The sequence below is a fragment of the Oncorhynchus keta genome, chromosome 37, assembly GCF_023373465.1.
Source record: "Oncorhynchus keta strain PuntledgeMale-10-30-2019 chromosome 37, Oket_V2, whole genome shotgun sequence".
Lineage (NCBI taxonomy): Eukaryota > Metazoa > Chordata > Actinopteri > Salmoniformes > Salmonidae > Oncorhynchus > Oncorhynchus keta.
In genome coordinates, this window is record NC_068457.1 from 10391781 (window position 1) to 10535959 (window position 144179).

General features: G+C 43.3%; 3 protein-coding genes and 1 long non-coding RNA gene across 12 annotated transcripts in view; 3 read left to right on the top strand and 1 right to left on the bottom strand.

Annotated features, from left to right (window-relative positions):
* The first annotated feature begins 25054 nt into the window (after positions 1–25054).
* On the top strand, positions 25055–53671 carry LOC118370168 (contactin-associated protein-like 5). Its single transcript, XM_035755022.2, has 23 exons — positions 25055–25445; positions 25901–26011; positions 26723–26916; positions 27981–28131; positions 32322–32525; positions 32704–32888; positions 33062–33205; positions 37300–37573; positions 37740–37883; positions 38066–38231; positions 39351–39457; positions 41137–41256; positions 41718–41918; positions 42489–42645; positions 42812–42939; positions 43133–43303; positions 43576–43794; positions 43943–44182; positions 44876–45166; positions 45270–45403; positions 45529–45832; positions 51800–51862; positions 52067–53671. The coding sequence occupies exons 1-23, from the start codon at positions 25322–25324 to the stop codon at positions 52315–52317; spliced, it is 4083 nt and encodes a 1360-aa protein (XP_035610915.2). The 5' UTR covers positions 25055–25321; the 3' UTR covers positions 52318–53671.
* A 7915-nt stretch (positions 53672–61586) lies between these two features.
* LOC118370169 (cell adhesion molecule 1-like) lies at positions 61587–99464 on the top strand. 9 transcript variants are annotated; one of them, XM_052499093.1, is made up of 7 exons: positions 61587–61755; positions 62142–62222; positions 84751–84807; positions 90386–90442; positions 90589–90645; positions 97503–97550; positions 98385–99464. In XM_052499093.1, the coding sequence occupies exons 3-7, from the start codon at positions 84777–84779 to the stop codon at positions 98561–98563; spliced, it is 372 nt and encodes a 123-aa protein (XP_052355053.1). In that variant the 5' UTR covers positions 61587–61755; positions 62142–62222; positions 84751–84776; the 3' UTR covers positions 98564–99464. The 9 variants fall into 9 exon arrangements, with proteins under 9 accessions (XP_052355053.1, XP_052355054.1, XP_052355059.1 ...); XM_052499094.1 differs by having other exon boundaries at positions 62142–62178; XM_052499099.1 differs by lacking the exon at positions 90386–90442.
* Positions 99465–113510: 14046 nt separating this feature from the next.
* LOC127916614 (uncharacterized) lies at positions 113511–114529 on the bottom strand. Its single transcript, XR_008095388.1, has 3 exons — positions 114122–114529; positions 113877–114023; positions 113511–113827 (listed from the first exon to the last, which is right to left on the bottom strand). It is a non-coding gene; the product is annotated as an uncharacterized LOC127916614 (long non-coding RNA).
* Positions 114530–128197: 13668 nt separating this feature from the next.
* The window catches only part of LOC118369981 (aryl hydrocarbon receptor-like), an 81995-nt gene continuing 66013 nt past the window's right edge, over positions 128198–144179 (top strand). The window contains exons 1-2 of the mRNA XM_052499103.1: positions 128198–128666; positions 136305–136492. Of these exons, the coding sequence (XP_052355063.1) occupies positions 128608–128666; positions 136305–136492 (247 nt within the window). The 5' untranslated portion in view covers positions 128198–128607. The remainder of the gene's footprint in view (positions 128667–136304; positions 136493–144179) is intronic.

The following is a 144179-nucleotide window of genomic DNA, read 5'->3' on the forward strand; positions in this document are numbered from 1 at the left end:
GACCAGGAGAGTAAAGGAAAAGCAGCCAACAAGTGCTCAGCATATGTGGGAACTCCTTAAAGGCTGTCATCAAGGGAAAGGGTGAATACTTTGAAGAATCTCAAATATAAAATATATTTGGATTTGTTTATCACTTTTTTGGTTACTACATAATTCCATGTGTTCTTTCATAGTTTTGATGTTTGCACTATTATTCTACAATGTAGAAAATAGTTTAAAAAATAAAGAAAAACCCTTGAATGAGTAGGTGTTCTAAAACTTTTGACTGGTAGTGTATGTTAAACATTTTTATTAACCTCTAATGCGAGAAATGGTAACAGCGACCCTAAGGAATCAAGGACATTAAAATATCTCCATTGGCCGATGGTATTGTCAGCCACGAATGGTTTTTGGCTGACTAGAGCACCTGTGTGTCACAGATTGGCATTTATTGTCATGAATCTTGACTTGGAGGCAGTTCTGCAGATAAAGAAAATAAAGAACAAAAAGCACATTTCTGTTTTCATACATTTTTACGACATAGCCAATTTTGGTCATGCAGCTTGCTCATCTAGTGCAGGTCTACCTCCAGGAAAGATTCATGACAATAAACGTCAACCTGCCTGTGGGTCCTGCCCTTGAGGATTAGGAAACTGTCAGTGACAACTTGTAACTTTTTTTTACTCTGGACAAGTTCCACACTTTAGCACTACAAAGGTAAAGATTTTTGTTCGGTGAGTGTTGCAGGTAAACCGACTGATTAATTGAATTCATGAGTGACTGAGAGATTGAGAAAACATCGCCCCTGGGCAAGCATAACAGTATGTTCCAGTCTGTCCCACCCCTGAGACAACATCAATATAATCAAGTTTCAATTATCTTTAAGATCTGTCCTACAGGGAAAAGAATACAAATCTAAATCTATTAAATCAAGGGAACATGAACTCGTTTGGAATGACATCAGTTCAACCAGGCTGGTATTAGTTTTTAATCCACAAAAAAAGTGAAGCTTTTGTGAAAAGATAAGAATCACGGCAAATGACACCTAATCAATTGCATTCAATGTACAGAGCAATTGCGTCAACATCGATACGCGTTTGAAACGCATCAACAACTTTCTGATTTTAATGACACTGTATAGTTTTTCACACAGGTTGTGTAATGGTCTTCTGGGGAAAGAGAGGCAGACCAAAATGCAGCGTGGTTAGTTTTGTACATCTTTAATAAAGATGAGTACAACAATCTACAAAACAAGAAACGTGAAAAAAACCAAAACAGTCCTATCTGGTGCCACAAACACAAAGACAGGAAACAATCACCCACAAGAGACCTAAAGAATATGGCTGCCTACATGTGGTTCCCAATCAGAGACAACGATAAACACCTGCCTCTGATTGAGAACCACTCTAGGCAACCATGGACTTACCTAGAGTACTACTCTAACCACAATCCCATAACTACAAACAACCCCAGACAAAACAAACCACATAAATCCCCATTTCACACCCTGGCCTCACCAAAATACTAACGAAAACACAGAATACTAAGGCCAGGGCGTGACAGGTTGGGAGGAAATATTTCCCTTTCAGCCACAATTGGTATCTGTTTTCTAGCAGAAGAGAAAATTCAGTTCCATTCCAAAACGCTATATATCCATTTTCAGAAATGTTGATAAATGAGCTTTTATTGTTTAATGAAATTCTGAAAGTGCATTTTTTCACTATCTAATCATAGCATGGGGATGTTCAATGGCAGACTTGGTTTCATTTCAGTCTGCTAGTTTTTACACAGTCAAAAGTCACAAATAAATACATGTTTGATATGCTGGGTTGATACCTATGGCCAGTTCGTACTGTTACGCGTGGTGGAGCAGGTGAACCCAAGTGCAGACTCAGATGAGGAGACAGGGATAATGTAACTAAGGTATTTATTGAAAATCAAGGGGAGATGGGGCGCAGGCCAGGGGAAGTTTGGGCAGGTAGCAGGAAACCAGAAACTGAGGCTGAGGCAAGGAAAATAAGGGCAGGGTAATCAGGTCCAGAGCCAAATCCAAGGAAGCAGTAGAGGGCAGGGAAACAGGACTGACAAGACAAGGGACCGGAGACAGGGTCCTCAGTCTGAGCGGACGGAACTGTAGCTGAGTGAAGAACAGGCACAAAAGGATAACACGCTCCATGTCGGCACAAACAGCTTGAACCGCAGACTGACTGAGCAGAGGCAATCTGGCAGAGGCAAGGCTGAGTATTTGTAGAGGTCTTGATTATGGAACAGGTTGCAGCTGATAGGGATCTGCTCTGTCTCTAGCACACCTGTCTCCACTCACACAATCACATACACCCACAGAGAGAGAGAGAGAGAGAGAGAGGGAGAGAGAGAGCACTGGGGGAGTGGTGGCAGGTTAGGGAGACACAGGATGACAAGTAGGGGGCGTGGCAGGAGCAGATGTAACACTTACAGTCAGTGCATTCATTTTACGACAGCTAGATGAGAGAGAGAACATTCCATTCCAGCGATAATAAAAGATACAATTGAAGTCAGAAGTTTACATACACCTTAGCTAAGTACATTTAAACTCAGTTTTTCACAATTGCTTACATTTAATCCGAGTAAAAATGTCCTGTTTTAGGTCATTTAGGATCACCACTTTATTTTAAGAATGTGAAATGTCAGAATAATAACAGAGAGAATTATTTATTTCAGCTTTTATTTCAATCATTACATTCCCAGTGGGTCAGAAGTTTACAAACACCCAATTAGTATTTGGTAGCATTGCCTTTAATTGTTTAACTTGGGTCAAACGTTTTGGGTAGCCTTCCACAAGCTTTGCACAATAAGTTGGGTGAATTTTGGCCCATTTCTCCCGACAGAGCTGGTGTAACTGAGTCAGGTTTGTACTCCTCCTTGCTCGCACACGCTTTTTCAGTTCTGCCCACAAATTGTCTATAGGATTGAGGTCCTTAAGCCATTTTGCCACAACTGGAAATATGCTTGGGGTCATTGTCCACTTGGAAGGCCCATTTGCAACCAAGCTTTAACTTCCTGACTGATGTCTTGAGATGTTGCTTCAATATATCCACATAATTTTCCTGCCTCATGATGTCATCTATTTTGTGAAGTGCACCAGTCCCTCCTGCAGCAAAGAACCCCTACAACATGATGCTGCCACCCCCGTGCTTCACGGTTGGGATGGCTTGCAAGCCTCCCTGTTTTTCCTCCAAACATAACGATGGTAAAATTATATTTTTGTTTCATCAGACCAGAGGACATTTTTCCAAAAAGTATGACCTTTGTCCCCATGTGCAGTTGCAAACAAACCGTAGTCTGGCTTTTTCATGGCTGTTTTCGAGCATTGGCTTCTTTCTTGCTGAGTGGCCTTTCAGGCTATGTCGATATAGGACTTGTTTTACTGTGGCTATAGATTCTTTTGTACCCGTTTCCTCCAGCATCTTCACAAGGTCCTTTGCTGTTGTTCTGGGATGAAGATGAACATGGTACCTTCAGGCATTTGAAAATTGCTCCCAAGGATGAACCGGACTTGTGGAGGTCTACAATTTTTTTTTCTGAGGTCTTGGCTAATTTCTTTTGATTTTCCCTTGATGTCAAGCAAAGAGGCAATGAGTTTGAAGGTAGTCCTTGAAATACCTCCACAGGTACACCTCCAATTGACTCAAATGATGTCAGTTAGCCTATCAGAAACTTCTAAAGCCATGACATCATTGTCTGGAATTTTCCAAGCTGTTTAAAGGCAGTCAACTTAGTGTATGTAAACATCTGACCCACTGGAATTGAGATACAGTGAATTATTAGTGAAATGATCTGTCTTTAAACAATTGTTGGAAAAATTACTTGTGTCATGCACAAAGTAGATGTCTTTACCAACTTGCCAGAACTATAGTTAGTTAACAAGAAATTTGTGGAGTGGTTGAAAAATGAGTTTTAATGACTCCAACCATAAGTAAGCGTCCGACTTCAACTGTACATAGCATTTTACAAAAAAAATCTGAAATGTATGAATACGACATCTGAGAAAAGTAAAATTTTACAAACACTTGAAGGTACCTTTAAGCAGTCATTTCTGATTTTTTAAAAACCCACAAATGTGAAAAATGTGTGGATATTGTGTTTAGGAAATAATAAACTATACTGTAAGTCCTACAGTGATAAATTGCCTGTATCATCTATCAGCCATGCAGATAGATCTCCAGTGATCTGTAGTGGCCTTGTAAACAGGGCAGCAGATGCAGATGCAGGCCAGAGGACAGTGACAGCCCCAGGTATGTAAGCCACATGGACATGTAAATCCCAAATCCTCTAAATCCCTCTATAGGGAGTGACTTCCACAGCAGGGTGGGACTCAAGCATCATCTGTCTTATTCTGTTTCCAAGGATAATAAAAAAAGACTTAGCCTGGCCGAGGTACAAGGATAGGCGCGCTATAAACACACATAAGGCCAATCTACAAAAGATAAGACGACTACTGGGGTGAAAATGTTTTTTTTTTTCAGATTAAGCATTTTTTCTTTATATGCTTAATCTGGGACTGGTAAACTCCGAAACAACATTGTTTTCCTGGTGTTTCTGGTACCATTTGAGCTGTTTTGAGAATGATGACAGCCCCTGACAGGAGAGCTACATTTATTAATACCATAAAATCGTGCATGTGGGTCAGGGTTGTCATCTGGGGACTATGAAGTCTAATCATCAAGTTATCGCTACATTTACTGTAAAGCACTTTTTTTTATGGCGATAAACCTTTTTGCTTAAAGGAGTCTTCATGGTTTCATGGTCATTATGTTGGCATGGCCAGATGACTCTTGGCTTCTGAAATAATCTACCTTTAACAACATTTTTGTAATGACCTTTTGACGACAGCTGCAGCAACACGGGTCATTGTTCTAGCTGGGGATCATTAAGATAATATCACTATCATGATGCCATTACAGGCATACACATCTACAGATCATTGACTGTTTTTTTTGTACAGGCGAGAGGACCTATATTCTACTTGTTCAACTCAAGATTGTATGTTATCCTTTAACAAATACCGATATATCATCGGAGATCTTGAACTTGAAGTGTGCGCTGGAAAGCTTCCGAAGTCTGTGTTTTCGCCCCACAAACACTTGGCTTTAAAGTTCAAACTCTGTAGACACCAGAGAGCACAGTTGTGCCCTTGGTATTCTAACATGAACTAACATGAACTACGTAGACAAACTAGGTAGACGTTTTACCCGTACACTATGCAATCTGCTCAACATGTTCCTGTGAAGGTGCAGAGCTGGTGAGGTGGAATGTTGAGAGTTATGGGGATAGCTTGGCTTCTCTGTGACATTCGCTAATGTGCCTGGCGTCCCCTGGGTTTTCACATCCAATCTGCAGGTACCAGCCTGAGGCATATAAAGTCCATTTACTTGACTAAAAGTAGGCTAAAGTTATTTGGGACTGAAATTTCAAATTAATAAAACATTAATGACAGTATGATTTATCCAAGGTTGGGTGTTCAGACTTTAATCAGATAGCGGGTCTTACGAAGGGTCGTATTACGTATTATTAATAGATTGTCTATTGAATGGCATGTGTAATGATAATATCGGGGATACGACCTGTCATTATAGGATATCCATACATGGAATCAGGCTATTTGACCTCTATTATAAAGGTTTCTCTATATTTAGAACGAATTGAACGCTTGGGCAGTGAATGTCTTTGCCACAAGTCCATCAACAGGTTCCCTGCACATCTCCAGTATTTGGAGAAACTGTTAGAGGGCCTAGTTATTGGTTGTACCGTCTCATGTATAACCAACCCATTGGCACATCAAGTCTGGCTGTGTATAAACGAAGGCAACCAAACTGATTGATCAACCGTCCAAATGGGATAATACTGTCTGCTGCTGCTGGGCAGGGTAGTAGGCAGCTGGGCACTGGAGCTGTCTCATGTCCAGAGCAGATGATCACTCATGGCCAGCTCCAGATCATTTCCCCCCCTCGCCTCAACAGACAGATTTTTAGGAACCCAGCCATCTTTCACATTACAGCAATGAAAGAGTGAAATAGAAATTATAATCTGACATAGACATGTAGACATGTACGGGAAGCACACAAACACACACCTAAAGCTAATACCCACACACACACACAAATTTGTTTGAGGACACACTCTTGGTGTCTCTGGAAAGCTGTATCCTGCCCTCCCCTGGGCACCCCCGTCCATCATGCTCTCTCAGTCCTTGGATAAACAGACATCCCGCCAGGACCGCCTGAAATTGATGGTGCGTTTGCTGAGATTAAAGTGCTGCCTGGGAACAAGATGTGGGGGGGCTGTTGAAAAATGGTAATGAAATTAAGAGAAGCATGAACATGCACTGTAACAGAACATTGTAGTTTAAGGTATTATCAACGGTAAAAAAATAACTCTTAAATGTTTTACTACGGCATACTGCCAATTTTGTTGCATTGTAGGGAAATTGCTGTATTTCAAATGGTATTGTAATTCCACCCCACAGAATACAGTACGGTAGCTGTAGAGGGCCAAAAACCTTTTGACCACTAGTGGGTGCATGGTATTGGGGAAACGAAGCTGTCTTCTGGTCAGACTCCGGAGGCGGGCACATCATGCACCACTCCCTAGCATTCTTCTCGCCAATGTCCAGTCTCTTGACAACAAGGTTGATGAAATCCGAGCAAAGATAGCATTCCAGAGGGACATCAGAGACTGTAACGTTCTTTGCTTCACGGAAACATGGCTCACTGGAGAGACGCTATCGGAGTCGGTGCAGCCAGCTGGTTTCTCCATGCATCGCGCCGACAGAAACAAACATCTTTCTGGTAAGAAGAGGGGTAGGGACGTATGCTTCATGGTTAACGTGACGTGGTGTGGCCACAACAACATACAGGAACTCAAGTCCTTCTGTTCACCTGATTTAGAATTCCTCACAATCAAATGTCGACCGCATTATCTACCAAGGGAATTCTCTTCGGTTATAATCACAGCCGTATATATTCCCCCCCAAGCAGACACATCGATGGCTCTGAACGAACTTTATTTGACTATCCGGAGGCTGCATTCATTGTAGCTGGGGATTTTAACAAGGCTAATCTGAAAACAAGACTCCCTAAATTGTATCAGCATATCGATTGCGCAACCAGGGCTGGAAAAACCTTGGATCATTGCTATTCTAACTTCCGCGACGCATATAAGGCCCTGCCCCGCTCTCCTTTCGGAAAAGCTGACCACGACTCCATTTTGTTGATCCCTGCCTACAGACAGAAACTAAAACAAAAAGCTCCCGCGCTGAGGTCTGTTCAACGCTGGTCTGACCAATCTGATTCCACACTCCAAGACTGCTTCCATCACGTGGACTGAGATATGTTTCGTATTGCGTCAGACAACAACATTGACGAATACGCTGATTCGGTGAGCGAGTTCATTAGAACGTGCGTTGAAGATGTCATTCCCATAGCAACGATTAAAACATTCCCAAACCAGAAATCGTGGATTGATGGCAGCATTCGCGTGAAACTGAAAGCGCGAACCACTGCTTTTAATCAGGGCAAGGTGACCGGAAACATGACCGAATACAAACAGTGTAACTATTCCCTCCGCAAGGCAATCAAACAAGCTAAGCGTCAGTATAGAGACAAAGTAGAATCTCAATTCAACGGCTCAGACACAAGAGGTATGTGGCAGGGTCTACAGTCAATCACGGATTACAAAAAGAAAACCAGCCCCGTCACGGACCAGGATGTCTTGCTCCCAGGCAGACTAAATCACTTTTTTGCCCGCTTTGAGGACAATGCAGTTTCCACTGACACGGCCCGCAACTAAAACATGCGGACTCTCCTTCACTGCAGCCGATGTGAGGAAAACATTTAAACGTGTCAACCATCGCAAGGCTGCAGGCCCGGACGGCATCCCCAGCCGCGCCCTCAGAGTATGCGCAGACCAGCTGGCTGGTGTGTTTACGGACATATTCAATCAATCCCTATCCCAGTCTGTTGTTCCCACATGCTTCAAGAGGGCCACCATTGTTCCTGTTCCCAAGAAAGCTAAGGTAACTGAGCTAACTGAGCAGTTTGGAAGCATTTTTTAAGGCCTCTAGAATTGCAAGTGACATAAAACACCAAATATGCATTAAAATGCACTATACCTAGTAGCCATCCTGCTTGCACCAATCCCTTGAAATTACAGTAAAATACTGTGAAATATTACGGTAGCATTTACTTTTTTTTACGGTATAATAAAGTCAATTTGCTTCTACACCTGCATTGCTTGCTGTTTGGGGTTTTAGGCTGGGTTTCTGTACAGCACTTTGAGATATCAGCTGATGTACGAAGGGCTATATAAATAAATTTGATTTGATTTGATTTGAATTTTACCGTTATGCAGAGTGTGTACTCTGTACTGTGTGTACACAGTACTTTCTTTGGTACCGTATTTATATTACAGAAGATGTACTGTAATATGAAATACAGAATTTTACTTGCCACCAAGCTGCCTGTAAATTACATGTCAATCCCTTTACAGTGTGCGTTCAGCTTTTGTCACTCGAAAACATTAGAAATTAATTATTTGGACGAAAGCAATTCTTAGTCAGAGAAACACATGCTGTGGCTCTACTGAGACTATGACGTCAAGTGTCGAATCTAATTCACTCAGCAAAGTCATGTTATATCAGTAACCAAATAGACGTGAAGATGTGGAACTATGTGTTGATAAGCTATTTCTGACAGACTCCCATTAAATACATTTTATGGAAAGACAAATAAATTAGGCCAATAGTCAATGGTTTCATGTATTGATATGTTGAACCATACATGGACCTCTGTAGACGGTTATTGCTATAAGAATAACAAATCATTATTTTCGGGGGAGTCGTTCTTTAGTCACCTGTAATGTTGGACCTGGGCTTTGCACTGAATGCTTCACGTAGGTTTGTTTTGCTCTCCTTGAGATCTGTGTAGGGAGAGAAGGAATGAGACGTGGCGGAAGGATTCATTTCTCCGATCATCACTTATACCGTATGAAGCGTGGGCAGGATCCAGGGCCCTGAAGGAAAGGGCAGAACACGGCTGACGTGAGGAAGAAGGTGAGGAACTCAAGCTGACATTAGAGGCCTTGGGAGAATGGAGGAGTGGAGGATGGGAGGCTCTCCTCTTGTTCAGCGGGCTGAGCCGATTTACTGAGTGACTACTGACTTCCACAGGGCCAATGATATTTTGAAATATAAAGCAAAGTACTTTAAGCATTGGTTTTCATTTCAGTCTCCTCCATCTCCTCTAACCGAAACTAATTGCATGGTTTTTTTTCTTCTATTAATAATGTACATGCCATACAGATGAACAGCCATACAGACTAATTAGACTAATTACAGAGGAGGAACTTCTTGATACAGTTAAAGCCTTTAAGTTCGGGAAAACTCCAGGGCTGGATGACATACCAGTTGAGGTGTATCAAACCTTTCTTGATATACTCAGAGGACCGTAATAAGCATGATTTAACCACTCCTATGTAAATGGTAGGTTATCAGACACGCAGCAAGGTCGGATTCCATTATTACTGAAACAGGATACAAGTGGGAAATATAAAGATCCAGTCCATTTAAAACAAATTGGAGGCCCCTTACACTTCAGAGTTGTGATGCAACACTGATAGCAAAAATATATAGGAATTAAAAAGGTGTTGTTGGACATAATTCATTCTAATTAGACAGGTTTTTTTTACATGGACGATATGTTGGAGATAATATAAAGCAAGTACTGGAAACAATAGAACACTATGAAAAATCTGGGAAACCAGGCCTGGTATTCATATTCATAGCAGACTTTAGAAAAGGCTTTTGATAAAGTATGACCTGATTTTATATATAAATGCCTGGAACATTTCAATTTTGGAGAATCTCTTATAAAATAGAAAGATCTTGCTACCATGGAAAGGTAAATACCTTTCTATTTGATGAACACTTTTGTCATATCCCACCTATTTGTTTATGGTCTTGCCTACACCTAGTGAACAGTTTTTTAAATTACATGAGAAAAAAAATCATCAATTTTATTTGGAAAGGCAAGCCAGACAAAAATAAATGGGACTATTTATACAATGAATGTGAATTTGGTGGGCAGAAATGATTCAATATTAAAGCATTAGACCTCTCACTAAAGGCTTCTGTCACATATGCTCCTGCCACACACCCTAGTGGCCATCCGGTGTCTGCTTGACCTGCAGCCATTCCTCCAGTACACACTCTCTCTCTCTCTCTCTCTCTCTCTCTCTCTCTCTCTCTCTCTCTCTCTCTCTCTCTCTCTCTCTCTCTCTCTCTCTCTCTCTCTCTCTCTCTCTCTCTCTCTCTCTCTCTCTCTCTCTCTCTCTCCCTTTCTGTTTGTGTGTGGTTGGAGACAGGTGTGCTGGAGTCAGAGCAGATCCCTACCAGCTGCAACTCGTTCCATTATCAAGACCTCTACATATACTCAGTTCTGCCACTTCCACTCTGCCAGATCGTAATCTCTGCTCATTTTGCCGCCCTGACTCTGACTCCTGTTCCACATCTCACCACCCTGCTACCCTGTTCTGGACTCACCACACCACCACTCCCTTGGATTCCCCTCTGGACCTGTTTACCCTGTCCTAACCCAGTACACTCCAGCCTCAGCCTCAACATCTGGTTTCCTACAACTCATCCAAGCTTCCCCGGATCTGCACTCCGTATCTCCCTGTGTTACAATAAATACCGTGGCTTCAGTCATACAGAAGTTATACTTAAATCCAAACTGGTTCTCTAACAAATTTGTAAGAATGTCTCACCCCATGTTCAAGAAAGGCCTTTTCCCCTTTATTCAGATTACATCCTCTCACTTTCAATTATTTGAAAAGGAAATAATCTCCAAAATATTGCTATTTTTAAAACATGCCATAGAACGTTGATTGCAATTTCAATGTAATCCACCAGAAAAGACAACAAATAATACAACAAATAGTGTGGTTAAACTCAAATATACTAATTGATCAAATTGTATTTTTTATTTATTTAAATGTTTATAAAAGGTATAGTCTTCATAAATACGACTAGTGGAGTTTTGTCATACATGCAGCTAATTAAAAAACTTAAGGAAATGTCTGTTCTACCCAAAATTACAACCAACTAATTGCAGCCTTACTGCAAAAATGGAAGAGGAAAGTGGAAGGGGGAAAAAGTAAGGAACTTGTCTGTCGGCCCTGCATTAATGACCATCATTGGTTAAAGAAAATTGTGATGAATAAAAAAGTATACCAGTTTCATTAAAAAGACCAAAAACTTGACAGCCATTCAATATAGATTGCAAAAAAAGTTGGGAAGATATTTTTGACGAATCGATTCCATGGCACATGGTTTATGAACTGGTACGCAAAACTTACAATTTTACTATTTAAATTATTATACAGAATTCTTGCAACCAACAGAATGTTATATACAGTTAAAGTCGGAAGTTTACGTACACCTTAGCCAACTACATTTAAACTCAGTTTTTCAAAATTCCCTATCTTAGGTCAGTTAGGATCACCAGTTTATTTTAAGAATGTAAAATGCCAGGATAATAGTGTAGAGAATTATTTATTTCAGCTTTTATTTATTTCATCACATTCCCAGTGGGTCAGAAGTGCTACCAAATACTAATTGAGTGTATTGCCTTTAAATTGTTTAACTTGGGTCAAACGTTTCGGGTAACCTTCCACAAGTTTCCCACAATAAGTTGGGGGAATTTTGGCCCATTCCTCCTGACAGAGTCAGGTTTGTAGGCCTTCTTGCTCGCACACGCTTTTTCAGTTCTGCCCACAGATTTTCTATAGGATTGTGGTCTTGGCTTTGTGTAGGTCACTCCAATACCTTGACTTTGTTGTCCTTAAGCCATTTTGCCACAACTTTGGAAATATGCTTGGGGTCATTGTCCATTTGGAAGACCCATTTGGGACCAAGCTTTAACTTCCTGACTGATGTCTTGAGATGTTGCTTCAACATATGCACATAATTTTCCTACCTCGTGATGCCATCTGTTTTGTGAAATGCACCAATCCCTCTTGCAGCAAAGCACCCCCACAACATGATGCTGCCACCCCCGTGCTTCACAGTTGGGATGGTGTTCTTCGGCTTGCAAGCCTCCCCCTTTTTCCTCCAAACATAATGATGGTCATTATGGCCAAACAGTTCTATTTTTGCTTCATCAAACCTGAGGAAAATAGTACAATCTTTGTCCCCATATGCAGTTGCAAAACACAATCTGGCTTTTCTTATGGCGGTTATGGAGCATTGGCTTCTTCCTTGCGGCCTTTCAGGTTATGTCGATATAGGACTTGTTTTACCGTGGATATAGAGGTCCTTTGTTATTGTTCTGGGATTGATTTGCACTTTTTGCACCAAAGTACGTTCATCACTAGGAGACAGAAAGCGTCTCCTGCCTGAGGGGTATGATGGCTGCACGGTCCCATGTTTGTACAGTGGAACGTGCTACCTTCAGGCATTTGGACATTTCTCCCAAGGATGAACCAGACTTGTGGAGGTCTACAATTTTTTTCTGAGGTCCTGGCTGATTTCTTATATATATATATATTTGCAAACAAGTTATGGGGAATTGGAAGTGATGCAGACAGTTACATTGATGGAAGCTACAATCTATCTGTCACGACTTCCGCCGAGGTTAGTTCCCCTGCCTGTTCGGGTGGTGCTCGGTGGTCGTCGTCACCGTCCTACTAGCCACTACCGATCCCTTTTTCGTTTGTCTGTTGGTTTTGTCTTATTAGTTTCACCTGTGTGTATTTTAGTTTAATTAGCGTCCTTATATATAGTAGGTTGTCCCGCCCTTGTTTTGTGCGGGATTGTTTTTGTTACTCTGTTGTATGGTGGTTTTCGTGTGGTTATTCTCCGGACTATTTTGGTCCTGTGTTTGGGCTGGTCAATTGTATGCGCCCTGTGTGTTGGCGTGACCGTTTTTGTGCGCCGGAGAATAAATTGACAATCTACTGAACCCTGCTCTCTGCGACTGATTCCACCCACCACTCCTAGTAAATCGGGACACTATCTGCAATATTAAAGTTGATCTACACCCTAAATTTCTTTATTTAAAGTGACAACAAAAATTATAATATAAAAATGTATTTTTTTTAATGCCTCGTCATGCTCCAAGTAGTCTTTGGATCCCTGAATCAAACAGTCAGTCACGAGAGACTTGGCTCCAACAAACATGCATCTGTAACCTAACTGTAAAGCCCTGCCGCTACACTGATAAACCTTTCAAATATCCTGTATATTTCAAAGTTAAAGTCTACAGTACTGCAGGTTTAGAAGTCCGGAGAGTGTTACTTCAGAGTGACTAGATGCACATTACTGCTGAAGTAATTATACGTTCTAGTGAGGGGGGGTCACCACCCGAGATAGTTTCTGAACCTTGACTGAAAGGGAATGACACAATAGATTAATTCATTAATCTTTCCTGCCCCCTCTACCCTCCTTCCACTCTTCTGTCTTGCCTTCAGCTTTCCTGATACCCAGATGTCAACAGTGTTGGGGGCTCGAAGGGAGGGGACAGGTGCCTGTCGCAGTTGGGGCTGAGAGATGAGATGACATTGAGGGTGAGATCACAAAGATGGCAATTCATCACTCTTCCAAACCGATAGATACCTATCATGTTTCATGTGAGACCCAGAAGCAGACAGTGTCGAAGTAACAAAAGTTTGTTACTAGTACAGGTCGAGGCAAAACGACAGGTCAGGGGCAGAGGGTCAGAGCAGGCAGGGGGTCAATAATGAGTGTGGTGTGGCAAGTTACAGAACGGCAGGCATGCTCAGGGTCAAAGCAGGCAGAATGTTCAAAACCGGGAAAAACAAAAAGAATAGGAACTAGCAAGGGGAAAACCACTGGCAGGTTTCACAAAACAAAACAAACTGGCAACAGACAAACAGAGAACACAGGTAGAAATACCCTGTGGATAATGGGGAAGATTGGCAACACCTTGAGGGGGGTGGAGACAAGCACAAAGACAGGTGAAACAGATCAGGGTGGAACAGATACCCCCCGGATACTGTCTGTCTGAGTGGAGGGAGACGGAGGCAGATATCTGTGCAGGGTCTAAGTACTCTTTGCCTTTCTTAATTAAGTAATTCCAGACCTTTGTCAAGGTTGAAAAAGTTGGTTGTATAGACCCCTTTCTATGTTTGCAAACATTGCTGCATGAGGGCGATGTGCGCAAGTTGGTGGCAGAACATGGGAGAGTTCTTCTAGAACGACAGCAAAAAAGCCTCTATTTACATGTTGCTTATGAGTGCATTTCATACTATTTTAGGTTATAATTGGATATTAAGGCTCGTGTGAATGTCCTGCTTAATATAATGTTTATGTCATCATCGAAAATCAACTGCATTACACTTAATGACTCTGTGGCTAGCTTTTGCTACAGTAAATGTTGTTACAGCAAATGTTGTCAGCCCATGTCAATGAATGTTAGCATTCTAGCTAACAACTGCTGAATCCAAAATAGTTACTTTGCAAACACCACAACAAAATATATTTTCTTATTGTAAGCATATGAGAACCCCCAAAAGATATTTTGTAATCAAAACATACGGGAGCAGATGGCGATGGCTTTCTTACTGCAACCAAAAGTCACTCTCTTCTGAGCATGACTTCAACGTGCCGTGTCCTGAAAAGGGACCTACAGGTCATTGTACTCCTTTTATGGGTTTAATTTTCAAAATAGCCTGGAGATTGTGGAGACACTCAGAGTGTAGGACAATGTGCTAATCAGGAAGTGAGGTGCTTGGTTGATCTTTTATCCCAAACCATTGTTTAAATGACAGTCAGCGACACATTGACACATTGATAAATGAGCACATCCAAATGGCAAATGCGATGCAGGACACATATCTAAATGAACGTCATTTGTTGAGGCAGCAAAAGACGTAAGCAATAATTGCTTCTGTGCACCAATGTTTAACATGAATATTAAGCGGGGACCTTACCTAACTTCGTGCACAGTCATCCCTAGTTATATACAAGATTAAACTCTAAACTCTATGCAAATGGGGAATGTACCGTTTTGATTAAAATAAACAATTTGATTGATAGACATTAACCTTAACACAATTACATTCCAGTACTTTTTGCATTCGACTGCAACTCTAGGTCCCAAAAATATTTTTTACAAGAATAATGCATTTGGTTTTAATATTTCGCAGAGTATGGCAATTTCCAAAAACAGTGAATTGCTGTTGGTGCTATTTGGTAGAGGCACTTACAAGCATTCTTACTGTATATACTGTACAAATTGCTTTTTCATTTAAGAAGCCTGATCTGCAGAGGAGGAACATGATCGTGTAATGGCTGGAGCACACTGAGACACAATGTCTATCCTCGGAAAGGGATTTAGTGGCCAGGGTCACAGTCCGACTGTCGCCATGTCCGCACCACTGGTCTCTCACGACATTTGAAACTTATTTGTATCATCCTCAGAGATTTGGATCTACATGCACTATGGGCCCTCTGGGACAAAATGCATTCTTCAAAACAGAACTAATGAAGATGCATTACGGAACAGACCACCTTACTGGAAAATGGATTCATTCTTGGAGAGTCAAGTGTCAATGCTATCCTCCCATTTCCTGCAAGTGATTATTAAACACTGTTTCAGTAAATTCTTAAATAGGGCATCATGTTTCATGATCAAACATTATTAAATGATGAATCCAACTCAAACTAAGCTCAGGGAATGTGATACAAGCTCTTCATCTTCACGTGCATAACAGTTCAACAATAGTCAATAATGAATGTCGGGGCCGCAGAGGTTTACTTTCAGACATCCGATATCTTTTCAGATCGCAGCTGGACAACTCCCTCTGCCTCTTAGGCAGGTACATTTTGACGTGTTAGAAGACACAGGTGAGAGGTTTGAAATGAGAAATGCCGTGGCCCTCAGACACGGGTGAACATAGCAGAGAGAATGTGTCGGGTCAGTGGAGCTGGGAATGTTTTAAACAAGTGGGTTTAGTACTATTTTTATACAAGCTCGGCTAACAGTGTCAGTAATGACTTAGTAATCACCTCAATAGTGTGACTGTGTTGATTTGACTACATTGCAAGGAATTCGAAGACAGTCCGGAGACAGAAACATCGGTTTATTCCCCTAATTCTAATATTTTTCAGGATCGGGTCCTTTAAGCCGGAATTATTGTTCAACATTTATCCAGCGCCGCCAACAAAGTACCGTCTGACTGTGGCCTCTTTGTAAGGTTGTCTAATTGTTCAGATCTGATGGCGTCTCGGCCTCATCGCAGTATTGATGTATTGAATGCGACTCTATGTTTGGCTGCTGTGAAACCACAGACAGTATTTGCTCCCCATAGTTAGCCTGACCGCCTTCGTGTCCATTAAAGCAGCAGCACCTCACTCTAATTGTGCCGTGGCCTTACCAGAAGAACATCAGAGAGAATAATGAGATCTAAAAACGAAGCATTGACAGGATGCCTAAGCTCAGCACAAATTCTGTTCAAGGCATTCTTGTGTTTCATGTTCCATTTACTGGCTTACTGAATTTTAACATTGAAACCTAAAATGGAGTTTAAAAATGTAATGTTTGTCATTTTGAGAGTTATTGGTGTTTTGTACAGGGGGTTTAAAAATAAAAAAAATTGGGGGGTATGAACGTGTTCATGGCATGTCTTATAATGCATAATAACTGCCTCACAATGCATTACATGCAGGAAATAAGTAGCGTTACTACATGTTCATCATACATGATTTATGATAACCTACCCCTTAATCCTTTAGCTGAACTGTTCAGCTGCATCAAAGATAACAGCCATAAGACCAGCCATAAGCTGACGAAACATGACCATATAGATAAGATGTAATGTGGAATGGCTTTCCGCTTCAGCCCAGTTCACATTTCTCCAAGCTATTACTGAGCAATCTTGTCTCTCAATTGCCTCAATCTTGAGCAATCAGGCGCCACAAGGGTACAAGTCTGGCTGATGATGGCTAGCTACATTTTTAATGACAAAGAAAATGAACAGAGAGCGACAGAGGATAAGTGCAAAATGGCACCCTATGCCCTATATAGTGCACTACAGTACTTTTGATCATAGCCCTATTAGCCCTGGTCAAAAGCTTTTTTCTGAACCATAAACACTTTTGACTTGTGAAAGTATTCACCTCCCTTGGCATTTTTTTCTATTTTGTTGCCTTACAACCTGGATTTAAAATATATTTTGGGGGGGTTTGTATCATTTGACTTACACAACCTGCCTACCACTTTGAAGATGCTAAATATTTTTTATTGTGAAACAAACAAGAAATAAGACAAAAAATATTCACTATTCACCACCAAAAGTAAATATTTTGTAGAGCCACCTTTTGCAGCAATTACAGCTGCAAGTCTCTTGGGGTATGTCTCTATAATTTATCTTAGGGCAAGGTTGCTTTTTTTTCTCAATTTCCGCCTGAATGACGTGACCAAAGTAAATTGACTGTTGCTCGGGCCCTGAAGCCAGGATATGCATATAATTGGTACCATTGGAAAGAAAATACGTTGTAGTTTGTAGAAATGTTTGTAGAAATGTTAGGAGAATATAACACAATAGATATAGCAGGAGGAAATCCAAAGAAAAATCAACCAGAATTGTTTTTGAGAGCGAGACCATCCTCTTACAATGGCAAGTATAAGGGCATACTGAAAATTAGCTCCCATGATGCAATTCCTATGGCTTCCACAGGCTGTCAGCAGTATATGTTCAAGGTTTTAGGCTTGTTACTTCCAAAACGAATAAGAAATATCAGTTTTAGTACAGGGACATAGTCTTGGAAATTCGTGTTTGCGCGCGCCATGAAGACAGGACGCACCTGCTAAAATTGGTTTCCTATTGAACATACTACATTCCGTAACAAATATTAGAATTTGATGACATTTTAGGGTATCTGAGTAGTAAATAGAAACTTACTTTGACTTGGTGAAACAAAGTTTAGGGGTATATTTTCGGATTCTTTCTCTGCATGTTGAACGAGTGGATTACTCAAACCGATGGCGCCATTGGGATATACTTTTTGGGATATAAAGAAGGATTTTATCTAACAAAACAACATTACATGTTATAGCTTGTACCCTTTGGATGACACATCAGATAAATATTTTCAAAAGGTAAGTGAATATTTAATCGCTATTTGTGAATTTATGAAACCTGTGCCGGTGGAAAAATATTTTGATGTGGGGCACCGTCCTCAAACAATCGCATGGCATGTTTTCACTGTAATAGCTACTGTAAATCGGATAGTGCAGTTAGGTTAACACAAATTTAAGCTTTCTACCGGTATAAGACACTTATATACACTTAAGACACTTATACCTAAATGGTTAATATCCATAATTTTTATGATTATTTATTTGAATTGTGCGCCCTCCAGTTTCACCGGAAGTTGTCCCGCCAGCGGGACGCCTAGGCTTAAAAAGTCTCTATAAGCTTGGCACATCTAGTCACTTTTTGCCCATTCTTCAAGGCATAACTGCTCCAGCTCCTTCAAGTTGGATGGGTTCCGCTGGTGTACAGCAATCTTTATGTCATACCATCGATTCTCAATTGGATTGAGGTCTGGGCTTTGACTAGGCCGTTCCAAGACATTTTAAATGTTTCCCCTTAAACCTCTCAAGTGTTGCTTTAGCAGTATGATTAGGGTCATTGTCCTGCTGGAAGGTGAACCTCCGTCCCAGTTTCAAATCTCTGGAAGACTGAAACAGGTTTCCCTCAAGAATTTCCCTGTATTTAGTGCCATCCATCATTCCTTCAATTCTGACCAGTTTCCCAGTCCCTGTGAAAAACATCTCCACAGAAAAACATCCCCACCACCATGATTCACTGTGGGGGTGGTGTTCTTGGGGTGATGAGAGGTGTTGGGTTTGCGCCAGACATAGTGTTTTCCTTGATGGCTTAATTTTAGTCTCATCTGACCAGAGTACCTTCTTCAATATGTTGGGTAGTCTCCCACATTCCTTTTGGCGAACCCCAAACATGTTTGCTTATTTTTTTCTGGCCACTGTTCTATTAAGCCCAGCTCTGTGAAGTGTATGGCTTAAAGTGGTCCTATGGACAGATACTCCAATCTCCGCTGTGGAGCTTTGCAGCTCCTTCAGGGTTATCTTTGGTCTCTTTGTTGCCTCTCTGATTAATGCCTTGCCTGGTCTGTGAGCGGCCCTCTCTTGGCAGTTTTGTTGTGGTGCCATATTCTTTACATTTTTAAATAATGTATTTAATGGTGCTCCCTGGGGTGTTCAAAGTTTTGGAAACTTTTTTATAACCCAACCCTGACCTATACTTCTCCACAACTTTGTCCCTGACCTGTTTGGAGAGTTCCTTGGTCTTCATAGTGTCGCTTGCTTGGTGGTGCCACTTGCTTAGTGGTGTTGCAGACTCTGGTGCCTTTCAGAGCAGGTGTATATATACACTGAGATCATGTGACAGATCATGTGACACTTAGATTGCACACAGGTGAACTTTATTTAACTAATTATATGACTTCCGAAGGTAATCGGTTGCACCAGCACCTTTTTTTGTAAGAGTGTACTGGTCTGTAAATCTTTCCAGAATGTAAACCAGAGCTTATTCACACTATCTAGTACACATCTGTAGAGCATCCTGGCACAAGGAATAGGATGTTTGCCACCTAAATCATGGAGGCAATATCTTATGGCGTAAAAATATGTGCTGGTGCACAAGCAGGCAACCTGGTCTCAAGGAAATTCGTAGAACTTGGTACGGGAAAATAATTCCACCGTTTAGTACGATATATTACCTTACATCAGGTTACAATAAGATCGGAATAGCGGTCATAGAATATCATACATATTAGAGGACGTATACTATCAAACATCTTATACGGCGGTACAATATCATACGACTTGGATAACGTTACCTATCATTCATCTATGTGGACATATACTATATGACTTTCTCTGAGACCAGGCTGCTTTTTGAGAGGTAATGACAAAGGTTATGACAATCTAAGTAAATTCAAATCAAATTATTTGTCACATGCGCCAAATATAACATTTCACCTTACAGTGAAATGCTTACTGAACCAGCCCTTAACCAACAATGCAGTTTTAATTAAAAATACCTAAAGAAAAATAAGAAATAAAGTAACAAATAATTAAGGAGCAGCAGTAAAATAACAATAGCGAGGCTATATACAGGGGGTACTGGTACAGAGTCAATGTGGAGGCTATATACAGGGGTTACCGGTACAGAGTCAATGTGGAGGCTATATACAGCGGGTACTGGTACAGAGTCAATGTGCGGGGGCACTGGTTTGTCGAGGTAATTGAGGTAATATATACATATGGATAGACTTATTAAAGTGACTCTCCCTAACTTATGCATAGATAATAACAGAGAGTATCAGCAGCATAACAGGTGGGGGGGGGGATGCAAGTAGTCTGGGTAGCCATTTGATTAGATATTCAGGAGTCTTATGGCTTGGGGTTAAATGCTATTTAGAAGTCTCTTGGACTTAGACTTGGCGCTCCGGTATCACTTGCCATGCGGTAGCAGAGAGAACAGTCTATGACTAGGGTGGTTGGCTGGAGTCTTTAACATTTTTTAGGGCCTTCCTCTGACACCGCCTGGTATTTAGGTCCTGGATGGCAGGAGGCTTGGCCCTAGTGATGTACTGGGCCGTATGCACTACCCTCTGTAGTGCCTTGTGGTTGGAGGCCGAGTAGCCATACCAGGCAGTGATGCAACCAGTTAGGATGTTCTCAGTGGTGCAGCTGTAGAACCTTTTTAGGATCTGAGGACACATGCCAAATCTTTTCAGTCTCCTGAGGGGAATAGGTTTTGTCGTGCCCTCTTCACGACTGTGTCTTGGTGTGCTTGGACCGTGTTAGTTTGTTGGTGATGTGGACACCAAGGGACTTGAAGCTCTCAACCTGCTCCACTACAGCCCCGTCAATGAGAATGGGGGTTAAGGTTAGGAAGGGTTAGAAAGGGTTAGCATAAATTCTACAGTTGTCCACGACACAACTTGAACACGCAACCGTTGGATTGCTAGATGGTTCCGGCATACGCACACCCATCCTCGCCAACCAACCTCCCTACTTTGGTTTCTGTCCAAAGGTACCGGACCATTAGTACATATCATACATGTTGGAGGTGCACACAAATACGTATAATATCCTTCGTAAGGATCTGAGGCCAGCCTGAAGCAGGAGCAAGCAGGAATAGACAGTATGTAAGGACAGCAAAAGTCACGAATAGGCAGGAGAGGACATGTTCAGTTTTTCCTCCTTTGTGAGCTTCTTGTGACCTGGCCAACCTTTGGAGAGAATCACACAGCTGTGAGACTGTCCTTGCCCAATTGTAGGCCATCAGGTGAAAGTGAACCTCACAAAAACACAATCTCTACAAGACTTTAAAAAATAATAATAATTGGTTGCTGTGGACAGACTGCCTCAAAGCAACTAAAAGCAATGCCATTGTGACCTTTATATAAAATGCTACTTATTTTCTCCTTATATTCACACCTGATCTGATTCAACAAGTGAGATATTGTCACGGCTGATGAAAGGAGCGGACCAAGGTGCAGCGTGGTGAGCGTACATGTTCTTTAATTAAGAAAAGACGCAGAACAAAACAATACACACTACAAAACAAAACCGTGAAGCGTAAGGCTAAGTGTCATAAAGAAAGTCAACTTCCCACAAACACAGGTGGGGAAAAAGCTACCTAAGTATGGTTCCCAATCAGAGATAACGATAGACAGTTGCCCCTGATTGAGAACCATACCCGGCCAAAACATAGAGATAGAAAATCATAGAAACACAAAACATAGAAATGCCCACCCCAACTCACGCCCTGACCAAACCAAAATAGAGACGTAAAAAGGATCTCCAAGGTCAGGGCGTGACAGATATGTCAAGGGCAGAGCAGGATAAAGTATAAATGTAACATACTGAATGCATTTATTGAATGCTCATTCACCAGCCTCAGAAGGATCATAATTGTATCACCTTGTTGCAGGAATTCAAACTTGTGGTGGATTTGATATTTTAAAATGTTTCTGAAGTTTGTAATTTCCACTTTGAAATTTCAGACTTGATTTTCCCGAACAAAAAAATTAACATCCCCTACAAAAATATAACTATAATCCACATAATATTTCACATTTCTTTGTTGCAGGTTGCTTTTCCGAATAGTTTGTTTTAATATCTACTGTATGTTTTGGCATGCACATTGATTGATTAATTGATCTCATACTACACAAAGATAAATAAAAACATTCTTAACTAATCCAATCTGTAATTGGTTGGACTTATTCCGCTCGTTATTGAGATGGTTGTCAGTTTAGACGGTTTAGGTAATCCCATTTATAAATCTTCCCTACCTTGGCAGTCATTCTAACTGTCATTAAAAGTTCAAATTGTTTGGATTTCCTAATTCTAATGATGGGAAACCGAGGCTTTCTGAAGGCTTCGGTGCTTTCACCAAATTGTGGCGAAAAATGGTTTGTTTCTCAGAGCTTCATTATCTGTTCACAATGCACATTAGTGACATCTGCAGGTCAGCAATAAATAGCAGAGTGTGATTATCAGATGGTTTTTTTCTCCACTGTTTTCATTAAAACTTTGTGGTGCACCGGTAAATCGTTGGCAGTGGTAGCCTATAAATTGGAATTCCAATTTTCCTAAGCTACTAGTCAGGTGAAACTTTTTGTCGGTGATTGAAAGCAGAATTGAAAAAAGCACCGGAACCTCGGCAAAATCAGTGGGATCTCGCATTTTCCGAAAAGAACGTGCTCAAATGAAGCTTCGGACTTCAGTGATGACGTACTTCTGATAAAGTGATACACGCATCAGCACACTGCTTCGAAACTAGCTGCTTAGCGATTTCGACACATGCCTAACTCTGGCTGGATTCCAATAGGAATTATATAACACTTTGCAAGCCAGCATAATATGATTTGCCGATGTGGCCTGCAAACCAGGAGTTTCAGGCCACTGTGTTATGGTAGAACAAGGCTGTCGAAGTATGGTATTTTCAGAAAAATTAATTTTTTGTCATATAATAAATAATGTAATTTTTATAATAAAATATTAACTTGGTGAAGGCTATGGAACTGGAAGCTATCAAATGCAACAGCCATGTCTCTGTCACTAGAAAAAACAGTCATGGGTGGTACTGGTACCTAAAAGAAAGTCGCTCAAAAAGCACCCTGGGAAATATATATGCAAATAAGGCTCTACATCGTACAGTGTTAATCCAACATCCCTAAACGTGTTACTTTAACACAATAGATGTTAACACTGAGAAAGTGTAATAGCATCAGCTCTAATAAAGTATTCATTTGTCTGAATTTGCAAAACCCAAGGTGTTAGTGACGCAACAATCTAGGGGTGTTTGTTTTTTAACCCTATTTTGGTGGGTTCATATCTAGTTACTAAGAAAGTGTTAAATGTGCTGTGTAGGAGTGCTTATTCAGACTGAATAGTATATTCAGACTGATAGTATAAACCCATGTATACTACTCATTCTACGCTGCATGCAGAATAAAATTAGACCTGGATTTCTCTGATATCATGACGCCAGGGGATTAAATCTGCCTTTGAATATCTTAAAACTTGTCTCATTTGAAAGAAGACCATCTTCTGTTTGTGTATGCATTGTATATTTTCTGTACATTTACTCATCTACTCTACAGTCTTTTGGGATAGTGAGTTTCTAGATGTTTCTAGAGGTTTTATAGATGCTACCATTTTTCAGATCTGTGCACTTTTAATTGGAATTTGGGTAACAATAAGACCACGTATCTACTGTTGTGTAACAGACCAGGTAATGTCATTAAAAAGTTATTATGCACACTCTAGTAAGTCTAATAAGAATGGCACAGGATATGTACAGATCTCCAATACAGCAAAACAACATTCCATTGTCAGATGTATGTTTAGTTATCAAATTCCGAACAACTTCATTGGCATGGCAATAAATGTTGTATTTCACATAGAATCTATCTTTACCATGATTTAATTGGATCCAGTTATCTTTGTATTAAACCTGAAACTAGTCCTTCAAAAGTGCCTTTCAATTACATGAAAACACACAAACAACAAACCGTTGATTTTGGATGGCGTATTTCTCGTGTCCAACCTGTGTTGGTGAAAACTCAGAGCTTATTTACGTAAAGCTGTTCTAAACCTTCCATCTGGCCTAATAGGGTTGTGGCTGCATGTGTACCCACAGAAAACAGATGTTGACTGGCCTTGCCAGTGCCTTGCCAGCCAACCCAACTGAGCACTGCATTATGTTATCTATGGAACAATGCTCTTATATCATCCAGGATGCACTTAAGCGTGTGTGTGTGTGTGCGTGCGTGCGTGCGTGCGTGTGTGTGTGTGTGTGTGTTTAAAAATAAAATAAAAATGTAACGGTGCCAACATTATTGGACGCATTTTTAAAAATTTAATTAGACATTTAATGAGAGAAGAAACCAAAAGTATGAAAGTACAGAGAGAGCAGCAAGATCTGAAATATTATCGCAAATAAGTGATGAATAAATAAAATGACATGATTTATTAATTGGTTTCGAGTATCTGACCGTCCAATTTCAAATGGATACTGTTATAACATGAATAACACCACTTTCAGTCCGAATGACCTTGCTGGATTAATGGTGCAGAGATGATATGAGATAGATTAGGATTAGGTTTAGTATATGATGACTAACACGTTACAATGCAATAATCTGTGCTAGGCAATCACAATCAAATGCCAAGCAGCGTCTAATTAAATATAGGGCTTATGAGTTCATTATGGCATCTGAACTGAACAATCTATATGCGTCCAAATTGTTGGTCTCATGTGTTGATGCTATAGTGTGAAAGCACAGCGGGATATGCAAGTCCTGGCAAACGCTTGGGCGTCCGGGGAGCTGTCTGTGGTGCTGAATCTCTCTCTCGCTCTCTTTCTCTTCTATTTGACACTTACTTTCTCTCACACACACACACACGCGCGCGCGCGCGCTTTCAAATGAAGCAGGTGAGATGCTCACTGCGTGCTCAAAATTCTGATTGATTTCAAATTGGAGTCGCGACGAGGCTTGTGCGTCGGAACGCACCAGAAGTAACCACCAATCCTTGAAGAACGTAAAGCTATTGTCCTTATAAATAGCGACTTGTGTTGCCTTGGAAACAAGGTCTTTAAGATTATATTTGTGAGAGGGTCTCTACGATTTAATCACATGGCTTTTACAAAAATATTTCGAGGGTAGAGCTGGAAAGCGACAGGAACATTCTGAGTCCTGGGGCACACACAGGATCTATATTCTTGAGACCACAGGCAGATGCTGTACCGCAACTTGGATATTATGCCTGCTGTGTTGGCGAACATGAGCTCGAGAAGCGCCTCGTGGTTCTATATAGTCAGTTACTTTGTTTTAAGTATTTTTGGATCCATACATGCAGCAAGTAAGTCAATTGCAAGTCTGTTTACAGCAGGCTAACCTTGTCCATATCGTTGTTTAAGGTTGGCAAATATGTCTGCCACACTCTGACACGCATCCAACTCAAGTTTCGTTGTGATATTTGAGAGGTGTGTATATATAACATTTTCCCATACTAACTCTGGTAGGCTATTGTTTTAACACATTAGGACACTTATGTTAGGCTAAGAAAATGCATTTGGTGGGCTTTGGACGAATATTCAATTGTCTTATATACAATTGCATGGAGTCTATGTCGACTTCAAGTTGACAAGTGTTAAATGCTCACTAGGCTACTCAATGTAACTGTTTTGGAGGAGTCAGGGGAAGTAGGCTACTGTCTCAGGTGGTTTGCTGGGACATTCCCTCTTTCCCTCCTGGTGGTAGTGTTTCACACTGTTGTTCACTGTAAGGTATAAAATAACCAAGATCCTCTTTCAGATAATTGCAATGGACCATTGCTATCCGTTTTGCCTGAGTCCTCCTTCGAAAGCTCTTCAACATCCTCCAGCAGTCAGCTGCCTCACTCTGCTAAGCTGAACAGAAGAGAGGGTAAGTGTTGCCCTGTTCACTGGAAGCAAAATATTGTCAGTTCTAGTGAGGGATTTGGCTGTATTGGCCGGCATCATTAGAATATGAAGATTCAGAGTGTTTAATAGTCACATGTACAGGGTTGCAGGTGTGACTGCGGGGTAAAGTGGAAATCGTAGGCTCCGGGCTCCGACATACAGGACCAAGGGAAATAAAATCATGAAAATTGTGATAAAAAAAACAGCAGAAGAAATAGCACTATATACATCATAACTCTAGCAGTGATTCAAAAATATGTGTCCATTGGGGTGGAGGCTGTTGAGAGGGAGGGGGGGGGGGACTGTTGGGGGGAGGGGGGGGGACCATAGGGGGAGCAGCATGACCATAGGGGGAGCAGCATGACCATTGAGTGAGCAGCATGACCATTGAGTGAGCAGCATGACCATTGAGTGAGCAGCATGACCATTGAGTGAGCAGCATGACCATTGAGTGAGCAGCATGACCATTGAGTGAGCAGCATGACCATTGAGTGGGTGTGAGGACCAAGTGAAATAAAAACAATAACAATTATGCTCAAACAAAAGACATAAATAATATACATATTAACAGCTGCAACAGTGATGAATGCCGTTGTTAATTGTCACAGAGACACAGACGCGCACGCGCACACACACACACACGCACACACAAACACGGAGAGACACACACCCATTGTACCCTTTCCTGCACCAGGAGAGGGTGGCTGGGCCCCGGAGCGGTCAGACAGACAGCCGTGGCTCCAGCTGGACCTCAGGGAGAAGATGGAGGTCACGGCCATCGCTACACAGGGCCGCTCAGGGAGCTCTGACTGGGTGACCAGCTTTATGCTGCTGTTCAGTGACTCTGGCCTGGCTTGGAAGCAGTACGGACAGAGCGAAGACACTGGGGTGAGGCTCTGCCTGTCTGGCAGGTTGATGTTTATTGTCATGAGTCATGCCCTGGAGGCAAGGAAGCGGCTTTTCCCGCTAGATGGGCCAGCTGCAAAGTCAAAATTGGCTGTCGTATAAATTCATGAAAACTCAAATGTTACCATGTCATTGGATTTAGGTTAAAAGTTGGGTGAAAATAATATGAAATTCTGTTCCTCCGAATAGAGGGCATTTGAAGTTGACATGTCCCTTCAAAAAGCATAATGAGAAAAACAAGATTTGTGTAAGAAGTAGGGATTCATTTCAGGTCTTAACGGGAATCCTTCAGTGGCAGATATAAGACATTTTAAAGCTTTAAATTAGAGATTTTGGTTAAGTACATCACAGAAAAGTAGAATGCTGAAATGAAATGTTTTTCTGTAATTGAAGGAAGAAAATAGGAAGAAAATCAGAAAGAATGAAAATCACACTTCTGAAAATACTAAATGTAAACTTTTGTTCACCTCATCTACCCCCAGCTATTTTCTGCTCTCTGTACTCTCCCCCCAGAAGCTTCGGGTGGCCGCTTGAGAGTTACACAGAGCATAAAACACAGTCAACACAGTCTTCTGCCCTCTAGGGTCCAAGCTCTGCTGCCTTCCTTTTTGCTTGACTTGAATAACTTTATTTTGGGGGGTTTGTTTTATTTGAACAACTTCTGAATTGATTTGTGTGGCCACTGGGCCCACCAGAGACAGAGGTCGCTATTGCTTCTTCTCGTGCTGAAAAGCGAAACAAATGGGCTCAGATGGGCTTAGGCCTCCACAGAAGAACCAATACAAGTCATAAAAGAGCTTCATCCTCCCCTTAAATCTCATGTTCCTCCTCATTCTTCTCTAACGTTTTGGGGAAGAAATAGAAAAACTGCATCTTGACGCAAAAGCAAAGCCCTCAGTTGCCCCCGTCTGGTTACTATTCGTGGCTTTATTCCACACGATCTTTAAATGAATTATGACTTTTCATGATCTGTTACCAATTGTTAATTGATTTGAATGTGTTTTGACCAATCTAGAAAATATCTACTCTCCCGCTCCTCTTCCCAGCATACGTACACAGGGAACGCTAACTCAGAGGGTGTGGTCCAACACAAGCTGGTCCATTCCATCGCAGCGAGGTTCCTACGCTTCGTCCCACTGGACTGGAGCACTACAGGATGGATCGGCCTCAGAGTGGAGGTCTATGGCTGTGTATACAGTGAGTGGGTCATCCCATCAGGCTGTCTCTAGTCAGGATATTGTTTGTGTCAGTTGTTTGATCACCCGCAACCGCCCGACTGACTACATGTGAAAATCGGAGGCCCGCAAATATAGAAAATGTGCTGTACTCTGACTGTATGGCACATTTTCTATATCAGAGATGGCAAAAACATTTTTGACAGGCCTTTTTATGTTTCTGCTTATAATTTCAGATTTTTTTGTATGTTATTCATTACTCAACCTGTCTATAATTAGGTACATGCAGCTTCTCTTCTGTCATCATTTGTTGCTCTCGAAGACCAAATAAACCCTTGCTCACCAGAATAATGTCATAAATTGACAGAATTAATGCTTCAATCTAGTTGACATCACTAAAGTTTGTTTTCGCTTTTTCCTCTTTAATCTCTGCTTCTCTCGCGCAGCAAAGACGTTTAGGGACCGAGGAGAAAATGCAATAATGAAAAAAAAACTTGCCAGGGTCTGGGAGCACTAACAGAAAAGATTAAGAACACTATTTTGGTGTGTTGAGTCCAGTTAGGTGCAGAATTAGATACCTTCTCTTTCGGTGCCATTTCCTCCTTCTAAAGCAGGGCTGCCCAACCCTCTTCCTGTAGATCTACTGTCCCGTAGGTTTTCAGTCTAACCCTAATTTAGCATATCTGATTCAGCTAGTTCAGGTCTTGTTGAGCAGCTAATTCGTAGAATCAGGTGTGTTAATTAGGGTTGGACTGAAAACCCACAGGACGGGAGCTCTCCAGGAAGAGGGTTGGGCAGCCCTGCTCTAAAGCTTCTTAACACCTTTATAATGCTTTAAATCCTGTCTCGTGCAGAATTAAATCCATATTTCCGAAGTCTCTTAATGTTTCACGTTGTGTTATATATTTGCCATTTTATACCATTTTGGCAGACATTGTCAGGCGTAGTGTTCAAATCACCAGCAGCAGTAGCTGTAGATTGTCCTGAAAGAATTGAGGATTCTGCACCTGCCTCTTTTGTTGACAACCACGTTCTTCGTATTATTCTTTGGTATTATGGCGGTCAACAAACAAATGTTAAATGTGCCTGGCGCCACCTACAGTATTGGCTGTGTATCAGTCTACTATTTTGGTAGTATAAATTCATTACACTTTGTGAAAAAAATGCCCTACCAACTAACCCTACAGGTAGGTAGCCTAGTGGTTAGAGAGGTTGGGCCAGTAACTGAAAGGTTACTAGATCAAATCCCTGAGCTGACAAGGTAAAAATCTCTCATTTTGCTCCTGAACAAGTCAGTTGACCCACTGTTCCTAGGCTGTCATTGTAAATAAGAATTTGTTCATAACTGACTTGCCTCAATGAAATTAGTTTAATCACTACATTTTCTCTCTGGTTATCCTCATGAAAGATACTGTACTTACATTTTGAGCAACATGTTCATTTGGATTTATTCTAACATTATTTTTGGTCAAATGAAATGAGCAAATCATTGAAATGACTTTGACAATGTATTGAGAGGGGACACAGATGTGGGAGAAACAGATTGAAGGGAGCGTGGAATTTAACCCCGGTCTTCTGGTGGGGTGAGGAGTGATGTGTCTAAGTCAGCTGCGTTAAGCCTACCGCTATACCACGTGCTCTGCACGACTTGCATTCATTTTTATTAAGTATATAGTGCATTCGGGAAGTATTCAGACCCCTTTCCACATTATGTTACGTTACAGCCTCATTCTAAAAAAAGTTGTTTTTCTCCTCATCAATCTACACACAATACCCCATAATGGGGCGGCAGGGTAGCCTGGTGGTTAGAGCGTTGGACTTGTAACCGGAAAGTTGCAAGTTCAAATCACCCAGCTGACAATGTATAATACTTCCTGAATCCCCAAGCTGACAAGGTACAAATCTGTCGTGCTGCCCCTGAACAGGCAGTTGACTCACTGTTTCTAGGCCCTCATTGGAAATAAGAATTTGTTTTTAACTTGCCTAGTTAAATAAAAAAATGACAAAACAAAATAGATTTTTTTGAAATTTTAGCAAATGTATAAAAATGAAAAAATCAAATATCACATTTACAGAAGTATTCAGACCCTTTACGCAGTACTTTATTGAAGCACCTTTGGAAGCAATTACAGCCTTGCGTCTTCTTGGGTAGGACACTACAAGCTTGGCACACCTGTATTAGGGGAGTTTCTCCCATTCCTCTCTACAGATCCTCTCAAGCTCTCTCAGGTTGGATGGGGAGTGTAACTGCACAGCTATTTTCAGGTCTCTCCAGAGATGTTCGATCGGGTTCAAGTCCAGGCTCTGGCTGGGCCACTCAAAGACATTCTGAGACTTGTCCCGAAGCCACTCCTGTGTTGTCTTGGCTGTGTGCTTAGGGTCGTTGTCCTGTTGGAAGGTAACTCTTCACCCCAGTCTGAGGTCCTGAGCGCTCTGGAGCAGGTTTTCATCAAGGATCTATCTGTACTTTGCTCCGTTCATCTCTCCCTAGATCCTGACTAGTCTCTCAGTCCCTGCCACTGAAAAACATCCCCACAGCATGTGGCTGCCACCACCATGCTTCACCTTAGGGATGGAGCCAGGTTTCCCCCAGACGTGACGGAGCATGGTATTTAGGCCAAAGAGTTCAATCTTGGTTTCATCAGATCAGAGAATTTAGTTTCTTATGGTCTGCGAGTCTTTAGGTGGCTTTTGGCAAACTCCAAGTGGGCTGTCATGTGCCTTTTACTGAGGAATGGCTTCCGTCTGGCCACTCTACCAAAAAGGCCTGATTGGTGGAGTGCTGCAGAAATGGTTGTCCTTCTGGAAGGTTCTCCCATCTCCACAGAGGAACTCTGGAGCTCTTTCAGAGTGACCATCGGGTTGTTGGTCACCTCCCTGACCAAAGTCCTCCTCCCCCGATTGTTTTGCCGGGCGGACAGCTCTAGGAAGAGTCTTGGTGGTTCCAAACTTCTTCCATTTAATACTGATGAAGGCCAATGTGATCTTGGGGACCTACAACTCTGGATACATTTTTTGGTACCTTTCCCCAGATCTCTCCCTCGACACAATCCTATCTTGGAGCGCTACTGACAATTCCTTCAACCTCATGGCTTGGCTTTTGCTCTGACATGCACTGTCAACTGTGGGACCTTATATAAACTTTCCAAATCATGTTCATTCAATTATATTTACAACAGGTGGACTCCAATCAAGTTGTAGAGAAGTCTCAAGGATGATCAATGGAAACAGGATGCACCTGAGCTCAATTTTGAGTCTCATAGGAAAGGGTCTGAATACTTATGTAAATAGGGTATTTCTGTTTTTCATTTGTAATCCACTTGCAAACATTTCTAAAAAGCAGTTTTCACTTTGTCATTATGGGTTATCGTGTTTAGATTGATAATAATATATTTTTTAAATAAATTTTAGAATAAGGCTGTAACGTAACAAAATGTGGAAAAATGGAAGAGATCTGAATACTTTCGGAATGCACTGTATGTTGGTTGTTTTGCGGAGTCAATTTCTATTGACCCCAGAATAATTTCTTACAGTGTTGCTGTGTGGTAGAGCGGGTGATATTCCAACAAAATATACTATGTTATTGCCCCTCCCCTAGTTTCTAATCTGTCCCAATAAAGCATTGAAAAAATGAAGGTGGAATTCAACAACAAAAAATGATCCATAGGCCCTTATCGTCAATCAATAAACCATTAATTGTATGAGAAACATGCACTGAAACCCCCACAAAATTTTCACAACACTCTTAAAAATACCATTATTCAAGTTGAAGAACCACTTTGGGGGGTGTTTCAGACTATTTTGTTTCTGTTTTACAACACATTCTGTGTATTAAAACACTCGCATTGGGTTTACATTCAAACACCCCCTAAACACCAGATCTCAGATTAGGTATACTACTTTTCATGGTCATTTTTTACAGTGCACCTGCCCTTCCTCCACACAATATATATATGTGTGTGTGTGTGTGTGTGTGTGTGTGTGTGTGTGTGTGTGTGTGTGTGTGTGTGTGTGTGTGTGTGTGTGTGTGTGTGTGTGTGTGTGTGTGTGTGTGTGTGTGTGTGTGTGTGTGTGTGTGTGTGTGTGTGTGTGTGTGTGTGTGTGATTATACACTAATGCACTATAAAGCATTAGCACTCATTTTAACGTTATGCTGATATTCAGTAGATGGGTAATCTGACTGTGCTTTCTTCATCCACTATTGGTTCACAGAGTCAGATGTGGCAAACTTCAACGGCAGGAGTGCTCTGTTGTACCGGTTTAACCAGAAGTCCCAGAGAACGGTGAAGGATGTGATCTCCCTCAGGTTTAAGAGCTACGGGGCAGACGGGGTGCTGGTGCACGGGGAGGGACACAGAGGAGACTACCTGACATTGGAGCTGCACCACGGGACCCTGGCTCTGCACCTCAACCTGGGTAAGCACAGTCCAATTGTCCCAAAGCACTATTCCCTTATATTCTATCATTAGGACAAAATCAAATGTACAGTATGACATGCTGATTCTGAAGACTCCTCATTGAACCTCTGTGTGTTGTACTCTTCTTCTTCCCTCCTGCTCCTCCTCCTCTTCCTCCTCCTCCTCCCTCTCTCTAGACGACGCTAAGCTCTACCCCAGCAGTGCGAATGTGTCAGTGTTCCTGGGCTGTCTCCTGGATGACCAGCTCTGGCACTACGTCCTAGTTAAACGCTCCAACAAGCAGGTCAACCTCACCATGGACGGGCACACACGTCACCTCAGCACCACAGGTGTGGAAGACTCACTGGAGGTGGACTATGAGGTGCGTCATCACTCCTTAAATGTACTGTATTTCATTAGAGCCATTGCAAACTATGCGCCGTAAATCATTCATTCATCTGTACATTACTGAATGAAATATATTTGGATGTTTTTTAGGGGTGTGATCAAATCAGTAATATTTTGTTTTGAACCCACTCTCTTTGTGTCTCAAAGCTCAGCTTTGGAGGGATTCCTATACCCGGTAAACCAGGAAGCTTCCTGAGGAAGAACTTCCATGGCTGCATAGAGAACCTCTACTATAATGGAGTCAACATTATCAACCTGGCCAAGCGACGCAAGCTCCAGATCCACAGTGTGGTAGGTATACTTTAGATAAAGCATACTGTATGCACACGCTGCACTCCAACAAGAATGACCATTCATTAAAATAATTAAATCAATTACGCCTAAATGAACCAGTATGGATGAATGTGGGGTGTTTTGCATTAAAAAACCAGGCGGTTCGAGCCCTGAATGCTGATACTCTGAAAGCCGTGGTATATCAGACCATATAGCATTGGTATGATAGAAACATATATTTTTTGCTGGTTTAATTACGTTGGTAACAAGTTTATAATAGCAATGAGGCATCTCGGGGGTTTGTGGTATATAGCCAATATATCATGACTAAGGGCTGTATCAAGACACCGCGCTTTGTGTCGTGCATAAAAGCAGCCCTTAGCCGTGGAATATTGGTTATATACCACATCTCCTCGGGCCGTATTGCTTAATTATAAATTAGTTTTGTGTCATGAAGGTTCACACCTCTCAAAATACATTTAGAAAACTACAATGCTGGAAGACAATGCATATATACAATTGAATGGTGGTTAGGAGGAGGCAAAGTAGATGACGTTTTCTCAGTCCATTACAGAACGCCTCTGCTCGGTCTATTTTAATATAATAATGTACAGCTATCTCTAGAACCCTTTGGTGACCAATTACAGGCGGGCGCTGAGCCATGGACACCCACTCCCTCCCAGCCGACGGTGAGCACTGTCTGTGGAGGTAATGTGTATGTCCCAAATGGCACCCTATTACCCATATAGTGGTCGACAAAAGTAGTGCACTGTAAAGGGAATAGGGTGTCATTTGAGGCGCATCCCAACGTGAATATGTGGTCGATAGACATGTTGAGGAGGCGGCAGTAATGAGAAATTAAAGGAAGCCACTGTTGTCATTCTTTTTAGCCCACCTGGGCAACTGTGCAGAAGGCGTACCTGGCACATTGCACAGAAGCCACTTTTGATTTTGGACAATACTTGCCCATTATTGGCCCTCTTTATCATTCAGCTTATCATTCTTATCATTTATCATTTATTTATTCATATCATTTATCATTCTTGCTGCTGGTGATTCTCTGATCCACCTCTACGCAGACAACACCATTCTGTATACTTCTGGCCCTTCTTTGGACACTGTGTTACCTCCAGACGATCTTCAATTCCATACAACTCTCCTTCAATGGCCTCCAACTGCTCTTATATGCAAGTTAAACTAAATGCATGCTATTCAATCGATTACTGCCCGCACCTGCTCGCCCGTCTAGCATCACTACTCTGGACGGCTCTGACTTAGAATATGTGGACAACTACAAATACCTAGGTGTCTCGTTAGACTGTATACTCTCCTTCCAGACTCACATTAAGCTTCTCCAATCCAAAATTGTATCCTTCACTCATGCTGCTAAACATACCCTAGTAAAACTGATCCTCGATTTCGCCGATGTCATTTACAAAATTGCCTCCAACACTCTGCTCAAAAAATTGGATGTAGTCTATCACAGTGCCATCCGTTTTGTCACCAAAGCTCTGTCGTGTCTTTGGCTATGCCAGATTAAGTGATATGACATCCTATTCTATAAAATAATTTCTCCGTAATGAATATTACCTGATTGAGCTAATTATGTAAATGTAATTAACTAGAGAGTCGGGGCACCACAAAATAATATTTATAGAGCTGTTATCTTCCGAATAAAGACCTAGTAATATTTTACATCAATAGCAGTCAATATTAATCGTCACCTTAATTCAGTCTCATCTGAAAGTTGTAAATTCTTGGTTATCTGCACGAACCCTGGCTAACAAGTTTAATCAGCAATACAAAATTGGGTTTAATTATTTATTTACTAAATACCTAACTAATCACACAGAATTACATATACACATAATTAATCATAACTTGATTACAAATTACGTCATAAAGGAAAACGTCCCAGCTGGTTACACAAAAGAAAAGGAACTGGGTTTGAGTGAAAGAGCGGGAAGACTGAGGGACACAGGGAGAAGTTGTGCTATTGTAAATACAGTATTTTATGCATTCTAAATTACCACCCATTTGGAAAAGGAAAATGCAATAAATATTTACTCTGAGCTGCGCTTCGGTAGGTTGGTGGTAGATGGAAGGCCGTGTTGCCCACCCGAGTCCTTTGAAGAATGTATCTGCTGGTAAATTGAATACGTTGTGTGGTAGACGGGATACTCTGTCTGTTCCTTCCTAACCTGTGTTTGCAGCTGCTGTTGCTAACTTAACGGCTAGGAGGTATCACTTCTGTAGTGAATAAGAGTTCAAAGTTCATACCATTCACAACCAAAGCTCACGCTGATGTTGGCTTCGTTCTGTAGTTATTATCTGAACCATTCTGACATCGGACCGTCGTCCTCACATCCTCGGAACAGGAGGTTATATGGTCGTCAAGGCTTTAAATAGGAAGGGAGAAAAGGGGTGTGTTTCATAGTTTACAACCTACATGTATGTCTCCTCACGTGGGCGGGCCACTTAGTCAGGCCTAATTCACTCATGAAAACCCAATTCTCACATTTTAGAAGCTAAAATCACATTTCATCCCATCACGAATAATTTCATATTCAAACATCTATATTGAACAACAATTCCATGTGAATCCGATAACTCTGATGTGTAGACTTTACACTGTAGAGTTTGTCATCTTATCATTGATGAGAATGTCTCAGATAACAACCGACATCATATTCATTAAGTACCACTGCATATGTTCAATTGGTCGGATTACCAGAATATAAGTGAATGTAAGTGCTGTGCTTGTTGAATGTCCTTCCCTAAAAGCGTACTGCAAGTCCATTGTCAATATGTTTAGTGTAAAATAGCATTGTATCTGGTTAAACACATATTTAAGGGTTGGTAACAGGCTGATTGGTTGGCTATTTGAGCCAGTAAAGGGGGCTTTACTATTCTTAGGTAGCGGAATGACTTTTGCTTCCCTCCAGGCCTGAGGGCACACAATATCTAGTGTGGATATAGTGAAGATATGGCAAATAGGAGTGGCAATATCGTCCGCTATTATCCTCAGTCATTTGTCATCCAAGTTGTCAGACCCCGGTGGCTTGTCATTGCTGATAGACAACAATACTTTTTTCACCTGTTCCACACTCACTTTAGGAAATTCAAAAGTACAATTTTTGTCTTTCATAATTTGGTCAGATATACTTGGATGTGTAGTGTCAGCGTTTGTTGCTGGCATGTCATCCCTAAGTTTGCTAATCTTGCCAGTGAAAAAAACATGAAAGTAGTTGGCAATATCAGTCAGTTTTGTGATGAATGAGCCATCTGATTCAATGAACGATGGAGATAAGTTTGCATTTTTTCCCAAAATGTTATTGATGGTGCTCCAAAGCTTTTTTACTGACATTCTTTATGTAATTTATCTTTGTTTCATAGTGTAGTTTCTTATTCTTTTTATTCAGTTTAGCCACACGATTTCTCAATTTTCAGTACGTTTGCCAATCGGTTGTGCAGCCAGACTTATTTGCCATTCCTTTTGCCTCATCCCTCTCAACTATACACATTTTGCATTCCTCATCAATCCACAGGGATTTAACCATTTTTACAGTCGTTTTCTTAATGGGTGCATGCTTATTAGTAACTGGGATAAGAAATGTTATTAAAAAAATGTGTCAAGTGCAGATAGACAGCCAGCGCCTGAGTTCTGTTCTCCTCTGTGGCAGGCAGCAGGATCGAGGATGTCTTCACAGCTAAGCTGAGCATTTGTATCAGACAAATACTGAACTCTGCATTCACTCTCACTGATCCTTCATTCTCCCTGGGACATAAAAGCTGAATTAGTGATAACATTTGACATTTCCATGGCCTTTCCACTCAGATGACCATGAATAACATTGTGTCTGCTCGTGTGTGTGTGTGTGTGTGAGACGTACAGTATTGTCAGTGACGCATGCACATTCCTTCTGTATATGTCACAGGAAAGGACAGCAGAACAGGCACACAAAAGGAATGACTTTCCATACTGTATACAATGTCCATCTCTTTGAACAGTTGCTATTTAGCAACTAAACTAACTAAATAAAAGACATTAGTAGGCTACCACTGAATGGGTATAGTATTGATCCCTACTTGTCCTTTCCCCTATTCCCCAGGGCAACGTGACCTTCTCGTGCTCTGAGCCCCAGCCCCAGATGGTGTCCACCACCTTCCTGTCCTCCAGTGGTAGCTACCTGTCTCTACCCCTGGGGCCTCTTGGGGTGTGGGGGCTGGACGTACACTTCCACTTCAGGACCTGGAACCAGGAAGGACTTCTGTTCTCCACCGGCCTGGCACAGGGATCACAGCACCTGGTTTTGCAAATCAGCAGAGGCCAACTGCACCTAATGGTCCATGGAGCTGCTGAGCAGAAAACAAACATTTCCATAGGTTAGCAGCTAGCTGGCTAGAAAAAGGCACCTAATGGCATGTCAGAGTGACTTTACAGTGGCTAATGTTTGCTACGTTTGCTAATAACAATGAACTGGCAGCATTATGGGACTGCAGTAAATGTAGCCTAACCCATGCTTTGTTTTTCTGTGTTCTGTTTTACTAGAAGTCGGTGTAACTGATGGCCTGTGGCATTCTGTTAGTCTGAGCTACAGAGATTTGATGGTTTCCCTGGTCTTGGACAATGAGCCAACATCTACCATGGACGTACAAAGTCATGCAGACTCAGGCAATAGTGTATTTTTTGGAGGTAAGATGGCAGTCTTTAAACTATTGCTTATTATTGGTGGAAAATTGGTAACGACTGTGTCTTAAATTATGCTTGAATTTCTTAGGTGTGTGTTTTAATTAAATAAGGGCTTCGTCAACATGTGTTTGATGACTATTTCTGGAATGATTTAGCAATACAAATATTGTCATGATTTCCAACAGGTTGTCCCCAATACAGTGGTGACTGTAAGAACCCTACTGTGGCCTTCCAGGGGTGCATGCGTCAGATCCTCCTAAATAACCAACTTGTGGATCTACCCCGTGTGCAGCAAGGGCTTTTGGGTAATTACAGCAAGCTTCAGTTCGACATCTGTGGGATCCGCAACAGGTATGCTCACAAAATCTCAACAATTCATGTTTTTATATCTTGTATATATCTTTAGTTACTGTAGGTGACACTTTTCTATTCCACATAAGGGAAAGTATCTCTGTTTCTGTCTCTTCAATCTATCAGTATCACATGTGAATGACCTGAGATCAGATGGAAGGACTCCCATTACAACAGACAGTATGACATGTGTATGACCTGAGATCAGATGGAAGGATTCCCATTACAACAGACAGTATGACATGTGTATGACCTGAGATCAGATGGCAGGACTCTCATTACAACAGACACTATAACATGTGTATGACCTGAGATCAGATGGAAGGACTCCCATTACAACAGACAGTATGACATGTGTATGACCTGAGATCAGATGGAAGGATTCCCATTACAACAAAGAGCTTTTTCCTGGGCTGGATCCTAAATGGCACCATAGTGCTCTACTTTTGACCAAAAGTTGTGTACTATATAGGGAATAGGGAGCCATTTGGAACGCATACCCCTGGACTGTATGCCTGTACTGTCACACTGCCAAAGCCAGAAACATCCTCTGAATAATTAATTTGTGTGTGCGTGTGTCTGTGTGTGTGTGTGTGTGTGTGTGTGTGTGTGTGTGTGTGTGTGTGTGTGTGTGTGTGTGTGTGTGTGTGTGTGTGTGTGTGTGTGTGTGTGTGTGTGTGTGTGTGTGTGTGTGTGTGTGTGTGTGTCTCCCATCCCATCCCATCCCATCCCTCCCTGGGCATCTTTCCCTGCCAGTATTGATTTGCCCGTGTGCCAGCTCTGACCATTAGGCTGAGTGAGAAATATGTTGTGGCTGTGCCAGAGCAGGCAGCAGTGATTAGGTTGACGCGCTCCAGGAGTCACACTCTGTTTCCTCCCTAAGCCTGCTCTATGGAGGAATGGAGAGACGGAGGGGTGGAGGGAACGGGCAGAGGAGACAGCACAGACAGTGGCTATATCGAGGGTTATAGACAGTGGATATGCAAAGACACAACACTATGATAGAGGAACTGCCTTATATATCTATTTTATCTTCTATTAATGTCTTTTCATGCTACTGTATGCCGCTCTGCAGTCATGAGTTATGTTCGGAGTGTGAACATGTCTCTCTCTCCGTAGATGTCTGCCTAATTTTTGTGAGCATGACGGACGATGCACCCAATCTTGGGATACTTTCTACTGTGACTGCTCAGGGACAGGCTACACTGGAGAAACCTGTCACAACTGTAAGTCAACCTGTCACAACTGCGGCCCAATTGTAATGCCCGTGATACATTTGGGCTGACTTTGGATATCCCTATGGGGTTAGTTAGAGACCATTGGTAAATTACCCAAGGTACATGGGACAATGTGTTCTAAAAAGCTCCAAATTTCAAATGCTTAACCTCAAACCAACTATACATTTTAGAAATTCCTATACAAATATTGAAAGCATTTAATGAGAAAACTAAAAGGTGTGTAATATGAAAATATTGTCTCATTTACATTGTGTAATTTATTGATGGTCCCTAACTAGCCACAGGGATAGGCTATCCAAAGTCAAACCAATTTTGCCATGGTCGCACACCAGCTGGCTGAAGCTAATTGGCTAAATTATTTGGTTAACTCTTCCCACCGGCGAAGACACACAAGAGACCCACATCAAACTACACCCCAAAACCAACTCAGTCGCCCTTTAAACTGGCTCCTTCGTGATAATGAAAATTTTCACCTGTGAAAAGATACAGTACAAATACACTCAGTGGACAGTTTATTAGTTACACAACCCTGCTCGAGAAAATGGTTCGCTCCTACAGACTGTCAGTCGCGTTGCCATGGCTTGCGACATAAACGCAAGCAGACAGGCATCGGGGCATTCAGTTACTGTTGGATTGAACTTTAGAATGGGCAAAAATGAGTGGGCATGGTGTGAGCCAGGCGCACCGGTTCCAGTATCTCAGAAATTGCCGGCCTCCTGGGCTTGTCACGCACAACAATGTCTAGGGTTTACCGAGAATGGTGTGATGAATAAAAAACGTCCAGTCAGCGGCAGTCCTGTGGGCAAAAACAGCTCATTGATGAGAGGTCGAAGGAGAATGGCAAGAATCATGCAAGCTAACAGGTGGGCCACAAACAGGCGAATAACGGCACAGTACAACAGTGGTGTGCAGAACGGCATCTCGGAACGCACAACTCGTCGGTCCTTGTCACGGATGGGCTATTGCAGCAAACGACCACACCAGGTTCCACTCCAATCAGCTAAAAACAGAAAGAAGAGCCTCCAGTGGTCACGCGATCACCAACACTGGACAATTGAGGAGTGGAAAAACTTTGCCTGGTCCGACGAGTCCCAGTTCCTATTGCGTCATGCTGATGGCAGAGTCAGGATTTGGTGTAAACAGCATGAGTCCATGGCTCATCCTACCTGGTGTCCACCCGGTACAGGCTGGTGGGGTATTGGTGTGGGAAATGTTTTCCTGGCACACATTAGGTACCTTGATACCAAGTGAGCAACATTTCCATGCCCAAAGAATTCAGGCTGTTCTGGGGGCAAAGGGGGTCTGACCCGGTACTAGACGGGTGTACCTACTAAAATGGCCACCGAGTGTATATTATGTTTAATATACTGTATAGAGTGACTAAAGTTACATTAGTGTTTCCACTATTTCCCATCACTGAACTCTCATTGATATTCCCATCAGGGTGTCATAAATTGTGAAGTGGAGGGCACTTTACTGACTGCTGTATTATAATGTACCTCAACCCCCGGTTAAAAGCTGCCGTGGATTTCTTCTTCAAACCATTACCGTTCGCACATTTTGCGTGTGACAAGAAAATGTAATTGAGTGCTCTTGGCATACGTTCATACATTTACAGAAACACGTGTATGGGCTATTGATATAAGTACTCATCTTGCTTCCCACAGCTATTTATGAAGCGTCGTGTGAGGCACACCGACAAATGGGGAGTACGTCTGGCTACTTCTACATTGATCCAGATGGCAGTGGTCCTCTAAAGGCAACACTGGTCTACTGCAACATGACTGGTGAGCTCATGGCTTGGCATAGCCTGGTTAAACCAGACTGAATTCTAGTGAATCAATGGTGAGCACAGCGTTTGGTAACCAGGCTAGGCCAGGGAAGCTACTGGTGCAGTTTTTGGATATTCTCAATTAGATAATATGGGGCTAATGCGATTAAGGTCTCTCTTGGAAAAGAGATGTAATCTCAATGAGAAAAACCTGTATAAATAAAGGTAAAATAAAAAGAATGTAAAAGTGTGTCCACCACTTTACACATCTTTGTTTATCTCTGGTGTACTTTCCATACAGTTGACTAACCCGAATTAAATTAACAATCAGAAATGTGAAGGACACCTATCTTGGAAAACAGAATTACATTCTAGAAGTCTTTCTCATGCTAATATGATAATCTGGATTATCCACTGGTGCTGTTAACCCGAATATCCTGTATATAAAGTAAAATGGCTGCTTTGTCTTCCCTATAGAGGACAAGGTATGGACAGTGGTGGGCCACAACAACAGGGGGTTTGTGAATGTGACTGGAGCCACAACAAAGAAGCCGCATGTGATGCGGTTCAACTACACAGCCTCCCTGGAGCAGCTCCGCACTCTGATTGGACGGTCTGAGCACTGTCAACAGGAAGTGGTCTACAGCTGCAGGAAGTCCCGTCTCTTCAATACTTGGGGTGAGTCTTATTGGAAGCCTGATAAGTGCAAACAGTATACAGAGAGCTCAAGTTTAATTCAAATTACACAATGGATTTCTGCAAAAAAAAAGTTGTGCGAAAATATTCAGAGTGAGTTTTAAGTATTGCCGAACCCTCTGCTCCCTTTGATTCCAACTCCCACTGTGAAAAAAGCCTCACTGAGTTCTTCTGGTGTCTCGCCTGGGGAGTTTTTGTTTCTCATATGAAATATTGATGCAGGCGGTCTTGTTTTAGATACAGGCAAGACAATATGTCAAGACGAGGTATTTCACCAACTTGCGGTGGAATTGCCTACAAAATCAATTAGTCTCCCTAGGCAGACGTTTGCCTCCCACGGCGTGCGTCGTAGGGCCGGGTGTACAGGACTAAAAATCAATCATGTGTTTTCTATGATGGCAGAAGATGAACCTTTGTGTGTAGCAGGTGAACATGTTCTATGTGCCAAGCAGATCACATTGGCCAGTCGAAAAGAGGAGAGTTGAACATGTAATACATCGTTTTCTTTTCATAGAGTTTTGCATGATGGAAATAAATGTGCCTTGGTTGTAGACGGGAGGCCCCTGTCGTGGTGGCTGGACCGGAGTGGAGAGAAACAGACCTACTGGGGAGGCTCTGTACCTGGGGTCCAACAGTGCTCCTGCAGCCTGGAGGAGAACTGCATCGACATGAACTACTTCTGCAACTGTGATGCAGACACACACTTATGGTACAGTGGATGCCAATTTGTTTTATGACCTGCATTAACAACATTCACGTGTTTTTACCAATCAGTCTTTCCTTCTATAAATGGATCATTTCTCAGAGCTTTGAGTACATCTTTAAATTGAGTAAACTGAGGTTGTGTCTAAATGTATCTCGCCTTTTTCCAACAGGGTAAACGACACAGGATTGCTGTCCTACAAAGATCACCTACCACTGACTGAGATTGTAATAGGAGACACCAACAGGACAGGCTCAGCAGCTGTATACAGAGTCGGCTCCCTTCACTGCAACGGTGACAGTAAGTTTAGTTCAGTTCATATAATTATCCCAAAAGCGAGTGTGCCAATAACAATTATATTTTTTGTTCATACAGACTATGCCAACCAAAAAGTTCTGTGTTTTTGTAACAGTAGGGGGAGGTCAGGTAAATTGTCAGAGTTCTGACATTTTCAGTTACTTTATTTTTTAACTGTACTTTCCTGTATTTGCAGGGTTCCTGTGGAATTCAGCCTCTTTCTATCCTGGGTCGTCGTCCCTCCACTTCCCTAAGTTCCAGGCTGAGCTCAGTGCGGACATCTCCCTGTATTTCAAGACCACAGCTTCCTCTGGTGTTCTCCTGGAGAACCTGGGGACCGCTGACTTCATCACCCTGAAGTTGACCAGTGAGTCTGTCTCTCCCTAAATCTCAAATCAACCAAACCCTAACTCCTCTCTAGTCACTTGTGTAAATGATCACCTCAAGTTGAAACCTTTTCTGTTCTAGATGAAAGATGACTTGGACTTGATTAGATAGTTCTGATAACATTATGGACAACTGTGGTTTAGTCGGGAGAATACATTGGCCCAGGAGCCAAAGACTCCAAGCCAAAGACAAATCCATCTTAAACAAAAGTGGGCCACATTTTGAACTTTAATTTCTGTCTGTCCTCCTCAGCTCCCTCAGCTATCACATTCATCTTTGACGTGGGGAATGGCCCGGTGGACTTGACGGTGACGTCCCCTGTCCCCTTGAATGATAAGCAGTGGCACTACGTTAGGGCTGAACGCAACCTGAAGGAGGCTTCCCTGCAAGTGGACCAGCTGCCCCTACACACTCTGGAGGCCCCCTCTGAAGGGCACTACCGTCTGCAGCTCAAAAGCCTACTGTTCATAGGTAGGCACTAGACTCGACCCTAACAACACTTTCTTTGCATATTAGATACGGTTTCGTTCCACATTGGAAGTAGTATTATTCTATTTCAAGAGCAGTTTAAACGTACCGTTTATACTTCCTGTGTTTCCTGCCGCCTACTTCCTGCCAGGAGGATCCACCTTCAAAGAGAGCAGTTTCCTGGGCTGCATCCGTGCATTGACCCTGAACGGCGTGACCCTTGACCTGGAGGAGCAGGCCAAGTTGACCCCAGGAGTGACCCCAGGCTGCCCTGGTCACTGCAGCGGCTCTGCTAGTGTCTGTCATAACAGAGGGCGGTGTATGGAGAAAAACAGTGGATATGTCTGTGACTGTACACACTCTGCCTACAATGGACCACACTGCAAGAAAGGTGAGTAACCCCAACAAACAGCAATAAGCTAAACAAAAAAAAAGATTGTGATAAGCTGAGTTAATGACTCTCTTTGTGGTTAGGAAAATGTATGAAATTAGATTTAGAAAAGTATTATTTCAAAAGATTTTGGAAGTGTATTTGATCAAAGGGGTGATCAAAGCATGTATTAAAAAGATCAGAGATGCTTTCTTTTCAATCCCTTGGGCTCTTTCATTTCCATTAATCCGAAAACTAATAGGACGGGCCAGGACATATTTTCTGTTGGACTGAATTCCATTCAAAAGCTGTGTTCATGCTGGCCTGACACACAACAGGACTCCTGCTGAGACCACGCCACCCATTATGGATGAATCCTGTATTCATCCACTGGCATCAAAGCAGGTTTTATCACTTCAGATATCACCTATTCACAGCGTTTTGAATGGACAGGGTCATGCTTTAGGGGTAGGTGCACTTGGTACCTCAGAGAATGTGTGACTTCTGTTTGATCCATTGATGATCTAGCCGTGTTTCTTTGAGTTTTACTCTTTCAAAGCATCCCTTTTGTTCTGACCCATTCAACATTCAGATAAGCCGGTTCTTGCAAATGCTGTCTGAATCTGTGTCTGAGATCAACAGCACAACACGGCACTACTGAATGAGGAGCCTTCTACACTAACAACAACATCCGTGTTTGTATCCCTGTGACAGAAGTGTCAATGTCCTTCGAGAGTGGCTCCTCGGTGACCCTTACCTTCCAGATGCCTTTCCCAGTCATGCACAACAGAGACCGAGGTAGCCAGTCGTCTAGCCGTCAGCCAATCCATAGCCAGTCGTCTAGCCGTCAGCCAATCCATAGCCAGTCCTCAGGCATCTATGCCCACGACGGCGAGTCCAGAGAAAACGTTGCCCTCAGCTTTCTGACGACTCGCACCCCTGCCATGTTACTCTGTGTCAGCACCTACCATCAACAGTACCTGGCTATCATCCTCGCTAACAACGGTAGCTATCTTTTTGCTATCTCCGTCCATTGTTCTCTCTGTGTTTATCTCATAACAGCACCGTAAGAGGAGACGCTTTTTATGATTTTCTTAAACTTTTGTAGGGAGTCTGCAGATCTGGTTCCGTCTGAACAGAGAGGAGAGAGCCGAGATCTTTACTCCCAAAGCCTCCAGCCTAGCCGATGGGCAGCTCCACCGTGTCCAAGTACACCGGGAAGGCAAAGACCTTTATGTCCAGGTCAGTGATCTCTATCTGAATCTATTTCAACATAGCAAAGTATTATGTTTATAGCATAGACAGTCAGCCCACCTTGATGGCATGTTCAAGTGTATTTGGAAATGTTTGCTTTTTTCTTCAACCAGATTGACAAAGCCATCGACCAGAAATACAACCTTTCTTCTGACCTGAAGATGAACACACTACGATCTCTGACTTTGGGTAAAGTCACAGCTACATCAGGAGGACATGCTGGTTTGGCTGAGGAGGTGCTTAGGGCAGGATCCAAGGGTTTCATTGGCTGCCTGTCGTCTGTCCAGTTCAATCATTTGACACCGCTGAAGACAGCCATTCTGAATCATGGAAGCTCATTAGTCCATGTTCTTGGCAATCTAGTTGAATCGAACTGTGGAGCCTTAGCTGATAGTACAACTTCACAATCAACATCTGGTGAGTTTAATAGCATTGATGTCAATCATGTTTGGCTTCACAATATGGATTTTATTTATGTAATTCTATTAGCATACAGTGCATTCGGAAAGTATTGAGTTTTCCAACATTTTGTTACATTACAGCCTTGATTCAACCATTTATTCCCCCTCATAAGTCGACACACAATACCCCATAATGACAAAGTAAAAACCGTTGTTTGTTTTTTTACTCAGTACTTTGTTGAAACACCTTTTGGCAGCGATTACAGCCTCAAGTCTTTTTGGGTATGACGCTATAAGCTTGGCACACCTGTATTTGGTAGTTTCTCCCATTCTTCTCTGCAGATCCTCTCAAGCTCTGTTAGGTAGGATGATGAGCTTCACCGCACAGCTATTTTCAGGTCTCTCAAGAGATGTTTGATCGGGTTCAAGTCTGGGCTCTGGCTGGGCCACTCAAGGACATTTAGAGACTTGTACCGAAGCCACTCCTGCGTTGTCTTTGCTGTGTGCTTAGGGTCGTTGTCTTGATGGAAGGTGAACCTTCACCCCAGTCTGAGGTCCTGAGCACTCTGGAGCAGATTTTCATCAAGGATCTCTCTGTACATTTACATTTAAGTCATTTAGCAGACGCTCTTATCCAGAGCGACTTACAAATTGGTGCATACACCTTATGACATCCAGTGGAACAGCCACTTGCATCTAAATCTTTTTTTTTGGGGGAGAAGGGGGGTGAGAAGGATTACTTACCCTATCCTAGACTTACCCTATCCTAGGTATTCCTTGAAGAGGTGGGGTTTCAGGTGTCTCCGGAAGGTGGTGATTGACTCCGCTGTCCTGGCGTCGTGAGGGAGTTTGTTCCACCATTGGGGGCCAGAGCAGCGAACAGTTTTGACTGGGCTGAGCGGGAACTGTACTTCCTCAGTGGTAGGGAGGCGAGCAGGCCAGAGGTGGATGAACGCAGTGCCCTTGTTTGGGTGTAGGGCCTGATCAGAGCCTGGAGGTACTGAGGTACCGTTCCCCTCACAACTCCGTAGGCAAGCACCATGGTCTTGTAGCGGATGCGAGCTTCAACTGGAAGCCAGTGGAGAGAGCGGAGGAGCAGGGTGACGTGAGAGAACTTGGGAAGGTTGAACACCAGACGGGCTGTGGCGTTCTGGATGAGTTGTAGGGGTTTAATGGCACAGGCAGGGAGCCCAGCCAACAGCGAGTTGCAGTAATCCAGACGGGAGATGACAAGTGCCTGGATTAGGACCTGCGCCGCTTCCTGTGTGAGGCAGGGTCGTACTCTGCAGATGTTGTAGAGCATGAACCTACAGGAACGGGCCACCGCCTTGATGTTAGTTGAGAACGACAGGGTGTTGTCCAGGATCACGCCAAGGTTCTTAGCGCTCTGGGAGGAGGACACAATGGAGTTGTCAACCGTGATGGCGAGATCATGGAACGGGCAGTCCTTCCCCGGGAGGAAGAGGAGCTCCGTCTTGCTGAGGTTCAGCTTGAGGTGTTGATCCGTCATCCACACTGATATGTCTGCCAGACATGCAGAGATGCGATTCGCCACCTGGTCATCAGAAGGGGGAAAGGAGAAGATTAATTGTGTGTCGTCTGCATAGCAATGATAGGAGAGACCATGTGAGGTTATGACAGAGCCAAGTGACTTGGTGTATAGCGAGAATAAGAGAGGGCCTAGAACAGAGCCCTGGGGGACACCAGTGGTGAGAGCGCGTGGTGAGGAGACAGATTCTCGCCACGCCACCTGGTAGGAGCGACCTGTCAGGTAGGACGCAATCCAAGCGTGGGCCGCGCCGGAGATGCCCAACTCGGAGAGGGTGGAGAGGAGGATCTGATGGTTCACAGTATCGAAGGCAGCCGATAGGTCTAGAAGGATGAGAGCAGAGGAGAGAGAGTTAGCTTTAGCAGTGCGGAGCGCCTCCGTGATACAGAGAAGAGCAGTCTCAGTTGAATGACTAGTCTTGAAACCTGACTGATTTGGATCAAGAAGGTCATTCTGAGAGAGATAGCGGTAGAGCTGGCCAAGGACGGCACGCTCAAGAGTTTTGGAGAGAAAAGAGAGAAGGGATACTGGTCTGTAGTTGTTGACATCGTAGGGATCGAGTGTAGGTTTTTCAGAAGGGGTGCAACTCTCGCTCTCTTGAAGACGGGAGGGACGTAGCCAGCGGTCAGGGATGAGTTGATGAGCGAGGTGAGGTAAGGGAGAAGGTCTCCGGAAATGGTCTGGAGAAGAGAGGAGGGGATAGGGTCAAGCGGGCAGGTTGTTGGGCGGCCGGCCGTCACAAGACGCGAGATTTCATCTGGAGAGAGAGGGGAGAAAGAGGTCAGAGCATAGGGTAGGGCAGTGTGAGCAGAACCAGCGGTGTCGTTTGACTTAGCAAACGAGGATCGGATGTCGTCGACCTTCTTTTCAAAATGGTTGACGAAGTCGTCTGCAGAGAGGGAGGAGGGGGGAGGATTCAGGAGGGAGGAGAAGGTGGCAAAGAGCTTCCTAGGGTTAGAGGCAGATGCTTGGAATTAGAATGGTAGAAAGTGGCTTTAGCAGCAGAGACAGAGGAGGAAAATGTAGAGAGGAGGGAGTGAAAGGATGCCAGGTCCGCAGGGAGGCGAGTTTTCCTCCATTTCCGCTCGGCTGCCCGGAGCCCTGTTCTGTGAGCTCGCAATGAGTCGTCGAGCCACGGAGCGGGAGGGGAGGACCGAGCCGGCCTGGAGGATAGGGGACATAGAGAGTCAAAGGATGCAGTAAGGGAGGAGAGGAGGGTTGAGGAGGCAGAATCAGGAGATAGGTTGGAGAAAGTTTGAGCAGAGGGAAGAGATGATAGGATGGAAGAGGAGAGAGTAGCGGGGGAGAGAGAGCGAAGGTTGGGACGGCGCGATACCATCCGAGTAGGGGCAGTGTGGGAAGTGTTGGATGAGAGCGAGAGGGAAAAGGATACAAGGTAGTGGTCGGAGACTTGGAGGGGAGTTGCAATGAGGTTAGTGGAAGAACAGCATCTAGTAAAGACGAGGTCAAGCGTATTGCCTGCCTTGTGAGTAGGGGGAAGGTGAGAGGGTGAGGTCAAAAGAGGAGAGGAGTGGAAAGAAGGAGGCAGAGAGGAATGAGTCAAAGGTAGACGTGGGGAGGTTAAAGTCGCCCAGAACTGTGAGAGGTGAGCCGTCCTCAGGAAAGGAGCTTATCAAGGCATCAAGCTCATTGATGAACTCTCCGAGGGAACCTGGAGGGCGATAAATGATAAGGATGTTAAGCTTGAAAGGGCTGGTAACTGTGACAGCATGGAATTCAAAGGAGGCGATAGACAGATGGGTAAGGGGAGAAAGAGAGAAAGACCACTTGGGAGAGATGAGGATCCCGGTGCCACCACCCCGCTGACCAGAAGCTCTCGGGGTGTGCCAGAACACGTGGGCGGACGAGGAGAGAGCAGTAGGAGTAGCAGTGTTATCTGTGGTGATCCATGTTTCCGTCAGTGCCAAGAAGTCAAGGGACTGGAGGGAGGCATAGGCTGAGATGAACTCTGCCTTGTTGGCCGCAGATCGGCAGTTCCAGAGGCTACCGGAGACCTGGAACTCCACGTGGGTCGTACGCGCTGGGACCACCAGATTAGGGTGGTCGCGGCCACGCGGTGTGGAGCGTTTGTATGGTCTGTGCAGAGAGGAGAGAACAGGGATAGACAGACACATAGTTGACAGGCTACAGAAAAGGCTACGCTAATGCAAGGAGATTGGAATGACAAGTGGACTACACGTCTCGAATGTTCAGAAAGTTAAGCTTACGTAGCAAGAATCTTATTGACTAAAATGATTAAAATGATACAGTACTGCTAAAGTAGGCTAGCTGGCAGTAGCTACGTTGTTGACACTACACTAATCAAGTCGTTCCGTTGAGTGTAATAGTTTCTACAGTGCTACTATTCGGGGCTAGCTGGCTAGCTAGCAGTGTTGTTTACGTTACGTTGCGTTAAAAGAACGACAATAGCTGGCTAGCTAACCTAGGAAATCGCTCTAGACTACACAATTATCTTTGAAACAAAGACGGCTATGTAGCTAGCTATGTAGCTAGCTACGATCAAACAAATCAAACCGTTGTACTGTAATGAAATTAAATGAAAATGTGATACTACCTGACCGGTGATTGAATTCGAATCAGTAGACGTGTGGTGACGTTGGCTAGCTGTTAGCTGTTAGCTGTTGGCTAGCTAGCAGAGTCTCCTACGTTAAGGACGACAAATAGCTGGCTAGCGAACCTCAGTGAATTAAGATAATCACTCCAAGGCTACACACACTAAACTACACAATTATCTTGGAAACAAAGACAGCTATGTAGCTAGCTAACACTAGACTAATCAAGTCGTTCAGTTGAGTGAATAGCACTACAGTGATGCTAATCTGTGTGCGTTAGCTAGCGTTTGCTAGCTCCTGGGCGAATAGCAGTGAAGGCTACGTTAGGGCGACGAAATACGATAATTATGCAATTATCTCTGATACAAGGACGGCTATGTAGCTAGCTAAGAAGAATTGCTAAGATTAGACAAATCAACCGTTGTACTATAATGAAATGTAATGAAAAAGTTATACAACCTGCAGAGCGAAGTGCGAATGCGACCGCTCGCTCCAACCCGGAACCGGAAACACTTTCCCGTACTTTCCCGTTCATCTTTCCTTCGATCCTGACTAGTCTCCCAGTCCCTGCCCCTGTACAACATCCCCACAGCATGATGCTGCCACCACCATGCTTCACCGTGGGGATGCTGCCAGGTTTCCTCCAGACATGACGCTTGGCCTTCAGACCAAAGAGTTCAATCTTGGTTTCATCAGACCAGAGAATCTTGTTTCTCATGGTCTGAGAGTCCTTTAGGTGACTTTTGGCAAACTCCAAGTCGGCTGTCATACCACCCTGCATACCACTGCTGGCTTGCTTCTGAAGCTCAGCAGGGTTGGTCCTGGACAGTCCCTGGATGGGAGACATGATGCTGCTGGAAGTGGTGTTGGAGGGACAGTAGGAGGCACTCTTTCCTCTGGTCTAAAAAAAATATCCCAATACCCCAGGACACTGCCCTATGTAGGGTGCTCTCTTCCGGATGGGATGTTAAACGGGTGTCCTGACTCTCTGAGGTCAATAAAGATCCCATGGCACTTATCGTAAGAGTAGGGCTGTTAACCCTGGTGTCCTGGCTAAATTCCCAATCTGGCCCTCGAACCATCACAGTCACCAAACAATCCCCAGTTTACAGTTGGCTCATTCGTCCCCCTCCTCTCCCCTGTAACTATTCCCCAGGTCGTTGCTGTAAATGAGAATGTGTTCTCAGTCAACTTGCCTGGTAAAATGATGGATAAATAAAAATAATAAAACATAATAGACAGATGTGTGCCTTTCCAAATCATGTCCAATCAACTGAATTTACTACAGGTGGACTCCAATCCATTTGTTGAAACATCTCAAGGATGATCAATGGAAGCAGGATGCACCTGAGCTCAATTTTGGGTCTGATAGCAAAGGGTCTGAATACTTATGTAAATAAGATATTTCTGTTTTTTATTTGTAATACATTTGCAAAAAAAATTCTAAACCTGTTTTTGCTTTGTCATTATGGGGTATTGTGATGTCATTATGGAGTATTGTGCTTAGATTGATGGGGGAAAACATTAATTTAATCCATGTTAGAATGAAGCTGTAACGTAACAAAATGTGGAAAAAGGGAAGGGGTCTGAATACTTTCCGAATGCACTGTAAATCCAAATTACGCAAAGGATTGTAACGACTGTAAGTACCACAGAGTGGGTCTTTAATGACTCATTAACTTGACCTATCTCTTTTAGGTTTTGACATGAGTAGGCATAATTACTCAATTAAATGACTCATTGATTGAAATGCCTTTATAAATTCCGCATAGCCTTTCATCGACCACCGAATATAATTGAAGGTCATGTCTGACATCTCCTTTGTTGGCTTGCTTCCTTTCTTCTGGAATAAATCATTCAGAGGGTGTCGATAGGGGCGTAGATCGACTGAAGAAGACAAGAAGTGATTCAGCAGTAATTGGAGGTTAGCCAGAAGATCATCCCCAGTTATCTGTTTCTTCATAATTGCAATTATATAGCAAATTATTTCATTTCTGTCAGTGTACAGCCATTCTCCCTGAAACAAATACTCTTGACTTTAGAGATATTCAAATTTACTAAGTAACCCCAGGAATTATTCACTTTAAAGTAAAAGCAATGTTCTCTCTCTCTGGCTCTCTCTTCCCAGGTCTCATCACAGCTGTGTTCCTCATCACCCTCTGTGCCGTGGCCGTGACGTCGTGCTTCCTGTACCGCCGCTGCAGCCACACCCACCCCCAGGAGAAGTCCTCCATCTCACAGAAAAAGGATCCCAGACACAGCCCGGAACACAGCTACCCTGCAGGCCTGGAGAACAGCTATCCTGTAGACTTGGTCTTGGATCTAAACCTGGACCTGCTCAGCTCTGTGAGTCACAGCAGAAAGGAGTACTACATCTGATGCCACCATAGCCTTCTTTGCCCAATCTCCTGCCTCCTGTTCCGCACACTGTTCTGCCTGGCCTCAAATACAGAACAGGCCCCCCTGGGTAGGTTAGTCACCTGCCTGTCCCTGGGCTTTCTAGGAGCAGTGATCATTGGTGATCCATTCCCTGTGTGGCTCCAAGAATGACCCAACGGAGGATGGTCATTCCGCAGTTTTATATCTCAAAGGCTGTTTATTGGGGCATGGGAGCTTTACCACTTTTTATGTGCAATGACAATTGGAGAACACTTATTATATATCTACTTTATATTATATTGCCCTAACGTCGGGAGACAAAAAGCCTCAAAGAATCAGATCCACCCCAGTGACTTTATAAGCTCGCTTTATATAGCCTTCCATTCTGAATGCACAATTAAAGGGATTTATCCGTTTGGGGTTGGTTGGGCACCGGTACTCTAACTCACTTACTTGTATTCACTTGTGGATTGTGAATGTGATAACGACTGATTAATGATGTTCGCCCATCTGCCAAGGCAAGTTCTGGGCAAGCAATGCACCTGCTCTTGCTCCCTGGCTAAACCACTGATCAAATCCCACTGAGAAGCATTGTGACTGTGTGCCAAGGACCTTGTGGCTGGCCCCTTTTGTTCTCTGAACACGTCGGTTTTCTGTTCCCAGTACGTTGTTTTGTTGGGCCCTCACTGCCAATAACCCTCTTTCATTTGGATGTTCTTTTTGCATCCACCATCGCTGACGTCCTGCAACATGTTGTGATTTCATGAATCACCAAAGAGTGGTACACAGTAAACGGATACTTGATGTCTGAAAGTCAAAATGTAGTACAGTACAACGTTATGTGATTGTGCTAGTAACTTTTGAGATGAATTATCTCATAGACCTTAAGAAGATAATCAGAGGGCGTTTAGGGTATAAAGGTCGTTTCATTCTCAGGAGAGCGCTTGTCCTGGCTGTTGTCGTTGTGCGTTTTGTTGAACGGAGAAGTACAGTGTTGTACACATTTGCTACGGTCTCCTCCAGAAACCATGTTACTTGCTCTTACGTTGGTGAAACGTCAAGTCCTCATATTTTGCACAATTAGCAAACCAACAGAACAAGCCAATTGTACAACAAATCTGTGTGGCAAGCTTGCTATACAAACGGAACATGTATTCATTCGGGGGACGATTTTCTGTCATGAAAGACCCACGATAAAGGATTGTTATTGGCTGTTTATATTATTTCAAGTCCATTAGGTCATTTATCTACAGGATGTTATTGTAAAAGATGTACCTCACTGATACAATGAATTTAAATATTCTATTTATTTTGAATTTGTTTTCTAGAATTATTCAGGTATATTGTAAACAAATGTATATTTAATAAATACATTTTTACAGCTTTACGTGAATAACAGTATATGTCGTGATTTGATATGTCTTATTCTTATCTCGCTATCCCAAATCTCTTTTGCCTCTTCCAGCTGAGCTTGGGTCAGTACAAAGTTACACTGTTATCTGTCATAATGTCTTAAAAACATATATGATCAAAGTCTGGCATTGTGATTTATCCGCAATATAATTTACCCCACACTATCACAAACCAGGAAAAGAAAACTCCTAAAAAAAGTGCGGGAAGAGCATATTTATGAGTAATGCTCTTATGCGGCCATTTGTTTCTTTTTTTTGCCTTCAAGGCAAGCTTTAGTTTTAGGAGACTAGGGAAAAGCGGGGTGGTTGGATGATTGAGATGACTTGTGATATCATAGATCACTCGGGAAGAAGCGGTTCTAGAGGCCCAGAGTGATGAAGTAGACCATTACCCTCTCCCCTGCCCTCAGCTAGTTAATAATACAATTACAAGCTGGGGGCTGATCCTAAAAACCAAAACCGTGCTGTTATACCCGTTATATCTGGTCCACACCACTGCTGTTGTTCTCCTCTCCTTCCCCCTATCAACATAAAACGGCATGCAGTGGAAGAAGAAGGCTCGTTCAACATTCAAAAAGTGGTGCTAAGCATTTGAACATCAGCAAAGTTGTGCACCTCCTACTAGTTCAACTCATTATCAAGCAAAAGGAAAACATTCAAAGACATCTAGTCTGGATGTGGAGAAACAACAAAGCCAGCAACATTGGCCTCCGGTTGGTTACAGAGGGAGCAAATAATAGAACAGTTGACTGAGTCCTTTTGGGAAACATGCCGGTAATGAGACGATGTTTCTTCCTCTAGCTGCTGTGACAGCTACAGAGATATACATGGTGAGGAGGAGGATGATGCCACATTACCCGAGAGCTTTGTCTTCCCTAGTTCCTCACCTGTGTGTAATTATCAAATCAAATTGTATTTGTCACGTGCGCCGAATACAACGGGTGAATGCGGTGAAATGCTTTCTTTACAAGCCCTTAACCAACAATGCAGTTTTAAGAAAAATGTGTTAAATAAAGAAAATAGATAGGTAAAAAAAGAAGAGTAAAACAAATCATGGAAGAGCAGCAGTACAATAACAGTAGCGAGGCTACAGTGGCAAGAAAAAGTATGTGAACCCTTTAGAATGACCTGGATTTCTGCATAAATTGGGCATTGAATTTGATCTGATCTTCATCTAAGTCACAACAATAGACAAACATAGTGTGCTTAAAATAATAACACACAAAGTATTGTATTTTTCTTGTGTAGGTTGGAAAAAGTATGCTAATGACTTCTCCAAACGCTAATTGGAGTCAGGAGTCAGCTGCCTGGAGTCCAATCAATGAGGCAAGATTGGAGATATTGGTTAGAGCTGCCTTGCCCTATAAAAAACACTCACAAAATTTGAGTTTGCTATTCACAAGAATTATTGCCTGATGTGAACCATGCCTCGAACAAAAGAGATCTCAGAAGACCTAAGATTAAGAATTGTTGACTTGCATAAAGCTGGAAAGGGTTACAAAAGTATCTCTAAAAGCCTTGATGATCATCAGTCCACGGTAAGACACATTTTCTATACATGGAGAAAGTTCAGCACTGTTGCTACTCTCCCTAGGAGTGGCCATCCTGCAAAGATTACTGCAAGAGCACAGCGCAGCCACTGCTGTCAAAAAAAGAACATTGCTGCACGTCTGAAGTTTGCAAAAGTGCACCTGGATGTTCCACAGCCTACAGGCAAAATATTATGTGGACAGATGAAACTACAGTTGAGTTGTTTGGAAGGAACACACAACACTATGTGTGGAGAAAAAAATGCACAGCACACCAACATCAAAACCTCATCCCAGCTGTAAAGTATGGTGGAGGGAGCATCATGGTTTGGGGCTGCTTTGCTGCCTCAGGGCCTGGACAGCTTGCTATCTTCAAAGGAAAAATTAATTTCAAACTTTATCAAGACATTTTGCAGGAGAATGTTAGGCTATCTGTACTTCAATTTAAGGTGATGCAACAAGACAATGACCCAAAACACAGAAGTAAATTAACAACAAAATGGCTTCAACGGAAGAAAATACCCCTTCTGGAGTGAACCAGTCAGAGTCCTGACCTCAACCCGATTTGAGATGCTGTGGCTTGACCTTAAGAGAGCAGTATACCCCAGACATCCCAAGCATCCCAAGAACTGCTGAACTGAAACAGTTTTGTAAAGAGGAATGGTCCAAAATTCCTCCTGACCGTTGTGCAGGTCTGATCTGCAACTACAAAAAACGTTTGGTTGAGGTTATTGCTGCCAAAGGAGGGTCAACCAGTTATTAAATCCAAGGGTTCACATACTTTCCCCACCCTGCACTGTGAATGTTTGTTTACACAGTGGGTTCAATAAAGACATAAAACAGTATAATTGTTTGTGTATTATTAGTTTAAGCAGACTGTGTTTGTCTATTGGTCCGACCTAGATGAAGATCAGATCAAATTTTATGACCAATTTATGCAGAAATCCAGGTATTTCCAAATGGTTCACATACTTTTTCTTGCCACTTTATATACATGGGGTACCGGTACAGAGTCAATGTGCAGGGGCACCGGTTAGTCGAGGTAATGGAGGTAATATGTACATGTAGGTAGAGTTAAAGCGACTATGCATAGATAATAAACAGAGAGTAGCAGCAGCGTAAAAGAGGGGTGGGGCAATGCAAATAATCTGGGTAGCCATTTTATTAGCTGTTCAGGAGTCTTATGGCTTGGGGATAGAAGCTGTTTAGAAGCCTTTTGGACCTAGACTTGACGCCCCGGTACTGCTTGCCGTGCGGTAGCAGAGAGAACAGTCTATGACTAGGGTGGCTGGAGTCTTTGCCCATTTTTAGGGACTTCCTCTGACACCACCTGGTATAGAGTTCCCTGATGGCCGGAAGTTTGGCCCCAGTGATGTACTCTGCCGTACGCACTACCCTCTATAGTGCCTTGCCGTCGGAGGCCGAGCAGTTGCCATACCAGGCAGTGATGCTCTCAATGGTGCAGCTGTAGAACTTTTCAATTATCTAATCTTTTCAGTCTCCTGAGAGGGAATAGGCTTTGTCGTTGCCCTCTTCATGACTATGTTTGGACCATGATAGTTGGTTGGTGATGTAGACACCAAAGAACTTGAAGCTCTCAACCTGCGGGATGCTAGGTACTAGATAAGGTACTATCTAAAGAAATTATCATGACTGCAAAAAACCACTTCACCTGATTGATTTTTTTATTACATTTATTACAGGCAGGAACTTATTGTGATTTTCACAGTAAAAGTTATGAATGAATAGTTCATTAGTAGGCCATTTTCAGTCCGTTGCTAGACTGAGTGAAAGAGGAGAGCGGCATGGTGCTTAGTCTTTGACTGTAATAATGCAGTAACCAGCATCCATTATGCAGAGAGAGATAGTGAAACAGATAAAGAGAGAGAGAGAGAGACAGATTGAGAGCGCCGCTCCCGACAGTGTCTCCCTGACCTTTCCAAGCATCCTGCCATCTCTGTCCTGCTTTCCTCCGCTCCCTCATTACACCGGGTTAACCTTTCCCATAAGCTTCCAATCTATCCATCTACCTTTCCTCTGACTGATGAGGGTAAGTGCAAATGTGACTACTTCAATTCTACTTCCATTTGCAAACTAACGGAATACATTGGCCTCTTTGAGTTATATTAGGGAATGAGGAAATGTCTAACGTGGACCGTAATGGGGTCAACAACAAAAAAACTGACAGAACATAGGAGAGACAATGGGCATTGGTGAATGTGCCAACCTTGTAGACAGGATATGAAACCTAAAAATAACTGGAAAATAAATAAGACATGTCCAAAGCATTTAAGTCAAGGTGAGGGCAGCGGACAGTCGTGTCAGAGGAATAAACAACTTGGCCAACAAAATGACCAGCTGTCACTCACAGCCTATAGTGAAACATGGACCCTCAGATCTTTGTCCAGGGACAATCGTGAAAAATATCCACAAGACTCAGCTACTGTAGCAGTGCCACTAGCACCCCTTTAACACCAGAGCCACATGACAGCAATTTCCTAGCGAGTGGCTAATTTATTTGAGACTTGTCAAATAAAAATGACAGTAACAGTGATCAGTGGGACCTTTCAGTCTCCTGAGTGAGGGTTTGAGAGTCCTTCCTCGGACTGAAGGGCTAACTGTAAACTGAAATAGCTCACGGAGAACAGAGATTGATAAGGAAGTACTGAGCTTCAATGGGTGTAGCTGTTTGAACCAAAGACTACTTGCTACAGGGAAACACAAGAAAACCTTTATTTGTATGGTAGGCTAGGAAGTTGAGTCTCTGTGTGGGAGGATTATAATATTCTGTTCTGTCTCTCACCATTTCCATACAGTAAATTGCTTGTCATGGCATATTTGCACTGCCAGCCACAACATTAGGAGAGGCAAGTGCATCTCAACCTAGTGTGTGGCTGTGCATGGGTGTGAAGATCCAGAGGAGAGATCATGAATATACCTCTTAATTATAGCTGTATAGTGTTTTTGACAACATCTAAGTAAATCTAGCAAAGAATAATGACCTCGGAATAAGACTCTTTTGAAGGTGGTAATCAAGAGAAATTGACTGTGAAGAGGCACATCTCATACAGTACAGTCTTGAAATTGCTCTGTCATGATCGTCGTATGAAGCGGACCAAAATGCAGCGTGGTATGTGTTCATGATGATTTTTTAATTAAAGAACGCACTGAACACTGAATACAAACTATACAAAACAATAAACGAATAACGACCGTGAAGCTATAATGAGAACTGTGCTGACACAAGCAACTAACATAGACAATCACCCACAAACAAACAGTGAAACCCAGGCTACCTAAGTATGATTCTCAATCAGAGACAACTAATGACACCTGCCTCTGATTGAGAACCATACTAGACCAAAACACAAAAATCCCCAAATCATAGAAAAACAAACAGACTGCCCACCCCAACTCACGCCCTGACCATACTAAAGAACGACAAAACAAAGGAAATAAAGGTCAGAACGTGACATGCTCAGGTACAAAGTGGGATAGATTTTTTTCTAACACTTACAGTTGAAGTCGGAAGTTTACATACACTTAGGTTGGAGTCGTTAAAACTATTTTTTCAACCACTCCACACATTTCTTGTTAAAAAACTATAGTTTTGGCAAGTCGGTTAGGACGTCTACTTTGTGCATGACACAAGACATTTTTCCAACAATTGTTTATAAACAGATTATTTCACTTATAATTCACTGTATCAAAATTCCAGTGGGTCAGAAGTTTACACATACACTAAGTTGACTGTGCCTTTAAACAGCTTGGAAAATTCCAGAAAATGATGTCATGGCGTTAGAAGCTTCTGATAGGCTAAGTGACATCATTTGCCAAGACCTCAGAATTAAAATTGTAGACCTCCACAAGTCTGGTTCATCCTTGGGAGTAATTTCCAAATGCCTGAAGGTAAACACTATGGGACCACGCAGACGTCATACTACTCAGGAAGGAGACATTCTGTCTCCTAGATATGAACGTACTTTGTTGCAAAAAGTGCCTATCAATCCCAGAACAATATCAAAGGACCTTGTGCTGGAAGAAACGGGTACAAAAGTATCGATATCCACGGTAAAACAAGTCCAATATCGACTTAACCTGAAAGGCCGCTCAGCAAGGAAGAAGCCACTGATCCAAAACCGCCGATCATACTTTTTGGAGAAAAGTCCTCTGATCTGATGAAACAAAAATAGAACTGTTTGGCCATAATGACTATCGTTATGTTTGGAGGAAAAAGAGGGAGGCTTGCAAGCCGAAGAACACCATCCCAACCGTGAAGCACGGGGGTGGCAGAATCATGTTGTGGGGATGCTTTGCTGCAGGAGAGGTGGTGCACTTCACAAAATAGATGCCATCATGAGGAAAGGAAAGTATGTGCATATATTGAAGCAACATCTCAACACATCAGTCAGGAAGTTAAAGCTGGGTCCCAAATGGGTCTTCCAAATGGACAATGACCCCAAGTATACTTCTAAAGTTGTGGCAAAATGGCTTAAGGAAAGCAAAGTCAAGGTATTGGAGTGGCCATCACAAATTCCTGACCTCAATCCTATAGAAAACTTGTGGGCAGACCTGAAAAAGCGTGTGCGAGCAAGGAGGCCTACAAACCTGACTCAGTTACACCAGCTCTGTCAGGAGAAATGTTTGACCAAAGTTAAACAATTTAAAGGCAATGCTACCAAATACTAATTGAGTGTATGCAAACTTCTGACCCACTGGGAATGTGATGAAAGAAATAAAAGCTGAAATAAATCATTCTCTCTACTATTATTCTGAAATTTCACATTCTTAACATAAAGTGGTGATCCTAACTGACCTAAACATTTTTACTCGGATTAAATGTCAGGAATTGTGAAACACTGAGTTTAAATGTATTTGGCTAAGGTGTATGTAAAACTTCCGACTTCAACTGTATCTACACATCACAGCCTCTTCTCTGTGCGGTCATCAGTAATCAGAGCATCTTGTCATTTTCAGCACGATAACAGACGCTCTTCAAAGTCGGCAATACTTACTGTGTAATCAATTCTGGTGAAGACCGTAGGAAGCAACTCTCCCATGGAGGGAGTGATCCTCCTCAGTATTTCCTCAGCTGTGACGTTTACCCTCAGGACCTCAATGCTCTGGCAGCCTAGCGGTAGGCAGGCTCTCATCAAGCACAGGTCATGTGAAATGGCAGGCTGAGTGTTGTGGTTGAATGTCAGAAAGGCAAGAAACAACCAGGGGAATTCCACACAACACAAACATCCACGCACGCACGCACGCACGCATGTATACACACACACACACACACAACACAACACAACCCACGACACTGTCCCATCCGGCCTGAACTGCATAGTCAGCCAATCAATAAGTTGATGTGATCATGCCACCTATTTTCTGCCTGTCAAATATGGACCCGGATTTTAGTTCTAGTCCGTAGGCTACTTATTATGTAGGTAATGGACAAATGTGTGATTACACCTGCCAAGTGGGCATTTTCATATTTGTTAAGTCTGTGGGCCTATTTCACAGGTAAATGTTTGTCTTTGTAATTTGTGTAATTGCCTGTACAACTGAGCACCATCTGGCCCTGCTTTGAAACCGTTTAGCATCCGCAGACATGACAACAAACATTAGTTTCAGTATCACTGGAAAAGGGGTGGCGATTAAAAAGTCATTATGTTTACAGATCACCTACCTTGACTGCTATAACGACACTCAACTAGCAGTCACAGAGGGAGACAATGTGTAATAAATAACATGTAGTTGTTATATCTAGTTTAGAGGGAGAGATTCAGCTTTGTTCTAAGAGTCTGTAACTCTTTTCTGTCTTGACACTGCCTAGCTGTCCAGACCAGGACTGGTTCCGTTTCAAAAAAACATATGAGTCATTTAGCAGATGCTCTTATCCAGAGCAACTAGGGTTAAGAGCCTTGCTCAAGGGCAAGTTGACCAATTTTTCACCTAGTTGGCTCTGGGATTCAAACCAGCCACGTTTTGGCTACTGCCTCATCTCTCTCAACTGCTAGGCTACCTGCCGCCTAGGCTAACTTCCGCCAGTCCACCCTATAGGTTTCAGTCTTCCTGTGTACGTCTCTCTCCCCCCCTCCATAACCCTAGCCCTCACCCTGTCCCAGGACCCTATCCGTGTGACACTATCACTCTACACTACAGTAGGTCCCAGGCTTCCTGTGTGTGCCTCCACTCCTCCCTATCCCAGCCAGTTCCATTGTGTGAGACAATCACCCAGTAGCTGTGGCCCATTTGTAAAAGGGAGGGGCCTGCATGCTTAACTCGTGGCGACGTAAGAGATCTTGTCTACCAGGAGAATTAGCAGATCAGCTCACAGAGCAACACAAGTGGCCCACACCCATTCAAGGGAGAGAGAGAAAAAAAACACATTGCGCATGGGTCTCCAACTTAACACTCCTGTCAACTTAACAGCATAACAGTTGCACAAATTCATCACGGAAAGGGAGTTGAAGGAAAAGGTATTGCTTGACTTGGACTTGGTGAGTTCTGCATTTCTTGCCTGTTATTGTTTCTATTAAGGAGTTTGTATTGTCGTTCTATGATCGACCTTGTAGACAAGTTGCCCTGTGAGAAGGACAGAGAGAGAAAGTGAAGAGAGCTTCACGCCAACGTCCTTAATAGTATTAATTCTGTCATGTCGGTGATTTCGAAGAATGAGGAATAATCCTGATAATGCGTGTAGCCATTGGCGTAATGTGGGTGGTTTTGAATGGCGACATGCCCCACTTTGACTGTATGAGAAAAATCCACTCTTAACGGTTATGAAATTCGATATATGTAAAAGGGGCAAGGGGCTATGTTTCATTTATGAAATGAATCTCTCCAAATAATCCATTCACTATTTCTCTGTGTTCTGTATGTCCAGTATTGACTGTTCATCTTGGAGGCACCAACAACAGCAGGTACAATAAGCCCCTCGGCATCGGAAGAGGCCTTCAGCCACATGGTCAGTCACATCATAGAACTCGTCACACAGCCCTCCGTAGCTGTTGAGTGTACCACATTCTTCCACACGATACAACCATAGACCTACTAGGTACTACTCTAGGGGTATTTAGGGAGGTGGTGGACAAGACAAGAGAGGACACACTTTGGTTGGACCAGCTGTGAAGACAAAGCAAAGGATTTTTATCCTGTTGGACAAAAGCTAAAACCTGTATGTAGGGGGAAATATTCAGACTATAAGATATTCATAGGCCAAAAGGATCGCCCACAATCCTACTACTATCCTCCTAAGTCATGTTTTATTCATGTTCTATGCAAACTCATTAGGAAATACAAGTATATTAATTCAATCCCATACTGTACTAAAGCAGGCTCGTCGGACAATGGTCTCATTCCAATTGGCACCCTATTCCCTATATGGAGTAAAGGGATTTAGGTACCATTTGGGATGCACCAAGAATCTACGCCAACATTCCTAGAGTGTCAGAGCCCAGAGCAGGTGACTGAGGAGGTTGGAGGTTGCCCTAGAGATGGTCCGGTAGAAGAGAGCTTTAGACAACAGAATGAACCTCTTCGTTGTTAGTTCCTCCTCAGGAAGAAAATATTACTTTGAAAGAGTGAAGAAGGTAGAGAGTAGAGAGAGAGAGAGAGAGAGACCCCAGAGAGGGTTAGAAGGGTGTGTCACACTATGGACCTGCAGATTATGGGGAGTGTCTGTTAATCAGCCAGCCAAGTCTGGGTAGGAAAGCCTCCAGCACCACAAGTTCAGCTCTAGTGATAAGGACAGACTGGCTGGTTGCAGCTCAAATTCACCCTCTATTTCTCTTGCACATGCACACGCACACACACACACGCACACGCTCACGCACACACACACACACACACGGGAGCTCTCTCACATACTCTGAAAATACTCAAATTAGTATCTGAATACCGTGTGGATGAATACAGACCTTAATTTGATCACCCTTTTGCAGGAGCACTTTCTTGCAATGCAGGAAATGTAAAACTTGTACTGTTAATTATGCTTAACTTGAAATGTTAAGTATATAGGCAAATTCTTGTGGGAATTGGCCTATATGGACAGTTTCTTATAGAATGTTTAAAAAGTCTTCTGAAGTTTGCAATTTCCACTGAAATTTCAGACTTCATTTTCCCTTACGAAAAATGTATCAACCCCTACAAAATGGCCATGAATTAATTATGTTATTTAAATGATAGGAGGCCATCTGCGCTCTTTAAAGGTTACTACTCTATAGTGTTGGTTCCAGGTGCGTGGGAGTCCAAATAAAAATACTGGAGGAAATGGAGATCCAAAACTGAATGCAATAAAGATGCTAATTTGAACATCATGGTGCCCAAAAAAATCGAAACAATTGTTTCAGCCTCGGGCCATCCTCAGTATAAATGGTAGGCACACACACCTGTTTCTATTTCAAGGATAATTGCATGTCACATGATCAAGCAAGAATATACATCAGAAAATCTATAATTGGTACCTAGTACAATAGAATGCATGATCTGCATTATACAGTATATAAATGCGGACAGAGAAATATCATAAATGATTGGTACTATGATTTTTTTGGGCCACCATGATGTTCAAATGAACAACAGCTTTCTGCGTGGCATGTAGCCTAGCGGTTAAGAGCATTGGGCCAGTAATTGAAAGGTTGCTGGTTTGAATCCCTGAGTCGACTAGGTGAACAATCTGACAATGTCCCCTTGAGCAAGGCACTTAGCCATAATTGCTCCTGGAAATCTAAATGACATAAAATCTTTATTTTGCATTCAAGCCTCAGTTTAGGATTTGATTTATTTGTTCAGGCAGTGTGCGGGTCTCCATCTCCTCCATTAATTATAATCCACTTTTCATGCAGGATTATTTTCCTGCTGTAGCAAACTGATTCAAATTAAGATCCTACATGTGTATTGGCGCAAAACTTGCATGATATACTTTTTTTCCCTCCATCTATTCAAGTTACTGACCCAATGCCCTTAACAGCTCGGCTATCTGCCACCCTACCAACTAAATTCAAATGTGGTCTAAAATTGTTCCAAAGATTTCACAAGAGAGTAACAGTCTCCCAATTAAACCAGTGTTTTCCAACTCCGGTCCTCCAGTACCACTAACAGCACAGATTTTTGTTGTAGCCCCTGATTCAACTTGTCATGGGCTTGATGATTAGTTGACAAGTAGAATCAGGTGTGCTTGTCCAGGGTCCATAACAAAAATATGTACCGGTAAGGGGTACTTAAGGAACAGAGATAATTGTGCTCCCATTGCTTTTATAAATGGTAGGGGAACATATTGTGAGACAGTTTTGAAAAGAAACAAATGTGTCTGTCTGTTTCTCTCTTGTTAAATCTTTGGAACAATATTAGACCACATTTGAACGGAACTTGAACTGTTCACTGACAAAGCTTCGTCATTGTTCACCGCTGTGTTATGACGAGATAATCTTACAACAAGGAGAGAGTCACTTTCTCTCACTGGCATACATCATGTGGGCTATCGACATGAAAACATTCCTGTGAGAATCTTCTCCGCTCACATTCCCCTCGGGTTCGTTCGACAGCGAACAGCTATCACAGTGCCATCCCACACAGCTTGTCTCACCAGTCAAAGTGACAGAATTAAGCCCGTAGCCCCCCTCTTCAGTGACGGGACCTATGTATGCCTGCATCAAAGTGACTCCGTACTGTAGTTGTACGACAGGCTCAGCGTGATGCTGTCTGAGAGGAAGGCAATACCACCTGAATAACAAAGGGAAACAGCATGTGTTGTACTGTCAGAACAGCCTTGGGAGACAGCGAAGAAGCAAAGAGATCATTCTAGAATGCACTCACTGGTTAGAGTAGAATTGTAAGGCAGTAAATTTGTATTTTTTGTGAGGGAGAGTTCATTGAGGTGAGACAATCAGATGTTGATTAGCAGGTGTGTGACTATCTGCTATTTATTTATGCTTATGTTTCCTGTTGACCTGGATGCGACAAATGTGTCTAAAACGAAGTAGTGTTGTTCCCAGGAGAGCAGTACTGAACGTCAGCTATTAAAACATAGTTTACATTGATCTTATGGACTGAAGACAAACATAACTTTTTTGCTACCAATTGTGTTCAAACTAAAGTAAAAAAGAAAGAAGCACAACAGGATTAAAATAATATGGACGCTAGTAGCAGTTCCTCAACTTAAAATACATGATAAATTCCAAATCAACCACCCTGGTATGTGGATCTTAACTTGCCTTCCTGTTAAAAATCTCACGATTTTATGTTACCATTCTGCGTTAATTCTCCCTTTACACTCATAGGAATTGGCCTATGTGGATTGGTCTAATTTGATTGGTCTAATTTGATTGGTCTAATTTGAAATGTTTCTTATAGAAGAAAGCATACGCATGGTAACAATTGAAAGGGAACAGTTTGGAAACTATGGGGAAATGATTAGACCAAAAATGAGGACACAACAGTTCACCTGACAAGAGTGAATCCAAACATTACACTGTTGATTTTATGTGCATTTTACTTTTCACTGCATTTGTTGATAACGAAATGTGAAATGTTTTATTTATTTTATTTATTTCACCTTTATTTAACCAGGTAGGCAAGTTGAGAACAAGTTCTCATTTACAATTGCGACCTGGCCAAGATAAAGCAAAGCAGTTTGACAGATACAACGACAGAGTTACACATGGAGTAAAACAAACATACAGTCAATAATACAGTATAAACAAGTCTATATACAATGTGAGCAAATGAGGTGAGAAGGGAGGTAAAGGCAAAAAAGGCCATGTTGGCAATGTAAATACAATATAGCAAGTAAAACACTGAAATTGTAGTTTTGCAATGGAAGAATGTGCAAAGTAGAAATAAAAATAATGGGGTGCAAGGAGCAAAATTAATTAATTAATTAAATACAGTTGGGAAAGAAAGTTGTTTGGGCTAAATTATAGGTGGGCTATGTACAGGTGCAGTACTCTTTGAGCTGCTCTGACAGTTGGTGCTTAAAGCTAGTGAGGGAGATAAGTGTTTCCAGTTTCAGAGATTTTTGTAGTTCGTTCCAGTCATTGGCAGCAGAGAACTGGAAGGAGAGGCGGTCAAAGAAAGAATTGGTTTTGGGGGTGACTAGAGAGATATACCTGCTGGAGCGTGTGCTACAGGTGGGAGATGCTATGGTGACCAGCGAGCTGAGATAAGGGGGGACTTTACCTAGCAGGGTCTTGTAGATGATGGAGCCAGTGGGTTTGGCAACGAGTATGAAGCGAGGGCCAGCCAACGAGAGCGTACAGGTCGCAATGGTGGGTAGTATATGGGGCTTTGGTGACAAAACGGATTGCACTGTGATAGACTGCATCCAATTTGTTGAGTAGGGTATTGGAGGCTATTTTGTAAATGACATCGCCAAAGTCGAGGATTGGTAGGATGGTCAGTCTTACAAGGGTATGTTTGGCAGCATGAGTGAAGGATGCTTTGTTGCGAAATAGGAAGCCAATTCTAGATTTAACTTTGGATTGGATATGTTTGATATGGGTCTAGAAGGAGAGTTTACAGTCTAACCAGACACCTAAGTATTTGTAGTTGTCCACGTATTCTAAGTCAGAGCGTCCAGAGTAGTGATGTTGGACAGGCGGTTAGGTGCAGGTAGCGATCGGTTGAAGAGCATGCATTTAGTTTTACTTGTATTTAAGAGCAATTGGAGGCCACGGAAGGAGAGTTGTTTGGCATTGAAGCTTGCCTGGAGGGTTGTTAACACAGTGTCCAAAGAAGGGCCGGAAGTATACAGAATGGTGTCGTCTGCGTAGAGGTGGATCAGAGACTCACCAGCAGCAAGAGCGACCTCATTGATGTATACAGAGAAGAGAGTCGGTCCAAGAATTGAACCCTGTGGCACCCCATAGAGACTGCCAGAGGATCGGACAGCAGACCCTCCGATTTGACACACTGAACTCTATCAGAGAAGTAGTTGGTGAACCAGGTGAGGCAATCATTTGAGAAACCAAGGCTGTCGAGTCTGCCGATGAGGATGTGGTGATTGACAGAGTCGAAAGCCTTGGCCAGATCAATGAATACGGCTGCACAGTAATGTTTCTTATCGATGGCGGTTAAGATATCGTTTAGGACCTTGAGCGTGGCTGAGGTGCACCCATGACCAGCTCTGAAACCAGATTGCATAGCAGAGAAGGTATGGTGAGATTCGAAATGGTCGGTAATCTGTTTGTTGACTTGGCTTTCGAAGACCTTAGAAAGGCATGGTAGGATAGATATGGGTCTGTAGCAGTTTGGGTCAAGAGTGTCCCCCCCTTTGAAGAGGGGGATGACCGCAGCTGCTTTCCAATCTTTGGGAATCTCAGACGACACGAAAGAGAGGTTGAACAGGCTAGTAATAGGGGTGGCAACAATTTCGGCAGATAATTTTAGAAAGAAAGGGTCCAGATTGTCTAGCCCGGCTGATTTGTAGGGGTCCAGATTTTGCAGCTCTTTCAGAACATCAGCTGAATGGATTTGGGAGAAGGAGAAATGGAGAAGGCTTGGGCGAGTTGCTGTTGGGGGTGCAGTGCTGTTGACCGGGGTAGGAGTAGCCAGGTGGAAAGCATGGCCAGCCGTAGAAAAATGCTTATTGAAATGATCAATTATGGTGGATTTATCAGTGGTGACAGTGTTTCCTATCTTCAGTGCAGTGGGCAGCTGGGAGGAGGTGTTCTTATTCTCCATGGACTTTACAGTGTCCCAGAACTTTTTTGAGTTAGTGTTGCAGGAAGCAAATTTCTGCTTGAAAAAGCTAGCCTTGGCTTTTCTAACTGCCTGTGTATAATGGTTTCTAGCTTCCCTGAACAGCTGCATATCACGGGGGCTGTTCGATGCTAATGCAGAACGCCATAGGATGTTTTTGTGCTGGTCAAGGGCAGTCAGGTCTGGGGAGAACCAAGGGCTATATCTGTTCCTGGTTCTAAATTTCTTGAATGGGGCATGTTTATTTAAGATGGTTAGGAAGGCATTAAAAAAAAATATCCAGGCATCCTCTACTGACGGGATGAGATCAATATCCTTCCAGGATACCCCGGCCAGGTCGATTAGAAAGGCCTGCTCGCTGAAGTGTTTCAGGGAGCGTTTTACAGTGATGAGTGGAGGTCGTTTGACCGCTGACCCATTACGGATGCAGGCAATGAGGCAGTGATCGCTGAGATCTTGGTTGAAAACAGCAGAGGTGTATTTAGAGGGGAAGTTGGTTAGGATGATATCTATGAGGGTGCCCGTGTTTAAGGCTTTGAGGAGGTACCTGGTAGGTTCATTGATCATTTGTGTGAGATTGAGGGCATCAAGTTTAGATTTTAGGATGGCTGGGGTGTTAAGCATGTTCCAGTTTAGGTCGCCTAGCAGCACGAGCTCTGAAGACAGATGGGGGGCAATCAGTTCACATATGGTGTCCAGAGCACAGCTGGGGGCAGAGGGGGGTCTATAGCAGGCGGCAACGGTGAGATACTTGTTTTTAGAGAGGTGGATTTTTAAAAGTAGAAGTTCAAATTGTTTGGGTACAGACCTGGATAGTAGGACAGAACTCAGCAAGCTATCTTTGCAGTAGATTGCAACACCGCCACCTTCGGCAGTTCTATCGTGTCTAAAAATGTTGTAGTTTGGAATTAACATTTCAGAATTTTTGGTGGTCTTCCTAAGCCAGGATTCAGACACAGCTAGAACATCCGGCTTGGCAGAGTGTGCTAAAGCAGAGAATAGAACAAACTTAGGGAGGAGGCTTCTAATGTTAACATGCATGAAACCAAGGCTATTACGGTTACAGAAGTCGTCAAAAGAGAGCGCCTGAGGAATAGGAGTGGAGCTAGGCACTGCAGGGCCTGGATTCACCTCTACATCGCCAGAGGAACATAGGAGGAGTAGAATAAGGGTGCGGCTAAAATCAATAAGAATTGGTCGTCTAGAACGTCTGGAACAGAGAGTAAAAGGAGGTTTCTGGGGGCGATAAAATAGCATCAAGGTATAATGTACAGACAAAGGTATGGTAGGATGTGAATACAGTGGAGGTAAACCTAGGTATTGAGTGATGAAGAGAGAGATATTGTCTCTAGAAACATCATTGAAACCAGGAGATGTCAATGCATGTGTGGGTGGTGGAACTAATAAGTTGGATAAGGTATAGTGAGCAGGACTAGAGGCTCTACAGTGAAATAAGCCAATAAACACTAACCAGAACAGCAATGGACAAGACATATTGACATTAAGGAGAGGCATGCTTAGTCGAGTGATCAAAAGGGTCCAGTGAGTGGAGAGGTTGGTTGGGGGTCACGGCGATTTAGACAGCTAGCCAGGCCATCGGTAGCAAGCTAGCATAGGATGGAGGTCTGTTAGCCACCTCTTGCGTTCCGTCAGTAGATTAGTGGGGTTCCGTGTGGTAGAGGGGATTAATCCAAATCACACAACAACAACAAAAATAAAAACAATAGATATAGTTATAGAGGCCCAAGAAGAAACATAATAATAATAATACAAATAAATAAATTGAACGATTGTCTATTTAGATAGCAGCCGGTAAGACAGCTAACGGTTAGCAGGCCGCAGATGGGCGTTCAGGTAACGTCGCGACGGAGGAGCCAGCCGGCAGTCCAGTTGTGAAGGCCCGGTGGGGCTCCGCGTAGGCAGTAAAACAGGTCCGGATAGGTGACTGCAGCCCAGGAGTGATTGATGGAACTCAGGAGTGATTGATGGAACTCAGGAGTGATTGACGGAGCTGGCTAGCTCCGGAATGATTGATGTTTGCTCCGGAATCGACGAAAGCCGATAGTCACAAGGATAGCAGCTAGCTAGCTGTGAGATCCAGGTATGAATGTCCAGAGAGCAGTTGAAATCCAGGGACATGGAGAGAAAAATTGGTCCGGTGTGTTCCGTTCCGAGCCGCGCTGCGCCGTACAAAACTGGCGATAGATTTTCGAGCTAAAGGATAGCTGATGACCACAAACCGTGGTTAGCTGAATACTAACGATTTGCCAGCAAAGAAGCTAACTAGCTTCTGAACTAGCTTCTGATTAGCTTATGGATTAGCTTCTGGGCTAGCTTCTGGGCTAGCTTCTGGCTAGCTCCTGGCTAGCTTCTGGCTAGTTTCTGGCTAGCTTCTTGGAGGATTACAGATTTGAGGTAAATAATACTTTTTTATAAATATAAATTGGTGAGGCGGGTTGCAGGAGAGTGTTTTGAAGATGAGTTGAAGGAAAATAAAAATAAAATGTACGTGAAAAAAAGTTGTAAATATATATATATATACAGGACACGACAAGACGAGGACAAAAGACGTCTGAACTGCTATGCCATCTTGGTTTCATCAATACTCTGGATACATTCAGTAACAGGATAAGAATAGTCCTTGAAAATGTGGAGTAGGTGCAACATAAGACAACAAAACAAAATTACAAGAGTTTGAGTGGGAGAACTAACTGGTGTCTCCAAGTGGCCTAGAGCATGTAGATGTTTGTTTTGTTTGGAACTCAGCCCTGCATCCCCACCATCACACAATTACTGTTGTTGTTTACGCAATCCAAGAAAGGCCCATTTATACATCGCAATCTGGGTCAGGCGGGAATAATTTGAAAGCTTGTTCTATTGTCAAGTTATAAAATATGATCGTACAGGGTTACTCTTTTGAAATCTCGCGTCTTGTGACGGCCGGCCGCCCAACAACCTGCCCGCTTGACCCTATCCCCTCCTCTCTTCTCCAGACCATTTCCGGAGACCTTCTCCCTTACCTCACCTCGCTCATCAACTCATCCCTGACCGCTGGCTACGTCCCTCCCGTCTTCAAGAGAGCGAGAGTTGCACCCCTTCTGAAAAAACCTACACTCGATCCCTCCGATGTCAACAACTACAGACCAGTATCCCTTCTCTCTTTTCTCTCCAAAACTCTTGAGCGTGCCGTCCTTGGCCAGCTCTACCGCTATCTCTCTCAGAATGACCTTCTTGATCCAAATCAGTCAGGTTTCATGACTAGTCATTCAACTGAGACTGCTCTTCTCTGTATCACGGAGGCGCTCCGCACTGCTAAAGCTAACTCTCTCTCCTCTGCTCTCATCCTTCTAGACCTATCGGCTGCCTTCGATACTGTGAACCATCAGATCCTCCTCTCCACCCTCTCCGAGTTGGGCATCTCCGGCGCGGCCCACGCTTGGATTGCGTCCTACCTGACAGGTCGCTCCTACCAGGTGGCGTGGCGAGAATCTGTCTCCTCACCACGCGCTCTCACCACTGGTGTCCCCAGGGCTCTGTTCTAGGCCCTCTCTTATTCTCGCTATACACCAAGTCACTTGGCTCTGTCATAACCTCACATGGTCTCTCCTATCATTGCTATGCAGACGACACACAATTAATCTTCTCCTTTCCCCCTTCTGATGACCAGGTGGCGAATCGCATCTCTGCATGTCTGGCAGACATATCAGTGTGGATGACGGATCACCACCTCAAGCTGAACCTCAGCAAGACGGAGCTCCTCTTCCTCCCGGGGAAGGACTGCCCGTTCCATGATCTCGCCATCACGGTTGACAACTCCATTGTGTCCTCCTCCCAGAGCGCTAAGAACCTTGGCGTGATCCTGGACAACACCCTGACGTTCTCAACTAACATCAAGGCGGTGTCCCGTTCCTGTAGGTTCATGCTCTACAACATCCGCAGAGTACGACCCTGCCTCACACAGGAAGCGGCGCAGGTCCTAATCCAGGCACTTGTCATCTCCCGTCTTGATTACTGCAACTCGCTGTTGGCTGGGCTCCCTGCCTGTGCCATTAAACCCCTACAACTCATCCAGAACGCCGCAGCCCGTCTGGTGTTCAACCTTCCCAAGTTCTCTCACGTCACCCCGCTCCTCCGCTCTCTCCACTGGCTTCCAGTTGAAGCTCGCATCCGCTACAAGACCATGGTGCTCGCCACGGAGCTGTGAGGGGAACGGCACCTCAGTACCTCCAGGCTCTGATCAGGCCCTACACCCAAACAAGGGCACTGCGCTCATCCACCTCTGGCCTGCTCGCCTCCCTACCACTGAGGAAGTACAGTTCCCGCTCAGCCCAGTCAAAACTGTTCGCTGCTCTGGCCCCCAATGGTGGAACAAACTCCCTCACGACGCCAGGACAGCGGAGTCAATCACCACCTTCCGGAGACACCTGAAACCCCACCTCTTCAAGGAATACCTAGGATAGGGTAAGTAAGGGTAAGTAATCCTTCTCACCCCCCTTCTCTCCCCCAACAAGATTTAGATGCAAGTGGCTGTTCCACTGGTTGTCATAGGTGTTTGCACCAATTTGTAAGTCGCTCTGGATAAGAGCGTCTGCTAAATGACTTAAATGTAATGTCTTTCACAGGGCAAGTCAGAGAAATCGGCATTTTTGGTATTGAATGCATTCAGGTGCGTGTCCATCTGCAAGTTTTCATCACAATAGACAAACATAGGCTCATTCTGTTCAGGAGAACCCAGGCTATGACACCATGTCATCTTGTAACTGTACATCAAACATACGGATCATAAACGTTGACACTGTATACGACATGAGTTTTATGATATGGGAAATGTGAAGTGCACATTTGGACTCACAGGTGTTCGTCTTGCTTGTACGACATCAAAGCGGTATTTCTTTCGAAATACATTGAGTCATGTTAATTTACATAATTTCTCTCACTCGGACCTCAAAAGATTAGCGGGAGGGATGGAGGCAACTTCTTGTCGCGTGCGGTGCTCAAGTTCAAAACGACTGTCAGTCAAAACCCATACAGCGTTGTGAAGCACTGAGCACTGACGTCATGTTTCGAATGTTATTGTACAGACACTGTGTTCCAATTAATGCGCTTTATCAGTGCTCAAATCTGCCAACATGTACAAGTGTAAAGGGCCACTCAAACATCTCGCTCAGTATGATCATCCAGTCTCATTAGTATCTTTCCTGCCTGTATTCTTGCTCCAGCTCAATGACCTGAGGAGTCAAGTCTGGGTCCACTGCCTCAAATGAGACATGTTTCCTTTCTCTCCCTCTCCATCTCCCCTCTCTCTACTCTCTCTCTAGCCCCGTTTATACCTGGTTCTAACATGCGTCCTTTGTCCTGATCTTATCCACATTCTGACGATGCCCACACTGTATTCGTTGCATCTACAGATGGTAGTAAGATGTGTCTCTTATCCATGTACACTGTGTCTGCATTGTGACCACATATCCTGGCCCCACCCTGTATGCAAAATTATTTGACAGTTATCCTTTCAATATTTATTTATTTATTTATTTATTTATTTTAAGACATATATTGACGCAATATGTCAATGGCGTTACCTGCCAACTATTCTAGAGGGAGGGATGATGATGAATGAATTGGTTTCACTATCCAGATCGTTCTACACAGGTAAGATATTCAGACATAACGCGTGTCTGACTACCTCCGGAGGGGGTCAGGACATCCGATCTCCTTCAGATCCCAATGCATCTTTAAGTCATCTACACCTGTCTAAAAATGTGGGCACAATCAGAATGTGGACAATATCAGGACAAAGGATGCAAGCTAGAACCAGGTATAAACGGGGCTTCTCTCTCTCCCCTACCTCTCTTTCTCTCTTCACACCTATCACAAGTTAATGAGAGGAAAGAAAGCATCTGTCAAGCATGTCAAACGGCCTGTGCCCAGTAGACCAGGCAGGGAACTCAAGGTCACGTCATTGGCTCAGAGCAGCACCGTAGTCAGGTCCTGGGAGAGTGCCTGCGCCACGGCCTTCGCCTCAAACTGCTGCTTTGACAGCTGGGAAATCAGAGTAGAAATACATTTAAAAAGCAAGAGGAGAGGGAGGGAGATAGCAGCAGCTCCTTCTATCTTAATCAGGACATGGATTGCTGTAAGTGTTGTAGCCTTGTTAAAGGAACAGCCACACATCTATAGGTAGCTCCTTCACAAAAGTATTATGTTGATCCAAATTCAATAGCCAGATCGAAATTATATGGTACATCCTCCATTCACTGGAAAAGACCACTGTGATGCTTTTAAATGCTTTAACGTTTGAACAACCTTCTCTCATGGGAAGGGCAGATACTACTGATGTTGCTGCCTTTGGGGCAATCACTATAGGGATAGTCACCCTTGGGGGAGTCACTATAGGGACAGTCACCCTTGGGGGAGTCACTATAGGGATAGTCACCCTTGGGGGAGTCACTATAGGGACAGTCACCCTTGGGGGAGTCACTATAGGGACAGTCACCATAGCAGAAGGGCAGATACTATTGATGTTCCTGCCCTTGGGACAGTCACTATAGGGACAGTCACGCTTGAAGCAGTCACTATAGGGATAGTCACCCTTGGGGCACACTATAGGGACAGTCACCATAGCAGAAGGGCAGATACTATTGATGTTGATGTCTTTGGGGCAGTCACTATAGGGACAGTCACCGGAGCAGAAGGGCAGATACTATTGACGTTGCTGCCCTTGGGACAGTCACTATAGGGACAGTCACCGGAGCAGAAGGGCAGATACTATTGACGTTGCTGCCCTTGGGACAGTCACTATAGGGACAGTCACCGTAGCAGAAGGGCAGATAGTATTGAGTAACAATAGCATAAGTGATACATATATACAGATACATAGGCCATGCAGCATACTACAGCATAGCCCACTTACTGCGCTGGGCTCTGACTGTACTATTGCATCATGGATGATGTCATTGAGGAGGAAAGGATGGGGATGTGTGTTGAGACCAGTTCTACACTAATCCTCCTCCAGAGCATCTGGCGTGAAGACGAAGCCCAGGAGGCCGTTATATAGTGGACTGGGTGTGGGGAGAACATTTGTTTTAGAATAGTTAAATATGCTGTAGGAAACGGTTTAGGGAAAGGGTCTAAGATAGTGTCGTTAACCTTAATAGAGAAGTACCTCCTTAAGTGTGGATATAGTATATGTATCTGTAGGAACTATACAAATGGCAACCATTGTTGTTTCAGCAAATCTCTCTCGCTCTTTCCCTCTCTCTGACACCCACATGAATGCATAGATGTCCTTTTTTGAATCAGTTGAACATTTTCTTCGCTGAACAACCCCCTCAGATGCCCTCTAGCCCATACCCCCCAGGCAATAATATACTTGTCCAACCTCTTAAAGCCATAACAATAAGTGAATGGCCCCTGCAGCACCAGGAAGCCCATACTTACAGTACATTACACCGCTCTCCTTCATATGAGGCTCTCTGTCTGTACATATGGCTGAAACAACCTCAGATGCTTTTTTAGGTAACTACATTACTGTCTTCAGAAATCACACATTGATGAAGGCTGAAGGGGAGAGAGAGACATTCCAACATGTTGTCTACACCAAAGTGTGAAGATACCTATAGCGGGGGACAAATTCAATTGAAGTCGGAGGTTTACATACACCTTAGCCAAATACATTTAAACTAAGTTTTTCACAATTCCTGACATTTAATCCTAGTAAAAATTCCCTGTCTTAGGTCAGTTAGGATCATCAGTTAATTTTAAGAAGGTGAAATGTCAGAATAATAGTGTAGAGTGAAGTATTTCAGCTTTATTTTCTTTCAGCTTTATTTTCTTTCATCACATTCCCAGTGGGTCCGAAGTTTGCATACACTCAATTAGCATTTGGTAGCATTGCCTTTAATTGTTTAACTTGGGTCAAACGTTTTGGGTAGCCTTCCACAAGCTTCCCACAATAAGTTGGGTGAATTTTGGCCCATTCCTCCTGATAGAGCTGGTGTAACTGAGTCAGGTTTGTAGGCCTCCTTGCTCGCACACGCTTTTTCAGTTCTTCCCACAAATTTTCTAAAGGATTGAGGTCAGAGCTTTGTGATGGCCACTCCAATACCTTGATATTGTTGTCCTTAAGCCATTTTTCCACAACTTTGGAAATATGCTTGGGGTCATTGTCCATTTGGAAGACCCATTTGGGACCCAGCTTTAACTTCCTGACTGATGTCTTGAGATGTTGCTTCAATATATCCACATACTTTCCTTTCCTCGTGATGCCATCTATTTTGTGAAGTGCACAAGCCCTCCTGCAGCAAAGCACCCCCACAACGTGATGCTGCCCCCCTCCCCCGTGCTTCACGGTTGGGATGGTGTTCTTCGGCTTGCAAGCCTCCACCTTTTCCTCCAAACAGAACGATGGTCATTATGGCCAAACAGTTCTATTTTCGTTTCATCAGACCAGAGGACATTTCTCCAAAAAGTACAATCTTTGTCCCCATGTGCAGTTGCAAACCGTAGTCTGGCTTTTTTATGGTGGTTTTGGAGCAGTGGCTTCTTCCTTGCTCAGCAGCCTTTCAGGTTATGTCGATATAGGACTTGTTTTACTGTGGATATAGATACTTTTGTGTTTGTTTCCTCCAGCATTCTCACAGGGTCCTTTGTTTTTGTTCTGGGATTGATTTGCACTTTTCGCACCAAAGTACGTTCATCTCAAGGAGACAGAACGCATCTCCTTCCTGAGCGGTATGACGGCTGCGTGGTCCCATGGTGCATACTATCGTTTGTACAGACGAACGTGGTACCTTCAGGCGTTTGGAAATTTCTCCTAAGGAGGAACCAGACGTGTGGAGGTCTTCAATGTTTTTTCTGAGGTCTTGGCTGATTTCTTTTGATTTTCCCATGATGTCAAGCTAAGAGACACTGCGTTTGAAGGTAGGCCTTGAAATACATCCACAGGTACACCTCCAATTGACTCATATGATGTTAATTAGCCTATCAGAAGCTTCTGAAGCCATGTCGACATTTTCTGGAATTTTCCAAGCGTGCACATTCTGAAGCCTTGACACACCCACAACTTGTTTTTCATATAAACCCAGGCCTTTCCCGCTACCGCCAGCAATTGCGCCCATAATTGTGGTTGTGAAAATATCTCAAATATTTCTGCCCCCTCCACATGTGTTATTACATAACACAAAAAAAGTGTAATAGCATCAACTGTAATAAAGTGTTAATTTAAGTCTGAATTTGCAACACCCATGGTGTTAGGGACCAACACTCTAGGGGTGTCAGTTTGTGAACACTATTTCGGTGGATCACATATAATTTCTAAGAAAGTGTTAAATTGAACACTGTGGGTGTTACTGATCTAAAATGTGCTGTGGACATACAACTGTTTATTATAGTGAAGAAGGTCAATTACAACCAACAAGTAAGACAAACTGAAAAGTAGGGTAAGAATTAAATGAGGAAAGTAGAAAATTGGGACATACCAAAACAGGATAAAACAAGACACTGGACAGGATCGGACAAGACAAAGCATGACTTGTGGAAAAGTTGCCTGTTACCATAGGGCTGTTAGTAGGTAGGAGGTACCATTTGAATGTTGTCTGAGGTGGACTGCAGGCAATGTAGGATAGGAGTGGTTCCTAGATTGTGTCCTTCAGTTTGTTATTTTGTGGATCTCTCCAGGGAGGCCAGGTCAGACAATAAATGAAGCCAGTGTATGGTTGAAACATTGGATCTGCTTATCCAGTTTAGAAATATCCCCTTTTTGGGCGACTGTTAATGAAATCAACAGGAAGTGTTGTTTGTCCTTGGACATAGAGGAAACACAGGGGACGCCATCATCAAAGTAGTGGAGGATGCAGAGTTTTGGGGATGCAAGAATGGTAATATGGAGGATGACTGAGGGAATGCTCAGAACTTTTTTCCAGTAATTCTCAAGGATTGGGACAAGACCAGAATGCAGGGAGGTGAGTGTCAGGAAAGTACTTCTGGCAGACTGGACACAGAGGCGATCAACAAGCCCCACCAGGGACATCAATGGGGAATTATTACTGAAAAGAACAATGTTGGACACAGTTGAAGTCGGAAGTTTACATACACTTCGGTTGGAGTCATTTAAACTCGTTTTTAAACCACTCCACACGTTTCTTGTTAACAAACTGTAGTTTTGGCAAATCGGTTACATCTACTTTGTGCATGACACAAGTCATTTTTCCAACAATTGTTTACAGACAGATTATTTCACTTATCATTCACTTTATCACAATTCCAGTGGGTCAGATGTTTACATACACTGTTTACATACACTAAGATGACTGTGCCTCTAAACAGCTTGGAAAATTCCAGAAAATGATGTCATGGCTTTAGAATCTTCTGGTAGGCTAATTGACATCATTTGATTCTGTGCCTTTAAACAGCGTGCTCCATGGCAAAATATGTGGTTGCTTGAAGTTTACGGTCTTGTCATCAACTCCAATTTGAATGCTCATCCGTTATAGCCGAGTTCGTTAAATGTGTTGAACATGTTTGCAGTCCACATTGTTGTAATTGTATTGCTTCAATGTGGAAATACATGGTTAAACATAGGCGGTAGGATTTGGACAGGGACATGCCAAACATGGTCAATAAGCAAGATTCAATTCACTGGGCTGTTGATGAGACCTGAAAAGACAGTGTCTAACTCTAATCGAATTCTAAAATACATTTAAAAAACAACCTGTTTTAAATAGGCTACATCTGAATACAGTTACAGGCACCATAATTGCTCACCGAGGACGTATAATACAGCTGGTTTTGCGCACATCCAAACTTTTCACAGGATCCAATATAAAGAGAAGGGGGGTTTCTAAACAGGATCCAATATAAAGAGAAGGGGGGTTCTAAACAGGATCCAATATAAAGAGAAGGGGGGTTCTAAACAGGATCCAATATAAAGAGAAGGGGAGGGTTCTAAACAGGATCCAATATAAAGAGAAGGGGGGTTCTAAACAGGATCCAATATAAAGAGAAGGGGGGTTCTAAACAGGATCCAATATAAAGAGAATGGGGGATTCTAAACGGGATCCAATATAAAAGAGAGGGGGGTCTAAACAGGATCCAATATAAAGAGAAGGTGGGGAGGTTCTAAACAGGATCCAATATAAAGAGAAGGGGGGGGGTTCTAAACAGGATCCAATATAAAGAGAAGGGGGAGGGTTCTAAACAGGATCCAATATAAAGAGAAGGGGGGTTCTAAACAGGATCCAATATAAAGAGAAGGGGGGTTCTAAACAGGATCCAATATAAAGAGAAGGGGGGTTCTAAACAGGATCCAATATAAAGAGAGGGGGGGGGGGATCTAAACAGGATCCAATATAAAGAGAGGGGGGGGGGGTTCTAAACAGGATCCAATATAAAGAGAAGGGGGGTTCTAAACAGGATCCAATAAAAAGAGAAGGGGGGCGGTTCTAAACAGGATCCAATATAAAGAGAATAATAAGGGGGGTCTAAACAGGACCCAATATAAAGAGAAGGGGGGGGGTTCTAAACAGGATCCAATATAAAGAGAAGGGGGGGGGGTTCTAAACAGGATCCAATATAAAGAGAAGGGGGGTTCTAAACAGGATCCAATATAAAGAGAAGGGGGGTTCTAAACAGGATCCAATATAAAGAGAGGGGGGATCTAAACAGGATCCCATATAAAGAGAAGGTGGGGGAGGTTCTAAACAGGATCCAATATAAAGAGAAGGGGGGTTCTAAACAGGATCCAATATAAAGAGAGGGGGGATCTAAACAGGATCCCATATAAAGAGAAGGTGGGGGAGGTTCTAAACAGGATCCAATATAAAGAGAAGGGGGGTTCTAAGCAGGATCCAATATAAAGAGAAGGGGGGTTCTAAACAGGATCCAATATAAAGAGAAGGGGGGTTCTAAACAGGATCCAATATAAAGAGAAGGGGGGTTCTAAACAGGATCCAATATAAAGAGAAGGGGGAGGGTTCTAAACAGGATCCAATATAAAGAGAAGGGGGGTTCTAAACAGGATCCAATATAAAGAGAAGGGGGGTTCTAAACAGGATCCAATATAAAGAGAAGGGGGGATTCTAAACGGGATCCAATATAAAGAGAGGGGGGTCTAAACAGGATCCAATATAAAGAGAAGGTGGGGAGGTTCTAAACAGGATCCAATATAAAGAGAAGGGGGGTTCTAAACAGGATCCAATATAAAGAGAAGGTGGGGGAGGTTCTAAACAGGATCCAATATAAAGAGAAGGGGGGTTCTAAACAGGATCCCATATAAAGAGAAGGTGGGGGAGGTTCTAAACAGGATCCCATATAAAGAGAAGGTGGGGGAGGTTCTAAACAGGATCCAATATAAAGAGAAGGGGGGTTCTAAACAGGATCCAATATAAAGAGAGGGGGGTCTAAACAGGATCCAATATAAAGAGAAGGGGGGTTCTAAACAGGATCCAATATAAAGAGAGGTGGGGGGTCTAAACAGGATCCAATATAAAGAGAAGGTGGGGGAGGTTCTAAACAGGATCCAATATAAAGAGAAGGGGGGTTCTAAACAGGATCCAATATAAAGAGAAGGGGGAGGGTTCTAAACAGGATCCAATATAAAGAGAAGGGGGGTTCTAAACAGGATCCAATATAAAGAGAAGGGGGGTTCTAAACAGGATCCAATATAAAGAGAGGGGGATCTAAACAGGATCCCATATAAAGAGAAGGTGGGGAGGTTCTAAACAGAGGATCCAATATAAAGAGAAGGGGGGTTCTAAACAGGATCCAATATAAAGAGAAGGGGGGTTCTAAACAGGATCCAATATAAAGAGAGGGGGGATCTAAACAGGATCCCATATAAAGAGAAGGTGGGGGAGGTTCTAAACAGGACCCAATATAAAGAGAAGGGGGGTTCTAAACAGGATCCAATATAAAGAGAAGGGGGGTTCTAAACAGGATCCAATATAAAGAGAATGGGGGGTCTAAACAGGACCCAATATAAAGAGAAGGGGGGTTCTAAACAGGATCCAATATAAAGAGAAGGGGGGTTCTAAACAGGATCCAATATAAAGAGAAGGGGGGTTCTAAACAGGATCCAATATAAAGAGAGGGGGGGATCTAAACAGGATCCAATATAAAGAGAAGGGGGGGGTTCTAAACAGGATCCAATATAAAGAGAGGGGGGTCTAAACAGGATCCAATATAAAGAGAAGGTGGGGAGGTTCTAAACAGGATCCAATATAAAGAGAAGGGGGGTTCTAAACAGGATCCAATATAAAGAGAGGGGGGTCTAAACAGGATCCAATATAAAGAGAAGGTGGGGAGGTTCTAAACAGGATCCAATATAAAGAGAAGGGGGGTTCTAAACAGGATCCAATATAAAGAGAAGGGGAGGGTTCTAAACAGGATCCAATATAAAGAGAAGGGGGGTTCTAAACAGGATCCAATATAAAGAGAAGGGGGGGGTTCTAAACAGGATCCAATATAAAGAGAGGGGGGATCTAAACAGGATCCCATATAAAGAGAAGGTGGGGGGTTCTAAACAGGATCCAATATAAAGAGAAGGGGGCGGTTCTAAACAGGATCCAATATAAAGAGAATGGGGGTCTAAACAGGACCCAATATAAAGAGAAGGGGGGTTCTAAACAGGATCCAATATAAAGAGAAGGGGGGTTCTAAACAGGATCCAATATAAAGAGAAGGGGGGTTCTAAACAGGATCCCATATAAAGAGAAGGGGGGTTCTAAACAGGATCCAATATAAAGAGAAGGGGGGTTCTAAACAGGATCCAATATAAAGAGAAGGGGGGCGGTTCTAAACAGGATCCAATATAAAGAGAATGGGGGGGTCTAAACAGGACCCAATATAAAGAGAAGGGGGGTTCTAAACAGGATCCAATATAAAGAGAAGGGGGGTTCTAAACAGGATCCAATATAAAGAGAAGGGGGGTTCTAAACAGGATCCAATATAAAGAGAGGGGGGATCTAAACAGGATCCCATATAAAGAGAAGGTGGGGGAGGTTCTAAACAGGATCCAATATAAAGAGAAGGGGGGTTCTAAACAGGATCCAATATAAAGAGAGGGGGGATCTAAACAGGATCCCATATAAAGAGAAGGTGGGGAGGTTCTAAACAGGATCCAATATAAAGAGAAGGGGGGTTCTAAACAGGATCCAATATAAAGAGAAGGGGGGTTCTAAACAGGATCCAATATAAAGAGAGGGGGTTCTAAACAGGATCCAATATAAAGAGAAGGCCGGGGAGGTTCTAAACAGTATCGGGTCTGAAGTGTGATGTCATGAATCGCTTCTCTCGTTCCATGGCACTGTGTGCACACGTAGGCCTAAGTGTCTTTCCGCATAACATTCACACCTCTATCCACGCCTCTCCTGTCAATTGTATTGTTGCCGATGTGCCAGGCAGATTCTCATTGATATGACATTATACACTCTTAGAAAAAGGGGTCCCAAAGGGTTCTTCGGCTGTCCCCATAGGAGAAGGCTTTTTGGTTCCAGGTCGAACCCTGGGCACTGTGCGTCGTGGCTGGATTGGCTGCTCTCAAAACCCATTCCATTATCAACTTTATTACCGTTAAGACGGTCTTTTTGTGAGTCTTAAAATGTCCTATTTTGCGCTGCATGAAATGGTCACTTCTGCTTGTGTTTTTAAAGGTTGTGGATGGTCAAAATCATGTTTTGCACGACATTTGATTATATTTGGATGAGACGTTGATAAAGTTTGAACATAGGGCCCCTCCCCCATGTCAAACACTTGGATTCAGGAGGCGGGATTACTAAAGGGATAGGGTGACATCATCCTAACTATCATTTTAATACCCACAAAAAAAAGAAAGAAAGGAAATTAAAATAAATGGTATGAACAAAAATATTGGCACCCAGGAGAATACTTCGGTCATACAGCATTTGGCAAAGATACACTACATGACCAAAAGTATGTGGACACCTGCACGTCGAACATCTCATTCCAAAATCATGGGCAGTAATATGGAGATTGTCCCCCCTTTGCTGATATAGTAGCCTCCACTCTTCTGGGAAGGCTTTCTACTAGAGGTTTGAACATTGCTGCAGGGACTTGCTTCCATTCAGCCACAAGAGCATGAGTGAAGCTGGGCACTGATTATGGGGTGATTAGGCCTGGCTTGCAGTCGGCGTTCCAATTCATCCCAAAGGTGTTCGATGGAGTTGAAGTCCGGGGTCTGTGCAGACCAGTCAGGTTCTTCCACACCGATCTTGACAAACCATTTCTGTATAGACCTCACTTTGCACGGGGGCATTGTCATGCTGAGACAGAAAAGAGCCTTCCCCAAACTGTTGTCACAAAGCTGGAAGCACAGAATCGTCTAGAATGCCATTGCATGCTGTAGCTATAACATTCCAACTCACTGGAACAAAGGGGCCGAGCCCGAACCATGAAAAACAACAACTACCCACAACAACTACCCACAAAACCCTACCCACAAAACCCATGTGGGCAAGAGCTACCTAAGTATGGTTCCCAATCAGAGACAACAATAGACAGCTGTCCCTGATTGAGAACCATACCCGGCCAAAAACAAAGAAATACAAAAACATAGAATGCCCACCCTAGTCACACCCTTGCCTAACCAAAATAGAGAATTGAAGCCTCTCTATGGCAAGGGCATGACAGTACCCCCCTCCCAAAAAAAGGTGCGGATCCCGGCAGCAAAACCTGACTTTCAAGGTGAGGGTCCAGGTGGGCTTTCTTTATGGCGGGACAGAGACCACGCTCCACCTCTGGAGACCTACTGGAGGCTTGGTCCGTGCAGGAGGCGCAGGATAGACCGGGCTGTGGGGGAGCACTGGAGATCTGGTGCATAGCCTTGACACCACTCTTCCAGGCTGAATGTCGACTCTAGCCCGGCACGTGCGGGGAGCTGGAACAGGCCGCACTGGCATCTCCTGGAGAACTGGGGAAACCGTGCCTAGAGCCGGCGCGGGATATCCTGGCCCGAGGAGACGCACTGGATGTCTGGAGAGCAGGGATGGCACCATCTGTCCTGGCTGGATGCTCACCCTAGCCCGGCAGATGCGGGGAGCTGACTCAGGTGACATCAAATCGAGGACACGCTCCGTCGGGCGGATGTCGTGCCTCATGCACCAACACAGGAACTCTCTCATTACTCTCTCCTCCAATCTCCTCATCAACTCCTTCACTGTCTCTGCTTTGCTTCCTTCGCTCAACTCCAATTTCACCCTAACTGGCTCTGGTTCCATCCTCGGCTCCGCCAACCGTCCCGTGTGCACCCCCCCAAAACAATTATTGGGGCTGCCTCTCCTGGCCACGCTGCTTGGTCCTTTGGTGGTGGGTAGTTCTGTAATGATCCTCTTCCTGTGAATAACCGGACCAAGGCGCAGCGTGAGACGTGTTCATTATATTTTATTAAAATCAGAACACTAGAACAAAAAATAACAAAGAGGAAAACAAACAGTTCTATAAGGAAACTAACAATACAGAAAACAACTACCCACAAAACCCGTGTGGGCAAGAGCTACCTAAGTATGGTTCCCAATCAGAGACAACGATAGACAACTGTCCCTGATTAAAAACCATACCCGGCCAAAAACAAAGAAATACAAAAACATAGAAAAAATAACATAGAACTCCCACCCTAGTCACACCCCAGCCTACCAAAATATAGAATAAAAGCCTCTATGGCCAGGGCGTGACAGCGCCATTGAACTTGTGCAAAGTTCAATGGGGCTTTCTTTTGTCTCTTTCAGCAATATGGTATTTTGTGTTTGTACCTAATGTATCTTTTTACTATGTGCTTGCTTTCGCAGGAGTTCTGACAACAACTTCTGCACATATGACTGAAACAACCTCAGATGCTTTTTTAGGTAACTACATTACTGTCTTCAGAAATCACACATTGATGAAGGCTGAAGGGAGAGAGAGAGACATTCCAACATGTTGTCTACACCAAAGTGTGAAGATACCTATAGCGGGGGACAAATTCAATTGAAGTCGGAGGTTTACATACACCTTAGCCAAATACATTTAAACTAAGTTTTTCACAATTCCTGACATTTAATCCTAGTAAGAATTCCCAGTCTTAGGTCAGTTAGGATCATCAGTTAATTTTAAGGAGGTGAAATGTCAGAATAATAGTGTAGAGTGAAGTATTTCAGCTTTATTTTCTTTCAGCTTTATTTTCCCACTGGGTCAGACGTTTGCATACACTCAATTAGTATTTGGTAGCATTGCCTTTAATTGTTTAACTTGGGTCAAACGTTTTGGGTAGCCTTCCACAAGCTTCCCACAATAAGTTGGGTGAATTTTGGCCCATTCCTCCTGACAGAGCTGGTGTAACTGAGTCAGGTTTGTAGGCCTCCTTGCTCACACACGCTTTTTCAGTTCTTCCCACAAATGTTCAAAAGGATTGAGGTCAGAGCTTTGTGATGGCCACTCCAATACCTTGATATTGTTGTCCTTAAGCCATTTTTCCACAACTTTGGAAATATGCTTGGGGTCATTGTCCATTTGGAAGACCCATTTGGGACCCAGCATTAACTTCCTGACTGATGTCTTGAGATGTTGCTTCAATATATCCACATACTTTCCTTTCCTCGTGATGCCATCTATTATTCTGTGATTGATTTGCACTTTTCGCACCAAAGTACGTTCATCTTTAGGAGACAGAATGTGTCTCCTTCCTGAGCGTTATGACAGCTGCGTGATACCATGGTGTTTATACTTGCGTACTATTGTTTGTACAGATGAATGTGGTACCTTCAGGCGTTTGGAAATTTCTCCTAAGGAGGAACCAGACGTGTGGAGGTCTTCAATGTTTTTTCTGAGGTCTTGGCTGATTTCTTTTGATTTTCCCATGATGTCAAGCTAAGAGACACTGCGTTTGAAGGTAGGCCTTGAAATACATCCACAGGTACACCTCCAATTGACTCATATGATGTTAATTCGCCTATCATAAGCATCTGAAGCCATGTCGACATTTTCTGGAATTTTCCAAGCGTGCACGTTCTGAAGCCTTGACACACCCACAACTTTTTTCATATAAACCCAGGCCTTTCCCGCTACCGCCAGCAATTGCGCCCATAATTGTGGTTGTGAAAATAGCTAAAATATTTCTGCCCCCCCCTCCACAAAAAAAGTGCAATAGCATCAACTGTAATAAAGTGTTAATTTAAGTCTGAATTTGCAACACCCATGGTGTTAGGGACCAACACTCTAGGGGTGTCAGTTTGTGAACACTATTTCAGTGGATCACATATAATTTCTAAGAAAGTGTTAAATTGAACACTGTGGGTGTTACTGATCTAAAATGTGCTGTGGACATACAACTGTTTATTATAGTGAAGAAGGTCAATTACAACCAACAAGTAAGACAAACTGAAAAGTAGGGTAAGAATTAAATGAGGAAAGTAGAAAATTGGGACATACCAAAACAGGATAAAACAAGACACTGGACAGGATCGGACAAGACAAAGCATGACTTGTGGAAAAGTTGCCTGTTACCATAGGGCTGTTAGTAGGTAGGAGGTACCATTTGAATGTTGTCTGAGGTGGACTGCGGGCAATGTAGGATAGGAGTGGTTCCTAGATTGTGTCCTTCAGTTTGTTATTTTGTGGATCTCTCCAGGGAGGCCAGGTCAGACAATAAATGAAGCCAGTGTATGGTTGAAACATTGGATCTGCTTATCCAGTTTAGAAATATCCCCTTTTGGGCGACTGTTAATGAAATCAACAGGAAGTGTTGTTTGTCCTTGGACATAGAGGAAACACAGGGGACGCCATCATCAAAGTAGTGGAGGATGCAGAGTTTTGGGGATGCAAGAATGGTAATATGGAGGATGACTGAGGGAATGCTCAGAACTTTTTTCCAGTAATTCTCAAGGATTGGGACAAGACCAGAATGCAGGGAGGTGAGTGTCAGGAAAGTACTTCTGGCAGACTGGACACAGAGGCGATCAACAAGCCCCACCAGGGACATCAATGGGGAATTATTACTGAAAAGAACAATGTTGGACACAGTTGAAGTCGGAAGTTTACATACACTTCGGTTGGAGTCCTTTAAACTCGTTTTTAAACCACTCCACACAAACTATAGTTTTGGCAAATCGGTTACATCTACTTTGTGCATGACACAAGTCATTTTTCCAACAATTGTTTACAGACCGATTATTTCACTTATCATTCACTTTATCACAATTCCAGTGGGTCAGATGTTTACATACACTGTTTACATACACTAAGATGACTGTGCCTCTAAACAGCTTGGAAAATTCCAGAAAATGATGTCATGGCTTTAGAAGCTTCTGGTAGGCTAATTGACATCATTTGATTCTGTGCCTTTAAACAGCGTGCTCCACGGCAAAATATGTGGTTGCTTGAAGTTTACGGTCTTGTCATCAACTCCAATTCGAATGCTCATCCGTTGTAGCCGAGTTTGTTAAATGTGTTGAACATGTTTGCAGTCCACATTGTTGTAATTGTATTGCTTCAATGTGGAAATACATGGTTAAACATAGGCGGTAGGATTTTGACAGGGACATGCCAAACATGGTCAATAAGCAAGATTCAATTCACTGGGCTGTTGATGAGACCTGAAAAGACCGTGTCTAACTCTAATCGAATTCTAAAATACATTTAAAAAACAACCTGTTTTAAATAGGCTACATCTGAATACAGTTACAGGCACCATAATTGCTCCCCGAGGACGTCTAATACAGCTGGTTTTGCGCACATCCAAACTTTTCACAGGACCCAATATAAAGAGAAGGGGGGTTCTAAACAGGATCCAATATAAAGAGAAGGGGGGTTCTAAATTCTAAACAGGATCCAATATAAAGAGAAGGGGGGGGGGTTCTAAACAGGATCGGGTCTGAAGTGTGATGTCATAAATCGCTTCTCTCGTTCCATGGCACTGTGTGCACACGTAGGCCTAAATGTCTTTCCGCATAACATTCACACCTCTATCCACGCCTCTCCTGTCAATTGTATTGTTGCCGATGTGCCAGGCAGATTCTCATTGATATGACATTATACACTCTTAGAAAAAGCTGTCCCAAAAGGTTCTTCGGCTGTCCCCATAGGAGAAGGCTTTTTGGTTCCAGGTCGAACCCTGGCCACTGTGCGTCGTGGCTGGATTGGCTGCTCTCAAAACCCATTCCATTATCAACTTTATTACCGTTAAGACGGTCTTTTTGTGAGTCGTAACATGTCCTGTTTTGCGCTGAATGAAATGGTCACTTCTGCTTGTGTTTTTAAAGGTTGTGGATGGTCAAAATCATGTTTTGCACGACATTTGATTATATTTGGATGAGACGTTGATAAAGTTTGAACATAAAGTTACTGGGCCCCTCCCCCATGTCAAACACTTGGATTCAGGAGGCGGGATTACTAAAGGGATAGGGTGACATCATCCTAACTATCATTTTAATACCCACAAAAAAATATAAAGAAAGGAAATTAAAATAAATGGTATGAAGAAAAATATTGGTACCCAGGAGAATACTTTGGTTATACAGCATTTGGCAAAGATACACTACATGACCAAAAGTATGTGGACACCTGCACGTCGAAGATCTCATTCCAAAATCATGGGCAGTAATATGGAGATTGTCCCCCCTTTGCTGATATAGTAGCCTCCACTCTTCTGGGAAGGCTTTCTACTAGATGTTTGAACATTGCTGCAGGGACTTGCTTCCATTCAGCCACAAGAGCATGAGTGAAGCTGGGCACTGATTATGGGGTGATTAGGCCTGGCTTGCATTCGGCGTTCCAATTCATCCCAAAGGTGTTCGATGGAGTTGAAGTCCGGGGTCTGTGCAGACCAGTCAAGTTCTTCCACACCGATCTTGACAAACCATTTCTGCATAGACCTCGCTTTGCACGGGGGCATTGTCATGCTGAGACAGAAAAGGGCCTTCCCCAAACTGTTGTCACAAAGCTGGAAGCACAGAATCGTCTAGAATGCCATTGCATGCTGTAGCTATAACATTCCAACTCACTGGAACAAAGGGGCCGAGCCCGAACCATGAAAAACAACAACTACCTACAGCAACTACCCACAAAACCCTACCCACAAAACCCATGTGGGCAAGAGCTACCTAAGTATGGTTCCCAATCAGAGACAACAATAGACAGCTGTCCCTGATTGAGAACCATACCCGGCCAAAAACAAAGAAATACAAAAACATAGAAAAAATAACATAGAATGCCCACCCTAGTCACACCCTTGCCTAACCAAAATAGAGAATTGAAGCCTCTCTACGGCCAGGGCATGACAGTACCCCCCTCCCAAAAAAAGGTGCGGATCCCGGCAGCAAAACCTGACTTTCAAGGTGAGGGTCCGGGTGGGCTTTCTTTATGGCGGCGGCTCTGGTGCGGGACAGAGACCACGCTCCACCTCTGGAGACCTACTGGAGGCTTGGTCCGTGGAGGAGGCGCAGGATAGACCGGGCTGTGGGGGAGCACTGGAGATCTGGTGCATAGCCTTGATACCACTCTTCCAGGCTGAATGTCGACTCTAGCCCGGCACGTGCGGGGAGCTGGAACAGGCCGCACTGGCATCTCCTGGAGAACTGGGGAAACGGTGCCTAGAGCCGGCGCGGGATATCCTGGCCCGAGGAGACGCACTGGAGGTCTGGAGAGCGGGGATGGCACCATCTGTCCTGGCTGGATGCTCACCCTAGCCCGGCAGATGCGGGGAGCTGACCCAGGTGACATCAAATCGAGGACACGCTCCGTCGGGCGGATGTCGTGCCTCATGCACCAACACAGGAACTCTCTCATTACTCTCTCCTCCAATCTCCGCATCAACTCCTTCACTGTCTCTGCTTTGCTTCCTTCGCTCACCTCCAATTTCACCCTGACTGGCTCTGGTTCCATCCTCGGCTCCGCCAACCGTCCCGTGTGCCTCCCCCAAAACAATTATTGGGGCTGCCTCTCCTGGCCACGCTGCTTGGTCCTTTGGTGGTGGGTAGTTCTGTAACGATCCTCTTCCTGTGAATAACCGGACCAAGGCGCAGCGTGAGACGTGTTCATTATATTTTATTAAAATCAGAACACTAGAACAAAAAATAACAAAGAGGAAAACAAACAGTTCTGTAAGGAAACTAACAATACAGAAAACAACTACCCACAAAACCCGTGTGGGCAAGAGCTACCTAAGTATGGTTCCCAATCAGAGACAACGATAGACAACTGTCCCTGATTAAAAACCATACCCGGCCAAAAACAAAGAAATACAAAAACATAGAAAAAATAACATAGAACTCCCACCCTAGTCACACCCCAGCCTAACCAAAATATAGAATAAAAGCCTCTATGGCCAGGGCGTGACAGCGCCATTGAACTTGTGCAAAGTTCAATGGGGCTTTCTTTTGTCTCTTTCAGCAATATGGTATTTTGTGTTTGTACCTAATGTATCTTTTTACTATGTGCTTGCTTTCGCAGGAGTTCTGACAACAACTTCTGCACATATGACTGAAACAATCTCAGACGCTTCTGTGGGTAAGTACATTACTGTCTTATTATTCAAAAGAAAGCCCCATTGCACTTGTGCAAAGTTCAATGGGGCTTTCTTTGGTCTCTTTCAGCAATATGGTATTTTGTGATTGTACCTAATGTATCTTTTTACTATGTGCTTGCTTTCGCAGGAGTTCTGACAACAACTTCTGCACATATGACTGAAACAACCTCAGATGCTTTTTTAGGTAACTACATTACTGTCTTCAGAAATCACACATTGATGAAGGCTGAAGGGGGAGAGAGAGAAATTCCAACATGTTGTCTACACCAAAGTGTGAAGATACCTATAGCGGGGGACAAATTCAATTGAAGTCGGAGGTTTACATACACCTTAGCCAAATACATTTAAAGTAAGTTTTTCACAATTCCTGACATTTAATCCTAGTAAGAATTCCCAGTCTTAGGTCAGTTAGGATCATCAGTTAATTTTAAGGAGGTGAAATGTCAGAATAATAGTGTAGAGTGAAGTATTTCAGCTTTATTTTCTTTCAGCTTTATTTTCCCACTGGGTCAGACGTTTGCATACACTCAATTAGTATTTGGTAGCATTGCCTTTAATTGTTTAACTTGGGTCAAACGTTTTGGGTAGCCTTCCACAAGCTTCCCACAATAAGTTGGGTGAATTTTGGCCCATTCCTCCTGACAGAGCTGGTGTAACTGAGTCAGGTTTGTAGGCCTCCTTGCTCACACACGCTTTTTCAGTTCTTCCCACAAATGTTCAAAAGGATTGAGGTCAGAGCTTTGTGATGGCCACTCCAATACCTTGATATTGTTTTCCTTAAGCCATTTTTCCACAACTTTGGAAATATGCTTGGGGTCATTGTCCATTTGGAAGACCCATTTGGGACCCAGCCTTAACTTTCTGACTGATGTCTTGAGATGTTGCTTCAATATATCCACATACTTTCCTTTCCTCGTGATGCCATCTATTTTGTGAAGTGCACAAGCCCTCCTGCAGCAAAGCACCCCCACACATAACGTGATGCTGCCCCTCCCGTGCTTATTCTGCTTGCAAGCCTCCACCTTTTTCCTCCAAACAGAACGATGGATTTGCCAAACACGTTTCATCAGACCAGAGGACATTTCTCCAAAAGTACAATCTTTGTCCCCATGTGCAGTTGCAAACCGTAGTCTGGCTTTTTTATGGTGGTTTTGGAGCATCTTTCAGGTTATTTAGGACTTGACAGATACTTTTGTGCTTGTTTCCTCCAGCATCTTCACAGGGTCCTTTGCTATTATTCTGGGATTGATTTGCACTTTTCGCACCAAAGCGTTCATCTTTAGGAGACAGAAGTCTCCTTCCTGAGCGTTATGACAGCTGCGTGATACCATGGTGTTTATACTTGCGTACTATTGTTTGTACAGATGAATGTGGTACCTTCAGGCGTTTGGAAATTTCTCCTAAGGAGGAACCAGACGTGTGGAGGTCTTCAATGTTTTTTCTGAGGTCTTGGCTGATTTCTTTTGATTTTCCCATGATGTCAAGCTAAGAGACACTGCGTTTGAAGGTAGGCCTTGAAATACATCCACAGGTACACCTCCAATTGACTCATATGATGTTAATTCGCCTATCATAAGCATCTGAAGCCATGTCGACATTTTCTGGAATTTTCCAAGCGTGCACGTTCTGAAGCCTTGACACACCCACAACTTTTTTTCATATAAACCCAGGCCTTTCCCGCTACCGCCAGCAATTGCGCCCATAATTGTGGTTGTGAAAATAGCTCAAATATTTCTGCCCCCTCCACAAAAAAAGTGCAATAGCATCAACTGTAATAAAGTGTTAATTTAAGTCTGAATTTGCAACACCCATGGTGTTAGGGACCAACACTCTAGGGGTGTCAGTTTGTGAACACTATTTCAGTGGATCACATATAATTTCTAAGAAAGTGTTAAATTGAACACTGTGGGTGTTACTGATCTAAAATGTGCTGTGGACATACAACTGTTTATTATAGTGAAGAAGGTCAATTACAACCAACAAGTAAGACAAACTGAAAAGTAGGGTAAGAATTAAATGAGGAAAGTAGAAAATTGGGACATACCAAAACAGGATAAAACAAGACACTGGACAGGATCGGACAAGACAAAGCATGACTTGTGGAAAAGTTGCCTGTTACCATAGGGCTGTTAGTAGGTAGGAGGTACCATTTGAATGTTGTCTGAGGTGGACTGCGGGCAATGTAGGATAGGAATGGTTCCTAGATTGTGTCCTTCAGTTTGTTATTTTGTGGATCTCTCCAGGGAGGCCAGGTCAGACAATAAATGAAGCCAGTGTATGGTTGAAACATTGGATCTGCTTATCCAGTTTAGAAATATCCCCTTTTTGGGCGACTGTTAATGAAATCAACAGGAAGTGTTGTTTGTCCTTGGACATAGAGGAAACACAGGGGACGCCATCATCAAAGTAGTGGAGGATGCAGAGTTTTGGGGATGCAAGAATGGTAATATGGAGGATGACTGAGGGAATGCTCAGAACTTTTTTCCAGTAATTCTCAAGGATTGGGACAAGACCAGAATGCAGGGAGGTGAGTGTCAGGAAAGTACTTCTGGCAGACTGGACACAGAGGCGATCAACAAGCCCCACCAGGGACATCAATGGGGAATTATTACTGAAAAGAACAATGTTGGACACAGTTGAAGTCGGAAGTTTACATACACTTCGGTTGGAGTCCATTTAAACTCGTTTTTAAACCACTCCACACAAACTATAGTTTTGGCAAATCGGTTACATCTACTTTGTGCATGACACAAGTCATTTTTCCAACAATTGTTTACAGACCGATTATTTCACTTATCATTCACTTTATCACAATTCCAGTGGGTCAGATGTTTACATACACTGTTTACATACACTAAGATGACTGTGCCTCTAAACAGCTTGGAAAATTCCAGAAAATGATGTCATGGCTTTAGAATCTTCTGGTAGGCTAATTGACATCATTTGATTCTGTGCCTTTAAACAGCGTGCTCCACAGCAAAATATGTGGTTGCTTGAAGTTTACGGTCTTGTCATCAACTCCAATTCGAATGCTCATCCGTTGTAGCCGAGTTCGTTAAATGTGTTGAACATGTTTGCAGTCCACATTGTTGTAATTGTATTGCTTCAATGTGGAAATACATGGTTAAACATAGGCGGTAGGATTTTGACAGGGACATGCCAAACATGGTCAATAAGCAAGATTCAATTCACTGGGCTGTTGATGAGACCTGAAAAGACCGTGTCTAACTCTAATCGAATTCTAAAATACATTTAAAAAACAACCTGTTTTAAATAGGCTACATCTGAATACAGTTACAGGCACCATAATTGCTCCCCGAGGACGTCTAATACAGCTGGTTTTGCGCACATCCAAACTTTTCACAGGACCCAATATAAAGAGAAGGGGGGTTCTAAACAGGATCCAATATAAAGAGAAGGGGGGTTCTAAATTCTAAACAGGATCCAATATAAAGAGAAGGGGGGAGGGGTTCTAAACAGGATCGGGTCTGAAGTGTGATGTCATAAATCGCTTCTCTCGTTCCATGGCACTGTGTGCACACGTAGGCCTAAATGTCTTTCCGCATAACATTCACACCTCTATCCACGCCTCTCCTGTCAATTGTATTGTTGCCGATGTGCCAGGCAGATTCTCATTGATATGACATTATACACTCTTAGAAAAAGCTGTCCCAAAAGGTTCTTCGGCTGTCCCCATAGGAGAAGGCTTTTTGGTTCCAGGTCGAACCCTGGGCACTGTGCGTCGTGGCTGGATTGGCTGCTCTCAAAACCCATTCCATTATCAACTTTATTACCGTTAAGACTGTCTTTTTGTGAGTCGTAACATGTCCTGTTTTGCGCTGAATGAAATGGTCACTTCTGCTTGTGTTTTTAAAGGTTGTGGATGGTCAAAATCATGTTTTGCACGACATTTGATTATATTTGGATGAGACGTTGATAAAGTTTGAACATAAAGTTACTGGGCCCCTCCCCCATGTCAAACACTTGGATTCAGGAGGCGGGATTACTAAAGGGATAGGGTGACATCATCCTAACTATCATTTTAATACCCACAAAAAAATATAAAGAAAGGAAATTAAAATAAATGGTATGAAGAAAATATTGGCACCCAGGAGAATACTTTGGTTATACAGCATTTGGCAAAGATACACTACATGACCAAAAGTATGTGGACATCTGCACGTCGAACATCTCATTCCAAAATCATGGGCAGTAATATGGAGATTGTCCCCCTTTGCTGATATAGTAGCCTCCACTCTTCTGGGAAGGCTTTCTACTAGATGTTTGAACATTGCTGCAGGGACTTGCTTCCATTCAGCCACAAGAGCATGAGTGACTGATTGACAAACCAGCTGGGCACTGATTATGGGGTGATTAGGCCTGGCTTGCAGTCGGCGTTCCAATTCATCCCAAAGGTGTTCGATGGAGTTGAAGTCCGGGGTCTGTGCAGACCAGTCAAGTTCTTCCACACCGATCTTGACAAACCATTTCTGTATAGACCTCACTTTGCACGGGGGCATTGTCATGCTGAGACAGAAAAGGGCCTTCCCCAAACTGTTGTCACAAAGCTGGAAGCACAGAATCGTCTAGAATGCCATTGCATGCTGTAGCTATAACATTCCAACTCACTGGACCAAAGGGGCCGAGCCCGAACCATGAAAAACAGCCCCAGACAATTATTCCTCCTCCACCAAACTGTCCAGTTGGCACTAGGAAATTGAGATCTGCCGGACTGCCAGATGAAGCGTGATTCATCACTCCAGAGCGCAATGGCGGCAAGCTTTACACCACTACAGCCAATGCTTGGCATTGCGCATGGTGATCTTAGGTTTGTGTGTGGCTGCTTGGCCATGGAAACCCATTTCATGAAGCTCCAGATGAACAGTTCTTGTGCTTACGTTGTTTCTAGAGGCAGTTTGGAACTCGGTAGTGTGTGTTGCAACCAAGAACAGACGACTTTTATGTGCGTCCCGCTTCAGAACTCGACGATCCCTTTCTGTGAGCTTGTGTCGGCCTACCACTTCGCGGCTGAGCCGTTGTTGCTCCTAGACATTTCCACTTCACAATTAAATCCCTTCCAGTTGACCTTGGCAGGTGTAGCAGGGCAGACCAACTGACTGGAAAGGTAGCATCCTCTGTGACGGTGCCACAAGTCTCTGAGCTCTTCAGTAAGGCCATTCTACTGCCAATGTTTGTCTATGGAGATTGCGTGGCTGTGTGCTAAATTTTATACACCTGTCAGTAATGTGGCTGAAACATCCGAATCCACTAATTTGAAGGATGTCCACATACAACTTTGTATATATAGTGTATTTTTCACTTTGGAGTAGACAACATGTTTGCAGTTCTCTCTCACCCGTCTATCTGTACAGTGCCTTGCATAAGTATTCATTCCCCTTGAGGTGTTTCCTATTTTGCTGCATTACAACCTGTAATTTAAATAGATTTTTATTAGGATTTCATGTAATGGACATACACAAAATAGTCAGGAGGAGACAGAGAGCGAGCACGAGCAATCTCTCCCTGAAGTCTCTCACTGTGTGTGTGTGTGTGTGTGTGTGTGTGTGTGTGTGTGTGTGTGTGTGTGTGTGTGTGTGTGTGTGTGTGTGTGTGTGTGTGTGTGTGTGTGTGTGTGTGTGTGTGTGTGTGTGTGTGTGTGTGTGTGTGTGTGTGTGTGTGTGTGTGTGTGTGTGTGTGTGTGTGTGTGTGTGTGTGAGAGCAGACAGAGAGAGCAGTCTTTCCCTGAAGCCTACATGCCTCAGTCTCAATTACCATCCTGTCTCTGACCTCAAACAGTGAGAGTTAATAAGGCCTGTGAACTCTCCTCTCCCTGCTCAAACATGTTTTCTCTCAGTACTGACACACACACTACTAACACCTCGTACCCTCTTTCACCCCCGGGGTAGCTAGTCTTCTGAATGCAGCAACCTCACGCTCTCAGTTCAACCTCCGACCATGTCATCCACTATACTTGCGCCCCCTTGCTCAGGGAGGGTGGTTATCGACGCATGTATCCTGATAACGACTTGGTGTGCGCAACATACACTATAGAGTGTGCTACTTTTTGACCAGAGCACCAGGGGCCCTGGTCAAAAGTAGTGCACTATGAAGAAAATCGGGTGCCATTTGGGAGGCATCCTTGGAAGGGGTTGCACATTTTCCGATAGTGATTAATGAATCATTAATGATAGGCTGAACTCCTCTGATGAAGCAGGTAATTAAGAGTTAATGAGGTATTGCACACCGATGCGTCCCAGCACACTTCTTTTTTTTTTTTGCTTGGCACTTTTGAAATGTGTGACTTTTTTTTCCCTACACACCTGGAAGTGTGTGTGTGTGTGTGTGTGTGTGTGTGTGTGTGTGTGTGTGTGTGTGTGTGTGTGTGTGTGTGTGTGTGTGTGTGTGTGTGTGTGTGTGTGTGTGTGTGTGTGTGTGTGTGTGTGTGTGTGTGTGATGCACTGTAAGATTGGTTGGGGGGAGGGGATGACACACATTGAGCTGATTGGAGTGTTTGTGTCCACCCCCCCACGGCTAGATTAAAGTCAAGGTGGATTGGACAGCTGTTCCATTGCAATAACTTATACTTAGCATCTCCTTCATCACTCTTTATTTAGTCTCCCTTCCACTTTTGACAGGCAGAAAGGCACCTTCTACCTGTCACTGTTGAAGTGAGAGAATAACATTCAGTCAACAGGCCCTGCGCTAGACTAGCGTCCAAACCAGGGGGTGTACTTGTACATCAAGCTGCCTTCATGCTTCCGACACAGGAGAATCAGGAGATGGGCTACCTCCTGTCGACAGCTGGACTCAAAGCCACATCATTTACTGTACACATGAATCTGTCACTACTGTATTATCTAAACCAGAGTCAAACTACGGAGACAACCAACGCAAGCCAGCTGGTGTAACGAATGTACGGTGAAATCTGAAGGGAAGTGTAATGATGTAAATCACTAGGTACCGTACATGTCTGTGTGTTGACTGCGAGGCTCTGTCTCTCTAATGTCATTATCGTGTTCTCTGTTCTGGTGTAATTTGCAGTGGGAGCCGCCATCGTAAAAGGTGTATCCTTTGAAGTCCTTTTCGGAGGTGAGAAATATATCAATCACAATGTATTTATATATATATATTTTTTTTTACCTTTATTTTACTAGGCAAATCAGTTAAGAACAAATTCTTATTTTCAATGACGGCCTAGGAACAGTGGGTTAACTGCCTGTTCAGGGGCAGAACGACAGATTTGTACCTTGTCAGCTCAGGGATTTGAACTTGCAACCTTCCGGTTACTAGTCCAACGCTCTAACCACTAGGCTACCCTGCCACCCCAGGGTATGAGCAGTTGTCACAAGGTGCTTTACCCCTAAGCTTTAGATGTGGTTATCCAGATGTGGAAGCATTATTGTTCTCTCTATAGTCTGAAAATAGAACTAATTCCATAAGTATACGTAAATAGAAAGTCCTCCACTCATTGTTTCTGGTTTCACCTGTATAATTGTTATCGTTTCCCTCGTCAGAACGTTGCTGCCTCAGCATGGCATCTTTTTTACTCTATCAAAGAAATGTCATTTATTTTGCTTACATTTGAAGTCAATTCGCAGGTGCTCTTATCCAGAGAAACGTTTAGAGGTGCCTCGCTCAAGGGCACGTCGACAGATATTTCACCTTAGGGATTTGAACCAGTGACCTTTCGGTTACTGGCCCAACAATCTTAAAACACTAGGCTACCTGCCGATCCACCTACCTAAAAAGCAATGAACTAACACATAACAATGTAATGTTTCTTTGATGTTCTAGATCACGATTACCCCTATGATAACGTGTCTTATGAAAAAACATATTACTCTTTAAAATAATATTCTATATTTTCAGAGACCATTCTCCTCTCTGTCAGTCTAATTTATATCCATCTCTCTCCCTTCCCAGGAGTCATTGTGGTGGTACTGGTGGTACTGGTGGTGGTACTGGTGCTGGTACTGTGCCTCAAATGCAAGCATAAGGGCACTTACCACACCAACGAGGCCGAGTGGGGTGATTCTGATTCTGTCGACACGTATGGTGTTGCCTCTCAAAGCGAACTAGAGATTTTGAACGAGGAAGAATAGAAAGAAGTACACTTAATTTGAAACAGGACTTTTTCCGATTCTAAACCGGGGCCAGTTGTCAACTCAAGATGCCAAATATTTTCTACGGAATTGGTAATGCCTATGATGGTCATCTAATTTCAAGGCAACATTTATATGGGGCATACGACCATCTCAGCTCTGCAGATTTTGCCACGAAGAGACAGAATCGTTAGATCAATTATTTTTGTATTGCCCAGATATACACTATATATACAAAATTATGTGGACACCCATTAGTGAATTTGGCTATTTCAGCCACATTACAGCTTTATTTCCTTCATCAATCAATATACAGAAGCACTTTAATAAACAATTAATAGTCATTACATGTGACTAACATCAAGCGTACAATTAGTACAGTAGTTAAAACAATATTAGATTGTTGAGGTTTCGAAAAGATGTAAAAACTAGAGAAATTTTACAATCCTTTTTGTTTTCGTTTAAAAAAAATGTTTATACCCAAAAGATAGTACCTTGTTTGAATTTCTATTATGAGGGTGTTGAGCGAGCTTAATGTATAATAATGTATAATAATGTATAGCATTGCTGAATGTAATATCTGTTTTCAATTTTTTTCTAAATTGACATCCAGTAGTAATCTGAGCTTGTAAAATGAAATCAAGGCACAGGCATCTTTCCTAACGCCAAACAGGATGTTTTTTTTTTTTTTTGGCCTGAAGGTACCAATAACTGAGAAAAGGAAATGCTACGGCAAGGACCATAAGAACACAAAAAAAATACTTTCATGAAACTTGACAGACATTTCACCTATGACAATACTGGGAACAAAACAGTCAAAGAAATGTAAATTCCCCTTCTAATTCTCAGGCAAGTCTCTGTAACTAATATATTACCATGTGATTAAAGAGAAGCGACCTTGTTTTGCCTGATGAAAACAGTGTCTAATTAGCAGTAAAACACTCGTTCCAGAGAGGAAGGACTTTTTCTATCAACAAGGCAACAACAGGGAAGTTTCAAAAGGAAACTGAAGACAGCCGAATCACACGGGGGTTTGTTCCTTAGACACTGCCCCAGCTAGGTGGAAAGGCTTCCATGTAGTTCAGAGAGGGCATATCAACAGGAACGCCCTGATAAATGCTCAAAGTATTAACATCCCAAAATACTGTATCGGTGACTAAATGTGGTCCAGTTTCTGTTGAAGATAATGCATGTCTGTTGTTCTATCACGTGAAAGTCCCATTTGATTAGTATGTATCAAGCTACACATTTGATAAATTTGCACAGTCATGGACTAAATTGTTTTTTTGTTTTTTCAAATGAAGAGTTTACTTGTATACCCAGTCGAAAAATCTGATTATTCAACACAACATCTGGGTTCAGAAAACCAAGACATAGGAGCAAAAGTTTGCACTTCAATAGTATGTGTTAATGAGATTTAGAAGCTTATGGAGGATTTTGTGTTTTCTATTTTCATCAAGCTAGAATAGAGCAATGCTGTGCCCGAGGCTGCTGAAGGGAAGTTCTGAATCCTTGAGTAGTGCCAGGCAGCGCTATGTGGGTTTAATGCAATTCAAACAACCCCAGAAAAGTTCCTGCAGAGCTGAGCCAGCACACTTCAAAAAACCATGGTGCCTCTGGGAAATCGTTTTACTCTAATTGCGCATTATTCTTGGTCGGGATACAAGACAATACAAGCCAATCTCAAGATCATACATCACCTGATCTACAGGCTGGCAAAGAGCACTTACTTTTGGCCATTTGATTGCAAGTTGAAAGTATTTATTTCCATTTTGTCTTGATAATCAAAGTATGGGACAATTGCTAACCTTTCTCCAAACAGATTTTTCTTTTCAATTCTCTAATCAAGTCTAACTTCAAAGAGTGACTCAGTGTGTGTTTGAGTGCATTAGCTGGAGTGCTCTGTCTGATTGAGGTAAAGACAATAACGCCATTGAGACATCTATCCAACTGCCGTCCTCACTGACATCATATCAAGTCCTATTGATCAGGGGACCAACCATCAGAGAGGAAAACGCTTACATAAGATGTGTCCCAAAAATAGCACCCTATTTCTTATTTTGTGCACTAGGGTACTTTTTGACCAGGGTCCTATGGGGGAATAGGTTGCCACTTGGGACTCGGCCGTGACTTCAGCAGGGCCACTGACACCTTTCAAGGAGATGGAAAAACTTATTCTACAGGAGTCATTCCAGGGTCACTGAAGCTATAGCTTGGCCTAGACAGCTATACACAAGCACCAGGCGCTTGAAAGGCAATAATCAGGAAGTCAGCCTTGCAACCAGCAACCAGCCGCACTTCCCATTCAATATATTTTTTTATTAGAAATCAAATAACCGTTGAAAAGGCTCCCATTGTGTTCTCTTACAATTGTATCCCAGCTTTCCTCCTGGCCTTGGTGTGCAGAGAACATACTGTTTTATTGTGACAATAAGCCATACTTTGATATGGACCTGAAGGCATCAACATAAATTCATTTCATCTCGACTGCTCTGTGAAGCTTGAACAATGGTAAAGCCAAAGCTGGTGACTTTTCCATCTCTTCTCCTACTGTCTACGAAATGGCATAAAATAACAAATAAATGCTAGTATTCTCCCTGGATGAATGTGGCATGCGGCTGTATTTACCAAAAGACATCGACGATGAAAACACATAGAATTTCTTTTGAGCAATGTAGCTACCTCACTCTCTTTGAGTTGTAGCTAATTCCAGTAAAAGAGGAAACAGTACATGAATGAATGAATGACTTGACTTGGAAGCCCATGGTCCTGTAGTCTGAGTTGTGTGGATTATCTCCCTTGTTAGACAATAGGCTAAATCTTGCGTGCGTCCCGAACAGCACCCATATAGCTCTAGTCAGAAACAGTGCACGACAGTATGTACATGAAATAGGCTGCCATTTGGGACGGAGAACTTGGACGTGTTCAGACAAAATGGAAGAAGAACGGGAACAGGGAACTCATTGAATCATCTCGTTAGAATATCCCCATGGCTTAGGCTCTGTCCCAAATGCAACCCTATTCCCTATGGGCCCTGGTCAAAAGCAGTGCACTGCGTAGGGATTAGGGTGCCATTTCGGGACGCACTTTTAAGGTTCTGGGGCTCTTGAGAAAGGAGAGTTTTGCATAATACAGCCACAATAAAACAAGAACTCCAGCTCATCCAAGTGTTGCTCTATTCTATTCTTCAGCGAATATCCTATAAGCTATAATGAAGATATGTGACTTAGCCCCTGACATGGCCAGCTTCCTAGGAGAAAGGACTTCCATTCCAGACTCAATTACTATTTCAATACGTTTCCGCTATGGATATTGAATATTGCAAGATAAGCAGTTCTCGCAAAATTGCTATCACAAAGTCTGCTCCGGGGTTTGTGCTCAGGCTTTTGACGCTTCTGTTCAGAGGTGCATTGGGAAGGTGATGAAGCACATTTTCTGGGGGGGGCCAGGGTTACCAGAATAAATAATACAGTATCTGCCTGTGAAGACGGATGCTACATTGTTGCAGCCAAGAATAGTTCCCTCGCTCTGCACTTCCCCAAAGAGTTGTGAATGTCAAACCTGCAGAGGAGAGGGGATCCTCAACAGAGCAACGTTAGAGAAATGTTAAACCAACTCTGTGTTAAATCTGAAATCCGCATAAGGTGAAACGGCGTCATCGTTCGCCCCCCAGCACATTTGTCATCAATCAATCAATGAAATGTATTTATAAAGCCTTTTTTTTTTTTTTTACATCAGCCGATATCACAAAGGGCTGTACAGAAACCCAGCCTAAAACCACAAACAGCAAGCTATGAAGGTGTAGAAGCACGGTGGCTAGGGAGAAACCTAGAGAGGAACCAGGCTCTGAGGGGTAGCCAGTCCTCTTCCGACTCTGCCGGTTGGAGACTACAACAGAACATGGCCAAGATGTTCAAACGTTCGTTCATAGATGACCAGCAGGGTCAGATAATAATAATCACAGTGGTTGTAGAGGGTGCAACAGGTCAGCACCTCAGGAGTAGATGTCGGTTGGCTATTTATAGCCGGTCATTCAGAGCTGGTTTGATGAAACGGAGGAGAGGAGCATCCAGCATCATGCATTGATGTCAGCGGGGGGGGGGGGGTAAACTGACATGGCAGTTTCACCAAGTATGAATTCCAGTTTGAAAACAGTGTTCAACCAAAATGCCGCGTTAAAACACTTTTTTCAGAATAATTCACAAGCTTGTAATGGCAAAACTAGGCAGAAATGACGAAGAAAAGTGATTCAGAAAAGAGGGAACAGATATGCTTTGAACTGCGTTTCATTAAGTCTGTTCCTTTCTGTCTACTTTGATGAATCCTTGTTTACCTATCAAACTAAAGGGGACATCACCCCCATTAACAACTGTTACTCATGTATATACCTGTAGTTTGGTGTTGAAAGATTCATACAACACAAGAACAGTACATTGCCCTCTGATCCCAGAGATCATAATAACCTTGTTTCTCACTCCCACTATCCAACGTGCATTTACTGATCATAAGGAGGCTGCCTGCCTGTTTGCCTGACTGTATACCTGCCTTGTTGCCTTGCTGCCTGTGTGGCTGGCTGCCTGTACAGATAGCCCTGTGGAAATAGCCTGCTTGCCTCTCTGCCTGCCTGCCTGCCTGCCTGCCTGCCTGCCTGCCTGCCTGCCTGCCTGCCTGCCTGCCTGCCTGCCTGCCTGCCTGCCTGCCTGCCTGCCTGCCTGCCTGCCCTCTGCCTCTCTGCCTGCCTCTCTGCCTGCCTCTCTGCCTGCTCTCTCTGCCTGCCCGCCTGCCTGGTGCGCTCAGCAGTAAGAGGTGATATAGGCCTAATCATTATTACTCTATGATAACTGATAAATCATCCTCATATGAACGGTCACTAGGGGAAATTGGCTTTTGCTATTTCATGTGTAACCGCATTGCACCTGCAGAAACCCCATCAGCAAAACAATTCAGCCAGCACGGAATCCTCTGCAGGTGTTCTGCTAGGCTGTGTTGTCATTAACAAACTACTGGAATTGTGTTTGTGTGTATATGGATGGGTTACTCGGGGTCCTAGAGTATGCTCACTTTTTTTATATACTGTAGTTCCATCCTATTTGTATTTTTTTATTTTAATTACTGCTTTTTGAATGCAGGCAGACCATTGAAAGGTCTCTGTACTTTGTATTTTTCTCTCTCAGTGTGAGAAGCCAGTTCCCAAGTTCCATTACAATTGTCTTTCCAGACTTAGTTGTTGTGACAAACTTTCAACCAGATAATTCAGTTCCCTGGGTGTAATTACTCAGTTGACTGCAGGCCCATTTAGATTTAATTAAAAGTGGGAGCCCAATATCACTTGTCATTGCACCTGACACCTTGGCGTTAACTTTGCAGCTTTGCATTCATCAGAGCGGGCAGTCGTCTCCTAAAGTTGTATCTTATTTACACCATAAATAATCCTACCAGACAAAATATAGTGGAGCAAATTGTACATCCTTAGGTTACGAAAGTAAGAAACGGAGGAGAGTGTGTGTGTTGGCAGAGGCCTTCCAGGTTCCCCACAGTCACAACACGGTAGGAGCATGGCTGTGTCTTTGCACTGCCAATTATCACTCTGGAAATTCAGTAAACAGACCAACAACATCACACACACACACAGTGTGTGGGGTGACTGATGTGAGACATCTGCTGTAAAGCTTTGTCTCTAATTAGATGAAACAGGAAAAATAGATCTCACAAAACATCTTGCTCACCTTACATGGCCTTTGCTTGAAAGGCAGAGGCAGCTTCAGCATCTATTCGACACTCTCTTAGAAGGCCAGATACATTTCCACAGTCATTTCCGCTGTGGACTGACTGAGTGTTACGGGATTGTCAAAATGAAATTGAATTCTTTCGAGCAGATAGCTACAACTCTTCAGGGAAATAGCCAGAGACAACATACAGTCTATTCAACAGCAATTAATACAAATGAACAAAGATAGCGCTGAAGTAACTATTCCTTATATCGAGTACATCCCAGTGCTTAATGGTAAACACAGCACCTTGATGTGTGGTCTGCCTTTTAATGAACACTATTTTCCTGTGGACTAAGAGAGTTAGGCCACTGACTGGACTAATAGCCCTGTTTGGTATGCAGGTCTACCAGAGGCCCTAAACATAACAATTAATTGGCTCTAGTTCTCCTTTGTGTCAGATCTCACATTTCAACTCAATTAAACCCCATTTTATTACAGAGCTTCGTCTCCGGCATGAGTGTGACTAATTGGAAAGTGGGCGAACAAGGAAAGCAATTTTCTCACCTAGAAATGACTCAACTACTTGTCACACAATGCTTTTTTAAAAATCGAACAAATGGTTCAAGCCTCTGCAAAAACTTCTTAGGAACAGTGAGCCCCATTATCACGTTGGAAGGGTGGATGAATGATGCCTATTTATCCATCATTACATATCATAGGGATTTCTCCCTTTGTGCACATTCGCTATTAGATGAGAAAAGAAAAAAACTGAATTTCACACAGACAGGGCAAATACAGTTTATTGTTGAAGTTTTATTGTTAAAGCCTCTTAATCCTAAAACCTAAGAGTGATTAACATTCATTCCATAAGCTTTAACAATGGACTAAAAGCTGTCATGTTAATCACGATACATATTCCTAGCTAGGAGAATTTGTTATTTTATTTAATGGTTAATTCATAGTGGTCAGAACAAGCAAGGAGGTGGGCAGAGGTGGGCAGAGCCGAGCACGAGCTAGTGAGATCTTATTGGCTCATTATTTGCATATTTCAGTTAGGGAACGCCTACTCTGTGACGTGCGCGTGTGCACTCGAAACAATGCACTTTTTTAGAAACTTTGGCAAAGGGTAAAAGTCTACAAAACGCAGCCCACTTCGTTTTGTGAAACTGAAAGCAGAACCACTGCTTTTAATCAGGGCAAGGTGACCGGAAACATGACCGAATACAAACAGTGTAGCTATTCCCTCCGCAAGGCAATCAAACAAGCTAAGCGTCAGTATAGAGACAAAGTATAATCGCAATTCAACGGCTCAGACACAAGAGGTATGTGGCAGGGTCTACAGTCAATCACGGATTACAAAAAGAAAACCAGCCCAGTCACGGACCAGGATGTCTTGCTCACAGGCAGACTAAATAACTTTTTGGTCCGTTTTGAGGACAATACAGTGCCACCGACACCGCCCGCAACCAAAACATGCGGACTCTCCTTCACTGTAGCCGAGGTGAGTAAAACATTTAAACGTGTTAAACCTCGCAAGGCTGCAGGCCCAGACGGCATCCCCAGCCGCGTCCTCAGAGCATGCGCAGACCAGCTGGCTGGTGTGTTTACGGACATATTCAATCAATCCTTATCCCAGTCTGCTGTTCCCACATGCTTCAAGAGGGCAACCATTGTTCCTGTTCCCAAGAAAGCTAAGGTAACTGAGCTAAACGACTACCGCCCCGTAGCACTCACTTCCATCATCATGAAGTGCTTTGAGAGACTAGTCAAGGACCATATCACCTCCACCCTACCTGACACCCTAAACCCACTCCAATTTGCTTACCGCCCAAATAGGTCCACAAACGATGCAATCTCAACCACACTGCACACTGCCCTAACCCATCTGGACAAGAGGAATACCTATGTGAGAATGCTGTTCATCGACTACAGCTCTGCATTTAACACCATAGTACCCTCCAAACTCGTCATCAAGCTCGAGACCCTGGGTCTCGACCCCGCCCTGTGCAACTGCGTACTGGACTTCCTGACGGGCCGCCCCCAGGTGGTGAGGGTAGGTAACAACATCTCCACCCCGCTGATCCTCAACACTGGGACCCCACAAGGGTGCGTTCTGAGCCCTCTTCTGTACTCCCTGTTCACCCACGACTGCGTGGCCACGCACACCTCCAACTCAATCATCAAGTTTGCGGACGACACAACAGTGGTAGGCTTGATTATCAACAACGACGGCCTACAGGGAGGAGGTGAGGGAAATTCGGCTTGTCACCAAAAGTACTCACAAACTTCAACAGATGTACAATCGAGAGCATCCTGTTGGGCTGTATCACCGCCTGGTACGGCAACTGCTCAACAGACAAACAAGCCATCAAGGCTCTCCAGAGGGTAGTGAGGTCTGCACAACCCATCACTGGGGGCAAACTACCTGCCCTCCATGACACCTACACCACCCGATGTCACAGAAAGGCCATTAAGATCATCAAGGACAACAACCACACGAGCCACTGCCTGTTCACCCCGCTATCATCCAGAAGGCGAGGTCAGTACAGGTGCATCAAAGCTGGGACCGAGAGACTGAAAAACAGCTTCTATCTCAAGTCCATCAGACTGTTAAACAGCCACCACTAACATTGAGGGACTGCTGCCAACACACTGACTCAACTCCAGCCACTTTAATAATGGGAATTGATGGGAATTGATGTAAAATATATCACTAACCACTTTAAACAATGCTACTTAATATAATGTTTACATAGCCTACATTACTCATCTCATTGGTATATGTATATACTGTACTCTATCATCTACTGCATCTTTATGTAATACATGTATCACTAGCCACTTTAAACTATGCCACTTTGTTTACATACTCATCTCATATGTATATACTGTACTCAATACCATCTACTGCATCTTGCCTATGCCGCTCTGTACCATCACTCATTCATATATCTTTATGTACATATTCTTTATCCCTTTACGCTTGTGTGTATAAGGTAGTAGTTTTGGAATTGTTAGTTAGATTACTCGTTGGTTATTACTGCATTGTCGGAACTAGAAGCACAAGCATTTCGCTACACTCGCATTAACATCTGCTAACCATGTGTATGTGACAAATAAATTTGATGTGATTTGATTTGTTTGTTACAGATTTTAGTTTGGTAACAGAAACCTGTATGGAGATCAAACTGTTTCATCGATGAGAGAATTAGCAAGAATGTCGGCCAAAGTCCATCTCGCTCGATATTCTCCCACTGCCGGCCACTAGTGAGTGGGAATGCCAACCGGATGCTTCACAATTATACATCCGGTTTAATACATGGCTCATTGTTCTATCTGTGGTATAAGATTTTCTGTGATAGTGTGACACTTCCCTCTTGTGGTGAAATGGATACAGTAGTTGCATGGAAGTCAAATGTTCTGACTGCGCCACCCTGTGGTAAATTCTAGGTACTGCCATCGAGAATACCGGAACACTGGTGAAACAACGACCACTCCTTATGAAAGTAATGTTTTCAACAGAGACGTGACAGCTGGTGATAGAGTGGTGAAAAGCATCCTTTTCAGTCAACCTTAACGTTCAAGTTGTATTTTGATGTACTGTACAGATGTTAGGTTTAGAGTTGAGGTGGAGGGAATGTGTTAAGGTTAGGGTTAAGGAGGTCAACACAGACTGGCCTCGGGAACATCTTTGTGCATTTGAACTGTAAGTTGTCCTGTTATGACCGTATATGACTGTGTTGAATATCACTCCCTGACCAAAGTCCCTGGGGAAGTGAGGGCCTCCACCGTGGGAGATTTATGATATGGATGTATTTTATTATCAAGTAATAAAAGTGGTCAGGACATCTGTTTAGATTACTTTTATAAAACAGGGGTGGCAATATAGACGGAGAAATTACGAGGCGATAGACTGACTTACTTGCCATCAGGACAGCTGACTTGTTGTGAAGGTTGTATACTGTGTGAAGTGCTTGAAAACTCCAGGTATGACAGTACCAAGTACCTCAAGTAAGGAATGCATAATGGTTACCATGCCAAACACGAAAAAGCAAAAGGCTGCTGTAGGCTCAGAGAAAAGTGTTGGTAGCAAAATACAAAGGATGCTTTAAGTTGGTCTTTACCCATTAAGCAATACCCAGCTGACCAGTCTAATTGAAATCTGACCTGAATTCAAAGGTATACTCTGCCAATAACAGAGTGGGCTAGACTGGCAGAGACGGAGTGTTTGTTTCTAGAAATAAGGGTGTTTTGGATGGGCACATTCTGCTAGTAATGATAAGCAGAGCTGTTGGCAGGCGGCTGGTGTGGGCAGGGCCAGAGAAACAGCCAGGGGTTTGAGTTAGCTCAGGCCCAGACGCTCAGACCGTTCTGTTGGAGGGACGCCAATGAAATTCTCTGGCCTGCTAGAGACAAATGATTATGTGAAGAAGAAGAGGGGTCTGGGCCGCCAAGGGCATAACTTCCCGTTAGAATGGGAATTAGAGGACCACACAGTTAGTTCAATCCCATCAGTCACGAGGAAAACGGATCGATGAAGGAAGGATGGACGAAGTGGGGTGCAGATGCAGATGTGCTGAGTCACAGGCCATTGTGACATATCTTCCTCTGTCTCAAAACGACAAAGATCCATCTACAGTTGAAGTCGGAAGTTCACATACACTTAGGTTGGAGTCATTAAAACTCGTTTTTCAACCTCGCCACAAATTTCTTGTTAACAAACTATAGTTTTGGCAAGTTGGTTAGGACATCTACGTTGTGCATGACACAAGTCATTTTTCCAACAATTGTTTACAGACAGATTATTTCACTTATAATTCACTGTTTCACAATTCCAGTGGGTCAGAACTACTAAGTTGACTGTGCCTTTTAAACAGCTTGGAAAATTCCAGAAAATTATGTCATGGATTTAGAAGCTTCTGGTAGGCTAATTGACATCCTTTGAATTAATTGGAGGTGTACCTGTGGATGTATTTCAAGGCCAACCTTCAAACTCAGTGCCTCTTTGCTTGACATCATGGGAAAATCAAAAGAAATCAGCCAAGACCTCAGAAAAAAAATTGTAGACCTCTACAAGTCTGGTTCCTCCTAAGGATCAATTTCCAAATGCCTGAAGGTACCACATTCATCTGTACAAACAATAGTATGCAAGTATAAACACCATGGTACCACGCAGCCATCATACCACTCCCAGTCCGACCTCGGACTGGGGACCCTTGCAGCGGGCCCCGAATCGACGGGAGACTCTGGCAGCGCCGGACAGGCGGGAGACTCTGGCAGCGCCGAAGTGAAGGGTGACTCCGGCAGCTCCGGGCTGGAGGGAGACTCTGGCAGCTCCGGGCTGGAGGGAGACTCTGGAAGCGCTGGACAGGCGGGAGAACCTGGAGGGGGGAGACAGAGAGACAGCCTGTCGTGTGGGGCTGCCACAGGAGGCCTGGTGAATGGAGGAGGCACCGGATACACAGGGCCGTGGAGGCGTACTGGAGGTCTCGAACTAATGGCCTGCACAACCCGTCCTGGCTGGATGGTGTCTCTAGCCCAGCACGTGCGGGGCGCAGGCACAGGAAGCACTGAGCTGTGCAGACACACGGGAGACACAGTGCGCAGCGCCGACGCGGGATATCCTGGTCTGAGGAGATACACTGGCAGTCTGGAGAGCAGGGCTGGCACCATCCGCCCTGGCTGGATCCTCACCCTAGCCCGGAAGATGCGGGGAGCTGGGGTGTAGCGCACCGGGCTAAGCGCGCGTACTGGGGACACCGTGCGCTCCACCGCATAACACGGAGCCTGACCAGTACAACGCCCACAACGGTAAGCACAGGAAGTTGGCTCAGGTCTCCTACATGACTTAGGCACACTCCCCGTGTGCCCCCCACCAAGACATTTTTGGGGATGCCTCTCGTGCCTGTTGCGCTGCCGTGCTAACCCCTCGTAGTATCTCCGCTCAGCCTTAGCTGCCTCCAGTTCCTCCTGTGGACGGCGATACTCTCCAGCCTGTGCCCAGGGTCCCTTGCCTTCCAGTATCTCCTCCCATGTCCATTTCTCCAGATAGCGCTGCTGCTCCTGGTTACCACGCTGCTTGGTCCTTTTGTGATGGGTAGTTCTGTAACGTTTCTCCTCGTCATCTGAGGAAGAGTAGTCAAGATCGGACCAATGCGCAGCGTGGTATGTGTCCATGTTAATATTTAATAAATTGAACACTGAATAACAAAACAACGAAGAGAGTGAACGAAACAGTCCTGTAAGGTGCAGACACAAAACAGAAAACAACTACCCACAAATCAAGTGTGAAAAACAGGCTACCTAAGTATGGTTCTCAGTCAGAGACAACGATTGACAGCTGCCTCTGATTGAGAACCATACCAGGCCAAACACATAGAAAACCAAAACTAGAACCACACATAGAATACCCACCCCAACTCACGCCCTGACCAACCTAAACAAGAAACATAACAAAGGAACTAAGGTCAGGATGTAACACCACTCAGGAAGGAGATGCGTTCTGTCTCCTAGAGATGAACGTACTTTGGTGCGAAAAGTGCAAATCAATCCCAGAACAACAGCAAAGGACCTTGTGAAGATGCTGGACGAAACAAGTACAAAAGTATCTATATCCACAGTAAAGCGAGTCCTATATCGACATAACCTGAAAGGCCGCTTAGCAAGGAAGAAGCCACTGCTCCAAAACCACCAAAAAAAGCCAGACTACGGTTTGCCACTGCACATGGGGACAAAGATGGTACTTTTTGGAGAAATGTCCTCTAGCCTGATGAAACAAAAATAGAACTGTTTGGCCATACTGACCATCGTTATATTAGGAGGAAAAAGGGGGAGACTTGCAAGCCGAAGAACACCATCCCAACTGTGAAGAAAGGGGGTTGCAGCATCATGGAGAGCGTTGGACTAGTAACCGAAAGGTTGCAAGATCGAATCCCCGAGCTGACAAGGTAAAAATCTGTCATTCTATCCCTGAACAAGGCAGTTAACCCACCGTTCCTAGGCCGTCATCGAAAATAAGAATTTGTTCTTAACTGACTTGCCTAGTTAAATAAAGGTTCAAATAAATGTTGTGGGGTGCTTTGTTGCAAGAGGGACTGGTGCACTTCACAAAATAGATGGCTCATGAGGGAGGAAAATTATGTGGATATATTGAAGCAACATCTCAAGACATCAGTCAAGGTATTGGAGTGGCCATCACAAAGCCCTGACCTCAAACCTATAGAGATTTTGTGGGCAGAACGGAAAAAGTGTGTGCGAGAAAGGAGGCCTACAAACTTGACTCAATTAGACCAGCTCTGTAAGGAGGAATGGGTCACAATTCACCCAACTTATTGTGAGATGCTTGTGGAAGGCTACCTGAAATGTTTCACCCAAGTTAAACAATTTAAAGGCAATGCTACCAAATTCTATGTATGTAAACGTCTGACCCACTGGGAATATGATGAAAGAAATAAAAGCTGAAATAAATCATTCTTGTCACATTCTGACCTTAGTTCCTTTCTTATGTCTTTGTTTTAGTTTGGTCAGGGCGTGAGTTGGGGTGGGTTGTTTATGTTCTTTTTTCTATGTTATATTTTCTCCGTGTTTGGCCTAGTATGGTTCTCAATCAGAGGCAGGTGTTGTTCGTTGTCTCTGATTGAGAATCATACTTAGGTAGCCTTTTCCCACCTGTGTTTTGTGGGTGATTAATTTCTGTTTAGTGTTTTTTCGTCACCATACAGAACTGTTTCGGTTTCGTTTCATTCTCTTTGTTATTTTGTTTTAGTGTTCTGAGTTTAATTAAATATGATCATGAACACTTACCACGCTGCGTATTGGTCCGTTCTCTCATACTCCTCGTCAGAGGAGAGGAGGACCAAGAACGTTACAATTCTCTCTACTATTCTGACATTTCACATGTTTTACTACGATTAAATATCAAGAATTGTGAAAAACTGAGTTTAAATGTAGTTGGCTAAGGTGTATGTAAACTTCCGACTTCAACTTTATGTGGTCCATGCCAGGACAAAGGATGATTTCAGAGAAGAGGACAGAGGGTGTAACATCCGTTGGATGGAAGAGTGAGGACAGGGTGGAGGACTGGATGTGTTGGGATGTGGTAAAAAATCCCTCACTCTGTCTGGACCTAATAAGACAGTTATTCTTAACACATTACACACACACACACAAATGGAAGCTCCTCCTCAGAGGAGGGGGAGGACCATGCTTCTCAGTGAATTTCATCAAAATACAAGTAGTGAAACAATAATAAAATGCAATCCTTTTTAGATAAAATTATAGTAAATATATTCAAATGTCACCAAATACCTAATTAAAATACACTGTTTTGCAATGGTCTACAGTAGCCACAACAGCACTCTGTCGGGCACCATGGTGTAGCTGGAGGACAGATATTTTCCATCCTCCTCTGGCTACATTGACTTCAATACAAAACCTAGGAGGCTCGTGCTTTTCACCCGCTTTCATAGACCTTCCAGAGGACGACCTCCAACCAATCAAAGCTTTTGCAGTACGAACTAACATGTTGTTCACTCATTCAAAGGATCAGAGAACTAACCTAGTCTTACACTTGTCTGATTTAGAAGCTTGGTGAGTTGGTGACATTGTTGGAAATATTGAAAGATTGAGATAGTGAATAGTGATAGATGAGCATTTTTAGGTTATTATTCAATTCAAATGAAGTTCTTCAAACTACAGGAGAAGTAGGAGGTGGATTAATCCTTACTTGGACTAACAAATTCTTAGCACTTCTGTCTAACTGTGTTCCGTTATTGTTTTTTGTCTTCCCAGTCAAATCCTCTCCTACCCTCAGTGGAAGAGTTGAGCTCTCCAACCGAATCCATCCATGATGAGCATGCCCTGCACTGAAACCCGCTGATCAACTCAACCCCTGTCCTGCACTGAAGCCTCTGAACACCTCAACCCCTGACCTGCACTGAAGTCAGGCCTCTCGAACACCTCAACTCATGTCTTATAACCCCATTCAGTCACTGCTGTGATCCCTTCCCAACACTGTGTAAGTATCAACAGTTCAACATCAACTTTCATTCCCATTCCCCATACTATTTAACAAAACATGTATTTATTAAATCTTAGGGTTAAAATTCTTTGTCTTTGATGATTTTTTAAAAACATGCTTTGTCGACTCCATGCGGTCTGTGACTATACTGTGGGTCTCCCATCCTCCCACATTTTCAAGTCACCATCCTCCACTGAGACAGAATCATATTAAACCCCTATACAACCAGAGCCTCCCAGCCTCTGAGACAGAATCATATTAAACCCCTATACAACCAGAGCCTCCCAGCCTCTGAGACAGAATCATATTAAACCCCTATACAACCAGAGCCTCCCAGCCTCTGAGACAGAATCATATTAAACCCCTATACAACCAGAGCCTCCCAGCCTCTGAGACAGAATCATATTAAACCCCTATACAACCAGAGCCTCCCAGCCTCTGAGACAGAATCATATTAAACCCCTATACAACCAGAGCCTCCCAGCCTCTGAGACAGAATCATATTAAACCCCTATACAACCAGAGCCTCCCAGCCTCTGAGACAGAATCATATTAAACCCCTATACAACCAGAGCCTCCCAACCTCTGAGACAGAATCATATTAAACCCCTATACAACCAGAGCCTCCCAGCCTCTGAGACAGAATCATATTAAACCCCTATACAACCAGAGCCTCCCAGCCTCTGAGACAGAATCATATTAAACCCCTATACAACCAGAGCCTCCCAGCCTCTGAGACAGAATCATATTAAACCCCTATACAACCAGAGCCTCCCAACCTCTGAGACAGAATCATATTAAACCCCTATACAACCAGAGCCTCCCAACCTCTGAGACAGAATCATATTAAACCCCTATACAACCAGAGCCTCCCAGCCTCTGAGACAGAATCATATTAAACCCCTATACAACCAGAGCCTCCCAGCCTCTGAGACAGAATCATATTAAACCCCTATACAACCAGAGCCTCCCAGCCTCTGAGACAGAATCATATTAAACCCCTATACAACCAGAGCCTCCCAGCCTCTGAGACAGAATCATATTAAACCCCTATACAACCAGAGCCTCCCAGCCTCTGAGACAGAATCATATTAAACCCCTATACAACCAGAGCCTCCCAGCCTCTGAGGCAGAATCATATTAAACCCCTATACAACCAGAGCCTCCCAACCTCTGAGGCAGAATCATTCAGATGTGTTAAATAGTTTTAAAAAAGGAGGATTAAAAACGAGCTAATTAAAACATCCAATGAGTTTACTGACCTCACTCTGTCTGCTCCAATCCCTGCAATCCCCTCTCCACAGGAGCAAAGAACAGCTTTATGAATACCTCCATACACACACACACACACACACACACACACACACACACACACACACACACACACACACACACACACACACACACACACACACACACACACACACACACACACACACACACACACACACACACACACACACACACACACACACACACACACCAAGTCTTGAGTGAACTGAAACACTACATGCCAGCTTTACGAATGCCATCAGAAGAAAAGTCGCTAAGTAGCTTAGTATGCAGAAAGCCGTTTAGTGCTCATTGTTATTTCTGGATACTGTGAGAAAAAGTGCCAGAGGCAATTAAGGCCATTGCCTTTGAGTGGCTGTGTGGTCACTTGTTTTTATGACGAGTCTGAAGCAGTAAAATAGTACATAATGATGTCTGGTTTGCGTAACAAACACACACACACACACACACGCACATACTCACCAGTAAGAGCCAAGTCCTGAGTGAAATGAAGTGAAACACTACTACTGGACTCCTGATCAGAGGACCGGACCTCACCTGGGATTGAAAACTCATCAAGTCTGCCAACGCTTGTTCCTGTTCAAACAACTTCTCTCTCATTTTCCACCCAGATCATCTTGTCCCAATTTTACACATTACTTGTGATTTCACTTTGAGGTTGGTCCCAGACTGGCAGTTGGTTTCTCTGGGCCAAATCAAACAATAGCCTGCTCTGCACTTTGTAGCGCAATAGGGGCAGGGCTTTTTTACTTTTTGTGTGGTGCTAGTGAAGTTCTCCACCAAATTTACTGCCTTCAGCAAGCTTATAAAACTTAAAGCATTTTGACACATTTAACACTAAAGGGATACAGAGCTAAAATGAAACATGGAGGCCTTTGACTTCTGAAGATGACCCAGAAGAGGACTTACTTGACCTACTAGGAATCTTTGGCTCCTATAAGGAGCATAGCAGACCATTGATAAATGTCCAAGTTCTTCCAGGTCACAACAGTTGAGGCCGCTCTCAGTCATTTCTACCTGGATGTCTCTCTATGGGAGAATCTCAATTGAGACCTCTCTCATCTCTCCTCGCCTCCTTAGGGGAGGGGCCTCTGGCTTTGTCATCCCATGGGTTGTGAGAAGGAGTTGACGAGAAAAGAGAGAGGATGCAAGGGGTATGCAATTGAGATTCTCTCCAAGCCTTTCTGGGTCGAGAAGATACGTCATGAGATACAGAAGTTCAAAAATGTCACTCCAACATTTCATACCTCTACATGCTTTCAGAAAGAATTCAAATCCCTGTCTCTAAGCAAGTTTTTGAAATGGGTTTCATATTGGGGTTATATGAGTGTTTACAGCAGGCTTAGTGCCAAATTATATTTACAGTATTATCCATAATCGAAAGCTGTTAAAAAGTGAGCTAAATGTATAACTGAGCAAACACTGTACAGCCGAGAATGCATCAAAGAAAAATGCATCCACACCTGGATTACCACCAGAGAAACTGACTGAGAAGTGTTTCTTCTCTCTCTCTCTCTCTCTCTCTCTCTCTCTCTCTCTCTCTCTCTCTCTCTCTCTCTCTCTCTCTCTCTCTCTCTCTCTCTCTCTCTCTCTCTCTCTCTCTGATTGGTTAACTGACAGAGGTTATAAAGGCACCTCTGGCCACCTAGAGAGACACAGGCACAATTCAATAAACGTCTTCCTCAATTTGTCAAATAGTCAGCAGTAGGCTACATGCCAAGTTCAACTGGGCTAACCCAAATAACGAGCTGCACTGTCCCTATAGGAGAAGCCTTTTTGGTTCCAGGCAGAACCAGGTAGAACATTTTTGGTTTCAGGAAAGGGTTCTACCTGGAACCAAAAATGGTTCTTCAAATGGTTCTCCTATGGAGACATCCGAAGAACCCTTTTAGGTTCTAGATAGCACCTTTTTTCTAAGAGTGTATAATAGCTTGTTAAATAAGAGGCCATCCATTTCATGAAACGTTGGTACATACAGCATTTCATATATCTTCTCCATTTTACCAATATTTTGGGATAGGGTCTTACCAGTATGAGGTTGGCTCGCTGCCACTCTCCCTGAAAACTCCAGTTAGGTTTTGGCCGATTTCAAATTTGAATTCAGTGACGTCACTCGACATCCGGTAATGACCGTCTTTGGCATCACCTTGAAGACCATCTCCTAGACGTTGAACTGATGTGCCCAGTGGGTAGCTAGCTCAGCTTGTTGATGGACGTACACAGAAAGTATACCAACAAAACGGTAAAGTAAGTTAAGGACAGATAAACATTAAACCCTCAAAGAAATTATTGGAAACACGGTACATAAAAGTGTATGCTTCTGGCTCAGTATATGGAGGGCCAAAACGTATTTCCTCTCTAACATGATCAATATTATGAAATGACCATCAGCCCTTTTAAGAGAGAGAAGGTTTGTGTTTAGCTGCTGTGCATCTAATCTAGTAACTCCCTCTTCCTCCTCTTTTTCAGCCCAAATAGTTTCAATATGCTCATTCTTGGTTAAGTTTATTACAACCATTATTCCGTATATATTGCCTCGTTAATCTAATGTATCCAACCCTTTGAACATTTGAATAATACATGGATAATAAATGTATAAATATCCAGTTAAATCACGAGAAGACATATTTCCCATATATTAAGAGTAGTGATAGAATATGGGATATCCCAAAATCCAATTGTAAATTGACCTCAGAATTTGTTGTGTAATTTAGGCCCACACCATTCCTCTCTACACATACCCAGCTGGCTTTCATCCCTCTAAGAGAAAATAAGGAAAAGACTGCTAAGGAAAGCACGGCCTAACCGTAATTCACCCTCTCTGCATGTGCCTTGAACATTGTGATGGTTGATCAACGTTAGACTTTTAAAGTCTGTGTGTTGAACAGCGGTCCTATGCGCTGTTTAAAAGTTTAAATCTGTTTTGGACATGAGCAAGTGTTCAGTGATGCAGAGGAGGGAAGGGCCAATGGAAAAGGAAACTATCGTGTTTCCAGGAAAAACATCTCCCAGTCAACGACCATAATCCCATGCAGCCAATAGGCATGGAGAGAGAGCGAGAGAGTGCAGGCCTGTAGCGGGGAATTTGCATTAACTCACACGTCTTATCAGATCAATTTAAGCAAACTAAAATAATACTGGCATCCAGGGACTAATAGTGAGAATGGAACTTTACGTAATGTCGCTGTCTGATAACATCGTAAAAAAAAAAAAATTGGGCCAATTGTCATTTTGTACATTTACTAAAAGCATCAACACCCCTCAATGTACTCGGAACATTTTATAACTAAGACCAAGATGTAAAATGTATTCAAAATCGCTTCTGAAGATAAACGGGAAAATATTTCATCAAACGACAACCAAGGTTAAACGCTCAAAGGGAACAAAAATGTGACATTCTAAAAACAAACACATGGAAGGACTAGGCTATATTTCCACATCCTGTAGGTATAATGTATTTACTGTGAAATGTTTTCTACAAGGATGCTGTTATTGTATGCAATAGGAAGTGTCAGCTCCTTGCTTGTCCTGTTGTGTTTTTTTTGACAGGCACTCAAAGCCACATGGTATAGTGTAGCAGCTGGCTATGGCATAGTAGTCTGGCTACGGCATAGTAGACTGGCTACGGCATAGTACCACATGCCTGCTACTGTAACACAACCTTAGTTATCAAATCCATCCCCTATCAAATCAACACCAATAATGACAAAATACATCAACACATTTTGACAGGCAGCCTCGTATACAACAACATTAACATTAACAGGGATCTTTTATCGCTCTCTGTTCTGCTTGAAGTGAGTGTTAACCGTTAGGTCTAAAATGTTCCATTTTTCATTCACTACAAGGGGATGAATGAGTTCATGGGAAGCCGCCATGTTTATCGTTGTGAGTGTAGCCTGGGCCTCGCTAGGCCCATACCTCATGTCAGCGCTGGGGAACCAGGGAGAATCCAACCGACCGACCAGGGCCCTAATCAACTACAGATGAGTGGAGGGACAGAGCCCGGCCAAGAGCAGAGGAGGCCCCACTCTTCAATAACACTAGAAATAACAGACTGGAGCTGGGAGGCTGTGGATGGCGGGTCCCAATGGGACAGACAGGCCTGGCCCACTCTCAGTTCTTCAGCTCCAGCTTCACAGTCTTCTCCTGAAGTCACCACCTGAGAATGCTGGGACATGGGGCCCCACAGCCCCTTGCGTGCGAACACAGTTTTTCAGAGGGAAGGGGCTCACTCTACCCACTTAGAGTCAGGCAGCCCGAGCCGAGATAGCCTCAACAACAGACACTGCTGTTGGCTCGACGCAATCGCCTCTCCTCTCATGTGCAGGCTACAGTAGGCCACCATGCAGTGAGGCACTGTAGCACACTGTTATATGAAAAGGCAAAGCCAGAGAGTTTAGGAACTTTGACTTTGTGCTGGTCACATATAATACAACCTCATGTTTGTGTTCTCAGTACAGATTAGTATACTACTATCCAAACTCCAAAAGAGAGTTATTCGGAGCATTTTCTCAAACAGGTCATATTGACATGCAAGTAGCACCATAAGAAATAAGTACCGTAGGACTTAATGTCCCTCAGATTGCCTACAATACCACATATACAAGTATCCCTCAGATTGCCTGCAATACCACATATACAAGTATAGACATTGGTCCCACAAAATCAAAACATGAATGCTTACTGTACAAAAAGGGTATTGATCTGAGTTATTGTAGATGTGTTACTAAATAGACTTAAACACCACACACGTCCATTAAAAGGCATAAGGCAAACCCACATAATAGATCCTAAAGTAGTCGGAGGGAGAGTGTGGCGTGTGGAAAGCACCCAAAAACAAGTGTTCCACTTTGGAGTGTTCCCATCTGTTGGTCGGGCTGAGGGGAGAGAGAATTCCTTCACACCTATTTATTTGTGCTGGCTTTTCCAACATCTGATTAGCCATACTGATTACTGGGCTTATGTGAATGACTGGAAAACAAGATATTGGTGCTACTGTAGCTACCACTGTTAAAACAGTAGGCCTCCTCTTCATCGGCACTGCTGCTGCCTGCTAATAGAACAAACACTGTAAGTGACATTTGCAAATGTTGTTTGAAATTTTTTCTCTCTGTCAATATATGTTATGTAGTTACTGTTGATCCTCAGGGGCCTCCTTATTTGCATTCTTCGTTAGAAACAGTTACGTGACTCTGTAAGGTGGTGTCTTTTGTGGGGCCACAACATACAGTATCTGTGCCTGTGCTACTTGTCCAGAGTGAGTGGTGGTCATCAGTTGGGAAGGTTGGGGGATCTAGGCCAGACCCAGGTGTGATAAACGCGATGCCCTCGGACCCGAGGTGAGCTGTTTGTCTCCTTCCAAGATCACTGTAGCGCCCCACCTGCTGGGATGCCACGGTTGACAGACGGTCAAGTAGAGGAAAGTAGACGAATGAAGACTGCTGTCATGGATGATGTATTATTCTGTTATTTATGTTGACATTTTTACCAAAATTCCAACTCCGATCTTGAAGACACTTTCCAGGAAGATAAGCACGAGAGAAGTGCATTCCTCATAAATCCCGTTCTCCTATGTCTCCGTGTTGTGCCAGCCAGTGATATTCAATATTATGATACATTGCACAGTGGAGCTTGGCAGTAGGATCAAGTGGGGTTTATTATTGTAGTTGATTATTTTGGGAAACTTGGAAAAGAAGATGGGCACACACTGGTTGAATCAATTTCTCTTTCCACGTAATTTCAATGATATGACGTTGAGCACACGTGGAGTAGGTTCCCAGGGGGGATGTTGTTGCCGTGAAACTCTGATGGTGATGAAAACATTTGCATCACTTCGTCACAATTCGTGGGAGTCCACCGGAACTTTTATGGAGTTGAGTGAAGGCAGAAAGGGGACTTTCGAATGAAGTAAAATGTCTGTTTTTTTGGGGGGTCACGTACACATATTTTGCAGATGTTGTCACGGGTGTCGTGAAATGCTTACATTCCTAGCTCCAACAGTGCAGTAATACCTAACAACACAAAAAGATATACACGCAAATCCCAAAGTTAAAAAGAAAGGAATGAACAAATATAGAAATATTAGAATGAGCAATGTCCGTGTCCAGAATATAAATATATAGTACAGGATGAGGTGTATAGACAGCAGGGACAGTATATGAATAGGAAAGGTGTGTACAGCAGTAGTTCTATAGGATGAGACTCGACTAGAATACAGTATATAAATATTGGGTTAAAAAGTATGCAATCATTATTAAAGTGACCGGTTTTTAATAACTATGTACAGTTCATAGGGCAGCAGTCTCTAAGGTTTCAGGGTTGTGTACCCGGTGGTAGCCGGCTAGTAGCAGTGACTAAAGTTCATGGCAGGGTACTGGGTGGAGGCTCGTGGTGACTGTTTAACAGTCTGATGGCCTGGAGATAAGGTCTACTGCCCAGTTTGCACTTCATCAGGTACAAAAAAAAACGGCGGTGATGTTTTTCAATCTGAAAAGCATGATTTAAATCTTTAATTACTTGTCACTTTTATTTCTTATTCTTATCTGTATTTTTTTTTTTTTTAACCTGCGTTGTTGGTTAGGGGCTCGTAAGTAAGCATTTCACTGTGAGGTCCACACCTGTTGTATTCGGCGCATGTGACCAATAGCATTTGATTCGATTTTGATTACACACATGCGTTATGTTACATAGCATCAGTAGGAATTCCGCGGTTGCCAAAGCACCGAGATGGCAGCCTTGGATGATTACTCCTTTACACGTATTAATTATTCACTGTGTTAAGTGTTGTTGTTTTTTTAACAAGTGTTCGATTTAGGAAGCTGATTAAGAGTAGGTTACTCTGATCTAGACAATCGGACAATATATCAGTCTGATTCATTAGATGTTCCGATTCAAATTCGCTCAACAATGACAACCTGCACCTAAATGATTATAACATGCGCGGGAGTCTATGGGGTGGCCCATGGAAGAGCCTGAAAGTGCTGCAGCCTTATATCAGTGACCAATGGGGCTTTGTCAGACCTGAGCTTCCCAATCCCTCTTCCCAACTCAAAGCACATGTGGAAGCTGGCCTCATTCAGCCAGCAGCTCCACTCATCATTAACATATTTATTTTCTCACACTTGGAGAAAATTGAGCATTAGGAGTGGTGTGACCCAGTAGGAGAACGCTAGCCTGGGTGTTAGCAGTCAGACCTGTTAGCTACACTCAAACCCAAACCTCAGTGGTGTAAAATACTTAAGTAAAAATACTTTAAAGTACTACTCAAGTCGTTTTTTGGGGTGTCTGTACTTTACTATTTTTTTTTTTTTGCTAACTTTTACTTTACTACATTCCTAAAGAAAATAATGTACTTTTTACTCCATACATTTCCCTGACACCCAAAAGTACTATCAGGTTTCAGATAAGACCCAAGTGCAGACTGTGTTGAAGTAACAATGTTTATTGCAATAACATGGGGCAGGCAAACAACAGGTCAAGGCAGACAGGGGTCGATAATCCAGAGTAGTGGGGTCAAGGTACAGGACAGCAGGCAGGCCCAGAGTCAGGTCAGGCAGAGGTCGGTAATCCAGAGTAGAGGCAAAGGTACAGGATGGCAGGCAGGCTCAGAGTCAGGACCGTCAAGGGTCAAAACTAGGAGGACGAGAAAAGAGAGACTGGGGAAACGCAGCCACGGAGGCAAACCACTGGTTGACTTTAACAAACAAGATAAACTGGCACAGAAAGACAGAAAACCTGGTCATCCCTACTGTCTCTGATCTGGCCAACTCACTAAGCACGCATTTTCTGTTTGTAAATTATGTCTGAGAGTTTGAGTGTACTCCTGGCTATCTGTCAATAAAAAATACCAATTGTGCCATCTGGTTTATAAGGAATATGAAATAATTTGTACTTTTACTTTTGATACATTTTAACAATAACATTTACTTTTTATACTTAAGTATATTTACAACCAAATACTTTTAGACCTTTACTCAAACAGTATTTTACTCTGTGAGTCATTTTCTATTAAGGTATCTTATTTTACTCAAGTTTGACAATCAAGTACTTTTTCCACCACTGCCAAACTTACCCCTGCCCTTATACCTATAGGGTATAGACTGCAGTTTACAGTTTAGTTGGCCCAACATTTCCCAGTAGGTTGGGCAGCAGCGATATCCCTTAAATCCCAAACCAACTCCTATCTCCTACCTCCTTGGCAATTGTAGAGATCTGAGATGATTGGATCTGTGTCCACATCTACCTTCAGGAGACCCAGTGTGCGTACCCATTATCTACTCACAGGAGAGAAACGTACTTTAGAGCCCTTCCATCTACACTGTAGAGGCCAAAAACACACCCTGGCCTGACTATTCCAAACATGTCATCTAGGTAGGACTTAGGAGTACTCGGCCTCACACACTGTTTGAATAAAGGTAGTCTTCAGTTTCTGTTGAAAGTATAGAGGCAAGGCTAAAGTGAAGGCTGACTTCAGTGTTTGATACAAACAAATCGTTTCCTGAGTAGGAATGCACTGGCAAGACTACAGTCCTAAAGCCCACTCAGTACTCTGCATGACAGCGAGCATAACTCACTACCCTCGCCTCCTTTAAAAAGTTCACAGCTAATAATCTCTCATAAAAAACAAGATGAGAAATGGGACCAATTTGTCTTTCAAAAGGCCAACCTATCCACCACAAGGGTTAAGTCCCTTCCAATAAACCCGATTGTGATTCATTGGGCTGGAGAGAGAGAGAGTTAGAGCTGACATGGAAAAAGCCATGACTAGACGGTAAGGTAAAGTTTAAACAATGACCCGACCAACCAACCCACTCCACCCTGTGTTGCACACACACACTATGTCCACTACGCCAACATCTGTCCGCAATCACGGGTTTCTCAGAAGTAAATTAAATTGAGGATGACTATAAGACTGAAAGTGTGTGTGTGTGTGTGTGTGTGTGTGTGTGTGTGTGTGTGTGTGTGTGTGTGTGTGTGTGTGTGTGTGTGTGTGTGTGTGTGTGTGTGTGTGTGTGTGTGTGTGTGTGTGTGTGTGTGTGTGTGTGTGTGTGTTGGTCCAAACCTGGACTGAGTTTGAAGGATGAGCCTCTCACAGGTTTGGTACTTTAAGGTGGAGATAGTGTGTCCTTCATTTTCATCAGGTTTCATGCATCTATACAAGACCGTATTAGCTATTCGTTGAGAGGAACATTGCAAGGTCCACCACCGGGCAGAGAGAGTGCAATACTTAATGATTTACAGCATCAGAATGATGACAGATATCCTCTAAGCATATACTCATAATATATTCAATATTATGTACCGTGATACATTACTGTACCAATGAAAATAATGATGAGAATGCAGAGAGATGAAAGAACTTCACTGAGGAGAAGACTTGTATTTCCTTGTAGACTCTTTCTTTTCCTCTTCCACAGATCAAGTGCTTTGCTAGATATGGCTACTCAGATCTGAGTAAAGGGTAAGGGCCACTTCTGGATTTAATCCCTTCCTTTCTCTGTGAACCAGACAAACCCCGGACTTCTCCTCTCTGCTTCAAAGAGAGGTCAACACAAACAACCTGTCGCCAATGAAGCGATGCCAAATCACAACCTTCGGCAGCCATTTTGATTGGAGGTAAACTCCTGTAACTGTTCCCAGACCTGTGGGATAGTATCCGATTTAGCTCGGTTGTTGTTGTTTTTCCACTAGTGCTGCACCCTTATAAGTAGAGCACAAGTTGGTTGATTGCTGGACAGGGAGGTCATCCAACAGCTTGAGTTTTGACCTTCGAGCCAGTTGAGTCTTTTGAGGATCCAGTGCTTCAGTGTTTCGTAAAATGAAGTGCGAGAGCAGAGAAAGACATTATGCTCAATTCAAAACAACACCGTCCACACCAACTCGTCAGGCTAGACCCCAATACTGTCAGAAGGCGTCAGTATCAGGAAAACAGAAATGCTGTGAATATGAATAACCATGGTCAGTGATTTTCAGGTATACTTATAAATGGATTGTGTAGAATGGTCAGAGTGCCAAATTCCTCTGCCTCTGTTGTTGTAAATTGCCAACCTATCCTACAAAGGTTCTGTTTTTTACATCTAGGGGGCAGAATTCCTTGTTCTAATGTGCCTGTAATATCAATCATTAACTGCAGGGTGAGCAGAGGGGACCGGGGGCTTACCTTTACTTGAGGGTAGAGATTAGGTAGCGAAGGTACATTTCCCACCCACTTCATGCCTCAAATCTATTAAATCAGAGTATTGTATTAGACACCCTCCCTCAGCTAATTTGTCTTCCTGTTGTGCATCCTAAACTGTCCTTGGTTATGACACTCACAACCAAGTATATCTTAGTCCCTTCATGCCAACAAAATCTCTGTGAAGGCAGGTGACATATAAATGGCATTTTCTTTTGTTTTTCCTTAAAGCACATGAGCTTTCTGAAGCGCTATATCATGAACGCAGGTGCAGAAAGTTGTCGTAATTGAGAAGAATGCAAAATGACACAGCGCTCATTTCACTTTATGAAGCTGGTTATAGAACTAAATGCTACCCAGTAAAAGTTCAATGGGTAACATTTAAAACTGTTTTCAACAGATTTACTAGTGTATTAAAATCACCTCGGCGTGTCTTGTTAAAAACTATGGTAACAATCTTTGATTTGCCATCTAGAACTGGAAACGAACCACAGTTTCACCCTGTTCCCCCGCCAAACAATATAAACTCCTCTGAATTGTATAACTCTAAACGTGTAATTCTTTAATGAGCTCATGTTAAGAGTGCAATTTTGTTCATGTTGCATCTTTATTTCTTGACAGATAAAGCTTCTCTTCTTGTTGCTTCAACTGATGTGATAATTCTACCTCGATGACAACCATTTCATTTGTATCATGCTCCAGCTATTTGAACAGCGTTGAAATAAATCCCATTTCAGATTGAAGCAGAATTTCAGATCTAAACCCCATCGTGACAGTAATGCCACCGTGCTTCCAATGAATGTCAAAACAGAGATGGTTTCTATGAACTCCATTTGTTCTCGCGACAAACAGTCGTTTCCTAATTTTTAATTCAGACAATTTACACTCCCTCTGCAATCTACATCATTACAGTGCAACCGAGACAACTTCACCAACTAAGGTCTGTGTGTCGGTTTCCTGTATGTTATCCGGACAGATTCTCTTTATTGCAAGTAAAACTCTGATTTAACTGGATGTATTTTCAACCGTAAAAGTCATTTCATGGTGCCAGATGGTGGCATATCATAAATAGCTGCTTTACTTATCACTGGTTTGTTTATAAGCTCCAACAACAGTGGCTCTATGGTAACAAAATAGGTTTCCCCATGTGTTAATTTGTTCTTCACTGTGGCAGAGACCTTTCCCTCCAGTGGCTATGACAGGGATTTCCAATACTTGCCTGGATAGGACCATTTAATAGGCAGCTATGCCAAGTGATTTCTGGTGAGTGTTGTTAATAGGGGGGAGGGGGGGGACATATGCAAAAAAAAAACAGGCACAAAATAACCAATGGGTGTTAGTTCTGGATTTGCACTCAATTTAGCCTCTGTGTTTATATCCCTGTATTTCTCAACATACATTTGTCACAATTTATATTCAATTAAGCTTTAGGGCTACAGTAATGTTGACAGATTTCACGTGTTCAACGTTTCCATTAGAGTGTCAACCCCAATACATTGCTTCAGTTGACAATTGGGCAAATACTTTAGTCGATACGTGGAGCCACACGTAAACAACGGTTATGAAATCTGTTGGAACGCTAAGTCAATGCCAAAATACATTGTGATCGACTGATTAATCAACATGAACTAGAACAGAGAGACCTTTTGAACCCCAATCCTCTAGTCAGTGTTTACTGACAGGGTGTAAGAGTAAAGGGTATAGATTGAACTCCTACTTTTTGAAAGAAGTTCACTTGCAACCATGGCCTCGTATGGGAACCTACTTTGTGGAGTGTCAAGTGAGTGGATTTTACACATGACATTATCACTCCTCTCTGGCAGCCAAGTCAAAGCTGTCAGCTATTCTGTGGTGTGCTTTACTGTCCTTTCTGTGGCTGTTTGTTTTTACTGACACTGTTTCAATATGTGTGCTGCAGATAGTTCCTGCTCTGTGGTGAATATGGTCGGTCAGAGGTTTTGCACTCCCTGTCAGACAGCAACGCCTGGGCGACCCAACCAAACCCATCACAGTCTGGGGCGACAACCCCACTGCAACCTGAGTATAGAACAGATCAACAAGTTAGCAAACATTGGCCTCCCTGGCCCAGTCCACATGATCAGTGAGGCTCTATTTTTAATCCATCCTATTCTATGTGATTACAATCCTGTCTATTGTGTCTCATTGAAGTTGTTGAATATTTACCAGTAAGTCTCTATTGTCAGTGTTAATCATTCACTTCAGTTTCCCTCAGAATTGAATTATCCAATATTATCATGTGCTGGAAATACTGTCCTACTACTAGGATCCATTGGCCAAGCTATCACAGAGGAAAGAGGAGACGGAATAAAACAAGGCATTCTAGAGTAACTCTCCATAGTTTGCAAGTGTATTTAATGGATTGTGGTTTGGGGAGTTTCAAAAGCCCATGGACATAACAGGATATCTTTGTTGAAATCAACAACAAAAAACTCTTCAAGACAACCCTAGGCAACCATTACCACATTCATCACTTCAACCAGAAGCAATAAGTCATCTTTATGGGAAGAGTGTCTGAAAAGCTCCCAGCATCATAGAACCATGCTACAACCACAGTGTAACAGGGTTATGGTAGAGCCCTGTAGCCCAGGAATACCTGGCTATCTATTATCTACTACTGCATGGGAGAAAGGGGCTTTGGAAATGTCTGGTTGCCAAAGTTCACGCACTAACATCAAATGATCTGAAACAGTGTATATTAAACATGTTTTAATCTAGCATTCCAGTATGAAGTTAGAGGCCCAGGACAATAGCCAACATTTACATTGAAATTGGCTCTGAGCGCATTCTCCATGATATCAAAGGTTGCAAACGATTATGTAAGTACAATATGTACAGTTTGTCCTCGTTGTATATATCATAAACAACTCCACCATTAAAGGGGAAATCTGCCATTTCTAAACCAATTTTTCACATGTAAATTAATGATAGTGTAAATACCCATTGATTATTGAATAATGTACATTCTAACTACCTCTTGAGCTTAGTTCAACTGTCCTACCCCATCAGAACCCAAAATGTACGCTTGTTTTACTATATTGGTTGTAAACAATGTCATTAGAAACGTTCACTGTATAGCCTCAAAACATGAGTACAACTATAATTTTGATACGATGGATGCTAGGTCCTTGCAGCCATAGCTCTGCGCGTCTGCATATGCATTTCAGAGTGGATACATTTTTCTAGCCCCGTCCCTCGCATGTTTACGAAACAGTGGCGGGGTCGCGCTTTATTATTGTTTGAATCGTGATTGCCCCTTTAAATGTCTCTCTCTCTCTCTCTCTCTCTCTCTCTCTCTCTCTCTCTCTCTCTTCTGTGTTACATTTCCTGAAAGCGCTTTGCACCAATAGCGAGCAACCCCACTATACCTGCTGCGTGAGTTGTGGCGAACCAGCGCTCTGGATTGGTTCGAGTAGCAGAAAACGCAGCCATTACTTTCGCCCAACAAGAGGAGTGTACAGTATGTTAATGCATTAGGAATGACAGCTTAAAAAAAAAAGTACGGACGGACGGACGTACGGAGTCAAATTTATTCGGATCACGCAAGCCATTTGTAGCTGCTGTGCAGTTTGAAAAGTTTCCCCAAACTTTTGTATCAAAAAGCAATTTTGGATTTTGTTGGTCTGGTCAACCAAGAGGAATTAGTTTCTGTTCATATTTGGAGCGTCGACGTATGAGACGTTCTGTACATCGGCGGACTCCTTGTGGATATTTACATTATACTGAGCTGCATCTAGTCGCGGGTCTTCGAAAACGACCTGCGAGAATAAGAGGGACACGTATATGATAGTCTTATTCTATAGACTTTCTTAGGGAGAGATACATCATGTTGGGGAGTACGGCGCAGTACGCAGCTAAGAAACGGAAGAAGCCTGTTCAGAAAATGTAAGCAGCTCTGAATATAATTTTCAAGTTAAAAGATACGGCTACTTTGTGTAAAAGGAATGGTTACATTATCTTACAGGTCAACCAATGCTACTAATACAGGTTCTAACGATACAAAACAATGAACTAAATGTTTCATTTGAAGTTTATTCTACTATTATGTGAATATTAGACTTTGTGTAGTCTATCGTGTGGCACTTATTTTCACTATAGGCTATGGGTTCTGAGCTTCACTAAATCAAGTTACGCAAATAAGACCGATGTGCATGTTCACCACATTTTGTCATAATTTTATGGGTGAATGCATGACGGCATTTTTACGATACACACATTGCTTGACTTGTTATCTATCAATCTATAATTGATCATATTATATGAATAATATGCATATTATGATACTGGTTTTGTGTTTAAGTTGTGCGTAAAGTTGGTATAGCTCTGGGTATCTGCAGTGATTCTGCAGATGCAACGATACCAAACTGATTTAGCCTGATGTCTCGTTCCGAAACCATCTTCATTTGATTTTTTTAATCTATACAATCTGTATTTAAGTTATCAGTATTTTCCACAGCAACCTATTGTAAAATGCTTCCTCAAGTCTTTAGGGTTAGCTTAAGATTTCATTTTGGTGTGTAGTTATGGTCTGGCATGGAAATGGTAGTCTTGCATTAGTCATAATCAAGATGAAAATTGGAAATTGGGCCCAAATTTTGTAATCTGATGGTCCTGCGGTTTTTTCCAATCATGAGGACAAACTTTTTTAAATGTCTTAATTTTGTCCTCTGCAAATGACTAAATCACACACAAGGTTACACATTTATATTTTCTGGCAAAAAAAAAATCACTTGAACAAATCGTTTTTTAAAACGTTTTAATACATTGCACTACTCAGAACATTTTGGGCCCAAGATTCCAGCAAAAATCTCATTTTCGTTTATCTGACTTTCATTTATCTGCATGTCCAGCCCTTATATTTACATAAACAGTTGCATTCATGAGATGTCAATAAAAAGACAAGTTCCATCTAAGCACAAACCTGATTTATTTTTATTTTATTTTTATATGAATGCTGTAAGTACATCAATTGTTTACTCACTGGAAAATAATATCCAACTTGTCAGTGACAACTGTGTTTAGTTTGGAGTTTGTGTAAGCAACTACGTGAGCATACAGTGTTATAGACACATGTCCAGGGTTTTCCAATGATCTTATATACTGGAGAACCCCTTACCTTTTAATGACCCTTGTGTGGCTTTTACGCATCACAGAGCAAGAAAACGTGTGTGTTTGTGAGAGTCTTAGCGTTTCATAGAAAGCTTTTAATAGTTTGTAGCTCAAACCATTCGGACTCTACAGACATTTTGGTATAAAAGACACGCCCCCGGGCCCCTTCGGGTTCCGCCCTTGTCTCACAAACATCGCTCTAGTTCACCCCCCCCCTAATCAAACAGAGTAATGGTTGGTATTTACGGATGCAGAAGATATAGACGATTCCAATAGTACAGGAAGACTAGCTCAGACACACAATGTTTAAGTCCGAAACTCGCCTCAGGGAGTTAATAAGTATGAGTAATTGATTAGTACCTGATTAGCAACAGCAGGTATTTTGCTCCACTTCTTTAAAAAAAAGTGTTTTCTTCCTCCAATCTCCACACTTTCTATATCAGCCCTGTATGGAAACGTTCTCTTTTCATTGCTCTCGCCCTCTATCAGATTTCCAGAAGGTTGGAACAATGGCACAGGGTAACTTGTTGGCCTTTTAAAAAGAGAAGATTGATGGTATAACTACCTACAGCAGGAGACAGTGTCTGCAGTTCTATAATGTCCAATAGAGTGAGCTTTTTCTACCTCCACAATGATATCATTGTGTGGCTGCTGTGTTGCGGACCAGGCGTAGGCTGCCTCTCAAACGGCACTCAATTCCATATATAGTGCACTACTTTTGACGAGGACTCATAGGGCTCTCTGGTCAAATGTAGTGCACTATATACGGAATAGGATGTCGTTTGGGACGCATCGCTAGTGTTTTAGTAGATATCGCTTTGAGTATGATACTCAGTCAGCCACTCTTACTAGGTCACTGACTTTTAGTTGGTGAGTTTTCCACTAGGAAAAATCCCTTTTGGAACAGAATGACTCTTTGTCGTTCCTTTGTGAATCAAATGAGAGTGATCCAACTATTCAGCAAACATTTCACATTATCTAAGAGACTTATAGACAGACAAACAGATAGGCAGGCAGGCATGGAAACAGACACACAAAGACAGACAGACAGACAGACACACACACAGACAGACATGTTAGACCCTGAATCTCCAGTCCACACCAGACCCTCGGCCACCTCTCCTCTCCTGGCCTGCCACTTGTCAGTGGCGTCACACGGCTACGTTAACTGTGACAGACCTCACCAGAAGCTCAATACGGGAACACTTGACCCAATGAGCCAGAAGTGACTCGTGCTATTTTTGGCAGCAAGTTTGTCAATGGATGAATATGACTTTGATGGTGATGACCATGGAGGGGGCATGCATTCGCATTCCCACATTTTAAAGCTTTACTTTAAAGGGACCCTTATTCCCCATCCGCCTGTGTGGCTTCTACCTTCACCATCCCTTCACAGACAGTGTCCTGACTGTTTGGAAAGAATGTTAGACAGTATTTTCCTTGTCTTTTTTTTCTTCTTCACCTAAACAATTTGGAAAGAATGTTAGACAGTTTTGATGTACTCGTTATTTTCGACGTAGAACCTCATCTTATTCAGGGGTTGTTGTTGCACTGACTCAGACAAAGTACCTTTGTTTGGGAGTCTGGGAAAGCAGTCTTGCAATAAGATGGTAAAGCTCTGCCAAGATAGATAACATAACACTACACATCCATTGTTTTAAGTATTGGACCTGCAGTATGAGTAATGGTGAGTTGGGCAAGACGAACGCTGCAGGTTGAGCCATCTGAGTTTAACTCCAGTCTTGTTTTGTTGAGGTGGACCAGAGACAGATCGAGTTATACTGGAGGTTATCAGGGTGGGAATGACCTTACCAGAGCCGGGCTCAAATAGCGTTTGTGCACTTTCAAATATGTTAGCTTCCCTTGGTTGAGCTTGCCTCGCGCAAAAGAACCAATAGAATAGGCCCAAAAGGGAGAGAAAAAAAACTACACATCTGTCACCCCGTACAAGTCAAATGTTGAAAGTATTTGACGGGAACAAATACTATTTGAATCCAGGCCTGGGCCCCGGTGTTTCCAAACGTGCACAGGCCTCTCGTGTCATGTATCGGTTACAACACTCAAAATCAGATTACCCAGATCTGGTTACTCTATCGCGCCTCCTCTGTTCAGCCATCAGGTTGACCTTTGGAAGACTGGCCTGTTTTCTATTTTGGTTCAGATCTCGGCCGTCTGGTTTGAACTGTTTATGGAAAGGTTGGCCATTTTAATTATGTGAGCCAAAATGCTACAAGAAGCTAGCACTTATGTTATTATAAATACATAAGTATGTAAACATCACCGTGTGGTCCTTGCAGTGAATAAGAATACACTACTGTAACATTGAACTACGTGCAACCCGTATCAAAACATGCTAATGTCACTTGGAATTTGTCATTAACTTGTGATAACACCTGTGCTACAACAAAGAAGGTTACCTCCGTCTGCGTGAGGAATCCAAGATGGAGTCCAACTGACGGCGGACGGACAGAGACGGTCTGAAAGAAGGGCCTATTGTCCCCATGGCCAGTCTCTGGTGTCGTCACTTTCCCTTGTTTTCGAGGATTGTGTAATTTGGTTCCAAACCTCTGGCTTGAGTTACTGTTGGAATTCCTTCGGGTAAGCCCTTGGTGGTGAAAATACAGCGTTGGGTTACAACAGACCTCCATTTGACAACAATGGCTTGGTTTCTCAAGACAAGGTTCTCCCGAACATTGAACCAGGAAATTCTGAAGTGGGAGAGGTTGTTGGTTTTAAGGATTGGTAAGAGTAGACAATGACACACTGTGTTAACAACATTATCATCATCTATGTCTATGACAGTTCATTTTCAAGAAAATATTTCACATAGTTTTTCTTGGAATAGATGTTTATGATGTACAGTATACTTGACACACAACACTAATATTGCCTTGCTTATCAAATGCCTAAAACAACTCTGATAATCTCTTGGACTTAAGGCCTTTTGTAGTTAGTTGAACATTATAATGGATTAATTATGCTATTTGACAGTTTACAAAGAGAGTTAAGTACGTTTATTAGGAATATGCCAGAGAGTATAGTAGCTGTGACCCAAAGGTGCATGGTGAGACTTACTCTAAGACAAACACCTGGGAAACAGTGGCCTGTATTTGTGAGCAGTCAGGATGATGTCATACTGCACCAATGACCTGGTTCTTTACTTGAAGTTGAGAATCACATCTGTTTCAGCTACTCTTCAACTATCAAAGGGGACCGAGTCTCTGTTTGTATCTGAAATGACACCGTATTCCTTATAGTTCACTACTTTTGATGCTATAGGGCCGGGATGTCAAACAAATGTACCACGCGGGGCGCATTCGATCTTCACCGAGGTCCGGAGGGCCGCAGTTCAAACGTAACTTTTCATTTAAAATTTTAACTTGTCCTCTATCTATCGCTTTCTGGAATGTTCGATGCTTATTGACTGTCAAGCTTCATTTCGATGACTGTTAGCTAGCTGGACAGAGTGAAGAGACTATACTGTATATACTGAGCAAAAATATAAACGCAACATATAATGTGTTGGTCCCATGTTTAATGAAATAAAAGATCCCAGAAATTGTCCCTATGCACAAAAAGCACAAATTTGTTTATATCCCTGTTGGTGAGGATTTCTCCTTTGCCAAGATAATCCATCCACCTGACAAGTGTGGCATATCAAGAAGGTGATTCAACAGCATGATCATTACACAGGTGCACCTTGTGCAGGGGACAATAAAAGGCCACTTAAATGTGCAGTTTTGTCACACAACACAATGCCACAGATGTCTCAAGTTTTGAGGGAGCGTGCAATTGGCATGCTGACTACAGGAATGTTCACCAAAGCTGTTAACAGATCATTTAATGTTAATTTCTCGAACATAAGTCGCCTCCAACGTTTAAAAAAAATTGTCAGTATATCCAAATGGCCTTACAACCGCAGACCACATGTAACCACGCCAACGCCGAACCTCCATATCTAGCTTCTTCACCTGCAGGATCGTCTGAGACCAGACACCAGGACAGCTGATGAAACTGAGGAGTATATATGTCTGTAATAAATCCCTTTTGTGGGAAAAAAAATATTATGATTGGCTGCGCTCCTGCCCAGTCATGTGAAATCCATAGATTAGGGCCTAGTTAATTAATTTAAATAGACTGATTTCCTTTTATGAACTGTAGCTCAGTAAAATCGTCAAAGTTGTTGCATGTTGCGTTTATATTTTTGTTCAGTATATAGAGTTGAAGTCGGAAGTTTACATACACCTTAGCCAAATACATTTAAACTCAGTTTTTCACAATTCCTGACATTTAATCCCAGTACAAATTCCCTGTCTTAGGTCAGTTAGGATCACCACTTTATTTTAAGAATGTGAAGTGTCAGAATAATAGTAAAGATAATGATTTATTTAAGCTTTTATTTCTTTCTTCACATTCCCAGTGGGTCAGACGTTTACAAACACTCAATTAGTATTTGGTAGCACTGCCTTTAAATTGTTTAACTTGAGTCAAACGTTCCGGGAAACCTTCCACAAGCTTCCCACAATTAGTTGGGTGAATTTTGTCCCATTCCTCCTGACAGAGCTGGTGTAACTGAGTCAGGTTTGTAGGCTTCCTTGCTCACACACATTTTTTCAGTTCTTCCCACAAATTGTCTCTCGGATTGAGGGTAGGGCTTTGTGATGGCCACTCCAATACCTTGGCTTTGTTGTCCTTAAGCCATCTTGCCACAACTTTGGAAGTATGCTTGGAGTCATTGTCCATTTGCGACCAAGCTTTAACTGATGTCTTGAGATTTTGCTTCAACATATCCAGAATGATTTTCCTTCCTCATGATGCCATGTATTTTGTGAAGTGCACCAATCCCTCCTGCAGCAAATCACCCCCACAACATGATGTTGCCACCCCCATGCTTCACGGTTTGGATGGTGTTCTTCGGCTTGCAAGCCTCCCCCTTTTTTCTCCAAACATAACGATGTGGCCAAACAGTTCTATTTTTGTTTCATCAGACCAGTTGCAAACTGAAGCCTGGCTTTTATAGGGCGGTTTTGGAACAGTGGCTTCTTCCTTGCTGAGCGGCCTTTCAGGTTGTGTCGATATTGGACTCGTTTTACTGTGGATATAGATACTTTTGTACCTATTTCCTCCAGCATCTTCACAAGGTCCTTTGCTGTTGTTCTGGGATTGATTTGCACATTTTGCACCGAAGTATGTTCATCTCTAGGAGACAAAAAAACGTCTCCTTCCTGAGTGGTATGATGGCTGCGTGGTCCTAGTGTTTATACATGTGTACTACTGTTTGTACAGATGAACGTGGTACCTTCAGGCGTTTGGAAATTGCTTCCAAGGATGAACCAGACTTGTGGAGGTCTACAATTTATTTTCTGAGGTCTTGGCTTATTTCTTTTGATTTTTCCATAATGTCAAGCATAGAGGCACTAAGTTTGAAGGTAGGCCTTGAAATACATCCACAGGTACACCTCCAATTGACTCAAATTATGTCAATTAGCCTATCAGAAGCTTCTAAAGCCATGACATAATTTTCTGGAATTTTCCAAGCTGTTTAAAGACACAGTCAACTTCTGACCCACTTGAATTGTGATACAGTGAATTAAATGTGAAATAATCTGTCTGTTAACAATTGTTGGAAAAATGACTTGTGTCATGCACAAAGTAGATGTCCTAACCGACTTGCCAAACTATGTTTGTTGACAATACATTTCATGGAGTTGCTGAAAATGAGTTTTAATGACTCCAGCCTAAGTGTATGTAAACTTCCAACTTCAACAGTATATTTCTTTACTCAAAATGCCCTTTGGCCTTGAGTTTGACACGTGCTATAGGGAAAAGGGGGCCATTTTGCGCGTTTGCAGACTTGAGACATCTCTCTAAAAGACAATTGTTCTTGGAGGTTTTTGGGTGTGGATCACATTTAATTTCCTGAAGTGGCCCTACGTATGATTTTTAACAGCCAGAGATTCTTCTTTAGCGCCAGAATTCACTTCAACACCAACCCAACAGTGGACCGGGGAATACCCTAACCCGAATAGCACACAGCTAAAATCAGAGTAGATCCAACCTCATTAAGGACTAAATTGATCAGGCATTTTCACATTACAATCAAATGAAATTGGATTCCATGTAAGACTTGCACTACTAATCCATTCTCTTCTTGACCAAAATATTTCTTACAAGGTGGTTTCATCATCACCAGAGAAACCAGGCTGTGTAGCAGAGACCGGGGCTGCTTGTCACACATTCTACTCGTGTGTAATTCTCAGCACCAGTCTGTCTTAGAAGACTCGTTTCAACAATAATAGAAAGACAAAGGTCTTGGGTTGAAACGGGGACCATAAAAAACCCTGCATCAATTTCAACCCCCCCCCCCCCCCCCACCATCATCGAACGTTAACTTATTTTCCTCTCTTCTTTCAGTCCTAAACCCCCTCCTACAGATGGCATCAAGTCGAACCCGTCAAAGCGCCACAGGGACCGGCTGAACGGAGAGCTGGACAAGTTGACCGGGCTGTTGCCGTTCTCAGAGGATGTGCGTGCGAGGCTGGACAAGCTGTCTGTGCTCCGGCTCAGTGTGGGATACCTCAAGGTCAAGAGCTTCTTCAACGGTGAGTGTCCCACACTCTGACTCATAGATAAACCAACAACGTTGGCCGCCTCATAGGCCACATCGTGGCTAGCTCTTACAGCAGAGGTGAAGACTGTTAGATTGAGGTGTCATTTTTGGTTTGAGGCTTCTTTTTCTCCCTTCTATTCGCCTCGCTTCTCAACTCTGACTACTTGTCTTCCACTCGCTGTCTCTTTCTGCATCTCTCTCTCTCTCCTCTATTTCTCTCAGGAAACGGTCCATATCTGTGTTGCCGTGGTAATTGCACTTTGAGTCTGAGGCCGAGTGTTGAGTAGAGGACAGACAGAAATATGGTACCTCAGAGTGTCACATGGCCAGACGCAAGCTTCCTTTTCCTGTCGAGCGGCAACACATGTTGTAAATATCATCACACACCCCCGTCCCCCCACCGCCTGGCCCCTCTTAACTTTCCGGCCCCTCTTAACTCCCAAAACAGCAGAGATGTTAGCTAGCATTGCACACACTCGTGCGCACTCATGCACGCCCACGCACACACATACACACACCAGGCAGGTTGACTGTCCTGCTAGTGTTTCTGCCCCACACAACGTTTCCTCACATTGTTCCCGCTCTGTCCAAAATAGCATCAATTAGAAGCAGACTGCAGCTTCGTCGCAAGCCAGGCCATGACAGGAGCTAACAGACACTCGGAAAGAACAGACCACTTTTATTTTTAGTCTGGGGCATCCACCGACGTAGTTGTTAGCTATAAACACTCTGCAACAACAACAAAGACAAATCAGGCAAGGTCCTTTGCATATTGTATGTTTTGGACATAACTTCCTTGGCAACCAAAGGTGTTAATTGTAATGAATGGAGACATGCGTTTATTGAGTCACTAAGTAAACGTTGCCAGGGCGATGGCCGTACACAGTGTGAGTAGTCATGAGCTGCAAGCCCCAAAGCGGTTAGGAGATCCCGTTTTGTTTCCATCCTTTTTTTTACACCACAACAACACACACAACAGCAAGAGCAGCAGAGCCTCCCTCTCTCCCTCCCTCCCTCTCTCTCTCTCTCTCTCTCTCTCTCTCTCTCTCTCTCTCTCCTCTCTCCCTCCCTCTCTCTCTCTCTCCTCTCCCTCCCTCCCTCTCTCTCCCTCTCTCCCTCCGTCTCTCTCTCCTCTCCCTCCCTCCCTCCCTCTCTCCCCTCTCTCTCTCTCCCTCTCCCTCTCCCTCCCTCCCTCTCCCTCTCTCTCTCTCTCTCTCTCTCTCTCTCTCTCTCTCTCTCTCTCTCTCTCTCTCCGCCCTCTCTCTCTCTCTCTCTCTCTCTCTCTCTCTCTCTCTCTCTCTCTCTCTCTCTCTCTCTCTCTCTCTCTCTCCCTCTCTCTTTCTCTTATGGAGCAACAGAGAGGGTCAGAAGGACATAGAGGGTGTGTGGAGGGAGTTGGAAGTCAGGCCTTGAACTCCACCCACAGAACTACTTCCTGTGCAACCCCTTACCCTTCTTTCCTTCTTCTGTTCCCTCCCATACTTCTTCCTCATCGGCCTGTGTGAAGTTCGCAAAATCCCCCTCCCCAAACAAATGCAACAGGATCCAAGTAGAATGGTGTACTGTGCTAGCACGGCATGGTCCGGAAATGGATTGTCATATACAGTATATTAGCATTTTTACATTATTAGTTGCTATTAAATATACTAGGACTAGTTCAGCCCTTTGGTCATCCTCAAACATGCTGTGGCGGTCACAGCCCTTTGGTCATCCTCAAACATGCTGTGGTGGTCACTGCCCTTTGGTCATCCTCAAACATGCTGTGGTGGTCACAGCCCTTTGGTCATCCTCAAACATGCTGTGGTGGTCACAGCCCTTTGGTCATCCTCAAACATGCTGTGGTGGTCACAGCCCTTTGGTCATCCTCAAACATGCTGTGGTGGTCACAGCCCTTTGGTCATCCTCAAACATGCTGTGGCAGTCACAGCCCTTTGGTCATCCTCAAACATGCTGTGGCGGTCACAGCCCTTTGGTCATCCTCAAACATGCTGTGGTGGTCACAGCCCTTTGGTCATCCTCAAACATGCTGTGGTGGTCACAGCCCTTTGGTCATCCTCAAACATGCTGTGGTGGTCACTGCCCTTTGGTCATAATCAAACATGCTGTGGTGGTCACTGCCCTTTGGTCATCATCAAACATGCTGTGGTGGTCACAGCCCTTTGGTCATCCTCAAACATGCTGTGGTGGTCACAGCCCTTTGGTCATCCTCAAACATGCTGTGGTGGTCACTGCCCTTTGGTCATCCTCAAACATGCTGTGGTGGTCACTGCCCTTTGGTCATCCTCAAACATGCTGTGGCGGTCACAGCCCTTTGGTCATCCTCAAACATGCTGTGGTGGTCACTGCCCTTTGGTCATCCTCAAACATGCTGTGGTGGTCACAGCCCTTTGGTCATCCTCAAACATGCTGTGGTGGTCACTGCCCTTTGGTCATCCTCAAACATGCTGTGGTGGTCACAGCCCTTTGGTCATCCTCAAACATGCTGTGGTGGTCACAGCCCTTTGGTCATCCTCAAACATGCTGTGGTGGTCACTGCCCTTTGGTCATCCTCAAACATGCTGTGGTGGTCAACTCCACTTGCCCGCTTTTAATTTCGGACCATAAAACGCTTTGGTCAGGCCTGAGCTATGCAGATGTATGGAGAGCTCAGAGTGGGTTGAAGTGGCTGGATTCTTGGCTCAGGAGAAAGAGACCTCTGTACTCTGAGGTTCCAAGCTTGCTTGCCCCTCGCCTCAATCATAGACCACTAAAGGACGACGGGAAGGAGGCCGGCCTCGGGCCGTAAGGCGTGGCGATCGATGAGAAAAACCCTAGGGTTGGGTCCCACGCCTCCCACGCGGCGCTCCACATAAGCAGCACATTGTGCCTTCCCCATGATCGTCAACCTACTGGCCCACCAGACCCCAGTTTGCTCTCTCTCCCTCTCTGCTGAAAGTACTGTGTTTTAATCTCCCCTGTGTGTCGGCTCTCTGCCCCACTGCTACATAATCTATCTGTCGTCTGACCAATTTGGTTATCTTTAGTGTGTGACCTCAGAGTTCAGAGTGGAAGTGTCAATCAACCATTTCCACACTTGATATCTCTCAAGTATCTTCTGATTGGGAACGAATCAGAAGGTGCACGACCTCACTAAACATCACTAATAGTTGCAATATTATTCCCGTATGAACAAAGTCTACACATGGGGAATGGCAGTGAAGGTTAAAAAGATTTGTGTGGCTGAGCTCACCATGCATTCACTACTGCAATATGAACAGTGGTCTTTCAAGGCCTTCTTCGTACCACGTGGTTCCTATCTCTGTGTTGGACTTGGCCGACACTGTGAAGTAAGGGAGTGTCAGTGAGTGTCAGTGGTAGTGTGGGAACGGAGGTTTGACACTGTACGACTCTGAACTGGGGTCAGTGAAGTTGAAAGATCACCACCCTGAATCCATGTGACTCTGCGGTGAGACAACAGGCAGACTCTGTAGCAGTGGGACCCATGCGGAGTGCAGAAACCCGGGGGAGATAAATACTGTGTGTGTGTGTGTGCGTGTGTGTGTGTGTGCGCGCGTGTGTGTGTGTGCGTGCGCGCGTGTGTGTCCGTGTGTCCTTGTGTTACTGTCAGCAGACAGGGAGAATGCATCCAAAGATCTAGTGGGATCTTTGGTTCCTAACAGTCGTCTGCATTGATGAAGATCAACATTTCATCCAGAAAAGAACTCTGAGACCGTCCTGATTGTCGACTAAAAAAATACACTGAAGCACCGCTTCACCTTCATCAGTCACGATAGGCTTGTGTGAAGCTCCATCGGTCAACCACCCCACAACACCCACGCACACAACGCACACATCCATCTTTCCACCTCCTCCCTGTCTCTGCTTAGCACTGGTCTTTGTCTCTGTGAAGCCTGTTTATCGCCTCGGGGATCTGAGGCTGCCTGCCTGCTGGGCGCGGAGGGCTGGAGGGGCAGGTCTGGGGAGGGGAGCTCTGGAACATTGCTGGCTGGCTGCACAACCACAACATGAGGGACTGCTGTCGGAGTCTGCTGTGTTTGCCTAGTGACGGATCCGACGTCTAGATTATTGGTAGGCCTAACCCCTGTCACGTTCTAGCTCTACATATCAGAGCAGTGTTCAAAGAAACGATGAATAGGCCATGTCCCATTAGAACTGAAATATACCTGTCGTGTTCTTCATGCTCCGGTGGAGCATAGTACTAGTACTACTGACATGTCAGATTCAACTCATAATGAAGAGCCTGCTCATTTTGTATTTCAGTTGAATTTGTGTTGGTGCTGGACTTGAACAAAAGCCTGCACACCTTGGGGGTTCCAAGGAAACAGGTTCGAAGAACACTCCTCCATTATGTACACCTCCCAACTTTATCTCCACTAGTGATGCCGTTACCCCCCTGTATCCTGTCAAGGGCCTCTGTGTTGATTTCACACACCTTCCCCCACCCCCTTCCATGGCTTTCCCAGATGTTTTTCCAGTGTTGGGATTTTTCTTTGGGGAATATGGAGGAGTGCAGGTCGGGTCGCTAGCATGCCCCAACAGACGCAGGCTGTAAAACATGATAAACAAGCTACTGAGACAGTCACCTTTGACCTCTTCCATGCTAACCAATCTCACATTCTCCTGGGGTCATGGTAAGGTTATACTGAGGTTGTAATAAGGTTGGACTATGGCAACTGTGCTTCATTTCACTTCCTGTGTGACATACATTTTGGTCTTATTTGTTATTATTCCAAACAGAAATCTTCTTTGAATGGATCTCTTTCAGTTGCTCTTCTTTGTTATGAAGTGTTGACAGAGTGAGACTTGAGTGTTGTGGGTGTTACTGTTGGTGACATAGATACAACACAGGGTTGGATTCAACATTAGTGCATGGGCAGGTCAAACAAAACGTAGAGTGACAGGGCTGCCATTTTGCTGAGAAACCAAATGCTCCCGCTGAGATGAAACACGCACTAAACGCTTAATCCTAAAACCAAACAGAACATCATTGACCAATGTTTGGATAATACAGCTTTTATTAATCGGTACAGAGAGAAATCATGGCACAGATTCAGTATTCACATAGTTACGTCACAGACCCAGGTTAGAGAAATCTGTGTTTACATGTTCATACACTCAAATGACTGTAATGCACGTGTCGTCTCAACATTGACCTTGTATCCCTGTCACGGCGGTCATTGGAAGGCGACCAAAGTGCAGCGTGGTGAGCGTACATTTCTCTTTTTACTTCAAATGTCTCCCAACAAAACAAGAAACAAACCACAACCGTGAAGCTTACAGGGCTATAGTGCCACTAACAAAGATAACTATCATACTTAGGGGGCTACCTAATTATGATTCCCAATCAGAGACAACGATAGACTGCTGTCCCTGATTGAGAAACACACCCGGCCAACACATAGAAACACAAATCATAGAAATAAAGGACATAGAATGCCCACCCAAATCACACCCTGACCAAACCAAAAGAGACATAAAAAAGGCTCTCTAAGGTCAGGGCGTGACAATCCCTTTGTTGATTTTGAAGTCATCCAGTCATAAATAGCTGCCTGAAGGGTGGATGCAATTTGTAAAGTGCATGATCACACACCAATTCAATTTGCATTGTTGTTACCATTCTTATAGTCTGTCTATGTCCCGCCATTGTAACTACAGTGAGTAAGTGGGGTTAGTGAACGGGATGGTGTCTGGACATGTTCAGCTGGGTAATGTTTGACATTGTAGACACATTGACACACACACACACACACACACACACACACACACACACACACACACACACACACACACACACACACACACACACACACACACACACACACACACACACACACACACACACACACACACACACACACACACACACACACACACACACACATAAATACAAACACTGCTCCAGGACATAACATGATGAAATGGAGGGAGAAGAAGTCACAGAGACAGAGAGGAATGTCCCCTGTCACCATTAGCAGTGACCTCTAACCCCTGTCCTCCCAGAACAATCTCACAGGCTCTGGCAGGCTCAAGGTTTTGACATGTTGTTGTTGACTACCTAGACACCAGGTTTTCCCAAACTCAGTCCTGGGCCCAAAACGTGCACCCATGGCGGGTGCCTGTTTGAGAGGGATAACAGTCACCGCTAGTCTAACTCTATTACCGAATAAGACCCAAGTCTTAGGACTGACAGTGTGTTTTGGTGAGTCTTTGTGCTGAGTTTTACCTTAGATGACTAGTACTGTCTCTGTCACTCCCTCCTACCTCTCTCTTTCTCATTCATTTTCTCACCCCTTTTTCCTTCCACTCACCCCCGTGACCTGTTCTTTACTGAGCAGAGTATGAGAAGCAGAGCAATACGTGAAGCATTATAGTGGGATTTATATAACCGATTCAGGCAACAGTAAGATGCACCATTCTTTTTCAGGTGAGCAAATATCCCGGGACATTTGACAACGACAAAGCTGTTGTGTGAATCACACTAGCATAGTGGTTTCTGAGCCTCTAATGTCACAACCTGACTAAAACATGAGTCACTCTGTCACAGTTGAAGTTGTTTTTTGTTTTTTTTAAAGGACCAGACTAGTCAACATGAGTCCTTTCACTATGACACATAGTTATAGTGGCGTAGAAATGACACCGGGGGCACTGCAATAAGAATAACAACAATGGTGATTATTTAACCACAGTGATATTACCGACTTCCACCCACTTAACACAACGACGTCAAGACTGGCTTGTGATTTACAGATCAGTACACACTGAGGAAACCAACAAAACAAGGCATATAAGACATAAAAGCCCAACTTTAACGACATGCTCCTTTCCTTCTTTTTCTCACTACTATAGCCGTTTCCTTCCCTCCGTTTCCTTCCCTCCGTTTCCTTCCCTCCGTTTTCTTGGGACTCGGTGGGTCTTTAGCGGGTGCTCGGGCGTGTTCCTACTTGAGCGGCTAGCCGCTTGCTGCTGTGTTTTGACTGGGGTTGCGCTTCAGAGGGCAAGCCAATAGTCGTGGCCCTGTGCTAGCTGAGAGGGCTAAGATGGAGTCCTGCGTTGGGTGGGTTGGGTGTACCCGGAAAAATCGAGCTTTTTTTAAACAATTTTAAGTTCCAACTTATTGAGCAGTGCCCTCTCTGTAATGGCTATCAAACACAAGGCCAAACATTTGGTACATGTACAATATCTGTGTCTGGTTAGCGTGAGCTCCTCTACTTTCCAGATGGTTTCAAGGTCCTGTGTTTGAGTTATGATCATGTTACATTGCAGGCAAAGTGCTAAGACTGAGGAATCTGCCACATGCCTACTAAACCGTATCACAAGCCCAGCAGATTCCTCCAGTTATACCAACTGCTAGCTAGCACTGAAACACTAGCCCTGTACTGTATTTGAACTAAAATATCACTGGGGTCTCTACCCATATTTGGGATTGGATTTGACAAGAAATGTCTATCTTAAAATGCCCCCAAAAAAGAGTTATGCACTCTGGGGCATTGATTGCTACAATCTCCACATATAATTTTTTTGAGTAAAAGGTGGTCAGAGATAAGTAAAGAGTTACTGTTAGGGTTACTGTTAGGGTTAAGGTGTGCATTGAACCAATCACAGAGGTTGAGTGGTTCGTACAACCAATCACAGGATGGTCACAGGGGTCATAAGGTCAGCAGCAGTCGAGTAAGACTGTC

Bases quoted from the DNA above. Each gene is read 5' to 3' on its own strand.
- LOC118370169 (XM_052499093.1), top strand. From the start codon at position 84,777: ATGACTGAAACAACCTCAGATGCTTTTTTAG. The intron at 90,443-90,588 runs GTAAGTACATTA...TTGCTTTCGCAG, and splicing joins AATCTCAGACGCTTCTGTGG to GAGTTCTGACAACAACTTCT. The intron at 90,646-97,502 runs GTAACTACATTA...TGTAATTTGCAG, and splicing joins AACCTCAGATGCTTTTTTAG to TGGGAGCCGCCATCGTAAAA.
- LOC118370168 (XM_035755022.2), top strand. From the start codon at position 25,322: ATGCTGTACCGCAACTTGGATATTATGCCTGCTGTGTTGGCGAACATG. The intron at 33,206-37,299 runs GTAGGTATACTT...CCTATTCCCCAG, and splicing joins AGCTCCAGATCCACAGTGTG to GGCAACGTGACCTTCTCGTG. The intron at 42,940-43,132 runs GTAAGTTTAGTT...CTGTATTTGCAG, and splicing joins CCTTCACTGCAACGGTGACA to GGTTCCTGTGGAATTCAGCC.